This window comes from Aquila chrysaetos, chromosome 13 (genome assembly GCF_900496995.4).
Source record: "Aquila chrysaetos chrysaetos chromosome 13, bAquChr1.4, whole genome shotgun sequence".
In the NCBI taxonomy this organism is placed as follows: domain Eukaryota; kingdom Metazoa; phylum Chordata; class Aves; order Accipitriformes; family Accipitridae; genus Aquila; species Aquila chrysaetos.
Window position 1 is genome coordinate 35,669,313 of NC_044016.1, and position 136,603 is coordinate 35,805,915.

General features: G+C 53.9%; 7 protein-coding genes and 1 long non-coding RNA gene across 27 annotated transcripts in view; 3 read left to right on the forward strand and 5 right to left on the reverse strand.

Moving 5' to 3' along the window:
* The window catches only part of KAT6A (lysine acetyltransferase 6A), a 52,871-nt gene extending 52,248 nt beyond the window's left edge, over window positions 1-623 (forward strand). For all 4 annotated transcript variants that reach the window (XM_041128511.1, XM_030036194.1, XM_041128512.1 and 1 more), the window contains one exon: window positions 1-623. This exon is cut by the window's left edge and continues 4,502 nt beyond it. The gene's annotated coding sequence lies outside the window, so the exon portion shown is untranslated.
* Window positions 624-12,007: 11,384 nt separating this feature from the next.
* Window positions 12,008-81,718, forward strand: ANK1 (ankyrin 1). 15 transcript variants are annotated; one of them, XM_030034365.2, is made up of 45 exons: window positions 12,009-12,195; window positions 40,068-40,160; window positions 50,016-50,117; window positions 56,301-56,399; window positions 57,500-57,598; window positions 58,291-58,389; window positions 58,506-58,691; window positions 58,830-58,928; window positions 59,513-59,611; window positions 59,949-60,047; window positions 60,506-60,703; window positions 60,788-60,886; window positions 61,266-61,364; window positions 61,619-61,717; window positions 61,902-62,099; window positions 62,276-62,374; window positions 62,464-62,562; window positions 63,687-63,884; window positions 64,098-64,196; window positions 64,591-64,689; window positions 65,012-65,110; window positions 65,217-65,309; window positions 65,464-65,536; window positions 65,936-65,959; window positions 66,876-66,978; window positions 67,267-67,345; window positions 67,633-67,730; window positions 67,819-68,043; window positions 68,463-68,617; window positions 68,753-68,964; window positions 69,054-69,258; window positions 69,441-69,537; window positions 69,917-70,145; window positions 70,328-70,453; window positions 70,541-70,660; window positions 70,879-70,963; window positions 71,224-71,298; window positions 71,905-72,036; window positions 72,229-72,375; window positions 73,999-74,551; window positions 75,208-75,466; window positions 76,770-76,853; window positions 77,113-77,280; window positions 77,571-77,692; window positions 79,438-81,718. In XM_030034365.2, the coding sequence occupies exons 1-44, from the start codon at window positions 12,070-12,072 to the stop codon at window positions 77,667-77,669; spliced, it is 5,928 nt and encodes a 1,975-aa protein (XP_029890225.1). In that variant the 5' UTR covers window positions 12,009-12,069; the 3' UTR covers window positions 77,670-77,692; window positions 79,438-81,718. The 15 variants fall into 15 exon arrangements, with proteins under 15 accessions (XP_029890228.1, XP_029890225.1, XP_029890223.1 ...); XM_030034363.2 differs by having other exon boundaries at window positions 12,010-12,195; window positions 67,267-67,414; XM_030034370.1 differs by lacking the exon at window positions 12,009-12,195 and adding an exon at window positions 39,904-39,945 and having other exon boundaries at window positions 67,267-67,414.
* Window positions 29,673-38,178, reverse strand: LOC115349752. The gene is made up of 3 exons (XR_005933864.1): window positions 37,849-38,178; window positions 37,630-37,709; window positions 29,673-34,933 (listed from the first exon to the last, which is right to left on the reverse strand). It is a non-coding gene; the product is annotated as an uncharacterized LOC115349752 (long non-coding RNA).
* Window positions 81,719-82,419: 701 nt separating the features above from the next.
* Window positions 82,420-84,818, forward strand: NKX6-3 (NK6 homeobox 3). The gene is made up of 3 exons (XM_030035425.2): window positions 82,420-82,906; window positions 83,854-84,023; window positions 84,100-84,818. The coding sequence occupies exons 1-3, from the start codon at window positions 82,525-82,527 to the stop codon at window positions 84,328-84,330; spliced, it is 783 nt and encodes a 260-aa protein (XP_029891285.1). The 5' UTR covers window positions 82,420-82,524; the 3' UTR covers window positions 84,331-84,818.
* Window positions 84,819-89,995: 5,177 nt separating this feature from the next.
* On the reverse strand, window positions 89,996-98,154 carry GPAT4 (glycerol-3-phosphate acyltransferase 4). 2 transcript variants are annotated; one of them, XM_041128293.1, is made up of 12 exons: window positions 98,056-98,154; window positions 94,484-94,553; window positions 93,849-94,146; window positions 93,592-93,666; window positions 93,067-93,156; window positions 92,855-92,948; window positions 92,246-92,361; window positions 91,959-92,014; window positions 91,540-91,625; window positions 91,174-91,302; window positions 91,013-91,092; window positions 89,996-90,379 (listed from the first exon to the last, which is right to left on the reverse strand). In XM_041128293.1, the coding sequence occupies exons 3-12, from the start codon at window positions 94,004-94,006 to the stop codon at window positions 90,271-90,273; spliced, it is 993 nt and encodes a 330-aa protein (XP_040984227.1). In that variant the 5' UTR covers window positions 94,007-94,146; window positions 94,484-94,553; window positions 98,056-98,154; the 3' UTR covers window positions 89,996-90,270. The 2 variants fall into 2 exon arrangements, with proteins under 2 accessions (XP_040984227.1, XP_029891282.1); XM_030035422.2 differs by lacking the exon at window positions 98,056-98,154 and adding an exon at window positions 97,372-97,629.
* Window positions 98,155-100,370: 2,216 nt separating this feature from the next.
* Window positions 100,371-102,073, reverse strand: LOC115349829 (protein phosphatase 1 regulatory subunit 3C-B-like). The gene is made up of 2 exons (XM_030034567.1): window positions 101,951-102,073; window positions 100,371-101,830 (listed from the first exon to the last, which is right to left on the reverse strand). The coding sequence occupies exons 1-2, from the start codon at window positions 101,962-101,964 to the stop codon at window positions 100,921-100,923; spliced, it is 924 nt and encodes a 307-aa protein (XP_029890427.1). The 5' UTR covers window positions 101,965-102,073; the 3' UTR covers window positions 100,371-100,920.
* A 5,343-nt stretch (window positions 102,074-107,416) lies between these two features.
* Window positions 107,417-109,965, reverse strand: GINS4 (GINS complex subunit 4). The gene is made up of 7 exons (XM_030034570.2): window positions 109,759-109,965; window positions 109,439-109,525; window positions 109,024-109,137; window positions 108,446-108,543; window positions 108,093-108,181; window positions 107,625-107,715; window positions 107,417-107,513 (listed from the first exon to the last, which is right to left on the reverse strand). The coding sequence occupies exons 1-7, from the start codon at window positions 109,855-109,857 to the stop codon at window positions 107,417-107,419; spliced, it is 675 nt and encodes a 224-aa protein (XP_029890430.1). The 5' UTR covers window positions 109,858-109,965.
* A 366-nt stretch (window positions 109,966-110,331) lies between these two features.
* Window positions 110,332-117,682, reverse strand: GOLGA7 (golgin A7). 2 transcript variants are annotated; one of them, XM_030034575.2, is made up of 5 exons: window positions 117,498-117,682; window positions 115,884-116,036; window positions 115,428-115,529; window positions 114,188-114,251; window positions 110,332-111,612 (listed from the first exon to the last, which is right to left on the reverse strand). In XM_030034575.2, exons 1-4 carry the CDS (start codon window positions 117,606-117,608, stop codon window positions 114,204-114,206), a joined length of 414 nt encoding a protein of 137 aa, XP_029890435.1. In that variant the 5' UTR covers window positions 117,609-117,682; the 3' UTR covers window positions 110,332-111,612; window positions 114,188-114,203. The 2 variants fall into 2 exon arrangements, with proteins under 2 accessions (XP_029890435.1, XP_029890437.1); XM_030034577.2 differs by having other exon boundaries at window positions 110,332-111,609; window positions 117,498-117,678.
* Window positions 117,683-136,603: the final 18,921 nt, after the last annotated feature.

Genomic DNA, 136,603 nt, shown 5'->3' on the forward strand with positions numbered 1-136,603 from the left:
TGACTGTAGAACTATTGTAGAAAAAAAAAATGTTCTTTTCTATATATAAAAAGAAATTATCCAACGCAGTAATATTGGTACCTACCATTTTTTCACTTCTGTTTAAAAAAAAAAAATATGTATTTTTAGCAAGATAACTTGGGTAATCTTCTAAAAGAAATTAAAAAAAAATCTCACTGTTAGTGACTTTGATGCCTTTTAAAAATAAGAGCTTTTTCATTTCATTCCATCTTTAAAATTTTTTATCTTTGTTGTAGAATATTAAAAACTATTTTAAGAAAGATAAAAATTCTCTTTAAAGAGATCTCTAGAGTGTGTGAATAGGAGCTCCAGATGCCTCTAAAAGCCGCATGTACAAATGAAGCTGAGTCTATTCCTGTCTGTTTATATTTGCTTTTCCTGTTTTGTAACCTCTTTGTACTTTGTTCATGGTGACTTGTAAGCTAAGGGGAAGGGGTGCCTAGATGCCTTTGTAATTCTCCATGTCATACGCTCCTGGCTGGATGGTCTCCCTTCCTCTCCTTGTATGTAATATCACTTTTTTTTCCCCTTTCTAGCAAGTACTTTCAAAAGAACTCTGTACATTTTAACATAAAAAATAAATTATGTTGAGCCATTTTGGATGTCAGTTGTGCATGTGGATTTTTTTTCTTCCATTTGAGCAGTGAACTCTGTCGCTGATCCTTGGTCCTGGGAATATGATTTCCCTGTTGGCCTTTTGACCTGGAAGAGCGGTGGTACTTGGAGTTTACTTGGGAGATTCTGTCCACGTTAATTTTTATCTACAGCTTCCCATCAGAGAAGGATTAAGAAGAAAAACCAAAAACTTGAAAGCGTTTCCAGAAGTCTTTAAATTCCTCTCTGCGAGGGCTGCCCGAAGCTTAAGCGGCACGTTAGCTGCTTTTTGTCAGCTTCTGTTCGCAAGATCGCTTTGGAATTTTGACTCGGGCGCTTAAAAAATTACAATGTGTGTTTGAAGCTCAGAGTTCTGCTCTGCAAGCTCACGACTTCCAAAACGCTAGATGGAAGCAAAGTTCCAGCGAGGGGCTGTGATCCTTGCCAAAGTTTCCCCGTGATAAAAGCTGTAGCAATAATCACTAGCTGGCACCTCAAGGGCAGAGTGCCCGTTGCTTCTGGTGCCGAGGGATGCGGCGGTGCAGCCTGGCAGGGGCTCGGGGGCGAGGGAAGCGGGGAAGGCTTCGGGAGGGGGGCCAAGCGGCGATAGGAATCTTGCAAAGGCTTTTCTGCAGCCGTGCTGTCACCAGTATGTCTTCAAGTAAGCAAACGGTGTTTGTGTGTCGTGGTAAATACGTGAAAAGGACCTTGGGAACTAGTAAAATTAAGTTTGAGGCGCTTTTCGCGTCTCCGGTCCTCACCAACGTGGAACGTAAGTTTATGTAAGGTGAGGATGATGCTGCATCTTCCTTTGAGCTGATACATTTTTCCTTGGACACCTTATAGTTGCTTTATTGAGGCACCTGAGTTTTCAGATCGAACATGTCAGGATACAGGTAGAAGTTAATCATACAGGGGTGCTCCTGGGTGATTTGTTCATTTATTCCCACAACGGTTTTTAGGTTATTCAAGCGTGAAGGAGAGAGAGACAGGGTGACCTGTGATTAAGGTTTTCACTATTTTAATCACTTGTGAATTACAGGGAGTACGTCAGCGGCTGTTACAGGTAAGAGTCATCAGGATCTCAGGAGATGTGCATCCTGTGTATTTGCATGTATGTGTATTACTTTCCCATAGCGAGTGCTGGAATTAAGACTGAATTAACCGTTCTGTGCCACAAAGCTGTGTTCACTCACTCAGCTTGCTTTTAATTTTTTTATGTTCTTCATTAAAGGAAGCTTTGGCACCGTCCAGTAGCCACATTATGAGGTGGTGGGTGCTACCCCAGTATGCCCTGTTTTTTCCACGCTTAAACGACTGTGGTTTGGGGTCTTTTGGGTTTTACTTGTTATTTTCTGTATACACTGAATTTAGCAGATTTGATTTGACCATTAAAATGTGCTCAGCTTGAACTGTTATCTAACAACAATACTGTTGGAGTCAGCTTTTATTTATTACCAGTTTTCAGAAAAATCTCTCATTTTTAGGGTACAATATGGGTTTTAAAAGTAAAATACCAATTGAGAACAGTTGCATGTCCTCTAGCAATTCAAAATGGCTTTGACTTCCAGAATTAATGTGCTGAGTGATTAGTTTAGAGTATAATTCTGCTGCTTTAGATAATTCTAGAATTTGAAACGGTCATGGCAGATCACTTCCATGAAATAACAGCGTACGGTTATGTTCTAGTAAAATGCTTGTATCATAAACTGACAAGTAGGGCAATTCAAAGTCTTCATCTGATGCCCTGGCACCAAATTATGGTTACACATGCTGATACGAAATGCTTTTCAAATAACTGTTTGAGATCTTTGCAATGCTTAATCACAAGCTGTCAAGCTAGGGGTGAGCAGGGTCAATGCTAATAATAATTAAAATTAAACTTCTTGTGCATTTCTCAGTTCTTAAGGTAGTTGAAACTATTTTAAGAAGAAAAAGCAAATACCTAGTTAGGAACATAATGATTTATAACAACTTTCTAGCTTTGTGGGCCAAGGAACAAAGGTAAGCGCTTATGGAAATCTATAAACAAGATCATGGAAATGTGATTCCAGAGTTAATGAGCTGATAAACAGTAACTGCTACTTAAGAAATGTTTATAAAAAACATTATTTGATCAAATAGGCTGCACTGTTAATAGCTTCTGCTTGTTGTTTAAAAAAAAAAAAAAGAAAACATGTTTGTGTGGGCTAACTCGATAATAACCACATTTAGGAGCCATGAACAAGGTGACCTCTTTTTTAGAATCTTGTCATACAAACTATCAAATCCTACCATTAGAGAATGACTAAATAGGGGAGGGGTTTGGGGGTTTTTTTGGTTGGTTTGGTTTGGGGTTTTTTTTGAAAGCGAGAGCTGCCAAGCTAGAAGAGGGTTGAAATCAGACTGTCTTGAAGTGCAAGAACCTTTAGTACCTTCCAGCATGTTGTGACCAGCTGCTGCTGCAGGCTCTGCATTGCCACAGCCAGATATCATACTGTGGACGTGGTGAGAGTTGTTCCATTCAGCACTGTCAGGTTTGCTCTAAATTAGTTGACATGTGGCCCAAAATGTCTGTTACCAACTCTCAATACGCAGGGGAGAGTTTGAATGCAACCCACAGCAACATACAAACTACTGCCTGGGAGAGTAGTGTTGTGGTTTTGAAAGAGGCTAACTGAAAGGAGAATGATCTTAAAGGGGACTGACAGTTCTGAAAGCTCATCAGTAGCATAATTAAGAAAATGCTAAAAAGAACAGAACCATCTTAATTAGTTTCCCAATTCGGGGAGAGAGCTCCTTGCTGAGATCCTTCTCTGCAGTAATAGAGGAATGCAGATAGACTGAGGCAGACTAAGTTTACAGCAGCTAAGGTGGGGCCTGCAGCATCTTTTATCTTCACAGCTTGTCAGCCAGAATAATTTACCTAAAAATAGCTGCCTGAAGTTGAGCTTTGAATGTAAAATCCTTTTGCCCCTAACACAGAGAATCTCAGCAACTCTACCAAACATTGATCTTCACCTAGAGCAGAGCAGGACTCCAGCTACATGTTTAATCTCTTGAAACAACTGCAGTACCTTGCAGACAGAGTCAGGAATTTGTTTCTGTGCTTCCTTCCCTATAGGAGGTTCTATTCTGGAGGACAGCTCTGTATGTGGAATTGGCACATAATAACCTTGTTAATTTTGTGTGATTATTTTCCTAAGGGTTCCCCTGTCACTATCTGTTTGTTCTCCCTTGCCAAATACTTTATCCTGTGAACTCTTGAAACAGGGACTCTGTTGTCAGTTTGTTTGTCATTTGTGTCACATGGTAGAATCCCAGTCTGTGATTGAGGTACCAGAGAGTTATCATAGTACAAATAATCAGTTTTCAAGGAAAAAGTGATAAATGTGGTGCTCTGTGCCAAATAATTAAATAAGGTTCCTGAAGAATTTCTCTTCTGCTGACACGTTGGCTAGTATAGGCACATGGTACCTTTCAGCTAAAGGAGGAAGTCTGTTTACTGAAATTCTGTCATAATGTTTCCCCATTTTATCCAATAGGAAGAACCAGCAACTAGATATGACACATCTACTGTTCCAGATATTTCCCAAACAACTTCTCCAAAGAAGAGGAAAATCACTGTTGGACAAAAAAAATGATGTGGTGAGTTAAGTGAAATTACTACTAAGCCTGTCCTGAGTCCTTGCTGAAATAGCATGAATGGTGAAGAAGATGAGCTTCTCTTCACGTACAGCAGATCTCTAGGGTCTCTTTCTACCAACCGTACACCTACAGCACATAGAAGCTTGATATCAATCGTAGGCCAAATGCTTCAAAACTTCAAACATCATGAGTGTAAGCCCCTGCACGGTACAATCTTACGTGTACGGCAGAGATACCCAATTCCAGTTAACTCAGACTTTTAAATCATGCTGTCAAAATTCAAGGCAGATGTTTCGAAACCAACCACCAGTGACTCCAAAGACCATTTAGTAGGCATGCCGCTCCCCCTCAAGTTAGAGAGCTAAATATAACCAAATGCTAGCAGCTAGGGTTGTACCAGGACAATAGCTCTGGACCTAGAGTTCAATAGGGATGAAATCCTCCCTGGTATCTTGAGGGGAAAGGGAAAAGGGTGTCACATAGGAAGAATTGAATTGTTACTGGACAGCAGATTTCCTGAACCAGGGCTTCAGTCAGTTCTTCTGGGAGGAGCTATTCTCCAGAGCAGCAGATTCAACTTGCCTTGTGTTCCCTTCTGATAAAAGTCTTCTGCAGTCTGAAGTAGGCAAGATTGCAGTTGCTTTAGGAGCGTCCTTGTCCTCCTTTGGTTTGCATTAGTGAGCATGCTCTTGAGACCAAAGCAAATCGCAGAATTTGGTCCTCAGAAAGTCATCAGAACTGCCTGGGCATATACAGCGAGGGGTCAACAGGTGATGGTTGAAAGACTGCGGACAAAGGAAAACACTGAAAAAACAGTGTCTTTAGAAGCCATCGGAGACACACTTGATCATCTCTCTACCCAGCTGTGAGACAGGCACCTTGATGTGCTCGGAAAAATGACCGCTGTCCTCAAGAACCTTCATCACAAATACTGCACAGAGCTCAGTAAGTACAAGCAGCAAATGTTGGTGCAGGAGGAAGGTAGAAAGAGAATTGTGACGTTATGGGGTAGCACTGTCTGGAGGCTCTGACAGCGCATGTACAGCTGCAGATCACTGTGCTATAGTCAGGGTCTGAAGAATACAATATTACTCTGGATAAGGTGGTGAGGAAAATAAGTTTGAACAGGGAAACATTTCTGGCCTTGGAAAAGCATAGGTATCCCTCTCAGCTGCACTGGTAAAAGCAATTCAACTGCTCAAGTGCACCCTCCTTTCCTTGGGATGGTAGACGATGCTTTCAGTGCCCTTCAGGGTGTACCTAAAGGGTATTGGAACAATAATCCCTCTGACTCACAGGTGGAGTCTGAACCCAGGGCTGTCTGGAGTCTTGCTAGGTATTTCTCTGCTCTGCTTTGTGGGCAGCCAGGGACTAAGGGTATTTTGCAATTCATGTGTCTAGTGGTTTTCCAGTCATGATCAGTCATTCAGTAATGCACAGGGCAACGGGGAGGGGGTTTTAGAATAAATGCTGTGGCCAGGAACAGTCTTTTGAAAAGTTCTCTGCATCTCACCTTCCCTTTAGCATCCCTTCCCAGATTAAGCTTTGCTTCAAGGGCCTCCAGGGAAGGAGACTGGGCCCAAACCATCATGTTCAATAGTCTGTGATGGACCTATCCTTCCTAAATCTAACTCATGTACGCCTTGGTGTTCACAGCATCCCATAGCAGTGAATTCCACAGTTCATTTTTATATTGAGCAGAAAGAATATGGCTTTTTTTTTTTAGTTATTTTAAACATGCTGCCTCTGATTCCTCTTTTGTGTGAAATAATGAATATTTTTTTAAGTTTGTGTGTTATCTGTATCAGTCACAGTTTTCTATGCTCCTTTATCGCCTTTCTTCCAATCTGGGGATTCTGTGCTAGTATGTGCTGTCCCTTTGTGTATCACAGAATTGCAGAATGAGTGAGGTGGGAAAGGACCTCTGGAAGTCACCTGGTCGAACCCCCTGCTCAAGCAGGTCACCTAAAGCGAAGTACAGACAATCCTAGCACAATTCTGTGGTGCTTGGCAGAGCTGCCTCCTAAACTGTCTGCCTGCCAGTACTTGAGAGATTCCTTCCAGCCTCGCTATAAGCATTTCAAGTCTCTTCATAGAATTGTTAGCATCTTTTCCCTGTTTTTATTTGAATGAGTGCTTTATTCTGTATTAAACAGAATGGCAGCTGAGCATCCAAAGAAAGGTGTCTGGAGGCATTATCAGGTGTAAGCCTGCAGGCGAAGGTGAAAAACATTAGGATAGCTATGCCTAAGCATATCCAGGCCCCAAAAATGGCCACTCAACTAGTTATTAGAGTCTGCACTTGCAGAATAGCCTGCCCACAGTGTGAGGCCTTCTTTGACTTGGCAGCTAATTACACGTCTGTTAATGGGACTTGCACCTTCTCTGAAAAAATGCCTCCCTTATGGTCACTCGAAGCACTTGCATGTATATCTCGGAGTTCTCCTGAACCCTCCTAAGTTCTGAGCTGTGACAGTAGCTTGTAATAGTATGTCCCAGGCCTGTTTTGTTAATAATAACTTCTTTCTTAGATGGCTTTTAGAATTCTACCCTCTAAGTTCATTAAATGTCCCTATTCTTTAATGCTGCTGCTTCTTTTGAGCAAAGCAGCCCTTTGTTTGGAGCATGTGGCAACACTGCCTAAAGCTGCCTGGAACAGGAAAAGAGAAATAGACAACTGAGGTCTCACACGTTCTCCTTCACATGTTTCTCACTGTGTTGAAAAAGAAAGAACACAGTGCCTGATGCACAAGCCAGCAAATGGGTTAGCAGGTTAAAAGCAGCAGTGATAAAATAAAAGGCTTTCCAAGAGACTCCTAGGCTCAACAAACTGGTTGAGGTGAGGGTTCTTAGCTTTTCTGCTGCATGGTCCTTCCCTGATCACCAGAAGAGTCATGCTCCAGCTAGCATCTTCTCCATCCCACTTCCTTGAGTGGACAGTGTCGCTAGCAGGTGTGGGAGCAGGGCTGGCCTTTCCCTCACGTGCTGCCCAGAGCTGGTGGCAGAGGCTGTCCTGCTCCTCATTCCCAGAGCAAACTTAGGAATTTTCCTTTTCAGCAGCTGAGAGGCATCTCCTTGGAGCTAGGCAGCGTCCTCTGCAGCTGTGAGCGTGCACAGGCTGACTTGCCTCGGCACATCATTCATCAATCCCAGGCTATTTTCCAGTGAATGAAAAATTTAAGACAAGCACCAGAGAAAGAAATCTCGAGTTGCACTGTTCTGATGCCAGCAGCTTGAGCCACTGCTCCTGCTGAGTCTCTGGAGTCCGTTTCTCTCCTTGATCAAGCATGAGACCCTCAGTTCATACCGCCAGCCCAATGACAATGTGCTGTTGACTCATGAGTGTCAGTGTTAGGGCTCGCACTGCTGTGCAAACTGCACGCCAGGACACTTGCTCTTATGCCCTGGGGTCGGGGCTCATGCCAGGGCTGGTGTGTGCTATAACTGTGCGTGCTGCCTGCCAGCCTCACGTTGTAGGATGATTCACTACTGGTGCTAGTGCCTGGGTTCATGCTGTAGCTGCTGAGCATCCCCTGATGTCTGTCCTACTGCACAAACATCAGATTTGTGCTATGTTAAGTTGCGGTCAATTCTTGTCCTAGTGTTAGTGCCAGGGCTCTCGGTGATATTTCTAACTAGCTTTCAACTGAAACAAGCTAAGGTGACTTTCTGCTCCTGAAACGGCAGTGATGCATTGTGGAATTGCTCTGCAGTCATTGTAACCCTCCAGATCACTGCTTTGATCTCGCAGGGAGCAGTACTGTAAAGCGTAGGCTGAAGAATGTAGTTCAACCAAGCAGGTACCAAGCTAGGACCATCGGTCTCCACGTGGTCTTGTTGGAGAGAATCTGGCTGCTCGGTGTTTGCAGGAGCAAGCTGTGCTTGGGCAGCCAGGACCTGCTGTGTAAACAGGGTTGGAGTGAGGGAGAATTTGGCTAACTGGTGTGGCTCTGTGCCTTTCCCTGCAGCGAGACCTAGGTAGACAGCAGTGGCTGCAGCAATCTTGTGCTCACACTCTCTTGTGTTTTAAACTGTTCATGGGAAGCAGGCACAGTTGTTGCAGAAACAGCTTCAAATCTGATCTCCGAGTGCTCTGAAGTTGAATCAATACAGGATTAACTTCCTCCCTTTTTTCTTCTGCAGAAGCCTCTTGAATCATTCCGTGCAGCACCTTTCCCCTGTACCCATTGCTAGTTGCTGTCATATCCAGACGTTTCTTAGTGTTGTTCCACCACATTCTGACACCAGCAAGCTGCATGGGTAATTTTTGCAATAGGCCAGAGCTGTGCAGATCACAGATGATCTCTGCCTCAGACTTGGGAAAAATACCATGCCTGCTCCACAAAGCTCTGATGATGGTTCTCACTGGTAAAGACCACATCTAGTCCTCCCTGGTAAAGACCAATCTAAAGATTGTTTTGTTGGTCCTCGAGCTGTTTGACTTTTGCCTGAAGTGTCAAGCCAGTGTACAGGGGAAGCAAAAGAAGGTGAACAATGTTTGTGAGCCTGTGTGGAGGGAAAGGGGGAGAGAGCGTGTGTGTCCCTTCCCTGTTTGCCTGGGATCGTGTGTGGCAGGGTCATTCACCAGCTTCGAAGAATTGCCGCAGGTACTCATGAGGATTCTCTTTAAGATACAAGAATGATTCCATGGTAAGAAGGTTTTGGTATAGGGAGTTGGCTCTTCACCTTGTGGGTTCCATCCAACCCATGCTTTTCAGCTTTTCTCTGCAATCATTAAGGTTTTGAAGCCATTTTTTAAGAACTTACATTCTTCTGATTTCAGAAGGGCTTTTGAGAAATGTATGAAAAAATGTGTAACTTCTGGTAAACCTAGAAGAGATAGCAAGGTCCCAGTGCCTTCCCTGCCCTCTCTGACCCCATCTCTGTTTCCTGACTGCAGCTTTATGTAGTCAGTGGCAAACATGGGGCATCCACAAAGGCTGCTGCAGGAAAACAGTAGGTAGGATGTAAGGGGATCCACAGTGAATCGGCTCTGCTAACTACCTGGTTGGCTATGTTGGAGGAGTTCAGCCTGTCGGCTGTAACATGTCAAGTCGGAATCCTGAATTCAGAACTGAGGAGCTCATGAAAACATTCTTGTTCCTTCTGTGAGACTGGATCTCCTTCCTCCTGTGTGTGCACTGAGGGGGAAGCAGGTTTTCAGACAGTTTTGGGAAGGTGCTTTTCTGTTTTGTCCCCTGGACCAGCAAAAGCATGACTCCACTCTCTCCCCTGTCTTTTTTCCCCATATCCTGGTTCTCCCTTGATGATTATTGCTCTTGTCCTGTGCTCACTCTGTTCTGGCTTATAAGGAGTTAAGAGGTAGGATCTGTTTGTAGGAGGAGGCAGTGTCCTACAGGCAGGCAGGCAAAGACTGAGTGTACTGCCACTGCCTGATGCCATTTAGCTGTGTCTATAGCGGATGCTTTGTTGACATCAGGAAAAAAAGGGATGCCTGTGCCAAAGTCTGGAGTGTAGCACAGCTTCCCCTTGAGCCACATAGCAGGGCTGGGTTTCTGAAGTCTGACCCAGCTTAAGTCTTGGAACCTGGAAGGCAGGACTCAGGTTAGGGATGAGATGTAAAGTCACCGCAGCGTCTCGCTACAGCCTTGCTAGCCGTGCTCAGAGCTCAGTGCGCCCCACAGCACTGAACCTTGGTTTCAATCCCAAGTTCCCTTGTTTTGAAAAATTAGGAAATTCCTCAGAAAGAATTCTAAACTAGCAAAGAGCTGGTTTAGGATACAAAGTCAAACACACAGAAGCGAGGAGCTCTCAGCATATTATGGTTAATTGTGACAAGTGTTTTGCCTCTTGTGTGCTTATTGATGACCACAGGTCATTTTTTGTGTGTTTGGCCTCTGCCTCATTTGGCCTGCAAAGTGCTCTTGTGGAAGAGGTGCAATTAGGGTGACGAGTGCAGCTGTGCTCCTGGCACCTCCTATCTGTGGAGCCTTTCACTATGCAGCTTCTATTTAATTTTGTAATTTTTTTTGCATGGGCATTCATAGGATGTTGCTATATAAAGATGTGCAGCTGTATCTAGACTTGAGTGTATTATTTATCTGTGTGGGTACAGTACACAGAACTAAAGCTGTCCTTGGAAAAGCCTTGTAAAATTTGATGATTTCCTATTCTTCATATTTTATTAGGGCCTACTCTATATTCTCAGTCATCATATTCTTTAAAAACTCTATGATATGCCAGTCTCTCTCCTGTTTTTAGCACCCTCCTTGGTCTGTGGGTGAAGCAACAGAATTGGAGGAACTTCAAAGGGAAAAGAAATGCAGGAAAACTTACTCGGACAGAAAAGTGACCTGTAGTGCCTGTGCAGTTAAGTCTGCATCTCAGCCTCTTGCCAGTCTAAATAACCTGTAAGTGTCTGTCAAGTAATTGCTGAGAAATGGACATTAATCCCTGCTTCACCGTCTTTTGACACAAAAGGGACCCTTTCTGTCTAGAACTGGGGGACTGTGCCAGAAAAATGCAGTGTGTGCAGGGCTTCTGCCTGGGCAGATAATTTTCCCAGTGCTTTGCCCATGGGTTTGCACACGGGGGACAGTTTTTCTGATGGACGAGGACTGAGCTGATAAAGGCAGGGCTGCTCAGAAGTGCCTGAACAGCAAAGCACGCTTTGCTGCAGGTCATGTTGTGGTCACCACCAAAGAGTCCACCGCAGTTTTAACTTGGCCCCCTCACACGCTGCTGCCGTGTGCGGGAACGAGTTACACCTCCAGGCCTGACCCCTGGCTTCCAACATGGAATTGTTTGTGCTTTTGGAAGGCAGCTGCAGGTGAAATGTACGGATGTGTGTGGAGAAGGGGTGGCTGACTCTCCAGGAGCCTTGAGTGGGGCTCCTCAGAGAGGACTTGAGCTCTGGCGATGCCTGGATGGGCAGTAGCTGGTGGCTCTGGTTTACTTTTCTGGTGCTGTGTAGTCAAAAAGCAGACTGAGCCCTTGGTTTCTGTCTCCCATTCACAGCCAAGATCCCTCCCCTCCCCTCGCTGCTCACTCAGCGGAGAGATGCGAGGAGGAAAGGATGCTGTTAAGCTGCACTTTGCTCCAGTACTTGGCACGTCCTTTGCAGTATCGGCTGTTTTCTGAGCAGAGATGCTGCCTGCCTCCTAACCGATGCAGCGATTCCCTATTACCCCCCTTGAAAGGAGCTGGAATCATAACCCAGAGAGTGAGCGAGTGATGCGGCTGCTGCACAGAGAGTGACTGAGAGGAAGAAAATTGGAGAGACTGGAATATGTGCCTGCCTCAGCAGCACTGCAGTGGTAAAGCCACTGACTGACTACATGCAGGTTACTGTTCTTTATGCATTGCTACAGAGAACCCAGAAGTGGGGATGAAATGCATCAGCCTCCTTTTTCACTGCTTCTCTATTGTCATCATGCATTAATTGCTGAGAGTTATTTTCCTTCCTGTGGCTGCCTGGCTGCATCTCTTCTCGTGCTGCAGGAGAGACAGTGAGGGAGAGAGCACAGCACCAGCCTGGTGTCCTGTCCCACAAGGAGGATTCTACATGATGTGCCAGTGCAGTCAGGGGCTGCTGCAATGGTGCACAGAACCTCTGGAACGGCTGGATTTAGGAATATTAATGCTTTATAAAGGTGTCCCAGACTCCATCTAGCAATTAGCTGGAGACATCGGCTGCCCTTTGGGGCTTGCTGACTGCTTTCTATTTTCCTCTCATTACTGGTTTCACACTCATCTGGGTCGACAGCATTTTGAGCTAGGGGAAGGGACTGTCTTGGCCAGGAATTGGAGGGTGCTGTGTGGAAAGTGCAGGTGTGAGCTCTGGAGGGAACTGCAGTCTGACCGGCCATGGCTCAAGCAGCTAAGCAGCTGAAGAAAATCAAAGATATTGAGGCTCAGGCTCTGCAGGAGCAGAAGGAGAAGGAAGAATCTAATCGCAAGCGCAGGAACCGCTCTCGGGATCGGAAGAAAAAGGTCAGTGGCACTGGGGCAAGCAGCCCTATATCCAGATGCCCGTGCTCGCGGCAGTGAGTGCTATTTGTGTTTGGGGAGGGGGGAGATGACAGAGGGGCAGTCTGGTCCCTGTACAAATCTATGCGCAGTCAGCACAAGAAACAGTCTGCCAAACAGAAGACAACTTTCGGGGCCAGGAATCTGCTGTTTGCCCTGACAGCTTAGGGAGGGGAGGTAAAAAAAAGCCAGGTGAAGGGAGAAAGGAAGTGAGGGGTTTGTCAAGGCAGCTAAAGCGTAACAGATTTGTTCTCTAATTGCTGGCTTCCAGCTTCAAGCAGTTTCCCAGAGTTGCTCTGTGTCTGCAGAGCAAAGGGGCGAGAGACCCCCACCCCTTTCTCTAGTGAAGGAGCAGTTTTGATGTCCACTCCGTGCCCTGCTTGATCTCTGCCAGAACACTGCAACCAGGGTACAGCGGGAGCAGACCACTAACCGAGAAAGCAGTTTTGTGCAGGGGACTGTGAGCTCTGCTGCTGCTTAGGGCAGGCTGTATTTGTGAGCGGGACACAGGTCATCCCTCCCAGCAAAGGCATGTTACTTGCTGGCAGCGGGTGAGTGGGGGGTCGGGACCAAGAAGAAGTGTCTTTCCCCTCTGCCGACACCAACATGCTGGAGCCTTGGGTCTGCCAGCCGATCCAAGCTGTAGCTCCTCTCTGGAAAGTCACTGCCAGTTTTTTCTTGCCGCCACTCCAGGAGCAGGCATGTTTCTAAGATAGCTTTGCTGCCCCTTGAAGACCTCTTGAACTGAATGTTCTTCTCACAGCAGGGCCTGAGGGTGTATGTGCTATGCACCAATGCAGAGAGGCGGCGAGGAGAGAGGTGAAACCAAGGGTAATCGAGGATATACGTGAGAGGAAGGTGCAATACAGGGAAGTCTTAGGTGGGCTTCTCCTCTGCCTTTAGCAAAAGTCTTGGAGACTTCTGCGTGCCCCCTCTGAGCAACAGCCTCACAGCAGAGCTCTACTGCTTGGAGCATCCCAATAGCTGCACCCTGAGAGTCCTGAGAAGAGTCTTGTGAGATGCTGGGGACAGGCACCACCAACCAGCCCTCGAGCTTTTGTTGTTCCTGCCACACTGCCGGACAACTGCCGGTTCAGGCTGTCTGGGCTAGTCCTGAACACTGGAATTCCTAGATTTCATTCGTCCCTGTTTCTGGTGAAGGCTTACTGCGTGAGTCTTTGAGAAAACCATCCTCTTCCCTTCTGCCCCCCCTGCCCTGCCCAAAGCACAGTGTACATGGGTCTCGGTGATGGCTTGGGAGATCCAAAGATACCTGCAAAGTGTCTGGACTTCCTCACGTGGAAGGTACTAGAGAGGGCACCTTCTCGCCAGCTCCTTGTGAGAGGCCCGAGTTGCACTTGCTGCCAAGACACGCTGTGACGCAGGCGAGGGAGCTGGAGAAGCGCGCTGGAAGGGGTCTGCTTCCCTGGGATGGGATAGACCTTGCAGCGATCAACAAGCCTTTTGTAGCACACTGTTTGGGACTGTCACAGCACGGGGAGCGCCGAGCAAGGGCTCCTTGCAGAAATCAGCAAGGCTCTGGCGTGCTGAGGAGGAGTTCATCTTCAGCTATCCCTTCCTGAGCGGTGAATCCAGAGAAGGCGCTGGCAAGGGAACCTTGCTTGCCTCTCAGCTCGGTGACTGCGGTCAGGGTGGGCAGAGCCCCTGCTCACCCTCCTCTTCCTCTTGGGACCAAAGCTGGGTGTAAGGATGTTTGCTTTTCTTAATGCCAGGGCAGCCCAGGAGGGGTCTGTGCCTGCAGAGAGCAGCTCATTAGGGGACGATCGGTGGACACGCTCAGGACAGATGCGAAGTCTGCAGACAGCGGCTAGGAAGAGTTGGGTGTGGGGTCTTTCAGCTGCCGCGCTGCCGTGTCAAATGCTGCCTTCTTCAACGATAACTGCGAACTGCGTGCAGGCCCAAGGCTTTTCCCTGCAGAGCCTCTTTTACTCGAGGCTGACAGAGCAGCTTGTCTCTTAGGTTGCCAGAAGGCTCTAAAGGGGTTCTGGTGTGAAGAACCACCAAACCAGGAGATTTTGCTCTTGGGCGAGCTCTCTCTTCTAATCCCCTGCCCCCAAAGCCCGAGTGTCTCTAGTGGTAGTGGTTTACTGCACAAGCCTCCTTGGGGCCAAGCTGAGGGCTACCAGAATGTGTTGGAGTTTCTCCTTCTGTTTTGCTGCAGCAGTTGTGGCGGTTTAATCCGTGTTAGCCTGGGTGTCTGTTAGCACACTGTGAGCCTGCATGGGACTCGTGTCATGTCTATGCAAAAGTCCTCTCTTTCGAAAGGCTCCTGCACCGGCCACTGAAATGGACTGAAACCACTCTTGTGTCACGGGGTCCTTCTGCTCCTCCACCTGGGCTTGCCTGTTGTCTCTTGCTTCGTGTACAGATCCAGGCTCTTTCGGGCAGAGGCTGTTTATTTGCTCTGCATTTGTACCGTGCAGTGTATCAGCGTCTTGATTTATGACTGAGCCCACCACGCACTGCTGCAATGCAAGTTATTAGTAGAGGGGTAACCTATGATCCAAGGAAGTGCTAGCACGGCACGAAGCAGTGGAGATGGCCAGAGGAAGGAGGTGACAGCCCCAGAACAAGTTTCCTCTCATCCCATGCAAGCTGATGTTATGTCTTGGGGCGTGAGAGCTTTGGATCCGTTAGTGTTTCTAGCCATTTTTGCGTGGTCGTGCGTGTCCCATGAAATGCACGGTTGAATCCTGTGAAAACTTTGTGTCCTGTGATACCTGGAGGCAGTGAGTTGTGCTACTTAACGCTGTGTTGCCCAAAACCCTTCTCCTTGGACTGTGATTATATTTGTTGTTTTTTAGTTTCCATGGCAATTTCTTGGCTTTTGTATTAAGTGCATGTAACTAGAACCTGATTGACCTTGTACTGTCTGTTTTCGTGTTGTGTGCCTCTCATTTGTCTCTCAGCACAGGGACAGTCCAGGTGTATAACCTTGTTGCTCCACCAGTATTTCCTGCTCCCAACCTTTGTAACTCAGACGATGAGAGCCGATGTTTCATTTGACAGGGGCTGCATCGAGGATTTAAGGAATGGTATCTCGTCACTCACCCTTGCTCTCTGTGCAGCCTAGCCAGACTTGTGTTTTGGGCCGAGCTGTCCATTAAACAGCCAGACGTGTCCTGAAAAGTGCTCCTGCTCTGTGGGCTCTGCAGCACGGCCAGAGGTTGCCTCAGTCTGAGGATGACCCCAGGGAGCAAGCTTTCAATAGTCATGCCCGTTCCCACGTTTCGTGTAAGTCCTGAATTGTGAGGAATTATAAGGTCTAGCATAATGTGTTGGTGACTTTTCAGGGTGCCGTGCAGACAGGCAGGTGTGACAGAGAGCAGCCCTTGAGCAAAGGAGAGTGTGAATTGAATAATAGAAGTTCACTGCCATTAGAGAATTTGCCAAGCGTCATCTGGGTTGGCTTCCTGCTATTCCTGCCGCAGTATCCTAGCTTCAAATCTCTCATTTTGCTTAGATGGCCAGTTCACAGGGGACCAGAGCCACTCGGTTACGGCTGCTGGGCTGCATGTGAAGTGTCTGATGTGGCCAGCTGCACTGACAGGCAAGTGGTGACGGACAGTAGCAATAGCTGTGCTTTGGATGCAGCTATCTGTCTTTTTTTTTTTTTTGTGGTTCTTGGAAGTAGTGATAGTCAGGAATGCTTCCTTCCTTTCACTGCAGGTGTGCTGTGGTCAGGCTACCTCGAGAGGCAGAAAGCCCTCGCTTGGAAGTCACGCACTTGGAAGACACATTCCTGCCTTCTGCAGGATTAGTGGGGAGCAGCACAACACATTGTGAGAATGTGATGTTTTGATGCAATTGGTGAGGCAGGTCTGTAACTTGTTATGTGAACACACTGCTGTCGAGTCTTTTTTGAGTCTCATGTGGCTTGTTGTTGCGGTTATATATGAAAGGTAGAAAATGGACCAAATCCCTTTCCGGGAATTCTGAAAGCATCAGCAGAGTTCACCAAGCAGGTTGTTAGAAAGGGCCCAAAATGTCTAACCCCCAAACTGGGGCCCAGAATACTTGGCTCACCCTTTGTTTCAAACACGCATCTACAAGCAACTTGCATCTGTACCAAGTGCCCCCAAGATAGGTTGCTAGTGCCTGCAGTGCCTTGCAGCCTGACAAGCTTTGACTGAGACTAATAAATAAAAAGTTAATACTTTTATGAAAATCGTTCTTCCTATTGAAGTGTACTTATTCTGGTACCAAATATCCTGTCAAGCATGAAGAGGGGCAGAGACCTTCATCTGAGGAGTACGAAGAGGCAGATACCAGCTGTGCTCCTCATTTGGCAGGTGGGCATGTGGGATTCATGGAGCAGAAAGCTGGAACTTCTAAAACATCTATGACAAGAGTGCTATGCAGCAAATAAGACCAACAGCACTTCAGTAACAGCGGCAATGCTAATAATGTCCAAAGAACTCCTCAAGTGCACATGTGAGAGCATGTGCAGTCTGCCTGCAGCATAACTGTGGCTACTGGATTAAATAACAATCTAACCAAAAGCTCAGAAGGAAATTCGTATGATAATTGCTGTCGATGTTTAAATGACAAATTATTAGTATGAAAGATGTGATACATCCTCTCAGTAAATTCAGAGTAAGTTTTGTTTGGACATCTAAGGAATAGAGGACAAGGCTGCCTGAATTTACCACTTTTCTTTCTTTTTTTTCTTTTTTTTTTGGGGGGGGGGGGGGTAATGAGGAACAGACTGCTCTTCTCTTTCTACTCCTGTCTAGTTTCTTTGTCTTGCACGTGTCCAAGGGTAAGACAGTCTCTTGTTATGGATTTGCAGAGCATCTCACACGGTGCAGTCTTGAATGGTAAAAGAAAATGATTCCTAATAAGAAACTCTCTGCATAAAACTCCTTGCCTTTTTTCTTGTTGTCCATTTCCTGGAAACAGCGCACAGACCAGTTTGAGGGTTCATGACTCTCCACAGTATAGGCTGGCACCCATGCTTGGTGCAGCGTTTCTTCTGCACACTGCAGCAAGAAATATTTTAGTGCTCGCTATTACACACTGAAATACATCCCAGCAGGAGTGGCTGGGAGGGTGCTTCAGAGAAGGGAGACAAGGAATTTTTAAGAAAGGGTTTGAAATAGGTGGGAAAGAGAGAGAGAGGTGTTTCTGTTTGGCAGGAACTGTGGCGGAGAAAGCTCTTCCACCAGCTAGAATGAAATGGTGGGAAAGGGCAAAGGGAGCACAGAGGATTGAATGACCCCGTTTGTATTCTCAAGCATGGATAAGGAATAAATATGAACATAACTGGCTGACATCAACTGTCAGAAGAAACTCCAAGCTGAGGTGTGTGAGGTGATTTGGGAGAGGGGCTAGATCCTGGATGGGCAGCTCTGAGAAGATTCAGGTGATGTGGAGGATGCTAATGAGAATGCTTTTGCATGAAAGACATTTTGCATGTTTAGGAAGCTAGGAAATGTGGGAAGTAGAACAAGTCAAGTAGGGTTTGGAACAACAGCCACAAGCTCAATCAGACAGAGGAGCAATTAGAGATGATCCCTTAGTAGGACAATCGAACGGTCACATAAGGTGACCATGCTTGTGCTTGCTGTGTGACAAGCAAAAGTGCTCACTCACCTGCTGTTCACTGATGAGCTGTATCAGGGTGGAACTTAAGTCCAAGCTTAGGATCCCTGAGATGGAAAATCCAGACGCCTCTGTCAGAATTATGCAATAAGCACGCGAGAAACTGGGGTGAGAAATCACTGGTGGAGTGCTGCTAAGGAGAAGCCACTGGGGCTAAGTGGCTTTCATCCCTTCCCAAGGGCTGTCACGAAGCAGCAGCCTTCAGCTTGCACTGGGTTTAGAGGGGCTGCGGAGAAGAGAGTGATGGACAGAAGGAGGGCAAAGGATTTCAGCAGACCTGGGCTGCAGATGGCTCAGAACCTCCCCACGATAACTGGACTTCCGAGCACTGTTATGTACTCCTCCCATGGATGTCTGGCTTGGTACAGCTGCTGGATTGGGCTACCTGGATTCTTGCATTCAGTGGCAGAAGATCCTGCCAAAGATGTGACGTGGCTGTCAGCCACCCAGGGCTTCACTGGCTGCTGGGAGCTGTGTTGGTATCTAACCTGCAAGCTGGAGCTCACCAGCAAGAGAAAGGACCATGCCACCTGCAGAATCTCAGAGCACAAAGCTGCCTTGTCTCCTTTCTCTGCCTGCTCCTAGAGCAACAGTTCCAGCTGCAACTTCTGTTGTCTCCCACTGCAAGTTTTGTCGGTTCCACCAGCCAAAACTCCTCCTGCGTCTCCTTGCATTGCAAGAGCAATGACTATGTAGGCACCTTCCCTGAGAAGTTAACCAGCTTGTGGTGTGGCACAGCATTGAAGAAGGCACCCTTCGGACCACGTGAGATCAGCACTGGGTGACACCGTGAGGACACCGTGAGGACACCGGGGGCTCCAGCCAGGCTCCAGCTATTGGCAGCAGCTCTTTGCAGCCAGGATTGGGTGTCTGGACTCCAATACTCTCTCTCTGTCCGAGGCACTTTTTCTGCAAAGGAATTGGTATCTGTTGCCTGGAAGGTGATGGTACTGTGCAGTGGCAGCGGGAAGAGGCATGGGACATCAGGACAGCCAAAACCTTTGAGACTCAAGGAAGCCCTAGCTTTTACCACTCTGAACGTAACCAGAGGGACAGTGTAGACAAAGAATTAAGCTGTGTGACTAGGAATGGGCTCAATCGTTAGCTATCTAGCTATTACGCAGGCTTTCAAAAGGATTTTGCAAATCAAAGGGCCATCTTAAATCTTTCTGTGCGTTGTGTGTGTGTGTTAGGTTCAAAGCAGCAGTACAGAGTTGAATCTTTTCTGCTGTAAATGCCCAGTGTGTAAAGCTGGGAAGGTGTTCTGTATACACAGCTGCTGGCAAATTGGGGCAAAGCATGAGCTCCTTTACAGGTGATCCAGTGCACTCAGGAATGGAGCAATTGCAGAGGATTTGCACCCCACCTCTGCCCAGTGTGCCAGCGTGGAACCGCTTTGTGTGACTACAAGGTAACTGTGACCCTCCAAGCTCTGTCAAGGTTGTTGGGGAAGCAAGTCCCATCAGGATTTGGGGAGGATTACGTCAGCTGGCTGCGCTGTCAGGAGATTCAGACCTCTGATTCATAGAAGCTTAATAAATATTTAGTTCTTGCTTTAGGCTGGGTTGGGAAGTACAGGGGCTGTGTGTGATGATGACTTCCTCTGATGCTGTTTATCTGACCTGCCACTGGAGTCCTGTACAAATGGAAATGCTGTCAGGATTAAAAAAAAAACATCAGTGCCGCGCTATATTGTACTGCTCTGCTGTCTGAGGCCTATAAGGGGGCATTTTTCTCACAACCCACTAAGGCTTCCACTCCATCTCTCTCTGTGTCTCTCTGGTACGCAGTCAGCAGGAAGAAGAAGCTGTTTCAAACTTACCTTTGACTAAACTCTGTCCAATTTCATTCACCGCTGCTCACAATCACCCTCCAGCATTTTTCTATTAGGTTGCAATGCAGCATGCACTGGTTATAATGGGAGCATCTGTGCTCCCAGCATTTGCATTTTCTTTCCGGTGTTTGCATTAAGTATGGGGGAGGGATGGCAGAGGACAGTGCACGGCGTATTTGTGTGCAGGAAGGAAAACGGCAATGCAGAAATTATACTGATCTCAACGTTCCTTCACCGCGGGGAGGTAACAGGAGTTTCTGGACGAGCACGGTTTGTTGCAATGGGCACAGACCAAGAGCTCTCTCAAATGGCCCAATTAGAAAAATCAGAACATTTATACGGTAGCAGTTCCTCTCTGGTGTTTACCTTTTTCTTCTTTCACTGTCTGCCTTGCCCTTTGCAGGATGTGGTGCCAAGAGAGCCTAGTCTCTCAGATGATGTGAGCTAATATATAATGAACCGTGTTTGACTTGGGAAGTCCATCCCTTTCCTGGTAAATAGTTGTCCACAAATACTAAAGTCAGCTGTAAGTGAAGAACAGCGTGTACGGTACTTCGCTAAGCAAGGCATTTTCGAGCCTGTGCCTGTGTCCTTTCCTGACATTTCCAGGCAGGAGGGAAATGCAGCGCCGTGATGGGAGGGGGAGCGGCTGGCGGGTAGAACATGAGCAGAATACAGGCATCTGGATGCGAGGGATGTCAGGTCAGAGCAGAGCCTGCTGCTGCAGGGACTCGCTGATGAGGGAAGAGGCACTGAGGGGAAGCTGGTGCCGTTCTGCACTGCTGCTCTGCAGGCTTTTAAATTATTTAGCTAATAACGGCATCTATGTGTGTTTGGTAAGCCCACCAGTTATCAAGGTACTGGAATGCAACGTTCGAAGCCTTGTGGCACTCAGAAATCCGTTTCGGAAGCAAGTTCTTTCAAACCGTGCCCTATCCTCAGCGCCTCGACCCTTGGCCAAGGTGTCTGCCCAAGCAGGGGACTTGCTGTGTGCTGGGAGCAAGCCCTGTCTAGAGCAAGTGCCTTCAGGAGGATAAGAAGCAAAGGACAGTGCCCTGGGTGAAAGTCCTGTGCCTGATAGCCTCTGGGGCTCGGTTTCTTCATGGTAGGAAGCCGCCTGTAGTGTGCTGAAGCTGAGGTGCAGCAAGCTAGATCTGAGCTCAAAGGAAAGCAGCTTTACAGAGTGCTAAAATTAGAAGTTTAGTCTGAATTATGCTAATTTGTTTTAATTGTCTAAGTATGTCAAGGTTCTTCGGAAATGTACCCTCTGTGCTGGTCTGGAAAGGTGCAGCATCACTGGGGGCGTAATGGAAGGATGGGTCAAGGATTGCAGAGATTTCTGGGTCCCCTGCCCTACTTATATCTGTTTAGCAGTCCTCACCTCCAACTCTCAAAATGCCATGAGGGTAGGTTCTGAAAATGTTAGCCCTGGATTGGATAGACCAGCCTTGTTGAAATCTTAGATCAGTAGAAAGTAGCCTCCTGGGTGCAGGGAAGTTCCTGACACCTCTCTATAAGGGGACCGCTCAGTACAGCAAAACCATCTGAAAATTCACATTTCCTTTCACAGCTGAACTATGTCATGTTTTGAGCCACAACACTGCAAACAGCAGCAAAATTCAAGCTCCCTTCCTATTCGCAAACCAAATCTTGCTGACTGGGTGAAACATTAAGCCAGAGCCATACATTTCTGGGTAGGGGCTGCAAATGTAGGGGACTATGTTAAATCTACGGCTTCAAAATGTTGCAGCCTCAGTGAAAAATCTACAGCAGAAACAAAGCAGCAGGTATTCACCGAAGTGTCTTGGGAGGCGGAGGGAGAGAATGCAGCAGCAGGAGAGCATTTAGAAAACAGACGAGGTTTCTATATTTATACAGAGATGAGGAAAGATGGAGAGAGGGTGCGCACGCGCGTGTGTTTGTGTTTGTGTGTGTGTGTGTGTGTGTGTGTGTGCGCGTGTGTGTGCGTGCCTATGTGTCCAGGTCACTGAGAAGACTCCCGTTTAAGCAAAAAGGTACTGCAGCAAGACAACAAGCAGAAATTAAGGCTATGGTCCTTCACCGCACTGTGGTGACAGGACTTTTCAGGGCTTGTAGGGTGCATTCATGTGCATATGTTGGACCATTTTAAATGGGAAATGCAGATAAGAGAGCGCTGAAATCCTTTGCAGAGTATAAACTGTGTTAGATTTTTAACTATCTGATGGTCTCTGCAAAGGTAAAAATAAATATTTTCATGTTTTTACAGTGTCATTTGTCCAGAAAACTAAGCCTTCCAGATACTCTGCAGGAAATGCATAGTGTACTCAGAGTCCATGTAGTTCTGTCATGATGCCATGCCTGGAATGGGGAGCACTGTGTCTTTCCCAGGACTTGCTGATTACAGCACATAGCAAAGAGTAAGATAAATGCTATGAGAATGTGCTGTTTTGGTGGGTGAGACAGACAGGTGTGGGGTGAGCTAAGGACAGTTTCAGCTTTAACAGTGTACTTCCCGACTTGCCCAGAGCATCTCTGAACACAAGGAAGGAAAAATGCTTCCCCTTTCTGTGTATGCCCCCATGAGCACTGGGCGGATATCCGACTGCTTGTCACAGGCAGCAAAGACACTGACGTATCAGTGTGATTGCTCCATCCAGATCTCATTCCAGTTCTACCCCCACGTCATCTGGCACTTTCATGGACCTTGAGGCAGTACAGATGCCTGGCATCCTAGTGCACTGGATGGGATGTGCTCTGAGGGTCTGTCATCTATTTTAAGGGACGTACTGGCAAAGAGAAGAGGGTAGTGACTGTGCTGTCACCTTACAGGGACTAAGCTGTCCGCTCAGCTCTCTGATGAACTGAACCAGCCTGTGGTCACACAGGGTCTCAGAGCCTTGCCTTGGGCGAGTGTTGTGGGAAATGCTGTACTAGGCTTTCCAAGCGTTTGACCCTTCCACCTCCAAACGCGCTGCTGTTAAACTCAATGTCTTCTCAGATACTTCAGCAGCTTGCTCCCCTTCCTCTGTCCCCAGCTGCAGGCACTGCCTGTCAGACCTGTGTCCTAGCATGCATACGTTGCTCTGCTTGGAGAAACTGTTCTGCTGAGCAGTAGATGCTACTTTCTTCCACAGCCCAGCTGTAAGTCGTCGTTTACAGGTTAGCTGTTGTGAACGGCACTCAGAGGCTTTCAAATCTCTTGTGCAAACACGGAAGGTCCTGGCCAATTTCATAAGGCATGTACCATCAACCTGCTAGCTCCTCTCATCTAGCAGCCTTCTGGGTAACGTGCTGGTGAGGTTCTTGGGGTGAGATTGTCATGCTGTTTCCCGGAGTATGCCTTGGCCATCCTGCTGAAGCTACTATAGTCTGCTTTGCCGCGTGCCTGGTCTCTCTGGCTTAGGAGTTTGCAAAGAAAGAGATTCTTGTGCTGGTGCTTTGGAAGGACATTGAAGACGACTGGCTTTGCTGTTGTAACTGGAGAGTCCAAAACAAGCCAGTCCCTTTTGCACCATTGTTCTCTATAATCTTTTAAAACCCAAGTTAAGCTGGTGTTACCAGCATGTGGAAAGATTCAGAAACTACCAGCCTTTTTTAACACCATGTATTAGTTGGCTGGGAGAAGCAAAATCTTAACATGTGACATACCGAAACTGTGAAAATATATTGCAACACAAGGCAAATTCTTACAAGTCAGTTGTCCCTCTTTTTGCAGGTGTCACGCAAGCTGTAGTGATGGAGCAGAGAAATGGCTGCTTTGGGCTGTACCTTGCTTCCACTGGATGGCATCTGTCAGAGCTATAGGCAGAGATGGCAACCAAGCTCTTTCTTCCATTCATCTGAATGGGGAGGGGAGAGAGTAAAAGGGATCTTCCTTTGGTCTGCCTGGGAATCAGCTGTACTCTGTTGATGACTGAAGTGTGAGCTTTTACTGTGTGCTGTAATCATATGCACACCTCTTCCTTTTCTAGGTTCTTACTCTGCTATTTGAATCAATGGTGTTCTATAGTAAATTATTTCCATGGATTTGGTTATAGGAGTAAATAGTGTGTTCTTAAATAAGGTGCTAAACTTCAATAATCCAGTGTCCTTGACTTGTGAATCTCTGCATGGAGTCTCTCTTGTTTTGGGTATTGGGTTTTTTCCTTTTCCTTTTCCTTTCCCTTTCCCTTCCTTCCTTCCCCCTTCCTTCTCCCTTCCTTCCCCCCTCCATTTGCCTTGTGGATGAAAGTACTCAAGCTGGCAGTGGACATGGTGAGTGGATTGTGGGGTGGTGGTGTGCTAGAGAGTTCTCGGAAAGGGAAAACTTACCTAATTGGCTTTTGCTGTTGGACTTGCTTTTACTGCATTGGGAAGTGTTATGGTTCTGCTTCCCACCTTTAATGCTGAAACAGAAGTTATATCTGTGGGCCACTGTCTTTGGCATGGGGATATTTCAGCTCTAGGAGACGCCTGCATGGGGTCTGTATTTGGCCTGCAGGCTATAATTTTCTAAGCTTTTTCATTCTTCAGCTCTTTTCCCGGCAAAATCATCTCAGCTCACAGTGACAGTAGATTCGGTCCAAGCAAGAATTGCTCAGCGGAGCATGGCACGGCAGCTCTCTTTACACGCAGCTTGGACGTGCCACCGCACTGATGCATAGCAATGTGCTCCTGTTAAAGAGCAACATGATGGTCAGCAGGCTGACCCCCTTTCTGTAAGCGCTTGGAAAAACGCTTCCTGTCAAGCCCACTGTCAAATGGCTGCGGAGCTGAGATTGCAGTAAGACGAGCTGCAGTATCATAGGACAAAAGTATAAAATATCTGCTGCCCATCAGTACCGTATCAGCAAAACTCCTTCTCAAAACTTGTGAACTCACCCCCACCGATGGTGAGATACGCCTCTCGGACCTGTCGGAGGAGTTCTCCGAGGCCAGCAGCAGCTCAATAAGGCATAGACAAGATCACCCTCTCTCCTTCCAAAAAGTGAGGCAGCAGCATTCAGTGTCTCCTGACACCATTTCAGCAGGGATCAGCAGCACCTCCTCATGGGGCCTCTCAACACCCGACGTGGCACCACCGTCAGCAGCAGCGGGGGGGTCACGAGAGGGACGTTTATTCTGCCTTTCTTGCACTGCCACAGACACCGTGGGTAAATTGCAGATATTTGGGCAGAGGAGCTGGCACCTTTCACTAATTCACTTTGCTTTAACGTCATGCTTTAGAGCTAAGAGTACCGTGAGGACACCTGGAGCAAGCTGATCCAGGGGCTCTGCTCACAGCTGCAGTAGTGAAGCAGCTCTCCCATGAAGCTTGGAGATAAGGTCCATGCACTGGGAAGGGGCATTGCATATTGGGAGTTTTAGTCTGAACATACTTCGACTCTGCAGAGGTGGTGTGTTTGGTCCATTTTGCTGGAAATAAATGTAGCATTGCACACCGAGGAGCAGAATGGAGGGTGCCCAGTAATAACATACGAACCTGTAGTTTTTTCTTGACAGAAAGAATCTGTTGTAACATACTGGGAGAAAAAAAAGAGCTCAGCAGAGGAGGAAGCTTCAGACTTTCCTTTATTGTTCTTGTGAGGTTTCTGGAAAAAAACCAAGCAAAGCAGGTAACGTGCTTTTTGTCCTCCTTCTGGAGCTGCAGCCACTGCAGTTGCCTCCCCCCCCCCTGCCCCAAGCTGTCTGCTGTTTACTGCCAAGCTTTGCCAGCAGGTTACTGGGATAATGTTAGGCTTGTTTAATGATGAAAAGTGCCTGGAAAATATGCATATATGATTTTTATGTTTAAATTAAAAGAGGTACATGACATGCCAGTGATTTGATTGGGAGCTGCCAGGAAACAACAGAGTCTCAAGGAATCTCTTTGGGTGCCCAACCATGAAAACAAAGATCTAATTTTGGCTATGTTTTTGAAGACCAGCATGAACAAACATGTTGTTTGGAGGATGTAGTGCCTCTGAAGAGGCACTAAAGGTTGCAGAGAGGTAGGAGAACAGACTACAATGCTGGAGGCTTCCAGCAGGCCCACATTCCAAAACATGGTCAGCAGGTAATGCAGCAAAGCAGCTGTAATGAAACTGGCGTGCTCTCGTGTCTCTGCCACAGTGGGCATCCTGGCCAAAACATGTTTCTTCTCAGGTAATTGCATTCTGCTTCCTTCAAATCCTTTGTTTCTCCAGTTCCTGGAGTTCTCTGTAGCACTTCTGTGGTCTCCTGAAGGCTGCCTCCTCTTACTCTGGGTATGGGGAACACTAGTTTAGCAAGAGAGCGAATGAATATAGGGGAAACTTTGCAATTGTGGAGTAGGCTGAGTCTTGAAATGGAAGTGGTGAGAATGACAGAGTGCTGGACATAGGTGTTCTCTCTGTAGAAGACTACTTCAGGTTTCTGTGCTTCATATTGTAAAGCAAATTCTCTCCGAAGCCTAGCATAACCCCCCCTCAAAAGTTTCAAATCTTCCTCTGTGCCCTCACATGTCAGAGCTTCTTGGGTTGTACTGAGCCACCCTAACCTGGTAGCTCAGTCAGGGCACGTAGTACGCGGGGGTCAGTGTCTAGCATTTCCTGGCACTGACAGCATTGGGTTTTTTGCAAAGCCTCAGGGAATCCTAGTGCTAAATGCTACAAGAGTATTCATCTTTGAAGGTAAGCAATTGTGCAGTCCTTCTGAGCTTGGAGGTGTCCTTGCGATGCAGGGGATCTCTGTGAGCTGCTGGAGAGGGGATCAAACAGCCTGCTCTTCCTGGGGTTTGCACAGCCTGTTTGTCATTTGGAATTACGTCCTCCTCTTCCGCCTGTGGTGCAATGGAGATGGGGACAGCGTTATGCTGCGTGTTACTTGGCTCTGCTGGCTTTTCCGTAGCCTGTAACGGCCCTTCCTGATTTCCCCATTAACTGCTCTGTGGCTAGCACTCTTGCGGTATTCGGCTCCCAGCACTTGCTACTGGCACTGATAACCTGGAGTAACAGCATCTTATTTTTGAATCATTGGGGGGGAGGAGGATTTTTTTGTTAATAACCGCAATTACCCCGTGAAACAGCAGCTTGTCTGATGTTAAATATTAAAACTCCACTAAGTGGGTGAGCCGGAGCACAGAAACAACAGCATGCTGGTAATGACTTGCTGTGGCAGGAGATGGCAGCGGTGCCTGCCAGTGTGCATTAATCCTTGCTCCTTGGAGAGTCTTCCATCACCAGGGCAGTCAGGTGCTCCTCCAGGCAGCTCCCCGGCTTCCGAATAGCATTTTGCATGCTTTAAACAGATCAGCACATCAAAGGCTGGTGGATCCTCTCCCTGGCGTTGCCATGGCAGCAGCAGCTGAGAGGATTTGGATGTTTTCTGGGGTGGGATTGTGTCACTGGGCGTGCTGGGGCAGAGCAGGGCTGCTCCCCGCACACCAGCATCCAGTCTCGTCGTGGACCCGAGCACGCCTGGTGCTGCCAGCGGCGTGTGGATCTCCTCCTGGGTAACAGGACAGCCCGCCCCAGTTTAGGGGTGCTGTGATGCAGACCTCTGCGTCTGAACCGCTCACCTCGGCTCCCTCTAGTCTGGGGGAGAAGGAGGGAGTCCTTCCCATGCTGCACCGCACGTGGAAGTAGGTCAGCTGAATTATACCCTTAGAAATGCTTGTTTCTCTCCACTGGCTCTCAAGGGAGCCGAGATAGCAAGCCCTGCTTTAAGTTTTGACTCTGTAGGTGCCTAACACTGTTACACAGAGAGCCTGCCCTCGGGATGTCTGCCTCGGGTGCCTCTTCTGTCCCCTGCAGCTCCACGCGTGCTGGATACAGCGGATTTCCAGGAGTCAACATAAAGCTGAGCTTTAAACACGGTGAAAATATGACATCGGTCTGGCTGGGCAGCATGCTACAGCAGCGTGATCGAGGGGTCTGCTGCTGGCCCTCACTATCAGTCTGGCAAGCTGTGTTTCCTTGGCAAAATGCCCCATCCTCCTTACTGTGCGCTGTGAAATTGCCCCCAGGAATTCAGTGCTGTTTTGTGAGGATTTCTCTTTTAGGTGATCCCGGCATCTCCAGCCGACGTCTGCCGCGGGGACAGGCACGTGTGCGACTTATTCGCACACGCACATAGGAAACGTCCTTTGGGTGTGCGGTGGTGGGCACTCAGGAACAGCTGGGTGGTTTCATGAAGGAAAGCAGGTAATTTTGAGCATCCTGTCTGCTCCTTGTGCTGCCACAGCATAGACAACCAACTGTCAGTCTTGTGGCCTCAGCGCTGTTGGCCACTGGAGACTAAAGGAGCTGATGAGGTGGTAGTAATATGCTGTACCATGGTTTGTGGTGAGTGTGGCAAACTGTCAAGTTTCTGTGCAATCACCTGAATTACTTACAAACTCATCTGCAACGAAAGGTGCTTTCTGTTTTCATTGCCTCCATGTACACAATATTAAATTCTCTGCTTCCCCAAGGCTAGGCTAGACTCCCCAACGGGGCTGGGGAGCCAGCGCTTCTACAGGCGGGGGCATTCCAAGAGGTGTATCTATTTTCTTTGTAATATCTCTGAAATTAGGCTCTTGAAGTGGAAGGTATCCCTGCCCATGGCAGGGGGGTTAGAACTAGGTGATCTTTAAGGTCCGTTCCAACCCAAACCATTCTATGATTCTATGATAAGTGCAAAAGAAGTGCACTTCTGTTCTCCATCTCTGAGAATCAGGTAAAGTTCCTGTCTCCAAAGGGCTTCCATAGCACTAGCTGTGGTCTGTAAACAGGCTTGTCTTAGGGTATAATTGGACTTTTTCAATAGCGATTTCCTGCAGAAGGTCTAACTGAGGATCTGGGGTATGTCTCGTCTGTGTGTGTGGGGGGGTCCACTCTCCGGAGCTCCTTATTGCAGCATGTCACAGTATTTTCCCAGACTGTATTTACATTGTCGCAGTTCTGACCTGTGCCTGCAGGTGCAAGACAAAGGAGCTGGGGTGCACATCAGAGAAGTAGGAAGGCAGGCAAAAGGATGTTGTTGACAGGAGTGGAGCAAAGACCATGAAAGTCATTATAATAAATTCAGTTTTCTCTTTGTGCATTTACCCTGAAGTAACTCTGAGCTGATTTTGCTGCCAGGCTGCAGGAGACCTGTGGGAGAACGAAACCCGATTTGTTCTGTAGCATGGATTCATAGGGGCACTTTGGGGTTCTCCACTGCTGCCAGGGTGGTGACTTGCCAGTGCCTATTCCCTAAACTCTGCCTGGTCCTGCTCTGCAATGCAGAATTGGATGCTGGACTGAGAGCAAGAACTGTCGTCCACTGCTGACATGCACAAGTTTTCCAGAGTTTAGATGAGGGTAAGCTGATCCAGGAACCACTACTCTCTGGTCCCATTTTTGCTCCCTTTCACTTCTACCTGTGCTTTAGTTGCCTGTCTCTAAAATCATAGAATCATGGAATCACAGAATGGTTTGGGTTGGAAGGAACCTTTAAAGATCATCTAGTCCAACCCCCCTGCCGTGGGTAGGGACATCTTTCACTAGATCAGGTCGCTCAAAGCCCTGTCCAACCTGACCTTGAACACTTTCAATGATGGAGCATCCACAACTTCTCTGGGCAAAATGGGGGTAGCTGGGTGAATATGTTCAGTCTGTACTACTCTACCGGCTCAGGAGCAGATTAAAATGTGAGAGAGTGTGTGATGTCCTTCCTCGCCACCCTCCGTTGAGGCTTCCTTCATTTACAGGTAGTGCTGGGGTGGTTCTCAGCGAGGGTTACAAGCTGACGCTGGGCCAGCGGGTTTCAGCGCATTCTGGAAGGATGGGCAAAGCACGGGGACCAGCTCCTGCCAGCCCTGAGAGCAGCCTGCTCCCCATTGCTGTGCTGGCAACATCTCACAACTGGGAGAGCAGTGAAGGGGAAGGAACAGATGTCTTCAGGCTACCTCCTGTGCTGCTGCTGTGTCCTTGCTGCTACCCTGCATCCTCCTTGGGTAGGCAAGCCTAATGCGCTTGCTGGAGCAGTTGGAGGGGCCTCGGTACGGCAGTACTGATACTCCAAGAAGCTGGCTTAGCCTCTGTAGATGTTGAATTAGACTCACTAAACGTCTCAGCTGGAGGAAATTTCAAGCAAGCGTGGCTCCGAGAGCCAAACCTGCTGTCCTGAACTCCCCACAGCAAGGGCACTTCAGGACATGTCCTGGTCCGTCTGGTGCATGATCTCCCTGCAATAAACTGCAAAAGGTCTGAATCCTGCCTGGGGTAGCAAGGGGGGATGTGGCCAAAGGCAGCGTGCCCAGAAATCTGAAAGCTTGCTTCTATCTCTGTATGTATACTTTTATAGGCACATTAGCCTGCAGGGCAAGTGTGAACACCAAGCAGACTGCCTTAGGAAAGGCCACAGAGGGGCTGGCTTTGCAGGGGCCTGTTTGACTCCTTGGTTAAGAAGGGTTATGTGAGTTTGTGCGTGGTGCGTAAGTACGCGTGTCATTGGGATTACTCCATCTTTTCTCACCGCTGTTGTGCCTTTCTCTGAACTTGACCCCTGGCCTCTTTTGGAGGTCAGATATGCAGTCCCTGTACCACGAGGTCCTCGCCGTATCAGGCTCACAGCATCCCTCAGAGAGCCTGTTCCTGGCAACGGTGGTCCCTGATCTCTTGCTCTGAAGTAAAACGCGGAATTTCTTCTCTGTTTCATGTTGCTGTCTAGGCTGAGCCTCCAAATGGCCCCGCTATCCTGCTGGTGAGTTCAAAAGCATTTGCCTGATGGTGCAGGAAAAGGGCTGCTGTTCCAGGAGCCCAGAGCTTGTTTTCCAGCATTGCATGACTTTGAAGAAGGGGAACAGTAAATCATTTGCTAAGCGAGTTAGGGGAAGAGTTTCCCCTATTTTCTTTGGCCTTAGTGCAGTGTCGTAAGCGCTACACGCCATGGAGCTGCATTTTTACAGTACATGTTGGGGGAAGAACGGTGGGGACTGGGTTAGGGAAACAGTGGTAAGAGAAACTGTTTGTCTGGGAGCTCTGTGACTTCTAAACAAGAGTTGCCTAAGTGAGGCTCATAGGGTGGGTTTGTAGCAGAGATTTTGGAAAAGCCCCCTGTGGCATGGGGGGGTTAGCACTGGTGTAGGTACCTAAGTGCTGCAGCACAGAGATCCAGCCTTCCTGGTGTAGTGTCTTACGTTATCCTAAGAAGCAGGTAAACGAGCCATTGTGAAGCAGTTGCAAATATATCAGGGCTGGTTCATGGCTGCTATGTTGCAGAGCGCACAGTTGATATGTCCAGTGACAGGCCAGTTTTGTCTGCACCTGTGCTGTAGTGATGGTGACTGCTAGAAGCTTCGTCCTGCTGGGAGATTTCAAGTTGCAGGAGTGTGGTGGGCACCTTTAAGAGCAGAGCTGGAGAGAGTATGATTTGTTCAGATCCTATTCTCCAGAGAAAGATTCATCTAGGCTGCGAAGAGGAGCAGTTGCACTGGTGTTTTGCAGGTGGCAAGGAAAGTTCACTTCCAGCGGTAAACACCCCCACATTTCCTGTATGGTAGCTGACAGAGCTTTGAGGGGCAGGTTCCAGAGAGGCTTTGTTCCCAGATTTTTACTGCTGAGGCCAGGGAAAAGTGCTGATACTGTGATTCAGTGATTCAGTGATTCAGTGAAAAAGGTCCACCGGGAGAAATAAAATAGTTGATCTCCTTCAATTTTAGAACAATAGTGAGACTCCCATTAGCTCTGCTAGGTCAGTGGAGCTCTATCCTCACTCCTATTCTGCAGAATTGCTCACTTTCCAAAGTAGTGTATGAGTGAGTATTTCTGGGACTGTGCTTTTCTCGTCCAGAGGCATCTTATGTAATTGAATTAGACCTTAGGAAAAGCTACCGTGCAATGAAATCATCCTTAAACGCTGATCAGCGAGAGCAGGGCTGTGGGCATACAACAAATGTGCACATCTTTTCTGAATCATTCATTAATTACCCTTAAATGGAACTCATGGATTTCAAGATTTCAAGTGGATTTTCTGCAGATCTGCCAAACTATTCTTCAGAGCTTTGCAGTAACTGGAGAAAGGTGCGGGCTGTTGTACTGTGAGCAGGATGCAGCGGTGTGGGCTGTTGTTCTTGCTGTAATGTTCGTATCAGGTTGTCCAGGCATGCCAAGAGTGCTCAAGAAATAAATGAATCAATCGTATCTGGAAGAGCTAATCATGGCGAAAAGTTGCATGTAGTCATCAGAACATAGATGGATATGCATCCAAGAAAGCATTTGGCTCCTTTGCTTGCTCAGCAAGGTGATGAACAAAAGGCACAGGCTTCCAAGCTCTTAGATCTCTGTACAGGATTAGACTCTGAGAAGGCATAGGAATGTGCAATTGCACTCCAGCCCTCGGGGCATTAATTTTTCAGTTCAGAAGGCTTGGATTAAGCCTTCAGGAAGAGCAAGGACAGCAGGATTGAGAGGCTGGAAACACGTTGCAGAGCTGCTCTCTGCAAACAATTGCATCTTTTGAGCCTGTTAATATTGCAGCATTTGTCGTGCTGGTCAGTGTGCTTTGCTGCCATGTCGCGCACAGTCACTCAGGAGCTGGATTACTGCTCTGAGTGGATTTCTTGGTGGAGAGAAGAAGCTGCTCAGAGTCAGCTGCTCCACCCTTGCAGAAACTGCCTTTCTCTGAGCCAAGCACTGCAGGTAGACAAGCCGTGTGTGTGCCTTGCCCACTGAGACACAGCTGACACCTACTCCTGGTGCTTGCAAGGTGTGTAATCAGTAGGCGTATGAGGCTGAGCATAAAAATTTCTCTGCTTTCTTCATTTGCAGCTTCCTGTGGTGGTTTAAACATGGCCTTGAGCTCAGATAGTCACATATGAAGTGCTTCAATTATCGTCTGGGAAACAGTAAACCCCCAATGTTTTTCCACCTTCATCCCTCTCAAAAGTCCCATTAAATTGGACTTCATTCTGTTCAAGTATTAACTGCCTCTGGGTAAAAACAACCACACATGGCACGTGCTTCTGCTAAATAGTAAAGAGCCAAAATAGCGCTGGAAGGAAGGTAATGGGAAATGGGGACCCTGTCCCCGACTTCTGTTTTGTAGGAGCAAGATAAAATCTGCAACCTTTATTTTCTGTATCTGTGGCTGTGAAGGGCCTGTCCCTGGCACTCTGTCCCTTCCACAAGCAGAAGCAGTATTCAGCTCTGATTACTGCTCAGGGCCCGATTTTCACTCCATGAAACTCTTCCCTGGCACCATCTCAGCCCAGACAACAGTGGTCTCTCTTGGAAGTCTCTTCTCAACTGGGTTTAGTTAAGCGGGGCCCTTATGCACGGGGGGGGGCTCTATACACATTGCAAGCTGGTTACTGGGGCAGGCGATTGCTTATGTAGGGCAGCTTTATACCAGTATGAGTGTACTAACCTTATCACGATCCCTTTAGATATCACCTCTAGAAGTGAGAGAGGAGTGACCTTGTGAGTGTGGCGTTTGCTTGCGGTGGAACCTGAAGCTCTGAGCTCATGGGAGAAGAGTTAGTGCTTTTTTGTTTTGTTTTGTTTGGGGTTTTTTTGGTTGGTTGGTTGGTTGGGGTTATTTTTTTCTGTTTGGGTGTGGGTGTGTGTTTCGGTTTTGGTGGGGTTTTTGCATGGGAGCCAGAAGAGCAGGGACAAGTCCTGCTCTGTGAGCTGCTGTAGTATGAATATTTCATCGTAATCTCAATGACTCTCTCTGAACAATCCCCAGGAGCAAATATTAGGGACAAACAGGTTTTGCTAGCACTTTATAGTTTTCACACATATTCTTTGCAATGCCTCTTATGGACTTTGTTGTTGATGGTGTAATCCCGTTGTTGTTGCTTATCCAGCTCCCAGGACGGGGGAGTCTAAAGGCCCAGATCAATTAGAGATATACAGAGAATGGAGACTTCCCATGACTTGTTTTTCTTTGATTGTACCATGACTCTGTGACCACAAATTCACAGTAACCTGCAGCACAGCACTGTCACAGATGTTGCCTACAAATGGCTGGGCTGCACTTATAATTCCACCAAGCTTCTTGCTGATCCTCCTCATTTTGTTAATTCTGCTCAGCTTCATGCCGGGTCTGTCCAGAGGAAAAAAAGCTGAACGAGTTGCAGCCAACTGTGGTGTGAACATCGATTGGAATTAGTTTCATTTTTGGTGCAAACCTTCCTGCCTTGTTATTGATACCCGAGCCCTTCATCAGACTCCAGAGAATGTCTGTGTCAAATCACAGGTGTACAGCTAGTTTTGTTTCTTGCTGTGAATATTAAAATAGAGACTTCCTCCTCTCTGTGAGCTCCATGCAGAGCTCTGGGAACCTGGCAGGTCTGCTGGAGAAGCAGGTGACAGGATTGCGTACCTCACAGAGTGCCTGGAGGTTGAAGGCTTTTCTTGCTGGTCCAAACCCAGAAGAAAATATTTTGACAAATCTGAAGAGAAGAGGTTTACAGAAATGGTTTCTAAGTTCTTGTCAAACTGCCTGAACTAACATGACCGAGCAAGAAGATCTTGGTGCAGACCATGGCATCTAGGTACGTTGCAGACCTCAGAAACCAGGTGACGGCTGAGAATAAAGGTACACTGAAAGTGTGGGGTGAGATCTGAATTCTTGCTTTCCTGCTCGATGCTCAGCAGCAGAGCAGAAGATTTATTTCCAAGAGCAGAGTGCAGCCTGCCAGGTGGGGACTATGCATTCATCTGCTCTCGCAGGAGGTCAGTCTGCACTGCCTCCAGGCATGCACTACAGCCAAGTGCTGGATATCTCTCTGTCTTGAGATTCCCAAATAGGGATAACATTTAGGCATCTCAGTGGATCTGTAATCTTGCAGTTCCAGCAGGACCAGTGGATCCAACAGGATCAATAGCTGGGGTGGGTCAACTGCAGCCTGCTCAGGGTCTTGTTACGTCTTTCAGATTGGTAGCTGCCTGAGTGAAAGCAGAAATCTGCACCGTAAGCAGTAATTAAGAAGTGATTTGCCCTTGGCCTGTATTGTCGGCATAATGCCAAACTCTGTGTTCCCAGAACTGGGATTTTTCAGATTCGGGCTGAGTTAGGTGATGCTTTTTGCGCTCAGCACTGCGTGGTCTCTAACGGGGAAAAACAGTGGATGTTAGTCCTGTGGGCAAGATGTCTTCTGGTCCACTGGACAGGAGAGCTGGATGCAGAGGTTGCTGAACACTTTCTATCTGTGCAGAAATCTTCTTTGCAGCCAGGATAGCACAGAACTAAGCCATAGCATAAAGAATAGGCCATGAATATTCCTTTCCTTTGGGAGCTCTGCAACTCTTTCATGTCTTCATTCTGTGAATCTGACTTCCTGAGGTTTTGTGCCTGAATGAGTTTAAATGAGATAAGTTGGTGTGATGAAATTTTCAGTTGCATCGCCTGGCTCATCCAAATGATGAGGAAAAAGAACGCCTAATGACTCATGTCATAAGATGCCAGAGATGCACATGCTATGAAGCTGCCTGTCTGCTCAGTACGCGTGCAGGGAGGGGCAAAGGGCTGCCTAAACATCCTGATTTTGGGCTCAGACTGCTTCCTCTCCAGGAACTAAACTGTGGTTATGCTGGCACAAGGCAGCTGTCTCTTGGAGTAAGAGAGCAGGCTGCTTCATCTCCAAAATCATGCCTTTGGAGGCAACGGTGCACAGTTCAAGAAACACAACCTGAAGAACATCTGTTCAATTTGTATTTCTGGATTTCTTTTGGGAATCTCACAGCTCAAATAGTTCTGAACTGATGGATGACTATGAAACGGTTTCTTGGATCAGGGGTATGATGGGGAGGGATTACTTATGTGTATTAGCTGCTGAACTTTGCAAACCCAGTCCATTGGATTTCTTGCAAGTTTTCATTTGCCCCGTGTTTCTGGGTGCTGGTTTTTAGACTGCTTTGGGGAGAAGTACTTGTAAATTGGCTTCTGCCCCCCACAATAAAGGAGATGGAGAGGCGACTAGGGAGAGAGCAAGGGCTGGGAAATCTGTGCATAGCAAATCTTTGCCCCCCTCCCACCACATAACGTTGCATAGCTCCTTGTCTGACAGAAAGCTGAAGAGCAGGTGTTAGTGTGAGCCTTTCACATGCTTCCTCCGTTGCTCATGACTGATGATTCCAGCACTTTAGAAACTGAGGGATTAGCCATCTGAGAGGTGAGGCAGCAGCAGCTCCTATGGACTTCATGTGAAATTATGGATCCATGCCAAAAACCACAAAAGGAAAGCAAGCCTCAGCCTTGCTCTGTGCTCAGAGGACTGCCTGCCCTGAGCAGCAGTGTCTACTTCAGCACTGCAGAGCATTGTTATCTGCTTATTTATGCCTACATCACTGTTGTTCTCTTTTAACAGGAGGAAGCAGCCTGACAGTGGCACTGTTTTTCATCCCAGCTCCCTCCTTGCATGAATCTGAGTACTTTCCGTTATCCATGACTGGGCGGCAGTAGCAGAATTGCTAAGGATCTAAATTATTCAGCTTCTGTTGCTGACTCGGCTTTAAAACTGCATTCACGTTTCCTAAGATAACAGCTTGTTGACCAGAACCAGGGAGCCTGGCTGCTCCTCGGAGCCTCGGCAGGTGACAGGAGCACGGGGAGTGTTTTCCTCTGTAAGCAGAAAGGGGACATGCTGGAGAAAGTGAACCCCGAGCGTACTCTCGCCCTTGTACCAGGAGGGCACAGTGAGCACTGGGAGAGGAGCAGCTCTCCTCCAGTGACTTCAGCCCTGGACCCGTCCTGGCATCGTTTCTTTAGGGTGAGCAGCAGGAAGGGCTGCACTTCATTCCCTGAGCAAAAGCATACACAGCTTCCTCAAAATATTGAAGCCTGCTGTTAGAGAAAGTTATTTACTCTTCTCCAAGATAATGTGTTTAAGGTTCTCCGCTGCGTGTGCTACACTCCCCGTTCCCTTAAATGAAAGGAAAAGAACAGCTGAGGACAGATTAGCAGCAGCCAGCAAAGTGTCTGGTGCTGGTGCTGGGAGATCACTTCTCTAGTTACATGGACGATAACAACACAGAGGAAGGAGCCTTGCATTCCTTCACAGCTACATCATAGTGCAGTTGAAGAGTTTCTCCAAAGGTCAGAGGCAGAACTTGCCATCTTGAAAAAACAAAACTCTTTGTAGCCGAAGGAGTAGTTTTCTTTAGAGACCTCCTCTTCCTTCTAAATTTCTGACAGAGAGCTTCTCTCCGCCCCACCAACTCTGTCTGCAGTTGCTGCTGGAATTCAATGTTTTTATCTCAGATGTAAACCTGGAATGCAGTGGTACTCAGGGCTGCTGAGTCTCATCCCAGGAGCCATCTCAGGACAGCAGAGGGAGAAATTATTTTTCCTGTGGGTATCATAGATATTATAGCATCCAGGGAACAGCACTTAAGACATTACTGGAACCCCGGCTCGCAAAAATCCCCTGAAGCCCACAGGGGTGCACAGTAGCCTAAGTGGGAGCTGACAGCTATTATTCGCTGTAACTCTTGGCCACTTTTTCTCAACCTGCGTTTGCTCTTTCTTGGACAGTATTCCTGTTGTGTCCGTTGTAAATAATTTCCCTTTGCAGAGCTCCAGTTTAACTCTGTGTTAGCTTTTGTGGGTGCAACATGACACTGACCTGTACAACCTCAGAGGCCTTTAAGGGTATATGTGCTCAGATGTCACGAAGGAGAGGACACAGTATAAAATCTTAGGGAATGAGCAACCCAGCCAATCTCAGTTCAGGGTCTGGAAACAAGTAAGTGTTAAGGAACTGCCCGAGACCTTAGTCTTTTGAGGTGTTTTCAATGAAGTGGAAAGAGCTCTTGGGATTAAGAGCTATTAATTTATTAGAGCTGTATTTGTTATTTTTCAAGCTGTCCCAGGCTCTGGTTCCTCAGACAGGATTGTGCCCATACTGTTCGTTTCTCCAGAACTGCAAGCTCTGTCAAAGATGTTAGTTAGGTATAACAGGCAAGATAACGGTGACAAACTGCTAGTAAAGCAAATTGCTCTAGAGTATTAGTTTTCAGCACTGATACATGCAACTCGCATCAACTCACCTGTCTGCAGTTAGATAGGGGGAACTTCAGAGATGCCTCAGGTGAGGTGGTAATGAGTGAATGAGACCTAGTAGAGGGTTCTGTGGGAAGTGTTCAGAAAAATATGATTAACAAGGGACAGCAATTAATGTAGCAAAGAGAACAGTTCCCCTGGAGATGGAGCCTGCACCAGCTCCACAAACAGCCAAGGAAAGAAACGGTTATTAGTGTATTACATACTTCAAGGCCAAGTGCTTTGTTCTCCCCCTTCTCCGGGGAAGGGAGGCAGCAGGCACGTACCTGCCACCTCACAGGACCCTGTTTGCTCATGCTCCTGCCATCGCCTTCTCTTCTAGAGCTATAGAAACGTGACTGATAGCAGAGTTAACTCTGTGAGCTCCGTACAGTTGCCTCAAGACAGGTATCTGGTGCCCTGTGATATGACCATCTGCCTCAGCTGCCGATCCACGGGTCGGCTACAGAGCGGTACCTGCCAGCCCATGTGGATGTCGCTGATAGCCTGGGGTACCTCAGTGACCCGAGCTCTTGCTGCCTCCAGGCACCTCCTCTGAGGTATGAAGAAGTCGCTGGAAGGCTGTTTGCGGGCAAAACTCCACGTCTCAGTGGGGGAGCAAAGGCTTCGTGGCTTGGCCAGGCTTGCCAGGACCTCGCCTGGTAGTAATGTTTCTCTGTCCCTCGGAGGAGCTCTGACCTGCAAACATCCCTGACAGGGGTTCTTGAATTTAGGCACTTTTCTTATTTCTCACGGCTGCAGAAAAGCTCTGCCTCAGTGGTGGGGACTTGGGGCAATTCCTTCTTACCATGTGGCCTGTAGGCATGTGCCAAAGCACCCCGCGGTTACCATTACAGTACCCCACAGGAACCACAGGTATTTTCTGCTCTGCACCCAGTCGCAGGGTTTCCCTCCCTCAGCCGTGCTGTGGGTCTATGATGTGCGTGAGGGAATCCTGGGCTGGAGCCAAAAGGTAAGCACCGCGTCCCCTCCTGCACTGTGCGGGGGTCACCTCTCCGCCCTCATGGGGAGGATGCGGCATCACTGGGTAGCTAGAAATCTGTAGGACTGAGCCAGTCTGAGACCGCTCATCCCTTGCAGCCGAAGGGTTTGCCACCCCAGAGATTATCCTATCCCTGATTTTGCCTGTAATGGGTTTGTGAAAGTCACCGCTGCTGGTGCTCGCTGGTGCCAGAGGCTGCACAAATCAGAGCTAAATCCTAGTCCCTGCCTGCGAGAGCTCTTGCAATAGAAGTGGGGGGGCACCCATTCAGCAGACAGGTGGGGCGATCCCACAGTCACTTTTACACTGCTTTTTCCTGAGGTGTGCTAGGAGGTAACCCCGAATGGATTGGAGGGCACAGGTCTTGTTTCTAGGGCTTTGTCAAATGTGTATGTTATCCTGGTGGCTGCAGGACCTGGAGAAAGTTTGCATTATTCTGAGGCAGCAACTTTGAAGAGGCTCATAAGCTCTGGCTGGTAAGGTCCTGTCTTCAGGGTGCAGAGGACTCGTATTTGCATTCATGACATGCAGTTATGCAGGGGGAAAAAAAAAAAAAAAAAGGCAGGATCTGAGACATTGATGATGTTGCTCTGTAGGTTCAGAGCAGCAACAGTTTTCACAGCAAATGTGTGCCAGCCAGCAGTTGCAGTGCCCATCCTTTTGACAATTAACATTTGAGCTCTACCTGAACTGGAGGTGGAGTCTATTATAGCTCAAATACCAGAGGGATCCCAGACTTCCAGGGAAGTGCTGAATTGCACTGGACGATGGGAAGGTGTTTTCCTTAGACTGAGGTAAGGACTCCGCTTTGCTCTAATACTTCAATGTGGCCTTCGATCAGTATAAAAAAATCTCAATTTCTGTGTAATGCAAAGCATTTTTCCACCCTAACAGGTTCTCTTGACCTACTTTTCCTGCCTCTCAGCTGATAGACGCTTTCCCAGTGGCGGGCTGGGCTGTTTCATAGGAATTCCCTAGGGAGATACAGCTGGCAGAACTATTGTTTTTTCTCTCTGAAGCTGCAAGTGTCACAAGCCTTATTTATCTGTATGCTGCCCAGGCCCTTCCAGGTGCGATCACCTCATGGCCTTGCGTTCACTGGTTTGGCCCCAGTGCCTGGAGGAAGTGCCTTGGCCTTCTTGAACCTGTAACTGGCAAAAAAGGGCCAGGTGAACGGTAGCTAGAAATAGAAACGGAGCCACGCAGCTCCCCTGCAGTCCCCCAGTGCTTTGTCAGGATGGCCCCAGTTTCGCATCTGGATCCAAGATGGGGTTAGCAAAACGCTAGCAGAAGGATGCCTCCTGCCAGGCGGGAGCGCCAGGTGAGCATCGCTGCGCGGTGTGTCACCCCGAGCCCCAGCAGGAGGAGCGGGTGGGACGGGAGCGGTCTCCAGGAGGTCTGTTCCTTTGAACAATTGGTGTGACTCCCTTGCGTGTCTTTCAGAGAGGGCATGCACCAACCACTGTGGACCCCTTGCCTTCTTGCTGCAAGCAAGGATCTCCTGAAGGGATGCTGGAGCAGGAGTCTGCTGTGCAGGTAGAAGGGGGGAAGGGGCGCGTTCATTATATTGCAGAAGGTTCCAGGCCCTGCAAAGGGCCTGGAGCTGCTGTCGCTAGACCTCATTTGCCACGTCAGTTCCATCTCGGTGTCCTTCATTTGGGACTGTGCCCAGCCAAGGTCTGCAGAGACCAGTGAACAATCTGGGGTCTTCTGCTGACTGCCTCTGGCCCAGCCTGCTTTGTGCAGCACAAAACCAAGAGACAGTGTGGTTCTGGCCACAGACCTCTTTCATTTTGCTTTGTATTTCTGAAGTTTTACCTTCCCTTGTGCTGTTTGAAGAGCAGGCTTCACGCACGTGGGCTCCTCCCCGTTTCCAGCTCACAGATATGTTTATGAAGCATGCCTCAGGCATGATACTAAATGCATCGTGTCCAGCCTTGTGGCCCTCCCCGAGCCCCTGGGGTGGAGCAATCTTTAATCTCCAGACTCCAGGCAGGAGCGTCTCTGTTATGATGGCATGCAGGTTGTAGGGTGCAGTCCTGCCGATAAACCTCTTCCAGACCGGCCGCTCACACTTGGTTTGGCTGTAGCCTTCCGGCGTAAGTGGTTGTCCAGGGTGAGCTGACTTTCTCCTGCAGTGATGACATGCCTGCGTTACTTGAGGGTGAGTATTTGGGCATGGTAAGGGGCTCGCTGGGCAGCACTAGGGCAAGAGGAATCAGGTCAGTTCTCGGGGTGTTTGGTTTGCACGCGGGAGTTTAGGTATATCCTGGCCAGTAACAAGGACTCAAGCGTTGTCTAGCGAAAACAGCCCTTGTCCCCAAAAGGTTGCAGCAAAATGGACCGTAGAATGGCAGGAAGGGTTTGCTGCCTTTCTTAAGTTGCTGGGAACTTGCCTAAGATCGTGCTGGGAGCCAGTGGCAGAGCCTGGCGTTGAATCCAGAATGGCTAGGTCCCCCTGGTGCTGTACTCGCTTCGTCCTTCTCGCCACGGCTTTGTTGGCAGAAGGGAGGTTCCCGCAAGTGTTGTTTTTTTGCGCTATTGCAATGGTAAATGTTGATTTCTGTGTTAGCATCTTTCTTATTTTACCCGCCCGAAGCTCTGGGACGGACGCACAGGATGACGTTTCTTTCTAGGCACAGTGCTGCACTAGCTCTGCTGAGGAGCAGGTGGCTGTGCTGTTACGGCTTTGCTCGCATGTCCTCACCAGGGATCAGCTGGCAGAGATATATTGCCAGGCCTGTGCTTCAGGAGCTTTCCTGACAATGCTTTCTTCCCTGCATGGCTTCCGGAGGCTGCACCCCGAGCGCTGGCCAGACCAGCCTGGCTGAAGGCTGCAAGCAGTAAATCTATTGCAGCCACGGCGCAGGGACTGTACTGCGACTCCTCACGGCGTGCAAATCCTAGGAGAAAGCCCCCTTCTCAGCGCTTTCGCTCGTGCAGGCAGGCACGGCGGGTGCGGACTAGCCCTGCCGAAGCAGAGGTAGAGAATGAGTCAGGGCAGACTGCAGAAACTCGGAGCGGTTTATAAGCATCGCTAGAAAAGAGAAGGAATGTTCTCCGCAAGGCACTGGGGCAGACCCTGATGGCACGATCTGGGCTCCAGCACGTGTCCTGAGTGCAAGGGCACTGCCCAGACCCCAGGGCAGGCTGGAGGCTGGTCTGCAAGTCGTGCCTTAGTCCCTGGCTTGCATCAGGCAGGCTCAGAACATGTCTCTGCTTTCCTCCTTGCACTGGCAACCTGCTAGAGCCCTCTCAACTCCCCATCGTCCATTGCATACGCCTGCCTGAGACATGTCATGGTCCAAGGAAGGAAGTGTATTAGGACAGTTGGAAATAAAAAGCAGTTACAGGGCTGCTGCATCTCTCTCAGCAGCTGTAAAGCCTGTTATGTTGTTAGAAGAGGTGTAGTGCCTGAGCAAAAAGCTCTCGTGTATTGTCTTCAGTCACAGTCTATGCATTTTCTGGTGAGGTAAAAATAGCTTTTCTTTTTCAGGATATCGCAGAGAGCAGAGGCTCCTGCTAACATCAAAGGAGAGTGACAGCTTTCCCCTGGGTGCGCGTGGCCTCAGCTGGCAGGAGCAGTAGCTGTGTTAATTCTTGCCTTGCTTTGGCTCTGTGTGAAAGGAACAATGTCCTGGTCTCCAGCTCCCTGTTCAGACCTCTGGATCAGCCCCTGTTCCTCTCTCCGCTCATTGCCGCTGGACCCAGCACCGTACTTCACTGGGGAAGTGATGGTTTGAAATGACAGAACAAGATCTTGATGCTACTACTTAGAAAATCCATTAGTAGCAGGTAGGAACTGACAGAGGCAAGCTTTCATAGAGCTGTAGGCTGTAGCCCGAGGGGATCATTATCAGAAGGGCCAGCTGTGTAGGGGCAACTCCCAAGTCTTTGCTAAATACAGATTAAGCTGCTTCTGATACGCACTATCCTCACTGTCCTGAACCTATTCCAGCTTCAGCAATTAGCAAAGAGGACCTATGAGGGGGGGAAGGAGGGAGCCAAATGGCAACACAGATGCTGTCTGTATCTGAATATGCTCAGATATATGCTCAGGGACCGAGTTAACCTTGGCCCTGAACTGTACTACCAGTGACAGTCCAGAACTACCTCTCCTGTTAAGAGTGCATAGAAATGGGCTTTCCAAAAGCTAGTTACTCATGATCATGTAATGATGGAGGATTGTGCATGATGGAGGGGCCAGTCTGGTGCCCGTGCCTGAAACTTTCCCCCCTCTTCAGTACTTTCAAAACGCTAATTGACAAGTTGCCTCCCTTCCCACAAAACCTGCCAGGGGCCCTCCTTCTTTTGCCTTGGGATTTCTCCTCTGCCAGTTGTGCCGAGTTCTCTTCTAGCTCTAACAGCTCCTTGCTGCAGGAACATGAGCAGATCTTTCATTTCCTGCATGCTCTGATTCACCGGCTGCGAGATGGTTGGGCTCTCCCTTGCATTCTGGTCTGGGGATCTCTGCCGGGCATATAAGCCATCGGCCTCTGTGGTACCTGCCTTGGGGAGGCCTGGGGCTATCATGAAATTTCCACTCAGCAGAAAGGAGCGTGGACGAAGGGTTTACTCAGGCTGGTGCGTGAAATGAGAACAAACTCACTTGGCAGATGCCTTCCAGAGATTGCCTCTTGTGCCTTGACTCTTATCAGTCCTATTAAGATCTGCAGACCTGTCCTAAATCATGTGGGCAGGGATGAGGATGATGAGAGAATAGAATTTGGGCATATGGACTTATCCTTTTATCTGACTAATTTTCCTGATGCTTTTGCTCTTCTCTTTCATCTGGGCTTGCAGTATGTGCCTGGTAGCCTGTTGTCTGTGCTCTGCTGGCTGCCTGCCTGAGGCTTTGCTACTATGGCCTCTCTGGAGATGCTGTGCTCTGCTGAATGCTGCCTTCTACTCAGAAAGCAGAAACCTGCCAGTAGGTTTTGTTTCCACTGCGGGGCCCACCAAGAGTGTCCTGTTTCTGTCAATACAGATAGGAGAGAATGTTCCTGTAAGGTGGACAGTGTGATTTCTGTTTCTGGGCATTCTGAGTTGAATCTCCGATTCAATTTTCTTGATCTTCCCTGATCATCTTAGAGAGACCCTAGGTGCCATCTTTAACTGCTTTTAATCTTAGCAGCTGTTTTAGTGTGTTTCCAGGACTGACATATTCTTCTCATCTGATGAGAAAGGATCCAGGTTGTCACCTGCAGACTTGGGCACTTGATGTCTGCAAGGCAGGGAGGTCCAAATGAACTCTGGCTCCAGAGAAATCCCTAGGTTGAGCAATTGCTTAAAAGTAAACCACTACACTGATGTAACGTTTTGCTGGCTTTGCTGGAAATAATGCCTCAAAGGTGAGGATCATGCCCACTACTGGACACAAGCCCACGTGAGCAAAGAAATGTCAAAGCAAACGTCAAGGGCTGTTGCAAGGTTTATTGCGCTACCTCCCCAGCTGGCAGCGCCGACCTAGGTTCCAGCACCCTGGCGCTAGCAACTGGAAATGACTGGATGACCTCCTAGATGTGAGTTGGACCTTTCCACACCGTCTAGGTAGGGTACCCACAGCAATACACGGCTTTGGTGCCAGGATTCAGGCTTGCACGTCGCTGCCGGTCCTGGGGCTCTTTGGTTGTTGGGGTGATTGTGTGCTGCCCAGCCTGCCAGGTGTTTCCTTGCTGGACCTCCTCTGTTCTCTGCTCCATGAGCCCATGTCAGTCTGGCTCTGTTCCTGCCTGTTCACTGGCAGACTGGCCACATACAGGAGGAATTGTGTCTGCTCGGCAGGGCCGAAAGCCACTGCTGCCTCCCCCAGGTAGGCCAATGGTAAAACTGTGCCTTCCCCTTAGCAGCAGCACACGAATCACAGAAGGGATTGTGGCCCTCCTGTTGCTGTTTCTCTGCTGTTCACGCAGTTTGCACATCCCAGTTTGCAAGATGCCTCAGCTGACCTTGCTCCTAACGTTTGCCAGAGAAAGGGTGGCACGTTGCTCCTGATAAGGGGTCAGGAGCTGCTAAGCTCCTTGCTGGAAGGAGCACATGGCTTCCAAAGAATACAAAAGAGATTGAAGATGTGCAGAGTTATCATTAGCGGCAAAACTCAGGAGACGGCAAGAAACCTGTGTAGTGGTGGTACTGGGCGTAACTGCTTTCAAGATCTTTGCTATAGAACAGCCATAGGAAGTTTTTCATGCAGCAAAGCCTGCTGCTCCTCACTGGCAATGTTTTCCAGTAGGTAGGCCTGGAAGAAACAAAACTGAACGAGTGCCAGTGCTGGCAAGAGGGTGCCTGCCCCAACGATGCTGTACATGGGCCTGGTCTGCATCCGTCTGCCTCTGGCATGCAGGGACTAAGGGAAAACCGCCACACAGCCAGCTTTCCTCTCTTCCCATGCAGGCATCAGCTGTGTGGCTCAGCAGCGGAGCAGACCCAAACTTCCCGGCCACTGGGTCTGACTGCCATTTGGCAGAAAGCGTTTTGCTCCCCAAGGTATGGGAAGTAATTCGTTACTTGAAAATCTGCATTGCAATTCCTTTCCTCTGGTGTAAGAGCAGCACTGTTCTTCAGTGAGACCAGAGACTCTGAAGATACGTGGCAGAGACCAGGGAAGGGGAAAGGCAGGGGCTGAATGATGTGACTGAGAATTGAGACTCTGGGAATTCCCTATAGAACTGCACGTTTCAATTGCAGGGCAGCTCTGGCTGTGCGATACCTCTGGGTAGAGAGTGAAGAAAATACAGCCCATTTCAAAAAAGCTCACAGTGACCGCAAGCTCCCCCGCTCTTCCCTCTCTGTAACTAGTCCTTGCAGCTCTTCCAACAGAGCAGGGAATCGGCTGGTTTCAAGCATCAAAGCACTTTGTTTCTGCAGGCAGTGAGAAGGTCTAACGGATGCTAGCAGCCTCTGACGGGGTGTGCTGCCCCTCACCTGCCTGTACCGTGGCCCGCTGGTTGTGCAGCACGGGCAGGACTGCTCTCCAGGGAGTGCTGGAGTCAGAGACTTGTTGGAAGGGGCACCCAGTCCCTTTCTTTTGGCACCTTTGGCCCTGGCCATAGCAGGACATGTTCCCAGGCAGTCCCACAGACCTGTGTGCGCATCCTTGCAGTGAAGGGGTCCCACCTCCTCTGGAGCTCCTCAGCAAGAAGCCAGCTAAGCCCTTCCTCATGTCAGGCGCTATATAAATAACAGAAGGACTTGCAGTCCTTGCTCAGGCTGCCTCATCGCTCCAGCAGAAGACCTGCAGATAGAAGAGACAAGTGGGCAGATAGGGTAAAGAGGGCAGAGTAGCGGGATGCATGTGTGCCTTTTGCCAGTCTGGAACAGTGTGGCGACTTGCTTCTTGCCTGTCTTTGTGTCCCAGAAAACACTGTGAGATCAGCACAAGTCCCTGAACTCATTTGCACTTGGGAATCATCTACTTGCAGCATTTAGCAGCTTGAACAGAGTGGGCTGCTGACAAACGTGGCCACCTTTCGCAGAAGGAGGCAATGGTGAGACCCTCCCTTCCTTATCAGCGATGTGCAGATGGAGCTGGAGAGACCTCCTCCCTGGGTGGGAGTGAGAGAAAAGCACTGCCAGAATTGATTAGAGCAGGACTCCCATCACAGCCAGAAGACAGAGCAGGATTACTGAACCTCTGACTGTAGCCCTTGAAATCCAGCCTGAGCCTCTGGTTTGGCAGAGCTTCCCCTTTGCTTATTGCCTTAGCCACGGTTACAATGCAATGGGCTTGGTCAGGTCCAGGCTTCTCACGTTGGGGTGAAGGGGCTAGGACATGCATCCAGGGGCAGTAACGCTTTGTGGGGCGAAGCTGTGAGAGCAGAAAGACACCTGTGAATAGGAACAGCAGAAGCCACTAATCAGGCCCAGGAGAGGGAAAGGGAAAGACTTAGATTGTCAGCAGACAAGGGGAGCTTTTTCCTGAAAGAAAAGAAAGGGAAGGAGAATAGAAGCACAGTCCGATGTGCTGTGCTATGTTTTTTCCTTTAGAAGGTCTTGGAGCACTTTGCAAAGTCCAGATCTGAGGTTTCTCCCTCAGGGAATTGCTGGCAGCGGCCTCCTGACACTTCACAGCTTGAATGTCCCCAAGTCTGTGGAGCACAACACCTGTATGTAGTATTTAGCAGTAAGAGTGCACGAGGTACACAACGGCAAGCGTGGCAGTTTATTTTCTCCCCCAGAATAGCTCCTTCCTGGAAAATTGCTAGGAAGGCAAAGGAGAAGGGAAACATATGCTACAAACTCCAAAGAAAGGAAAACCAGTAGAGGCAGTCTCTGCATCTGGAAGCAGTTGCTGTATATCCTGGGGCACATGGATAGCAAGTGACTGCATGTGCGTGTGTGTACAAATACCCGGGGGGTGCATGTAGCATGCCCACGCTACGCTTTGTGCTTATTAGTGGATGGTAACTGTGCAATGTGTGTGTGTGTCTGTATTTAGGTACATTGGTGGTGTGCTGACTAGGATGTGTGTGTGTATCTTTTCAATACGCACATCTCCTTGTGTCTGTAGGATCTCTGCATTTCTTGCTGTCACCGCTGCCTTTTGCTGAAATTCAGGAGATGGCAGTGACCCAACCCATACTTCAGTTCCCTGGCTAATCTAGTGTTGTCTCGATCTCTGTGACACCCCAAAGTAAAGCAAGCTGTTGTGAACGAATGCCCCCTGAGCGATAGGTAGGCAGTCCCGACATGCACGCTGATATCAGAAGGGCGATGTGACTGCAGATCTATTTCCTCTGCTTTTACCGTTTGAGCTGCGCTATCGCTTCTTCTCTGGCTGCATGTGTTTTCTGACTGCTGGTGCCTGATGTCCTGCATCATCTCTGAAAGGTGCATGCTGAGCATGGGGAGCAGAAGGGCAGTACCTCTGAAGCACTCAAGCCTCAGCACATTCTCCAAGGCCCTGGCCCCAGCATTCAGAGGGTCAGGAGGGAACTGCGACCCCTCTCCTCTGTGGCAGGTGTTACCTGTGAAATGCCAGGCTCCTGGGCATGTCTGTGGGGCTGCTTTTTCTCTGCCGTTCCCGAGGTGGTACCTGCAGCTCTGACCCACTCCCTGCACTTGGCAGCAGTCATCCGCTTTCCGGAGGCAGCTTGGTATTAAATATCCTGTCTGACACAATAATGGAGAGAAAATGAACAAATTCCATTAGCGGCTGGCGATCCCTTCAGGGTCTGTGTTGGAGCGAGGAGGGAGCCTGTATTTTTAGATAGAATGCAATGTAACTTACTGGCGCTCTCAAAGCTGGGGAGTAGATAACCAAGGAGGGAGAGAGGGGACACCAGGCTCAGGTTTCAGCTGAAGTGCTGGACTATGGCAGCGCGAAAGGGCAGGTCCGGTCCAGACGTGGCTGTGAGTATACAACACACTTCTCCTTCGTGCCCACAGAGACCTCCGCTTTGCTTTTCTGCTTGCTTTCTGCCTGTAGTCTCTGCTGCTGGGCGTGCTGGGGCTTTGGGAGCCCCTTTGCTGCTGGAGCCTGTAGAGTTTTACCATTTTAATCTTCGCAGCTCCATGTGCGTCCCATGGGTGGGAGAGCCTGGCTGAGCTGTGCTTTGACTTTCCAAGGGGTTTGCTGGCGAAGGTCTGTGCTGTGGCTGGCATGCCGGCGGCATAGCTGAGGTGCTGCCCTGTCATTGATCCTGACCCGAGATGCGGAGGCTTCTAGCAGGGTCTGGAGTTGGAAAAGCTCTTCGCGTTCAACTTGTCGCTTGAAGCTGCCGGTGTTTCCTTGCTAGACCCCAGGCAGCGCGCAGGGCTCAGAGCACAAAGCGTGCACTTCTAAGCACAGCGCCGGTGCTGCCTTCTGCCTCTTACAGTAGATCATCCTGTACGAGCGGGGCGCGGAGGTGCCGCGTCGCGTCTCCTCTGCGCTCGCAGCCCTCCACGAAGCCGACAGCTCTGCTGCGAATCTGGGGGCTCTTTCCAGATGGGCAGGGCTCTCCTCTGAGGTGGTAGCAAGTGGAGCCAAGCTGGCACAGGAGGTCAGGCGACCAGCACGTGTTCCCCCCGCACGCGGAGGCTGCGCACCGGTACGGGGCATGGTGCTGCCGCCCTCCACCGCGTGTCCCTCTGACCCCGTGGGCTGCCCCAGAAGGGGGCCACGGCACCCGGCCGCGGCTGCAGGAGCCTGGGCTGGGTTCTGCAGGGTACAGCGGGGGCCAGGACACCCTCCTGTCTGCGGGCCTTCCTTCTGCAGGGGGTAGCAGGGCGGTGGGCCCAGGCCATGGCTACGTTTCTCTGGGGTGGAAGGGTCGGGCGGAAAGGATGGGCTGGGGGAGGCAGATGGAAGAGAGCAGGAGGCAGCCGAGTTGTGCCGCTCCAAAGTCCGAGGGCTGAGGCGGCAAAGAGAAGGGAAGAGAGGAGCCCTGAACCCATGTGGTGCGTCATCCTGCCTAGGTCTGCCTCCAGTGCCGTCCTCCGTGGCCATGCTGCTTCCAGCTCCTGTCCAGGAGCTTCCTAACCCTGGGTGCTGCCCCGCAGCCAGGCTGTGGGCGCTGCAGGATGGCCTGGGACGGCAGGCTGTAGGCTCTCCTAGCGCTGGAGGTCCCTTGGTGGGTCCCAATGTGAGTGGTACAGGAGGGGTTCTGGTTTGCTACCGGAGCTGAAGGCGGAGGAGTGTGTCCCGCACCCTTGCCACGGATGTCTCACGGCTTTTTGCTGCAGAGACCCCTTTGGGCTGGACCTAGCAGGCGGGCACCAGCTCATAGTCACTGGTCCAAGGTCCCAGCCTCACAGAGCCACAGCACTGCCTTTTTCCACCCTGTTGTTCTCCAGCTTCTGGTGAGCCATCCCATGGTCTTCATTCGCTGCCGCCCACCGCTAAATAGTCTCGCCCGGAGTCTTGCTGTGCCTTGCCTGGGGTGGCTGTGTTTTATAGCGGTGCGGGGAGGCACTGCCTCGTGCTCAGCCAGGGCCATCGTCCCTGGTGCCGGTCCTCAAACTCACCGCCGCGGCTACCCAGCGGGTTCTGGAGGGCGGCAGGGTGGGCTCGCCACCGCCGCGGTCTAGGCCTCGTCCACCGCCGCAGTCTCTCGGCCAGGACACGGAGAACGCGTTTCCTGGGCCAAGGGAGGCCGCCGTCGTTGCAGGAGTCCCCTTAGAGCCTCCTCCCTGCCCTGCCCACGGTGCTGGGACCTCGCGTGGCTCTCCTGCCCCGTCATCTGGATGCTCTTCACTCCGAGTCCGAGTCCCAGCCCTGCTTCTCCCTGTCTGGTTTGGGGCACCTCAGCCCGTCCCAGCCGCGGCACCTTGACCTGCCCAGCCTCTGCCTTTTGTGCCTGGTCTCTGCCGTCACGTTCTCTGCGACCGAGCGAAGAGCCGGCCCTGTGCTGGTGATGGGGGGGAACAGGGGGACACCGAGCCTCATGCTTTTTCTTTTCTTCCCCCAAGGCCGATGCCGCAACCAGCTTCTTGAGAGCTGCAAGATCCGGGAATCTGGACAAAGCCTTGGATCACCTCAGGAATGGGGTAGATATTAACACCTGTAACCAGGTAGGTGAAACCCACAGGGCTTCTGGTACCATCTGGAGTTTGTGTGAAAATGTGCCACGCGGCGGCTCCCCCAGGCCCCGTGACAGTCACTGCACCCCTTCCTTACGCTGATCCCATGGGATGGAGTCAGGGAGGTTCCCGACGGCCGCTCGCTTGCTCTGCTGTGCGTAGCTGATGGGGAGCACCTGCCCTGATCCCACAGTCCTACCTGCCATGGAGCAGAGTCTAAGCGGGCTGGTAATAAGTTGCCCGGCAGAAGAAGTTTAAAAACTTTGTGGCAGAGGCCGCCTGTCCCGACCCCGCTCCTCTGCCGTGCCTGATGTGCCTGGCTCCTGGTGAAGCGCGGAGGGTGAGACAGAAGAGCTGCGGCGTTAGGTGGAGCGCGACGGCAGCTTCGCCGTGCGGAGGCGATTTCCCAGGGATGATCTGCTCTGCAGAGGCATTGTGCAGCTTCCAGGCACGTCTCTCCAGAGCTGTGGTGCGCCCGGCTGAGGGGTAGGCGCGCACCACCCTGGCAGAGCACTGGAGCCATGACTGCCAGCGCGGTGGGGGGATCCCTGGGGTGCGGAGTCGAGAGTCCTGGCAGACCCCATCCTCCTCTCACCTTCACCACCTCCTGCCAGGCTCCAGGCAACCCACAGCCCCTTGTCCCTGCCTCTGCCGGGCAGCTGGCACAGGAGCTCCGAACCAGAATTGAGCTCAGGGGTGAGGCCACGCGGGGCAGGCTGCAGCCCGAGAGCGGTCCCTTGCTGGGAAGGCTTCCACAGCTGAGCTGGGTGGAAACGGGTCCTATGCTGGGGAGAAAAATGGCTGACCAGAAGGCAGATCTGGACCAGTTGTCTTTGGGGCAGGGAGGGCAGTAATAGCTGTAAAGACCTGGGGAGCCTGGCACTACTGGCTGGAGAATAGCAAAGGGTGTTAACAGGTAAGCAGAGAGGGAGATCTGAGGCTCCTTTAGGGTGACAAGCAACTGGGACAGCTGGAAGGGGCTCAGCTGCTTATCAGAGGGCAGAGCAGGTAGCTGTGAAGAGTGTAGCACAGTGGCTGGGACGTTGCAGGAATCACTCTTGGGCTTATTCCCCTTGCCTGCAATGCTCAGGCTTTCCCATTGCCAGAAGCTGCAGCTTAACGCAAGCAGGGGATGTTTGCAAAATGCCAGTCTTGGGGGCTTGGGGGGTGTTGGGCAGGTGGAGCCCCTCCTAGCACAGAGCAGAGACAGGTCTGCCCCAGAAAAGGAGAGCTGCAGGCACAGAGGAATTGTTTGCACATAATCAATGGAACATTTCATATCTGTGTAGCTGCCAAATGCAAGTGGCTTAGCCTGAATTGGGGTAGGTGCTGTAGGGAGAGACTCGGGGGGCTTGGGCTGAGCAGGGGGGACAGAGAGGCTGCGCTGTCGGCTGCTTTCCAGAGCAGTACTGATGCTGGGGAGGCTGACTCAGCAGGTAGCACGAATGTGTATTCACCTGGTTCAGTATCAAGTCCCCAAACCAAGCGTAGTTCAGACCTACCGATTTGTGCACTGCAGTGGCCAGTGCAGTTACTGCAGACGTGTTCCCCCAGGAAATGTCACCGTCTCCTTTTCTTTTCTGACTGATGGAACCGTGCAGGGATGCTGGGCTTCTGCAGGCCCCTGGGGCACACTGCAGCTTGCGCTCTCCTCTCTGGGACACTAGATGAGGTTTGGGGAAAGCTCAGGAGATGCTTGTTTTGTTTATCACTGTTTTATCTGGATTATTAGTTCATAATCAGCATCTGGATACTCTCAAAGATTTCTATCCTGGGGCTGTGTGGGAACACATGGGATTTAGATCAGAGGGGTCTTGTAGGGAGAAAAGGTAGAAAATTTTCAGTTTCAGAGTCCTTTGAAGATGAGCTTTCCATGGGGTCCTGTTGGTGGGTTAGAGGCTCTGACCCCATAACCATTTTGGAGACGTACTGGGTTTGAAAAGAGGAGAGGCCATGTGACACAGTCTTAGCACTGGGCTGCAGGACTTGGCTTGCGCTCAGCACTGAGCAGATCGCGTGCTTGCACCTGGCAGGATATTCCAAGTCGCTGTGCTTAATTTCAGAATTTGGCCCAGTCATTAAACCCAACTGCTGCTCCCTTAGTCTTTCTTGGGGGAGTAGAAGCCCCTGTAATTGAGCCACAGCAGCGGGCCAGTTGCTGGAAGCAGTCACACTGCTCCTGCTTCCAAATGCATAGCTACAAATGAGCAGAGACAAATGGGTGTTTAATGCACCCACTGCTCCCTTCCAGATCTCTGGGAAAGCAAGTCACAAGGAGCAGGGAGGTCCTGCTGCTGAAGTCTGTGCCACTCTCCTCTCCAGAAAGGGCTGGGGACGCTGCCACGTGTGGCACGTTCGTGTATGCCCCGTGTGTGCAGAGGCTGGGGCAGAGCCTAGCAGGGAAAATCATCTTACTTTGCCCGTTCACAAGTGGCTTGGAGAATTCCCTCCTGCCGGTTTCTGTGGGTGTCTGGAGGAGAGGGGCAAAAGTAGGTGGGGGCTGTGTTTGGCCACGCTGGCCCACGCCTTCTGAGATGGGAGACTCCACAAGCGGAGCGCACCACGGATGTTCCCTCATTGCCGATGAGAAGCCTAAAAGCAGAGGGAGGATTTCTACGTCTGCTGCTCCTGTACCGCTCTAGTGCAGAGGAATGTGTGGTTCTGGAGAGGGCTCTGCAAAGAATTAAACAGGGAGACCCAGCCACAAGCTAAAGACAATGGCTTTGAACTTCTTCCTCACCCAGAGAGACGGGTCAGTCACCAGCTGTCTCCACTGACCGGCTGCGAGTCCTGTTTCCAGACAGATTTCTGGTGCTGGTGAGGGGATTTAACACTTTGATGGGGAGCACGTGGCTACAACAGTATGAGGCACTTCTTTCTGTGACGTCTTTGCACTGGTTCCTGCCATCTCCCTGAGGTTAGATGGCACTTTGGGGTTTCCTTCTGAGGAATATCAGACCTGTGGGAAAGGTCCAACCTCACATGTCCTGTATAGAATAAAGAGGGATGTATGTGGTCAGACCTATCCCACAGGCCCTGTATTCTTACTCGAGTGCAGAGACCTTGACATGCCATCTGATCATCATCCCGCCGATTTCATCCCCTTCATTGCTGCCATCTGCATCAGTGTCTTCATCGTCCACCTCTCTCGTGTTTCGAATTCCTGCATGCTCCCATCTCATCCATGAGGAGCTGGAGGCCTGAGGATGAGTGCACCTTGCTGCCAGGACCCTCACCAGCAGGGAAGAGTGCTGTGCTAGCACACGGGTGCCAGGAGATAGTCTCTGTTGGGGTGGTCAGTCACAGTCCTGATGGCCAGTCCGGGGCAGGGTCCTGCTTTGGTACAGGCTAGGTGCAAAGTCCCACCTCTTGTGTTTTCCTCTAGGGCTGGGTTTGTCGCATTGAGAGCCAGCAACTAGGATTTCTGGGAAGCTTTTGCGGCACTTAGTGAGGGGAATACAGCACCTTTCAAATTAAGCACATCCTGTGGCGGTTTTGGGTCAGATGAGCTGTCAAGCCAAAGCAAATATGCAAAACAGCCTGTATTGTTCCCGGAGCAGAAATATCGATGGGCCGCTGGGAAACAATCTTCTGCAAACATTGCACTTATTGCTGTAAGGCCAGATGTCGTGGTTTAACCCCAGCCAGCAACTAAGTGAGCCGCTCACTCACTTCCCCCCTGCCCCGTGGGATGGGGGAGAGAATCGGAAGGGAAAAGGTAAAACTCATGCGTTAAGAACAGTTTAATAGAACAGAAAGGAAGAAAATAATAATGATAATAACAACAATAATAAAATCAAAATTCTACTAAAAGGATTGGAATATACAAAACAAGTGATGCACAATGCAATTGCTCACCACTCGCCAACCAATCACCAGTTAGTTCCTGAGCAGCGATCCTCCCAGGCCAGCTCCCCCCAGTTTATATACTGGGCATGACATCCCATGGTATGGAATACCCCTTCAGCCAGTTTGGGCCAGCTGCCCTGGCTGCGTCCCCTCCCAACTTCTTGTGCCCCTCCAGCCTTCTTGCTGGCTGGGCATGAGGAGCTGAAAAATCCTTGACTTAGTCTAAACGCTACTTAGCAACAACTGAAAACATCAGTGTGTTATCAACATTCTTCTCATACTGAATCCATAACACTATACCAGCTACTAGAAAGAAAATTAACTCTGTCCCAGCCGAAACCAGGACACCAGAGAATAATGATCCCTCACAGGTTTTCATCATTCAAAAGGTTATTTATGAATCCCTTGCATAAAAGGGCTTATGTGCTGGGGAGAGCAACCAAGCATCTGTGGTCTTGCACTCCAGGCATGTGTTGCGTGAGTGTAACCGAGAAAAAGCGTGTGTGGCCACATATCCAACTTGTGAGCTCGCGAAGGTAAGGGTGTCAGTGACCCTCTGTATGGGGTTGTGTACGTGTGTCTTAGTCAAAGAAGCTGGGCTTGACCCAGGCAATGAGCTCAGTGTAGCCAAGCCGGGTTGGAAAGCGTTTCGTTTTGGTGGCTCTGTTCTGTGGCTGTTGCAGCATTCCCACTTCATTTTCCCTTGGAAGCAGGCCTTCTGTGCTTGAGGGTCTAGGGGACTTTGGAGCTGGTGTGCTGAGGAACCCTGTGGATTTTTAGGTTTTTGCTCTTTGTGCTGTAATCGGAGTTAAGCAAAAGAATCTGTGGCTCTTTGACTATGATCCTGGATCGCCGGTGCTTTGAGGGAGGGGGGTTGGAAAACCTTTTTCCAGTATGGTAACACTCTTGAAGCTGTTCTAAGTTTAACTGGAGCGTTGAGGGCTGGAACTGGAGCCTCCCTGGGCATTTTCTGCTCCCCTACCTATATTCAGGTGGGGATGAAGCAATTCTGTGAAGTGACCTTCCAGCACTCTACAGAAGCCGAAACAGATGGTTGGGAGGTGGAGTACTTGGGCAGGACTGTGTGCTCCCGGGGAGCTGGTGTCTCTCTGCCATGTGACAGCTTTGCGTAGGGGGGAGTAAACATAGTGCGTCCACCTGGGAGAAGTGAGGGACAAGGGAAGATTGCCTTATGGGGAAAAAGTGACATCCGAAAATGCCTGCAAGTATTTAGCCTCTTTGCCAGCAAATATCGCAGCCCTTTCGTTCGCATCTGGGAAGTGGAAGAGGGTGTCAGAAATAATGGAGCAGAAGCCGCCTTAGGAGCCTCTAGGGTGCTGACTGGCCTGACGCCTCCTTCTGACAGCCCAAGGTTGCTAAAAGGGCACTGGCCAGCCCTTTGCTCCTAGCGCTCAGGTTCCACGTGTAGGAAAAAGGCGAGGTAAACTGGGGCACATGCAGAGCTGTTCCTGAGAAGTCACTTCAGCTGTTTGGGAGCTTCCTGGAACTGGTAGAGCTTGGCAGTGGCACAGCCAACGCTTTCTCCACACCCTTTGCTGCAGCTGAACTCTGAGGGAGAAAAGCCAACCCTCTGCTGAGCACGGGCTGCAGGATGGGGCTGTTGGTAGGCAGTCTGCAAAGCCAGGAAGAAGCCCGCTGCCGGACTGGAAGCTCCTGGGCTGTTGTGAATTAAATTTGGCTGCTGCTTGATAAAATCATTGTCCCAGGAAGACCTTCTCGCTGCGCTTCTGTCTGTGTTAAAGTTTAAGGTTTGTATGCGCACTTACACAGCGGCTCTGGTGTATCCTCACTCTGGGTCATACACAAAGCTCAGCTCAGTGCTTTAGGTTGGAAAAGCCTGACTTTGCAGGCAGCAAATCGCAGGGAGGGGCACCCCAAGGAAAGTCACCCGAGCAAAGACAGGAGTTGACATCAGGCATGTGTCATGAGAAGGGAGGATTGAAACAGTGCCTGTGGCACCAAACGCACACACGCTGCGCTGCGGTGCCACCCATCCGAAGGAAATCGTCTATGGGTGCTGCGTGTTTTGCTGATGGAGAAACCTCCGGCATTAGTCAGCAACTCAGCATTCAGCTGCGTGTAGTTGCCCTGGCAGCGTGGACGTAACCATGGCTGTCGTGCTGGATGCCAGTGCAGGGCTCGAGGGCAAGGCAACGGCTCCTGCTCCCGCCAGCCTGGACCTTCTCCAGCACGGGCCAAGTGCCCGCAGTCGTGGCTGCACAGGAACTCAGAGTAGGGGGTTCCCTAGAGGCCCCCAGCCCCAGCAGGTGACTAATGCCCCTCTCCCACCTTTGCTCCCTCCAGAATGGGCTGAACGCCTTGCACCTGGCCTCCAAGGAGGGCCACGTGAAAATGGTGGTGGAGCTGCTGCACAAGGAGATCGTTTTGGAGACAACGACCAAGGTGAGGACAAGGGAGTCTGGTCACATTAGTCATGACTCGGCACCCTGCCATTGCTGCCAGACGCACCAGCAGTAGTTGAGCAGTGAATCATGCTGTTTGCTTTCAGCCCCTGGAAAGGCTGTGCTGGTGGCAGCGCTGCTGGGCTGGGGCTTGGGGACAAGGCTCTGATTTCAGCACAGTCAAAGCCATGCTGGGCACCTCCAGCTGGGTGGGACGTTCCTCTCCACCCATGCCTCTCTCCCGTGGGGGCCACGGGGGCCACTGTTGAGCTCAAGAGGGGAGTAACAGAAGCCACAACATGTGCTAGTGCTGTCTTTACTCACATCTCCTCCCAGCGCTGGCTGCCAGCTCAGGTCAGCCCTCGCTGCCCCAGGGCAGCGCCTGCGTGCTGCAACACTGCGATGGCCTTGGTGCCGTTGTTGCAAGCCTGGAGAGCTCTGGTGCTCCGTAAATAATGTACCGTTCTCTCCTTGCATCACCATGGCAGGGTGTGGTTCTTGCTGGGTGACAAGCGAGAAAACGGTGCAAGCAAGCAGGGCTGACAAATGAGCAGCCTCCAGCACCATCTGAAGGGCTGTGAAAGCAGGAGGGGGCCTGGCTTGCCACCTCCCCAGTGCTCTGGCAGGGCTTGGGGCGCAGAGCAGAGTCTGGCGTTCTGCCACACCACCCAAAGGCACAAGTCGGAAGAGCCTGTGTCTGCATTTTCCAGCCTGCTTATCATCCCTTAGCTCTGCTGGGATGCCTTGGCTACCAGGGTGCACACTGCAGTTTTGCCTGAAGACTGCCAGCTCAGCTCCCCCATCCTCCCCCCGCCTCATCTCTCGGTGCTGGAGATACACAGAGCCTGACAATGCATACAGCTTTTGCTGCCAGTAACTTCATGGGAAAGATGAAATCACTGTCTTCCCTGGCCAGCAAATGTGAAGGGTAGCTGCCTGGTCTACAGCAGGGATGGGGCATGGAGCAAGGGCTGCACGGCCCCACAGGCTTCCCCTGGCCAGCCGCTGTGTTTGCATGTGTGTTAGCACATGTCAGGCCCATCTTTCCCCAGCATTCCAGGCTGCTCCAGCCCCTGAGCGCTGCCCTGTGGTGTCTTTCAGAAAGGAAACACAGCCCTGCACATCGCTGCCCTGGCTGGACAACAGGACGTGGTCCGGGAACTGGTGAACTACGGGGCCAACGTCAATGCGCAGTCACAGGTAGAGGGATCTGGGCTGGGGTGGGAAAAGCACCCAGCATGCATGACGGTGGTGTCCCCATGGCGGGAACTGTGCCCAGTACGGGCACTTCAGCAGCCCTTTATAGTTTCTCTCTAGTCCTGTTCAGGGCTAAGGACTGCTCTGCCAGAAAGAAGACGAGTGTGCGAGTGGTGGGGAGGGAGTCTTGAGGGATATGGGGAGACCAGCATGATCTCTCTGCTGAGGGAGTCCATGGCAGCACGCACAAACACGTCAAACTCATCCTGGGAGGACTCATGGCCAATGCTTCCCTAGCACAGCCATGAGGTCTCCAGCAATCCCTGCAGCTCTGCCCGCTGTGCTTCCTTCGTTCTCTCTTTCTTGGGCCTGGTGGGGCTGCAAGCTCTTCAACTTTTGCCTGATGGGAGAAATGTCCCTGAAGCAAGGGAGAGTAGTGGTAGTGACTGGAAGGCAGTGTCTCCTGGGTTGACTGTTGTTGTGAAGCATCCCCTGGTTCTTTCTGGATGTGGGGAGCCTTGGGCTCCAGCTCCCTATGATTGCTCCACCGTTGCCAGTTTTTTCCTTCTTCCCACCCACACCATGTATGCTTTTGCCCCAGTTCAATGAGCTGGGGGTGTGGGTGTTGATGAGGTGCAGGTCTGCAAGGAGCTTGAGCAAGAGTTGTGTTGATGTGCATGGCCCTGTGTTTGCAGAAAGGCTTCACACCCCTCTACATGGCAGCACAGGAAAACCACCTGGAAGTTGTCAAGTTCTTGCTGGAAAATGGAGCCAACCAGAATGTAGCCACAGAGGTGAGATCCTTGAGGAGGACCCTAGGGCCCCGCTTGTTGGGGCTGCTGTTGGATGTGCCAGGTGCTGCCACGGCTCCTCGGTTCTCCCCCTCTCACCTACCACCTCTCCTTGGCAGGACGGCTTCACTCCACTAGCTGTGGCTCTGCAGCAAGGGCATGAGAACGTGGTTGCTCACCTTATCAACTATGGGACAAAGGGTAAGGTCCGCCTGCCCGCCCTGCACATTGCAGCCCGCAACGATGACACTCGCACAGCTGCTGTGCTGCTGCAGAATGACCCCAACGCTGACGTCCTCTCCAAGGTGTGTGGCTTTCCCATCCTGTCTCTGGGAGCTTTCCCACATCCCCAGGGAGAACAGCAGCTTGGTATGCTGTATTTATCCATCCTTTCAGCAGGGAGCATGTGTCTGGCTGGGCTGATCCCTCCTTCTTTCCCCTAGACTGGATTTACCCCCTTGCACATTGCAGCCCACTACGAGAATCTCAGTGTGGCCCAATTACTGCTGAACCGTGGAGCCAGTGTCAACTTCACACCCCAGGTGAGTGCAAAGTGGGCAGGCTGCTGGGACTGGTACTGCTCCAGCACCAGAGGAGGATGCTCTGCCTCCTTTCCCATGTAGGTGCAGCCACAGCTGCCAGGGTACACTGATGGGGTGGGACCACGCAGAAGGTAGCACACTGGTGCATGTCTGGGGAGTTGCCGTTAATAATCAGCGTGGGCCTTTTCTACTAAGTCTCCCCTCTGTCGGATGCAGCCATGCATCCCTGGAAGCTCTTGGGACCTTCTGTCCAGGCTGCGGGAAAGCTGGTGCTCTCGCTGCAAGGCAGAGCTTATAGCCCCCGCAGTTGGTGTGCCTCTTCCAGTCCCATGGGTGCAGCCAAATCCATGAGCCGGTGCTTTCCTGCAAGATCTGCATAGCTTCTGTCCACAGCCCTTTAGCTGCGGGCAGGAGCAGATGCTCACCCTCTCTCCCAGCCCTGTGAAACAAGCCGTTCCCCTGCGCCATCCATGGGCAGGGATTTAGCTCTCCCCTGTCCTTTGTTTGCCCCATGCCTCCTTGCAGCCCCACGGGGGAAAGAGAAGGGGTTGCTCCCTCTAACAGACTGCCGTTCCTTCTGTCAGAATGGGATCACTCCCCTGCACATAGCCTCCCGCCGGGGCAACATCATCATGGTACGGCTGCTGCTGGACCGTGGGGCCCAGATAGAGACAAGGACCAAGGTGAGCCCACTTCTGAATCGCCAGCAAGTACACGGGCCATCTCCCTCCCCAAGCTCCTTGCATCCAGGGAGCACTGCCATGCTGCACTGCCCAGTGCATACCCTGTGAACGTCTTGCTGGGCGTGTGAGGGAAGGTCTCTGGCGCGCTAAGGGGATGGAGCAGGTTTTTTGCTGGTGCATGTAGAGGTGAGAGGAGGCTGCATGGCTACAGTGGGTGTGCCCTGGGGGCTGAGGGCAGGCTCGGTTTTGCCTTATTTTGCAAACAAGTCCAAAGTCCCTGTTACCCTCCTGCCCTTCCTTGCCCATGCTGAGCCCTTGAACCCTTCTCTCTCCCCAGGATGAGCTGACCCCTCTCCACTGTGCAGCTCGCAACGGACACGTGCGAATTGCAGAGATCCTGCTGGACCATGGGGCTCCCATTCAAGCCAAAACCAAGGTACCCACGGGATTCTGTGGGGTTGTGCTTGGTGTCAGGTCCCAGGGCAGCACAAGGCGGGGTAACGAGCTGTGCACAGTTGCTGGATGCCACCCGTGGCTGGGCTGGGGCTGAGTTTTGGCCTGCCAAGGGATGAGGAGCTTCCTGACCTCCTCCTTGGCCCTTGCTGAAGCCCTTTGCGCTTTGCCTGAGGGCTTCAAAGGGACCAGCCCTGAGAAGGGGATGGCCTGGGGACAGCCTGCCCCACGGCAGCAGCTCTTCAGGCCCTGCCCTCTGCTCAGCATTGCTCCCCCGTAAGTCTCGGTGAGGGATTTCGGGGCTCCTCTCCGGTAGCACCCTGGGGAACGCGCCATCTCTTGTGCCCCGGAGCTGTGGCCGGGGGAGCGAGGCAGGGGCTGGGTGGGATGCCTGGTCCCCCCATCCCAGCCCAGCCCTGAGGCCTCGCTCCGCGGTCGCAGAACGGCTTGTCGCCGATCCACATGGCAGCGCAGGGCGACCACCTGGACTGCGTGCGCCTGCTCCTGCAGTACAGCGCCGAGATCGACGACATCACCCTGGACCACCTAACGCCACTGCACGTGGCCGCGCACTGCGGGCACCACCGGGTGGCCAAGCTGCTGGTGGAGAAGGGGGCCAAGCCCAACTCCCGAGCCCTGGTGAGCGAGGAGGGGGCAGGCAGGGCTGGGGCAGGGGAGGGGGAGAGCCTTCTTGCAAACGGCCGTCCATCTGTCCGTCTGCAGAACGGCTTCACGCCCCTCCATATCGCCTGCAAGAAGAACCACATCCGAGTGATGGAGCTGCTGCTGAAGACGGGTGCCTCCATCGATGCCGTCACAGAGGTAGGTGGGCTGCAGCCCAGCCCCGGCTCTCCTGCCGGTGCCTGTGCAGAGCGGGCAGCGCCGCAGGGGACGATGGCCCTGTTGCCTCTGCTGGTCCCCAGGCACTTTCTTCATTGTGGCTTAGAGCTCTTTGCAGCTCCGGTGAGCCCGGCAGCATCTCCCAGCAACCTGCTCCCTACGGGGCAACGGGGCAGCAGGGGAGGCGGCAGCTCTCGGTCTTCCACTCAGCTCAGCTGCCAGGCTGCTGGGGCCGGGCTGTGGACCCAAAGTTTGCCTCTGTGCTGGAGCATGCCCCAGGGAGGGGGACGAGGGGGCAAGGAAGAGATGTTGGCAAGGCCCTCAGCCCCCATCTTGGCTCCTGGCCCCTTTCTCTCCGCAGTCCGGCCTGACCCCCCTGCATGTGGCCGCCTTCATGGGGCACCTGCCCATCGTCAAGACCCTGCTGCAGCGCGGAGCCTCTCCGAATGTGTCCAACGTGGTGAGTCCCACCCCGGCTGGGGCTGGGGGAACTCAGCATGGCAGGGTCCAGCGGGAGGTGGGGGTTCCCCGAGTCCTGCTCTCTCTGCTCTCCTGAGCAAGCCCTGGTCCCCCCCGCTTTGTGCTGGCAGGAGGAACCGGTAGGGGCCCGAAAAGGTTGTGGGCACTGCTCTCCTGTGCTCAGACCAGAGGAATGACTGCAGGAAGGCATACCCCCTCCTATGGCCTCACCGCTTTATCCTGTCCTTGGTGCAGAAAGTGGAGACGCCCCTACACATGGCAGCCAGAGCTGGGCACACGGATGTGGCAAAGTACCTGCTGCAGAACAAAGCCAAAGCCAACGCCAAGGCCAAGGTAGGTACAGAGAACCTGCGTGATAGTCCAGCTCCGGGAACAGCCGGTGCTGGTTTCTTCGCTCTCGCCTGCCCAGAGCTCGGCCCGCCAGGGGCTGCGCAACAGCAGGACCGGGACCCCTTCGGCAAGGCAAGCAAGGGTCTGGTCCAAATCTGCCAAAACAGCTTCTCCGCCTCCCTTGCAGGATGACCAGACTCCTCTGCACTGTGCCGCACGCATCGGCCACACCGGCATGGTCAAACTCCTGCTGGAGAACAACACCAACCCCAACCTGGCCACGACAGCGGGGCACACGCCCCTGCACATCACTGCCAGAGAGGGGCACGTGGACACGGCCCTGGCCCTGCTGGAGAAGGGGGCCTCGCAGACCTGCATGACCAAGGTAGGCTGCTGTGGCCACCGCCGCCAAAGGAGCGACCCGGCTGGGCCAAAGGCTGGGCAGGCTGGTGGCACAGCGTCCCTGTCGCAGGAGGGGCAGCCTCCTCCTGTGGCACAGGACGCGCCAGTGCTCTCCTCCTCATCCCTGTACACCCTGTGACGGGCTGCCTTTCTCCTCAGAAAGGATTTACCCCTCTCCACGTTGCAGCCAAGTACGGGAAGGTGGATGTGGCAGAGCTGCTGCTGGCACGTGACGCTCACCCCAATGCAGCAGGGAAGGTGAGTGCTGCTCCTGTGGCAGTGGGAGGAGTGGTGTGGTACGGGGAGAGGGTCCGTCTCACCTCTCTGTGCCCTCTCCCCCTCCCCAGAATGGCCTGACCCCGCTGCACGTGGCTGTGCACCACAACAACCTGGAGATCGTCAAGCTGCTGCTTCCTAAGGGGAGCTCCCCGCACAGCTCAGCCTGGGTAAGGCTGGACTGCGTGTCCCTGGGGATGTGGGGATGTGTCGTGTGTCCAGCGCCCGTCAGCCTGGGGCCAGCGTTGCCCCTCAACCCTGACACTGGGGGAGCGTACAGGGGACCAGTCACCACCAGCCATTCTCCACACCTGCTGCTCACGCCTGTCCCTCGCACCAGTACGTGGGGCAGGCAGGGGTGCCGGGCAGTCGTCCTGTTCCAGCAGACAGGCTATGTCAGGGATAGTCCCTGCTGGCAGCGTTGTGGCTGTTGCTTGGGGACGTGTTTCCATGGCAAGCCCTGTGGAGCGGTGCTGCAGTCTAGCAGTTTGGGAAACCACACATGAATATTTGCATGCAGCTACGAAGCAGTGAGTCAGAAAACCCACGAGCTCGCGAGACTCGCCCCACTCTGCCTGAGCGTGGGGAACATCTCCCCAAAGAGCAGACCAGCAGCTTCGGTTTCCACATTGTTTGCAGAAGCTGGATCCTCAGAACAGACAAGTGGCCGCTGGTGCCCTGCCCTCCCCATCTGGCATTCCCCTCTCCCCCTGCACAGGCTGCCAGCAGTCTTGCTGGGCAGGCATCGGGAGCGGCCGGTACCGGTGCCAATCCCCCGTTGTTCTGCGTCACTTGACAGCCTGCACGTCACCCCGGGCAGAGGGTGTCTGCCAGCTGCTTTGCTCCTGCAGCGTGGCAGCGAAGGCAGTGCTCAAGGCCCTGCAGTCTCTGCCTGAATACTAATCCTGCATATTGCGAGTTTTGCTCCACACCTCAGGCAGACACATTCTAGGAGGTGTCTGTCTGCCCTGGCCTCTCACAGCTCCGGGTGGCTGAATACTGCTGTAGAAATTCATGTGTGGGAAACTCCAGGACAGGCGATACCAGTCAAACCTGAAGCAGGTGGTCTTTGAAACCCCTGTGCTGACTTGGCTGGAAGAGCAGGATTTGGCCTCAGCGTCAGGGCTAGTTGCTGTCAGGGAGATGGTTTGGGTGTGAGCGTGCATCCCTGAGCTCTGGAGGCGACTAGGAAGGGCAGGGCTGGCCTGGAGAGGCAAGGTGGCACCTTCTGTCCCTGCTGGTCTGCTTGGCAGGGGCTGAGCACTGCAATGAGCCTCTCTCTCTCTCTCTGCAGAATGGGTACACCCCCCTGCACATTGCTGCCAAGCAGAACCAGATGGAGGTGGCCAGCAGCTTGCTGCAGTACGGGGCTTCTGCAAATGCGGAGTCCGTGCAGGGAGTCACACCCCTCCACCTGGCTTCCCAGGAGGGGCACGCGGACATGGTGGCACTGCTTTTCTCCAAACAAGCCAACGGTGACCTAGGAAACAAGGTAAGTTGTCCCGGCGCATCCCGCCAGGCTGGAGGCGAACACCCCAGCAGGGAGTAGCAGACGGGGTGGTAGTCCAGGCCCCGGTGCCTCCCCGCATTCAGGCAACGGCACAGTGTCGGTCAGTTTGCCAGGTTGGAGACCTGTCTTAGAGTCTCTGCTGGTATTGCTGCAGTGATGGCATCGCCACTGTGCTGAGACCTCCTTTGTTTGCAGAGTGGCCTGACTCCTCTCCATCTCGTGGCCCAAGAGGGGCATGTGCTGGTCGCTGATGTTCTGGTGAAACACAGAGTCACGGTGGATGCGACGACCAGGGTAAAGTAGTGCCTTGGCCATGGCTGTGGTGAAAAACATGTGGGAGAACTACCTCTAGGCCTGCTCCACGAGCATTGCTTTTCTTTTTCTTTGTGCAAGAGTCTCCCCTCTTGTCTTACCTTCTTGTCTGTGTCTTGGGGACTCTTCCTCCTCTTCCCCCCTCTCCCTGGAGGGATGATTCTTGCCTGTTCGCACAGCTCACCCCTGTACCCTCGGGCACAACGTGGTGTGGTCTGCAGTGTGCCCTCTGCCCTGGTCCTGGGCTCTCAGACAGCACCCGCACGCGTGCCCCATCCTTCATCCGTGGGGGCTTGCCCCATGGGATGAGCATGCCCAAGCCAGAAGGGCAGGAAACACCACGGAGGGCAGTCTGAGACCTGATCTCATCTTTCAGATGGGCTATACCCCGCTGCATGTGGCCAGCCACTATGGGAACATCAAGCTGGTGAAGTTTTTGCTGCAGCACCAGGCTGATGTCAACGCCAAGACTAAGGTACAGAAACGTCCTGTGCTCCACGGACCCTTCTGCCCTGGGCAACACCATGCAGGTTGATGGAGAAGGCTTAGCCTCCCTCCCTGCTTCCACTGCTCCCCCGCTGCGTTGCTCCAAGCCCTCCTGTCTCCATGGCTGGAAGCCGCTGTAGTCTAGCTACAGCCCTGGGCAAGAGCTGGGTTCTGCAGAGCCCTTTGCTTACCTCGGAAAGGAGAGAGCCGCCCTCGTGCTCCAGGCATGAAGCCCAGTGTGAGGCCCGGGGGCATTTCTGGGGCAGCAGACTCCCCGAACTGACGGCAGCACCCTCTGTCCTCCTCTGCAGCTGGGCTACACCCCTCTGCACCAAGCGGCGCAGCAGGGCCACACGGACGTTGTGACACTGCTGCTGAAGCACGGTGCCTCTCCCAATGAGATCAGCACGGTGAGTATGGCGCTGACCCGCACCTCCTCGCCCCATGGCAAGCTCGGGCGCCCGCCCGGGCTTCCCTGTGGCTGTCGCCGACCCCCAGTCCTTCCTCCTCGCACAGAACGGCACCACTCCCCTGGCCATCGCGAAGCGGCTTGGCTACATTTCCGTCACAGACGTGCTCAAGATCGTCACAGAGGAAACGGACATCCCGGTGAGCCCCTGGGGACTGGGACCAGGACCCTGTGGAGGAGGGCTGGGGCTGGGAGCAGCCACGCAAAGGTCTGCTAGCCCGGGCGTGGGGAGGGGGCCGCGGGTAGCTGCGCAGCGAAGGGCTGGCCTCCTCTGACTCCGCTCTACTCCCGCAGTCAGTCAGTGACAAGCACCGCATGAGCTTCCCAGAGACCGTAGACGAGATTCTGGACGTGTCAGAGGATGAAGGTGAGGGGCCAGAGCTGGGTCGCTCCATCCCAGATATCTGCTGGCTGGACCAGCGTGGCAGGCAGCAGCCCTGGGGATGGGCACTGGTGTTCCTGCCGGCCAGGGTGGGGGAGCTGCGTGGCCCCACACTGGTCTTGCAGAGAGGACGAGGGGAGCCCACCAGACTCCTGGGGTGGCACCTCCTGGCTCGGGTGCTTCCCTGCGCTATGCAGGAGGGATATGCCTGGACCACTCCACGGTCCCATGCCCCAGGGACAGTGTGCAGAGAGCCCTTGGGCATGCAGAACCCCGCACCGTGCCCTGCTCCGCGGGGTAGTACCAGCTCCCAGCCCGGCTGCAGCTGGTCTGCTCCTACTCCCTCCCACCGAGACCTCACCTTTGCCTCTTCTTACTTTGCAGGCACTGCTCATGTCACAGTAATGGGTATGAAATGTGTCCCCCTGCCCCAGCTCAATGGCCCATTTCACCCCATGGCCACTAACCATCCGCACGCCACATCCATCTGCTGAGCCTCGCTGCTGGGCTGGTGCTATCCAGCGTTGGCCCTGCCATCCCGCCCTGCCCATCTGTGTCCGTGCTGCTTGCTGTGGTGTGAATGCATGAATGGGGCTGTCCCCCCGCTGCGGGGGATCCGTAGCTCCCTGTTGGCCCCAGGTCCTGTCCCCGGTAGGCAGAAGAGCCCGGTTCTGAGACAAACTCCGATGCCCCTCCACAACCGCCCCATGCCATCCTGGCCAGGGCAGGGATGAACTTGAGTGCTCGAGGGTCTCTGTGCTGCTGCGGTCCCCTGCCCATCACTAGGGCTCTGTCCCTGCGTTGGGAGGTGCTGGACTCGCTCCCATAGGGCACTGGCAAGAGCTGAACCCCGGTGAACTCCTCAGCAGGCATTAATAGGGCCAGCAGGCAACGCTGGCTGGGCTTGCGCCTCCAAGGGGGGTGCGCGGATGCACTCGGCAGCGTTAGGGCATCCTTCCCACGTCCCCAGCCCTGCCTACACTCCTGTCCCCAGCATCCGACGGCAGAGTGTCCCTCGCAGGCTCTGCTCTGTGCTTGGTGCTGGAGGAAAGGGGTCAGCTAGCAGCCGAGGCTCCTGACAGCTACCACAGCTCCTGTCCCACCGACCCGCAGCACGGGGCTTGCCCCTGCCAGCGGACCCCATCTGGCAGAGGGCAAAGCTGCCCCGTGGCTGGCTGAGACCCAGGGGCCGAGTGTGTGTGGCCGGCAGTGGGAGCAGAGATGGGCCCTGGCTCCAGCCCTGAGGAGGGATGAGGGCAAGGGCTGGATGTCTGTGCTCCCTTGTCCCTCTGCCTCTGCATGCTGAGCCAGCTCTCGGTTTCAGAGGAGGAGCTGATCGCACCAACGCCCAGGACACCCGATCCCAGGGACCAGGACGGCAAGAGGGAGACGCTGGAGTTTATGACCACGACGACACTGGAGCAAACGTAAGAGGCACTGGATGGTGGGGAGGGAGTGGGTACAGGGCACGGGGCCAGCCCGGTGCAGGACCGGGATGCCAGTGGGGCAGGGACAGCTCTGGGCAAGGAGTGCATCACTGAGCCCCCACCGGCTGGCATAGCAGGCAAAGCTCGTTGGTGTTGTTCCTGCACCAGGACATGAGTCCGCTGCTGAGTTTGCCTTCATCCAGCGGTCCCGGTACTCCCTGGGGACAACCAGGGGCTGAGGGGCCCAGGCTTGCCACTTCAGTGGCTGTCACTGCCCTCTCCTGCCAGGGTGGAGTCTCCAGCTGTCCTGCAGGTCCCCTGCGTCCCACCTGAGACTGTGGTGACCAGAGCGGAGGAGACTGAGCAGGTAGGACCTGTGGAGACAGAATCTGAGCAAGTCAGCCTGCTGCATGCACCCTCAGTGTCCCCACAGGAGGTGAGCATGAGACACAGCCTGCCACGGCCCCCCCAGGCACTCCCTACCGGGGGGATTCCCCCCATCACCACAGAGCCGAAACATGGGATGGGTGGTAGGGATGGACGCGGCGGTACGGGACTGCCCGGGGAGGGTTGTGAGACTGCGGACGAGTGGGCAGGCTCAGCACCCCCGGATAGGATCCTGTGCCCATGGGGGCTCTTCCCTGCCTTACACAGCCCTCCAAGGAGTTCGATGAGGACTCCCTGATCCCCAGCAGCCCCGCCACCGAGACCTCGGATAACATCAGCCCAGTGGCCAGCCCCGTGCACACAGGGTGAGTGCGCAGCCCACGCGGCACATGCACGCTCTGCGCGTGAGCCGGCTGCGAGATGCCCACGTGCCCATGCCTCTGCCCGCTCCAGGTTCCTGGTGAGCTTCATGGTGGATGCCCGCGGCGGCTCCATGCGGGGCAGCCGGCACCACGGACTGCGTGTGGTCATCCCGCCCCGCGCCTGCGCCGCGCCGACCCGCATCACCTGCCGCCTGGTGAAGCCCCAAAAGCTGCCTGCACCCCCGACGCTGGCTGAGGAGGAGGGTCTGGCCAGCCGGATCATCGCCCTGGGGCCCGCTGGCGCCCAGTTCCTCAGGTGAGCACAGCTGGGAACAGAGCAGATGGGGCTGCCCACACCGGGGCTATCCCTCAGGACTGGGGACGGATCCAGGCTCCTCTGGAGTCTCTGCCAGCCGGGGCAAGACCTCTGCCCGTCTCTGCTTCTGGGGGTCTGGTGCAGAAAAGATCCCCCTTCCAGCCAGGCGCGGCATGTTTCTGGGGTGGGTCATTCCAGCATAACGGAGCGGTGGCTACGCTGTGGTAGAAAAAGACCTGACCAGCACGGTCCCGCTGGGCGCAGAGCCCCGTTTCCCAGACAGCGGGCTGCGAGCAGTCCTGCCTTCCTCCTCCGGCGGCTGTACGGCATAGGCGGGTGCTCTGCCCAGGGCCGCCTCGCCGCCTGCGTGTCCCAGCGGCAGCACGTGGGTGCAAGCGCCCTTCCTCTGCTGTCTGCAGCCCCGTCATTGTGGAGATCCCGCACTTTGCCTCGTGCGGGCGCGGAGACCGCGAGCTGGTGGTGTTGCGCAACGAGAACGGCTCTGTCTGGAAGGAGCACCGCAACCGCTATGAGGAGAGCTACATGGACCAGCTGCTCAATGGCATGGATGAGGGTGAGCGTGCCAGGCAGGCGGGGGCTCGGCACCGTGCGGTTCCCCGCAGGCAGGGCTGCAGCTGGCCCCGGGTGGCGGGATGGGGCCGAGCCTGGCGTGGTTGGTGCAGCATTGATGGCTGTGCTGCCCTTGCAGAGCTGGAGAGCCTGGAGGAGCTGGAGAAGAAGAGGGTCTGCCGCATCATCACCACCGACTTCCCTCTCTACTTCGTGGTCATGTCCCGGATTTGCCAGGACTGCGATCTGATCGGCCCTGAGGGAGGGTGTTTGAAAAGCACACTGGTGCCCATGGTACAGGCCACCTTCCCAGACACCGCTGTCACCAAGAAAGTGAGGCTGGCCCTGCAGGTGAGCACCAGAGAGCTTGGCAGCAGGCTCAGGCTGCGCCTCGGTCCGAGGGAAACCGGCCCTGATGCCGGCGCCCGTGCTGCCCGCAGGCGCAGCCCGTGCCCGATGAGCTGGTGACTAAGCTGCTGGGGAACCAGGCAACCTTCAGCCCCATCGTCACAGTGGAGCCGCGCCGGAGGAAGTTCCACCGTCCCATCGGTCTCCGCATCCCACTGCCGCCGTCCTGGAAGGACAATCCCCGTGACAGCGGCGAGGGTGACACCACCAGCCTGCGCCTGCTCTGCAGTGTGATCGGTGAGGCTACCAACCCCTGCCGCGTGCTCTCCGGTCGGGATGGGCTGGGCTGCGCTGCCTCGGTGGGATGCAGCTCCTGGGAGCTAAGGACAGATCACCGCGGTGGAAAGAGCAATTGCCTGGGCGATGCAGACCCCAGGCTTGTGTAAAAGCAGCGTGCTTACCCTTGCTTTCTGCTGCAGGAGGGACAGCCCAAGCCCAGTGGGAAGACATAACAGGCACCACGAAGCTGGTCTATGAAAATGAGTGTGCTAACTTTACCACCAACGTGTCTGCCAGGTGAGTCGTAGGCAAGCGTGTGCTCATCTGGGGACGTCTGCTGTTCCTCAGGCCCTCTTGGGGTGCAGCCTGTGCCAGGAGGAGCCTCCCACCCCTGTGCTCGTTGGGGTGCTGCCCCATTCCCACGTGCAAGGCAGTTGCCTCCAGCCTTGAGACCCCCCACGCTGCCTCGGCGTGCGTCAGAAAACATTCACAACCGGGTGTGTGGAGGGAAGGGACCGTTCTTTGTGCTTGGGTGGGTCCCCTTCACGGATGGGGCTGCTCCCGTACCGGGAGCTCTTGGGGCACCCTCTGCGGTGCACTTTGCTGTCGGGGGGGCAGCTGTCCCGGTGCCGCTGGGCAACTTGCCCGGCAGCGCCCCGACCCAGCCCTCCCGCAGGTTCTGGCTGGCCGACTGCCCGCGCACAGCTGAGGCCGTGCACTTTGCCACAATGCTGTACAAGGAGCTGACGGCCGTGCCCTACATGGCCAAATTCGTGGTGTTTGCCAAGATGAATGATGCACGGGAAGGCCGACTGCGCTGCTACTGCATGACTGATGACAAGGTTGACAAGACTTTAGAGCAGCATGAAAACTTCACTGAGGTGGCCCGCAGCAGGGACATTGAGGTTTGTCCCCAGCAACGTGCGTGGGGGGCAGCAGGGAGAGGGCTGCCCAAGCGAGGGGAGACTGGTGCCGGTGCAGGGGCCTGGCTCTGGCCCGCGGAGGAGAGTTGGGGTTACCTGCCGTGTCCAGGGGCAGGAGAAGCATTTCTGCACAGGGTCTGAGCCTGTTTTCTGCTCCCTGCCAGGTGGTAGAGGGGATGCCTTTGCACGTCGAGCTCTCAGGGAACCTGGTGCCTGTCAAGAAGGCCACTCAGCCGCGCACCTTCCTCTTCCAGTCCTTCCGGGAGAATCGTCTCGCCATCCCCATCAAGGTAATGGCAGGGTGCAGGGCTGGGCTGCAGCTGGGACCCCTGCGCCTGCCCTGTGCCAGGCCACCTAACCAGGCTCTCGGCGCTCAGGTTCGGGACAGCAGCCGGGAAGCCAGCGGCTCCCTGTCTTTCTTGCGCAAGGCCATGAAATATGAGGACCTCCAGCATGTGCTCTGCCACCTGAACATCAGCATACCGCCCTGCACCAAGGTCAGTGCTGGGTCTCTGGCACCTCTGGAAGGGGGCAGCGGGGGTCCATCCCTCCCCCAGTTGCAGGAGACAGCCCTCGCTGTCAGCTTTTCTTCCTCAGCTGCTCATTGTGGCCATGCCACGCCGCTCTGAGGCTGCAGGAGAAGCCGTGGTGGCAGGGCAGAGCTGCTGCCCTCTTTTCAAGCTGGTGACCCCTTGGTTTGTCCCCACTCTCACAGGGAAGCGGCAGCGAGGAGCGGAGGAGGACACTGACGCCGTTGTCCCTGCGGGAGCGATACAGCATCCTAAGCGAGACCAGTTTCGGTACGCAGCCTGCTGGGACTGTCCAAGCCCGCTTACCGCCTGCGCTTGGGGTGCCCAAGCCCGGTGGAAAGGCTGGGCTGACGCCGTCGTACTCACGCTCATGGCAGCTTCCCCTTCCCTGAGGGTTTCCTTGGTCCTGCCTGCGGGGCAGCGCCGTGCCTACGGGGCTGCAAGACCCCCCCAGCCAGCACCCCTTCGCCCTCCCCGCCGCAGTGCGGGGCCCTGCGCAGCTGAAGCTGTGGCTCCCTCTTCTCCTCCAGGCTCTCTGAGCAGCACGGACAAGGCAGACCAGAAGATGGTTGACATAGCAGAACAGCTGGGCCTCAGCTGGGCTGGTGAGTCCATACCTGATGTGGCTCTGAGGATGCACAACACTCCTCGGAAAGCTGAGACTTAGGAAGGCTGGAAACATGTTGCAGGATGGAGTGAAATATGCTTTACACTGTCCTGGGAGCTGGGCCCTGATGCAGTTGACATGCATGCAGTCTGCGCTCACTCCTCTGGCAGGCTGGCCTTGCCTCCCAGCACTTCTGCTAAACTGTGAGCGTACCGTGGCACTGAAATGAACCTTTTTGCAGCTGTGCATGCATTCACGTGCACGTGCACAGATACCAGGCTAGGGTTTTTGTCCTGAGCCATACGTATCGCTGCTGTTCGTGGAGGCCCAGCACTGTTGTTGCAGCCGCGCGCCCAACGGCAGTACCCGCGCTTCTCCTTAGCGTGAGACGCTGCTACGCTGGTCGCAGCCAGCCTGGGCAGAGGGGCTTCAACCTCTGCCCCATCCCATGCTCCTGCATGTTCTGCTGCGCTCGGTTGTATGTGACGAGGGGGACTCTGTGCTGGGTCTGGCCGAGCCCTTCACAACGTCCCCAGCCGTTCTGGTTTGGGAGCTGGTGGTGGGCACCGGAGGGTGTGGTGCTGAGATGTTGTGTCTCCCCCAGAGCTGGCACGTGAGCTGCAGTTTGGGGTAGACGACATCAACAGGATACGTGTGGAGAACCCCAACTCCCTGCTGGAGCAGAGCATAGCCTTGCTCAACCTCTGGGTCAGCCGCGAGGGCAAGAGTGTCAAGAGTGAGTATCTGCGGTGCCCTGTTACAGGTGCGGAGGTGGGGGGGGCTGGCTGCGCAGAGCAGCCCGTGCGTGTTCAGGGGTCACCGGCTGGCTTTACGCTCCTGGTTCATGCACACCTGCCCGCCTGGAGGGTGTCTGGGCCATGGCTGTGATCCCAGTGACCAGTTTGCTGACATCGGCTTCCCCCTGCAGTGGAGAATCTGTACACGGCACTGAGGAACATTGACCGCAGCGAGATTGTCAACACACTGGAGGGCTCTGGCCGGCAGAGCCGCAGCCTGAAGGGCAGCTGGCGCTACACGGACAGAGACTATTCCCTCTCGCCGTCCCAGATGAATGGTGAGTCTCGGCTTCTGGCAGGGACCGCAGGAGGGCCCCAGGGGCAGAGTCTGGGCGGACAGATCGGGGCTGGTACCTTGCCTGACCAGGCTGCGCCGGTGGCCCGCTGGGAGCTCAGCGGGCAGAAGGCGTTGCCGACAGGCACGGCCTCTTCGCTGGGGCTTGCGCTGCAGGAAGCTTGGCCCTGCCGTACCGCCGTTTCCAAAGCTCTCCAGGTAGGGTGGACAGACATTCTTTATCCCGACACGCCAGCGAGAGGTGCTTCTGGCTGTGCGAGCTGAACGGTGGCCAGGATGCTCCCGCAGCCCTGGCTGTCCGGTCCCAGGCGGAGAGTGCCCGGGTGCGGGGACAACGCCGGGGTCAGCGGCAGCGGGGACCGGGCTGCGTGCGGCGGCTGCAGGCCAGCGCTGCGGAGCTCTCGGTGCAGCGCTGGCTCGTCGCTCTCTCCCTCTCTGCCTCCCCTTGGTCTGCTCTCTCAAACATGCCACCTAGCGCCGTCGGGTGCGGGTCACTTCTTGTCACCTCTCTCCTCTGAGCTCCTCCTGGCCTCTCCTTCTCTCATCTTCCTCCGCTGCCTGGCTCCACTGTCTCCACCTCAGCTGAGCCCTCCGGGAGCCGCGTCCTGCTCCAGCGACTGCATGTCACCAGGGACTGCCCCTCTCGTGGCTGTCGTGCTTGCAGGCGGCCAGCCCAGACCTTCTCCTCCTGCACTGCCCTGCGCTCCTTCCCTCGCTGGCCCTGCACTGCTTGCCCCCGGCCAGGCACTCGCACACGGGAGAGGTGCTCTTTCCGTGCCGGGGGTCCCAGCTGTCCCCCGAGCCTCGGCTGCGGCTAGCAACCCGTGGCTGCCTGGAGAGCAGAACAGGTTCTCTGCTGATCTCCAGGGATGGAAAAGGGGCTGGAGGCTGGAAAAGGCTCAGGCTGGAAAAGGCTGAGCAAAGCCACCTGCGTGGGTTGGAGTGCCTGGCTTGGCTGTAGTCCGTATCGGTGTGCCTGGGCTGTGCACGTGGCCCGGGGTGGATGGGGACATGACAACTGCTTGTAGCCCCAGAGACGCCAACAGGGTTGTAGGGCCCCGGCTGCAAACCGCAGGGCTTCGGGGTTGCACGACATGTACCAGGGCCATCCTTCCCTGCTCGTGGTGCTACTTCCAGCCTGCTCCTCTGTGCTGCGGGGAGGGGTTGACTTTGGGAGTCAGTGCCTGCCAGACTTGGCCACCTGAACTCCAGGCTGACCGTCAGCCAGCTGATGCTGGATGTGGACTGTGGGCAGGGACCGGGGGGCTGAGGGACCAGGGTAGCGAAGAGGGGCACTGCGTCCTGCAGCGTGGATGGTCCTGTGGACCCCAGACCAGTCCTCCCCGCAGGGAGTGAGCAGCCTCAGGGCCTGCCCAAACCAGCCCCAGGACTCGAAGGGAGGCATGGCAGCGCTTGCGGGGATCACGCGAAGGCAGCAGCTGGCTGTGAGCGCAGCCCCCCTCAGCCCAGCCACTGGGGGCTGTGGCACGACCGTCGCTGTCCTTGGGGCAGGCACCCTCCCAGAGGCTGTTTCCCTTCTCGCCCCGCTGCGCTTGTGCGTGCGCGAGACGGCTGCTGGAGATGTTGCCTCTGTCTGCCCATATAGGTTACGCTTCGCTGCAGGACGAGCTGCTGTCCCCCGCCTCCCTGCATTACACGCTGCCATCCCCGCTGCGTGCCGACCAGTACTGGAATGAGGTGGCCATCATGGATGCTATCCCCATGGCTGCCACCGAGCAGGATGCCCTGATGGAGATGTCCGACATCCAGGTGTGGTCCTCGGGGCTCACCCCCTCGCTGGTGACTGCTGAGGACTCCTCTCTGGAGTGCAGCAAGGCCGAGGACTCGGATGCCACAAGCGAAGGCCGGTTCCCGGGGCAGCTTCTGGCAGACGCGCATGGCCCAGACCACATGGGCTCTATGGACCTGGTTGAGGATGACACAGTGGACTCGGATGCCATGAACGGCCTGATTGACCTTCTGGAGCAGGAGGAGGGGCAGAGGCCAGAGGGGAAGATGCCAGCCGGTGATCGCCAGCCAGGGACCGGGGCGCAGGACCCAGAGAGTGAAGTCTCTTTTGTTTCAGTTCAGCAGAAGGTGCAAGCCAGGATCACGGCATCACCTACCGTTAGCCACGTCGTGGAGAAGAGCGCGGACAGGTATTGCGGCCTGGGGCACCGGCTTGGCCGTGGGAGGGGAGCAGAACCGCTTCGCCAGCTATTGCCCTGTGCTGGGCCAGCTGCAATAATCTCCCGGCTTTGCTTGCTTCTCTGCTGGTCTCCAGCTCTGGAGCCCGGGCATCCCCGGCAAGACAGAGCAGCGGCTTGGGCCAAGTGGCTCGCGCCTCTCTGGAGATGCTCTGGAGGGCTCCTTGCAGAGCACCTGGGGGCGACCCCAGGCAGACAGCCAGGCCCCCGCATGTAGGTTGTGCTTACCAGAGCCATCTCAGCCTGCGCTGCATCCCCCCCCCCCCCGTTCCCGGCGGCACAGGTCCCGTGAGGTCCCTGGCAGAGCCCCGCGATTCCCCACAGCGTTGCCTTAGACCCTCGCAGGCGGGCGGCGAGGCCGTGGGGCGGGCAGGGAGCGTTGGCGGGGAAGAGACCCGTGCCCTTCGTGCATCTGCGTTTTGCGCTGCTTGTGCCGGGCCCCTGGCGGTACCGTGAGCCGGGGAGCCCAGCGCCTGGCGGGGTGCAGGCTGCGCCGGTGTGCCTGCCGGAGGTAGGCTGGTGCTCGGGGTGCAGCACTCCATGGCAAAGCTGACTGCCTCTCTCTCTCTGTCTCTCTCTCCCTGTCCCTGTCCCTCTCCGGTGCCCAGGCTGAGGGACTGGAATGCAGAAGGCTCCTTTATCTCCTGCCTACAGGACCTGACAGCGGGCTCCTGGCAGGAGGGGGTCACCCGAAGGCTGCTCCTGACGCACACCACGGCCTCCGGGGCACAGGGCCAGGAGCGAGAGCAGGTCCTGGTGCCGGCCGTGGAGCTGATGCGGGTCAGCTCCGCAGAGGACAGCGACTGGCAGCCCCAGCACCCCATGGGCGGCTGGCAGGAGGAGGCAGACAGCGGCTTCTTTGGGCAGGTGAGGGTAAGAGCAGGGGGACCTGGCCCCACAGGAGGTGGAGAACCTGCGGACGACCCTTTGCCGATCCTGCCGCGAGGCCAGCCGAGCAGACTAGGTGCCGGTGGAGGCACAAGTCCCCTAGCACGCTTCCTGGCCCCTGCCCCCGGGGGTGCCTCTCAGCCCCGTGCCGTGCTTGATACCTGAGCTCTTGCTCTCCATTTATAACCCAGCCGGCCTCCCTGCCTGCTTCCTTATTGAGGATCTGCCCTGGCCGCCAGCCCAACAGCCTGCTGGAGCCAGAAATAGAGCTGGGCTGGGGGCCGGGCTGGGCGGTGGGCATCCCGCCACGGCCGCGTGGAGCCGGCGGGTACGAGGTGAGGGCAAGCGCCTTTCCCCCGGCCCGGGGAACGCACGGCCGTGCTCGGAGGTGGTTGCTCGGCTCTGCGGTGCGTGTCTCCCGAGTCACGTGCGATTCCAGTGACGCTCCGAACCCCTGGCTCCTGCCCGGGACTTCATTTGTCCCGTGACAGAGGACTGCACGCTGCCCTCCCACCGCAGCCGGGGACGGCAGGTTGTTGGCAAGCCGACAGCTGACGGGGAAGGGGGACAGGGCTGTCCCCGTTAACTGCCTGGCTGGGTGGTGCTGTCACAGTCCTGGCCCCGTGACTTTGACAGAAGCTGCGAGCGCAAAGGACACCCCACCTGCCCGCTCCCTTCTCGCCGCCCACAGCCAGCTGAGCTGCAGCAGCTAGGGTTACAGCAGTCCTCCTGCAGAGCCAGGGCACAGAGCAGGGCAGGCTGCAGACCCCCAGGGCTGCTCCTGCGCCGGGGGCATTGCCCGTTCCAGCCGGGATAGCGTGGCCTGGCTCTGAGCAGCGGGCTCAGACCCGCGGGGCACGCGTGCAGCTGCGCGCGCTAAGGCGGGATGTGGGCTCTCCTGGCCCAGTTGCTGATCGCGCTGGTGCTGCTGGCCTTCTTTCTGGTCAGCTGCCAGAACGTCATGCACATCGTCAGGGGCTCCGTTCGCTTTCTGCTCAAACACGCCCACCGCGAGCTGGACAAGGAGCTCGGGGAGAGCCAGGGGCTGGCGGATGACGAGGAGGCTCTCTCCACCAGGGTCGTCCGCCGGCGCGTCCTTGTGAAGGTAACGAGCAGGGAGCTGAGAGACTGGCCCCGGGGCAGATGCAGAGGAGAGCAGTGAGGGGACAGGGCAGGGTGGGAGACAGAGGCCGCGGGGTGCGTGGTTAGGTGTACCGTTCCGCTTGCAAAGGGGCTCCGCTCACCCCGCTGAAATGCCCTGATGTCCCTCCTGTCACCGCAGGGGAACGAAGTCCTTCATCTCCCTGGACAGCAGGTGACTGAGGAGCAGTTCACGGATGATCAAGGCAATATCGTCACCAAGAAGGTGAGTGATCAAGGGCAAGCCGCGGCCTTCGTCCTCTCCCCTCCGTCCGGCTGCCCTGCTCCTCCCTGCAGCCCGGGCGCCCGCGCAGGGCACCCGCGTCCCGCCGTCTTCGGTTACGGTCACAACGCTTCTCCGGCCAGACCCTGCGCGCGGGACGGAGGCTGCGCGCCGTGTGTGGGGTTCGGGGCCAAACTGGGCGAGGAGGGAGGCACGGTGCCCCGGGGCTAGCTGTGATGCCCAGCCGCGCGGGTCTCCGCAGGTCATCCGGAAGGTGGTGCATCGGCTGGGCCCTGGTGACGCAGATGACAGGCAGGAGCAGGAGGAGCTGATTCTGGAGGGCTCCCTGCAGGAGCCCCGAGACCTGGAGGCCGAGGACGATAGCTTCATGAAATACTCCATCCTGCACCGAGACGGTCTGGGGGCCAAGGTACAGTGTGGCTCAGAGCCCTGCCTTGCAGGCACCCTGCCCAGGGCCAGCACCACCTCTGCGGGACTCGCAGGCTCTGGGGCTCCGCCACCCTCTGTCCTTTCTTCTGCCCTGTTCTCCTCTCCTGTTTCCCCACTAAGGCTTCCAGGGGCAGCTCTTGCCCGCTGCACCAGTCTTCTTGCTCGGTGTCTTCTGCCAACTGACTCTGCCTTTCCCTCTCCTGTCCTCTTCTGTATGTCTGTCTGTTCACCTGGGTGATGTCCTGCTTCCTGCCCCTGCGGCTTCCTCAGGAGGAGGTGCGAGTGCGTGTCCCGAAACCAGAGGTCTCCGGGGGCAGGATGGGGGCTCAGATAGTGAAACGAGCCAGCCTGAAAAGGGGGAAGCAGTGACCCCTCAAATGGCCTCTTTTGAGGTAACCCCACCTTTGCTCTTCCTTCTATCCCAGCTCCCCGTGCTGCTGCCTGCACTGAGCTGCCGGTCATGCACATCCTCCTGGGGAAAGTGTAACGGGGCTGTGCCCAGCTCTCAGCCTGCAGAGGGGGGTTGCTGCGCCGCCACAAAACGCTGAGGGTGGGCAGCGGCGTGCCCCTGCTCCCGGGTCCAGGTGCAACGGGCGCGGGGTGCCCGCTCCGCTGTGGCCACAGTGCCAGGGGCTGCTACTGCAGTCACAGCATCCTGGGCACTCGGGATAAGGGTCCCCAGTGACAGGGCCACGGGATTGTTATTCCTGGTTATGCTGGGCTACAGCAGAGGGATGATCTTTGACCAAAACCACTCCAGGGAGCGGATAGCCTTTGCGTGGGGTCTGAGCAGAGCCGTCCCCTTCGTGCGCTGAGCGCTAACCGTGCAGCCTTGTGGTGCCCTTGCCTTCCCTTCCCACGGGGTGCAGCCGGGCACCGGCAGAGCCGTGAGCCAGATGAGGGGTGTCACAGTTTTCCTGGGCCACGGCCTGCTGCCTCCGCTCGCAGCGTCGCTGCTGGGAGATGCAAGAGGCTGCCACTGCCAGCCGTGCATCGTGGCACGAGAGGGCGGCAGTGAGGTCTGCTGAAGCTCCCGTGACCGGGAAAAGGGGTGCAGGCCATGGCAGGATGCTGCTGGTGGACATCAGGGATGCAGGAGTGGCAGGGTGTAGGAACATGATGCTTGTAGGGGTTGAGGGCATGGGGACCTGTCTTTGGCCCAGGACATTTCTTCCATTGAGCCCCAGTGTGAGCACTGGATCATCCCTTGAGTCTCACGCATTCCCTGCTCCCCCCGCCTTCCCTGTTGAGTGGGATTTAGACCAGGCTCCGGGCAGGGTGCTCGGCACAGCACACTCGCACCCAGCTGCATCATTGTTTTCTGCGCACTCGCTGCTGAGCTGGCAGTGCAGCACTTGGGGCAAGGGGCTGCACGCATGCTCCCCAGCTGCCAGGAGCTGCCTGAGCCCGGGAGGAGGCTGCCAAGCAGCGGCGGCTGGTCCTCTGGCCTCTGCTGTACATGCATGGCTGCGTCTGTCCGTCTCTCCTCCCCTCTCCCTCCTCTCTCCACCGTGTTCGTCGGCTCTCTGCGGGTGCGCGACAGTCAAGAGGCTTGTGCTTGTGGACACGTGTGTCATGCAGACCGTGTCCCCAACACCTACTGCCTGCCTCGCTCCCCAGACGGTCCTTGCGTCGGCCTCTCTCTGGGGCAGTGCTCCTGCTGCTTTGCTCTTGCTGTTCTCCAGAGCGTGTGAAAGTGTGTGAAGGGGTGTGCAATGGGAATGTATGGGGTCTTCCCCACTGCTGTGAGAGTGCGGTGCAGTCGGTCACCCTAGTTGGATGGGGGCCCAGGGCTGGCCTTTTCTATCCCAGCGCCTTCCCAGTGCCACGCTGCCTTTGGTGCAGCTCAGGTTCCGCTTGTTGCTGCTCTCTGTGAGCTGGGACAGCACCACTAATACCATCTATGCCATTGCTGCTGGTTCTAGGCAGGCACTCATAGATGCTCTGTCACTGTCTCTCTTGACACCCCCCAAAACTCATCTTGCGGTAGCTGGGCAGGATGGGTGCATGTGGGACAAGCACGGGGTGCAGAAGGGGCTGGGACTGCCACGTGCCTGGCTGGCCCCAGCCTTTCTCCTGGCTGTGCCACCATGAATGCTTGGTAACCCCATCTCTGTCTCTCCCTGTGTCTCTCCAGGATCTCACCTCAACACCAAACCACTGAACTCCACACATGTTCTGACACATACCTGAGAAGAGAGGAGAGGAAAGCAGAGAGTGGAGGGGAGCAGGGCTGGCTGTACATGTTTCTATAGGCTAATGGCATGATTTCTGTATGAGGCATACTTACCGTCCTATCCGCATGACTGACTGACTGCAAGACGCATGAGCTACAGTACTTAAAACTGACGGAGGGGCCTCCGTCCCTGCCCCAGTGCTGCCAGGAGCCCAGAGACAGCAGCACGCACCGGGGGCATCCTCTCACCTCCTCTGGGAGGCAAGAGCTGGACTGGCGGAGGGAAGGAGACTCTACCCTCGCACGTTCGTGTGTGTAAACGCATCCCCATGCCCGTGCTCCAGCTGCAAGAGGGAAGCTGGAGCGGCACGGCGCTGCTCGCCGAGGAAGGAGAGGGGCTTGACCCCCCCGCCCCCGTCACCCGTGCTGCCTCTACTGGACTCGCTTCTCATCCCTCTCCGTGAGTGTTGGGTTATGGGGAGGGCAGCAGTTGCCAGGGGGGTGTGCGAGAGGAGGGTTGCAGGGAGCACATCTGCCCTGGGCAGAGGGGCTGGTGCAGGGCTGCCCTTCCTCTCCCCAGCACGTTGCAACGTCTCCCGCCAGGGCAGGGCTCTGGGCTGAGCACTGAGCTCGTTGCTTGTGTCGAAAGTGTAAACTGTACAGCGATCAGCCTTGTGTATATGAACCAATAAATACTATGCAAACCCCTAGGGACACTCTAGCAGTATGTACAAAGCACTAACAGCTCTGCTCCCAAATACCTCTTCAGGCTGCAGGACGGGCAAAACCTTTGGAGTACCTGAGCAGCTCTGGTGAACGGAGCTGGGAGGCTACGGGAGTAAAAGGGCAGCAGACTGCCCCTGCCCCGTGCCCCTCCGGCTGAGCCTGGTCCCTGCCTGGCCTGAAGAGAGGAGCCCACGGGTGCAGTCCCATAGGCCTGTCCACGGTGCGAGCCCCAGTTTGTGTTGGCTCCAGCTGGCGTGAAGCCGTAAGCCTGCGCTGAGGTGCTTGGGGCCCAGGGAGGATGGGTAGCGAGACAGAGCACGGGATGCTTGTGCCGCACACGGGGTTGTGCCTAGCTCTACTCGGCACAATATCTGCTCAGGAGATGAGCCAGGAGCTGGCAGGAGCCGGCAGCCCCGCACCGCGTGCCCCGTGCGAGGGCTTTGCGGGGTCCCCTGGCCTCCCTGCAAGGGCACAAATGAGGAGAGCCGGGTGACCCCGTTGGATGCTGACCCTCGCAGGACCAATCCCGGAGACGTGGGGGGGCTGCTCCCCTGGCGGCAGCACTTTGGCCAGGTGAAACACCCTGCTGCAGCAGCCTGGCCCCCGGGGCCAGCTGCTCTAGCAGGAGGGCAGAGACGGGCAGAGCTGCCCAGGCAACTCTGAGGCGTGCGGTAGGTTGAATCTGCTACAGTACTCGACCCCAGGAGGGCAGGACGCAGGTAGTGGCAGTAGGTGCCGTGTCCCCGACTCTGTCCTTTACCTAACCGACGTGGGGGCCTGGCCTTTGTAGCACAGTGGTGTGGGGAACACCCCCCCCCCCCCCCCCCCCGCTCTTTCCCCTGGAGGTGGCCACGGACCTGTTCCGCAGGGCCCGAGTTTGCTCTCTGCGGCCGCGTGCAGAACGAGCCCACCTCCAGGTTCAGGCCATGCGATGGCGGCCCTGGCGGGGCAGCCCTGTCCCGCGGCGGGCGCGCGACTGCTGGGAAAGCCCCTGGCTCCCCTGCAGTCGGGAAGAAGCCTAGCTGCAGCAAAGCAAACGACCCAGCTTAGCCTTGGAGAGCAAAGCAACCCCTTCCCCACCCCAAAGTTGAGCCATATAGGCACAGACTCTCCATCCATCACCCTCGCTGTGTACAATAACCTCCCCAGACCCACCGCGACAGCAGACTCCGTAGCATCACCGTAGAGTTGTGTGTGGGTCCTGTGCTTTGGCCTTGTATACGCCTTAGAGAATGTGCTGTGCTGCGACCGTGCCCGGCACCTGCAGTGACATTGCTTTGCGCTCAGATTGCTCGTAGGGCTGGTAGGGGGAGGCTGCACCCAACATCGAGCCTAGAGAATGCTGCAGTCTGCACACTAGAAGCTTTTTAGAAGTTTTAAAAATTACTTTTATTTCCTTTTTTTAATTGTTATGGAAACAAGCCTTTTGGATCTCCCTGTCTTAGCCCCTGATGTATAGATCATTTCCCTGTACACCAGCTATCGGACTATGAATTAATAAAGAAACCAACACAGACCGCGTCTCAATCTCTGCTTTTCCAAGGGTGCGGGGAACGCTGAGCCTCCGGGGTGCACGGCTGGGGGCGGTGTGTGTGTGGGGGGGGGGGGTCCCCCTTGCCAGGAGGACAGTCGCGGGGGCTGGCAGCGGTTTGCGCTCCGCCACTCACGGGGGGGGAGCCCAAAGGGGTGCGGGAACACGCCGACCCCCGAGCAGATCCCGGGACCGATCCGGCAGGGGGCAAGCGGGGTTGCGGGGGGGGTCCTCCGAGCCCCGGGGGGGTCCTCCGAGCCCGGGGGGGGGGGGGTGTCTCGGAGCCCCCGTGCCCGGCGCTGTCCAGCGCCCGCCGTGTCCCCCCGCTGCCGCCGCCGCCGCCGCCACCGGCTTTCAAAGCGCAATTTGTCTGGGCCGGGCCAATCCCAAACTGGTCCTGCGACGCAGCCAATGGCAGCCGAAGCCGCGGAGAGCCGGCCAATGGGAGCGCCACCTGCAGCCTCCCGGCCAATGGGAGCCCTGTATTCTAATGGCCCTCATCTTTATCAGAGAAATGTTGGCTCTTCCCAAGCCCAAGTTGAGTGTCCGGTGCTGGTGCCACCTCGGCGGGGTCAGCCAGGGCCGCCCCGCCGGGCCCTGCCCGTGGCCGCCCTCCCGCCCGGGGCCGTGGCCCCCCGGCCAGCCTGCCAGGCTCCCGGGGCCAGCTGGGTGCCCACCGGCCGGGGCCCGGTAGCCCCCCCCCCCCCACCCCCCCGGGGGCCGGTGGGTGATGGGCCGGCCGTCGCGCCCGCGGGGAGCCGGGCTCTGAGGGTCGCCCAAGCGCCGGAGCCATGGACGCCAACCTGCCGGGCACCTTCCTGCTCAACGGCCCCTCGCTGGGCCCCTTCCCCGAGGCCAAGGCGCCCGTCTGCCAGTACTCGGTGCAGAGCTCCTTCTACAAGCTGGGCCCCCCCGGGCTTGGCGCCCAGCTGGCTGCCGGCACCCCTCACGGCATCTCCGACATCCTCGGCCGGCCCGCGGCGACGCCGAACAGCGGCCTTCTCCCCGGCTACCCCCACGCGGGCGGATTTAACGGACTGAGCTCCCCGGGCGTCTATTACGGGCCCCAGGTGGGGGCCCTCCCCAAGGCCGGCGGCGAGTACCTGCCGCGGGGCCGGAGCTGCTGGGCAGAGGCGGCCCCGGACTGGCGGGGCGGCCGGCAGTGCGGCGGCCGTAAGTACAGCGGGGCCGGGGTGGGTGGGTGGGTGGGTGCCGCAGGCGGTGGGTGCCCCGCAGCCGCCCAGGCCGCGTCTTCTCCATCGCCCGGCGCGAGGCACGGCTGGTCACCCCGCGGGCCGCCCCGGGACGGTGGGAACGGCCCCGGAGCCAGAGCTGCTGGAACTCAACCTGCCACAGAGATTTCGGCTCAAGAGCAGGGGCAGCTCCAACGGCAGAGATTAACTCTTTGCTTAGCCCCCCCAGGCAAGCCACAGCTTGTCCCGGCAAGGACAGGCAGAGCCCGCCGTCCCGCAGATCTCCCCCGTCCCTCCGGTAGCTTCACTGGGGTCAGTGCCCGGCTCGGGGCAGAGACCGGCAGGATGGCCGGAGAGCTGGCAGGGGGGATTGCAGAGCACGTTGCTGCCGTGCCAGAGGGTGGGTGAGGTGGGTGCACCCGCTGTCCCGTGGGGAGCCGCGGGAGGCTCTGGGCCAGTGGCTGGGTGCTGCTGCTCGGCACCTGCAGCCGCGGTCCCCTTCCCACCTCTCCAGGTGATGCCCTTGGAGCAGACGGGTCAGGCAGCTCGGCCATCCGCTCCTGGCACAGCTACGAGCCGACCAGCTCTGCCTGCCTTCCTGTCGTGCATCCTGCAAGGTGTGGGGCACAGGGGCACGGTGTTCCCGGCGCCGCGTGCCTCTGGGGTCATGCACTGCTGCTAACGACCCTTCCCCTCTCAGCACAACGAATTAGCGCTGTCCCCGAGCAGGAGATGCACAGCCCGGTTCTGGCTCTGCGGGGCCCGCTGGGATAGGGCTGAAGCCTTGAAGCCCGAATACGCTTTTTAAGTTGGAGGGAAGCCAGCGTGGAGGGACTCCGTGCCGTGTTCGGGAAGGGGAGAGCTGCCCAGAGCCGCGCGCTGCAGGGAGCCCAGGTGCTCACCTGCCTCCCTCCTCCTCTCCCGCAGCCCCCGCTCACCTGGCTGACAGCATCCACAAGAAGAAGCACACGCGCCCAACCTTCACGGGGCACCAGATCTTCGCTCTGGAGAAGACTTTTGAGCAGACCAAGTACCTGGCGGGTCCGGAGAGAGCACGGCTGGCCTATTCCCTTGGCATGACTGAGTCGCAGGTGAAGGTGAGTGTCGGTCCCCGCGTGGCACGGGGCGCGTGGCGTGGCGGCTGCTAACCGAGCCGGGCCCGTGGGGCGGCAGGTCTGGTTCCAGAACCGACGGACCAAATGGAGGAAGAAGAGCGCCCTGGAGCCCTCCTCGTCCTCGCAGCGGGCGGGGGGCTCTGGCGGAGAGCGGGCGGCCTCCGAGACCGAGGACGACGAGTACAACAAGCCCCTGGACCCAGACTCGGATGACGAGAAGATCCGGCTGCTGCTGAGGAAGCATCGTGCGGCCTTCTCAGTGCTGGGCTTGGGCACGCACAGCGGCTGAGCACCGGCGCAGCCCACCCCTCTGGGTCTTGGGGTGCCCGGCCCGGCTGCCTGCTTCCTCCCAGGGGGGTGACACCCGCCCCCCGCCCCAGCAGATGCCCGGCTGTGGGGCCGGGACGGCTGCTGCCCCCCTCCTGGTGGCTCCTGGCCAGGGATCACGGCTTGCGGGGCTGGGAGCAGCATGCATGGGCAGCGTCAGGCGCGGCCGTGCTGTCGGCATTGATGAAATAAAGGTCCCGGCCCCGGCCAAGTCCCAGCGCTTGCTTCGTGGGCGTGCGGTCCAGGGTGCCCTCATGAGGCTGGGCCGGAGAAGGGGCTGGGATAGCACGTATGGGGCAGGGTCCGTGTGCCAGGCAGGGGAAGGGGCCATGGCTGTGGTGCTGTGGGGCAGGAAGAGCCCACAGGAGCGGTGCGGCCTTGGGGACATTTCCCAGGGTTTTCCCCAGTTTGGGCGTGTACCGGCAGCAAGAGGTGCTGGTTCAAAAGTCACTTGTTGGGGCCTCTTGTTGGAACCTCTTAGCAGCAAATAAATATCATTTATCTTAACGGTGTGAGTGAGAGCCCATTCACCTGTCAGGGCTGCAGGATTGATGTGGCGTCAATAGCCCCGGTGTGTTTGCCTGCCAACCTGGTGGGCCCCCCCCCCGCCTCCCTGTGCAGCAGAAGCTGCGTGTACACACACGTGTGTGCACATGGGTCTGCACGACCCCTGCTCTGGCTCCCCGTGGCTCAGCCCTTCCTTGCACGCCGATGGTGGGTGCCGCATCGGGCCGTCTCTCCCCAGCCGCTCGGGATGCCAAAGGGACTCCTGCTGGCACGGGCACGCTGCCGGGGGCCTGGCAAGCTCGGCGGTTGTTCGGCTGAGAGGCAGCTAAGTGCCAGTCAGGTGTGAGCAAACAGCCTGGCTGTTCTTGGGAAGGAAATCGATAGGAGATAAGGTGCTGCCGGCCCATCGTATACTGATTAGGAGCGTGGCACAGGCACCGAGGAGGTGCTGGCGGCTGCAGCCCAAGCTGCCCTCCCCTGAAGCCACAGGCAGCATCTGAGGACAGGCTGGTGGCCGAGTCCACCCCCGGGGACGGCCAAAGCCCCCAAAACACTGGGGCTTTGCAGCAGCCCCGAGCACCAGCCTTGCGGTGTGGAGCCGTGGTGTGGGGCTGCAGACCGTCACCGTGCCACCCATCTGCCCGGGGCCCCCAAAGCCCACATTTGGCTTCAAGTCCTCTCCAATCTCTCACTTTCCGCCACGTGCTGGGCTGGGGGAACTTTGCAAGGAGCCCTGACCGCTCGGCAGCACTTTTTCCCGGGGCTTGGGGAAGACCGATGTCCCCCCAAAGCTCCCTGTCCGGCCCTGCAGCGAGCGTGGGGCTCGTAACGCTCCCCCCTCAGCCACGCAACCCCTCTGCCGCCTCGACGGGACAAATGCCAGCGGGTGGCAGAGCTGGCGGACCCTTTGCAAGGACACGGGAGGCCAGGTCCCACGGGCAGCGCGGTGCACGGGGCTCGGTGGAGGCTGTGTGCCCCACGGGCCCCGGCCCTGTGGCAGGGCTGGGAGAGCCACGTCACCGTCCGTGGGCAGAGCCAGCGCTCGGCAGGAGCGGGCTCCGCACGGCGGGAGAAGTGAGGGGCTGCTGTTGGGATATTTTTTTGACATTTTCTAAGCTGCCCAGCGTGGCTGACAATTTTTAATGTACTAACTGCCTGGTCCAGTGAGCTGATTAATTGGTGCTGTGGAGATCAATACAAAACAGAAAATTAAAACAATTTTAAAGTGATTAAGTAGTTTAACACCTGTCTGATGCCACGTCAGGGCTGGGAGACAAATAAAGCGGGTGGCAAAGGGCCTGCTGCAGTCGGGGAGAGTGACAAATCGCAGCCGCAGCCTGGCTGCCCCGTGCATTCCCCGCAGCCGGACGGGTCCCCCGAGCAGCGGCCAGGGCCGCCCTCCTCTCCTGCCCGCCGCTGCTGCCGCGGTCCCGCTTCCCACGCACGCGGCTCCGGAGCGGTCCCCAGCCGGCGCTTGGGGTCTCGACGGGGAGCGCAGAGCCCGGTCGACGGCGAGCGGCGACGCTGCCCTCCCCAAACCTGCCTTGTGCCCCGTGGCCGGGGTCTGGGCAGCCCTGGGGCGTGCGGGCAGGTCTCCCGTCGAGCGTTCGGCAGAGCTTGGGGCCAGCTGCTCCGGGGGCGTGTGGGTGCGAGCGCGGGCAGGGCGGCCTGGCAGGCAGATGGATAGCAGCTCCGCTTCAATTCTGCATCCCTTTTCTCCCAGACAAACCCCGTCGGATTTTCATAAATCAAAGCGCCACACTGTTTAATAAAAATTTATTGACTTACAAGTGATTATTTATCAAAAGGCCATTAATAGCGGCTCTGGGAATGATGTGCTACTGGGTGGTGCGTGGAGACTAATAGCAAATCAATGCCAGCATCCGGGCAGAATGCATATGAGGGCCCCTGGCCCCAGCGGGCTGCATGGCTGCTGCAGCCGGAGCCAGCAGCCCCTACCCCGTGGGCCGCCCAGTGCTCCCCCCGGTTATTTATCGCTTACAAATGAAATGATCGATACTTTTAATCTAGAGCTAAATTTATTAACTTTCTCATCGGAGGGAGACATATTGACTGGGGGCATGGGAAGGGGGAGCCGAGGAAAGATGGATGCGTGCCTCCTAACCTGTCCAGCCAGCTCCCTGCCTGCTGCGGAGCATCCCGGCAGCAGCAGGGCTGCTGGGGCTGGTCCCCAAGCACGGTGGGGTGGTTGGAGGTCCTGCAGGGCTGGGGAAGCGGGGAGGGCTCCTGCACAGCACCACGGCATCTCTGACAAGGGCTGGGGGAGCAAGCTGTGGGCAGAAGACTTGTTCTGGGCACCCACAGCCGGTTCTGAGCACCCGGGGATGTGGGGAGGTGCTGCTGCAGGCGTCGGAGCACATGTGAGGACTGCCCCGGGGAGACCACCACCCACAAAGACTTGCAGGGGCTGCGGAGGCATGTTTGCATGGTCCAAAGTTGATGCTGTACCCCCCTCTGCCCAGCCCCAAGGTGTGGGTGAGTGCTCGAGAGCATGCTGCTGGCTGGGGAAAGGCGAAGGAGAGCCTGGAGACCCTGCCCAGGCAGCAATGCCCACGTCCCCAGCCCGGGGCTGTGTCGTCCCCCCCCCCCCCCGAGACGGCCAGACCATGGCACAGTGTGGGGTGGGGTGGTCCTTAGTCCAAACGGTCCCCTGAGCAAGGGAAAAGCTTTGCAAGCCTTGGGGACAGAGCAGCAAAGCTCAGGCAGGCAAAGCTGGGGCTGGATCAGGCCATCACCCCTGGCCAGAGGCTGCCGTGGAGGTCAGCAGTAGCTTTTTTGGCAAGCAGGTGACTCAAGAAGGAACTGGAGCAAATACTGCTCATAAAATGTTATGATTAAATGGTATAGGCAAGTACTACAGGGTAACACACACCTGCTGGGTAACTGGAGCTTAACCATGCTACAGGTTAACGCCCATAACGCATGTGCTACACCCAGCATTTCTTATGCAACTAAAAGCTGATGGTCAAAAACTCTGCACAAATGTAACAACTGGCAGGGAGATAAGGGTTGCGCTTGTATTTTCTTTCTTTTTTTTTTTTAAAGTAGGAAAGCAAGAGCCCCATCGGTTAACAGACACGGATGGAGGATTGCTGAACTGGTGTTAGGAGCTGTACCTAGTAAGTTGGGTAAAACAAGTAATCCAAAATGCTGGTGAATAGACCCTTAATGCCATTATAAACTCCTAATGAAGGAGGGGTCCTAGCCTGGGTGATGGAGATACCTATTAGTAACAAGCAGTTGTTTTGTCTTCTATCAGTAGCAATAGGGTAAGCAATACACTTCAACCCTGTGGATGTTAACTACCTCCTACTTGGCTTCAGCTGCTTTTGTTTTGTTATCATCTTAGGCGAAAGGAAAAGACACCAGGCTTTGCCTCTTTTTCTTCTCCCCGCCCCCCCGCCTAGATCAATCGCCACAGCTGAAGTTTGGCAGAAGAGAAGAATATGAAATTGGGGTAAGAGTGAAAAGCATGGGGCCAATAAGGGTGTCTCCATCACCAAACAAGAACAGCCTGGTTTCTCTTGGTGAGGCTGGATGGTAACGGTGATCATGTCTAACAAATCACTGATAATTGAATGCAATGTTTGTGTAGGTAACGTGTCTCTGTGTGTATATTTATAAAGGATCGTATTTTGAGCACTACAAGAAGCAAAGGTAAATCAATTCAGTATAGAAATATTTCCCATAACTGTACCTTAATAGATCATATGCTATTAAGTGTAGCTTTACATCACTGTGAGTAAGGAAGACTGTCCCCTCTCAGGTATTGTACTGGAAACACTTTAGTTTATTTGTACGTAAGTTGATGGTCCTGGGGTAGGTGGAAAATAGCACATGGTGGAAAATGGGGTTCCTCAACTACGAGGACAAGTTGTGCATACCCTGCTTGCGCATTATCTGTGCACAGGTAGAGACGGCCTAACTGACCCAAAAGAAGGGTTTTGAAGCTGCTAACAATGCAAAGCAGGGAGGTCGCACAGAACTGAATAACGTAGGTGAGGCTATGTGCAGTATGTCTCCTGGGAAAGGTTAGGGGAGTTGCTGGACTCTCTCTCTGTTACTTTCTTTTCTGTGTCTCTCTTTCTTGATATAACCATGTTTTACCCACGTAAAAACAAGCAGGAAGTAAACTACCTTGAATTCATGTTGGTAGCTAATGCAGGGAAATTCAAATCTAAGGACACTTACACAGAATAGCTGTCCTGACCTGGGGGTAGCAGATGCCCTCCCCCAACAAACACCACTCGGGGTACAAAGGAGGCACTTAAGTGTTGCCTTCTCTAGCGTTCCAGAAAATGCAAGCAAGCTTCTGCAGATAGCAACAAAACAGCATTTGCTTCTTAAGAGCAGGCAGAGGACCCAATGAAAGTGCTAAAATTTGTAGGAACATAAGGATAATTGGAAAGTTCATGGGATGAATGCTCAAATGCAAGTTGTTTTACTGAATAATATACTTGCAGAGCTGAAAGGGAAAGGGGTACCACCTCTAGCACAAGATTTCACTTTTCTTGCAACGAGCCGAGATTATGTATGTGCGTGTTGGTGCACAACAAGATCAGATCCCACCATTTCCCTCACTAGACATTTGAAAGGGGATCTCCTGCCCCGGCCACGGAGTCTCAGATTCTCCCACCCGCACTGGGCTCCCACCATAGCACACAGCGATTCCTCAAGAGCCCCACTTGCCACACGAGTTAACAGCTGCCTGGCAACTTGCAGTTCCAGGGGATAGCGGGAGGCTTCCAAGGAGGATGATCCTCACCGCTTGAGGAACCCCAGCAAAGAGACTGTTACTCAGGTGCTGGAGAAGCAATGGTCTGGGCCAGGCTATGGCAGGAGGGTGGCAAAAGGAAAAGGAAAGGTTTCTCCTTCCAGAGGTAAAGCTGGAAATGGCCCAAGAGACCACATACTGCTCCTAAGGGGTTTGTGCTGCCGACGTGAGAGGCACAGGCTCATGAAGACTCCCTTGGTTGTCAAGGCAGCTAATTTCAGTGCAGCTCACCAGTTTCTGTGCCGTGGGAGACTTGTGACTGACACACATGCACATCAACACGCCAGTCTTCCCCCTGGGCCTGTAAACACCATATGGAAGCATATGACACCATAAGTGTTTCATTTAATATTGCCCCTGCAAGGGGCTTCACTGTAACAGTAACAAGAAGGCATCTTTGCCAAGAGCTGCCCAGGGCCTAAAGACTCTAGGCAGTAACAGTGCCTCTGGGAAGGAACAGCCAGAGGATGAAGGAGCAAGTCCAAGCAGCTCTGGAGTAGCCAAAGTCCAAAGATTCGGAGCTGCTTCAGGCAAGACTTGGCTCGTGCCGGAGGCAGAAGGCTCTGGCCAGGCCCAGTAATAGTGCTGGAGGCAGAGGGCTCAGGAGCGACTCCGGTCTTCATGGTTGCCTACAATCATTTTGCTGTAGAGTTTCTGTTGCTCCTCCTTGAATGTGTCTTTCACCTTCTCCCTCTTCAGTCCTCCATCCCTGGGGAGAGAGTTGTACCATCAGAGTGGCTGCAGGTGTGCACTGTCTGAAACTTCAGTTGGGGCTGCTCAGAGCAGGTCAGAGCTCCCGCAACAGTTGGACAGCTACACTTGGACCTTACATTGCCAGGGTACACACACTGCAGACCAACCCCCCCCCCAGGGGAGTTACTTTCACACCTTGCTCTGCCAGGGGCTGCACCCATGGCCCCGCACTGTGCTCAACACGGCAGCTCTGCCAGAAGCGTGAGCTGCTCCGATACCACTACGGTAGACTGCCTCCAGAGTCCCTCTGCCTCCCAGGCTCTGAAGATCTCGGTGCCTCAGAAAGGAAGTTCCCAAGCTCAACCCGCTTTACTGAGCGGCATAAAGTCAGAACCAGGGCATCCCAGTGCAAGCTGGAATCACAGAATGAAGCCCTGGTGCCCAACACACACAGCAGAAGCAAAGACTTTGATCCCTGCTACCGAAGAGCACTTTTGGAGGTCACAGGCAAAGATGTATCTCCATTTCTCCATAGGCCTACTCTGCCCAACGCGAGACACAAACTTCGCTCTACAGCCCACGAGCACCTACCAGGACCCAGGACCAGGGAACCCTGGCACCGGGAAGAGAAAAGCCTGCCTGGACTCACCAGAGCAGATCCACGAGGCCCCCCTGCCTGGCAATGGCTGACTTCACCCGATTGGCAAACTGGACAGCGTCCTCTTCGGGCTGTGGCAAAATAACACTGTTCAGCAGGAGCAAAGGGCCAAAGAGGTAGCAAATTAGATAGGCCACGTTCACCTTACTTACCTGCCTGGTCATTGGGGGCAAGTACCAGACACTGCAGACGATGGCCCAGCTGGTCATCATCCTAAGGAGGTAGGTTACCATGCCATACTTGCTGCTGTTCCAAAAGGCATCTCCAAACTGTGGGTCATACTAGAGAGGCAGAAGAGCTCATGAAAGTCAGGCGGTGGTTGCACCCTCCCTGAGGCTCCAAATTCCACCCCAAGCCCAGCTATAGGCCAGCCCTCCCAGAGCACTACGTGTAGTGACCTCAGCTTCCCCAGGCCCTCAGACCAGGCTGTTGACCCAGCAGTGCCAAGACTGGACTGCCAAGACTAAGCTCGCACACAGAGGGCTACTAGTGCTGTAAGAACGTTTGCCTTCTCATACCTTGATGGCTACAGGGTAAACCGTGGCTCCAATTTCAAAGCTCCCCTTTTTGAACATCATCACAGATGTGTTGTTGATGCAGGTTCCTGTAAGAGGCAAGCACAATCTTCTCAGCTTCCCTTTGCAAGTCAGTTCAGAAGTCTAAGCTATACACCTAAGGGCTAGGCCACAGGCACGCAGCAACTGCCCCCTAACGCTCCAAAGCCTGTTCTCTGTGTGCGTAGGATGTGTCACCAGGACATCATATATCTGACTTCCACATTCTGGGTTCAGTCAGCTCTGAAGATGCAAAGTCCCCTTTGCCTCAGTGAAGGGTCTCAAGGCCCTTGGCTGCGTAAGAAGGGAAGGAACAGAGACGTGGTGCTGTCCCAATGTGCCCTCTCCACCAGGTGCTTGTCTGGCCTTGCTCCACTACTCACCTTCCGGAAAGATAAGAATAGGCAGTTTGCTCTTGTCCTGGACGTGCTCTGTGAGCCTAAACAGAAGAGCGTCACCCGTTAGCACAGGGCACAGAAGCTATCCCTAGCAATCCCCACAGCATACAGTCCGTATCCTGCAGTCACTGGGGACTGTCTGGGTGCCAGCAACAGTGACGCAGTCTCCCAGCACCCGTGAGGCAAGGCAGTGTCCTCGCCCAAGGGAAGCGGGCAGCCTCCCCTGCCTTCCCAGCCTCCAGACCTCCCCTTGCAGCTAGCAACTGTCATACCTTTTGGCGACGAGGTGACGATCTTTGACCTCAGAGCGTTCAAACCAGACGTGGGGGCAAGCTTTCACCATGGCTCTCTGTATCACACCCATAAGCCCTCCGTGGATCTGACCCACCTGAACAGGGCAAGAAGACACAAGTTACAAGACCTGGGGACACATGAAGGCCAAGGCAGCTCCTAGCTTCACAACCAAGTTGAGGTTCGTCTTTCTAGCCCTGCCCTGGAAAGGCTGAGAGGAAAAGCCCCAGGCTCTGACTGGAAGGACAGATGTAGCAAGCCCCAAGCACTTTCCACATTGCAGGAGGTGCAGTTGGGGAAGTGCTTTGCTATTCCATGGATAGCAAAGCCCAGAGCTCTACTTGCAAAGCAGTGCCCAGAGACCCCCGGTGCTCTGAGTCCCAGGCCAAGCTTGCTGGAAAGCCATGCACAACAGGGCATCTGCGCACAGGGTCTGAGAGTGCCCTGCGATGTCATGCAGGGAAAAGGAGTTCTGCATGCTCAAAAGCCTCTTGGTGCCTAATCCTTGTCGCATGGAATAGGCTTGCTGCTCCCACCACACATGCGGCCAGGCCCGGCAGGCAGAGCTGGGGCTGGGGTGCAGACCTTACCATCGCGTAGTAGCCATCACTGGCCAGGATGATCACATCAATGGGAGATGTGTGATTGGCCACGCAGATGCCTCCGTTTCGGGGTCTGTTTTCTCTGAATGCAAAACAAAGGTACAGATGAGGACAGAGGAACGAAGCGTGAGGCCTGCAAGAGGCACGGCATGGAGCAGCTAGTGGGAAGGGACACCCTGCAGCAGACAGTGCCTCCTTACCGGTCGTGGTAGGTGATGATGGCTGTGAGGGCACGCACACAGATCCGGTAACACATCAGGTGGACGTGCTTGCTCAGGAACTCCTTACACCTGCAGCCCAGGACAGAGACCATCACCTCCCAGTTCTACAGTCTCCCCTGTAACGACGCTGCTCAGCCCAGCTGCCCCAGCCATGAGATCCAACCGAAACTTCACATCTCTCCCATAGAAACGCATCTCATCCTGGCTTTTGCCATCAGCATACGACCACTGATTCTTAACTCGTGAGAACCAAATGTGGCCTTTGCTCCTTTCTGTTGTTATTCCTTTCAGAGCCCAGGGCTGAGCCCACAGGCTTAGCGCTCACATCTAGGCTCTTTGTTTACAATTACAGGGTGTCTGTTCCTGAGAGGCTACAGATGCCAGGACCTCCTGCCTTGTCTGCAGCAGGCAGAACAGATAGGCCTTGCAGGAAAACTTCAGGATTATCAGGTCTCAAACTGCACAGAGGCCTCCCATCCCCTCTTCCCTCAAAGACAAACTCACCTTCCATTTGGCAAATATCCCACCACTGTAGTACCAGTCACCAACAAGCTGATGCCAGTAAACGCCAGGGCTATCCTGCAGAAAGAGGGAAGCTACACGCTAGCAAAACCAGGCCACAGGCCGTACTCATCAAGTAGCTTGTCTCTCCTGATCATGTTGAACAGGGTCCGTGGGGCTTGGAGACCAGTTGCACTTGCTGCAGTGGGAACAGGCCATCGGCACCATCTCAGCAGGCAGATTCCCATAGCAGCACTCACCTGAGGGGCAGAAGAAAGCAGTAGCGGATGAGCACACCCAGTCCCCAGAGTACAGTGAGGCGCAGGCTGATATACTGGAAGTTGTAGTTGGTCCTGCTGAGCAGGTTCCAGGACTCCAGCTCTTCAGCTGAGAACCTCTTGGTCACTTCATCATCCATGATGGTCTCGATGCCTTTGCGGCAGAAATAGAAGACATCCGAGAGCTCAAACTCAGGGGTGTCCAGGGCTTTGCCGCTGCCACTCCGGCGGATCTCCTTGATCTCCTCTTCCAGTGACGTTGGCTCCTTTGCAATGATACCTGCAACACACCGCGGGCAGCTCTGAGCAAAGCGCGACATGCCCGCTCAAAGACAGCTGAGAGCCGGGGCCCTTACTTGCCTGCCCTCCACAGGACCCCCCTCCTTTCTCCAGTCCAGATGGGCATAAACCAGTCCTCCCAACTATCTAGAAATGAAGCACTCCCTGGGTGCTTCCTTCCCCTTCCTCAGGAAACGAACCTCTCCATAGCTGCCCCCAATCCACCTACATGGAAAAGGCTTCCCAGCATACCTCAGCTGCTCAGAGACACCACGTTTACCCCATCTCCCCAAAAGAATTTTGAACTTCATATGTACCCATGCAGGGCAGGATCTCACCATTGACATAGGGCTTGTATAACGGATGGTTCTTCTCCTTGGCACCACGCTCTATTCTCAGTGTCGCCCACTGCAAGAGACACACATGACAAGGAAGATTCACAAGGCCTGTAGGTAGCTCCATGTCATACACTACCCTTGTTTTACAGTTGACTTCCAGGGAACCCATGGTTAAGGGGAGAAGATGGGGCTAAAGCAGGAGGCTTCCATACAGAACTGAGAGAGCGAGTGAACACAACTGAACTGAGGTGGAAGCAGAGACTGGCCTGGGAGGAACATTTTTACAGCAGAGATCTGCCTGCAGTGGGACAAGAAGACTGATGGGGAGGTGACTAGCACAGGCACAGGACGGCCACGACGTGCACAAGTTTGTGTGCCATTCTGCACAGCAGAGACCCAGCAGGAAGCAGGGAGTGCCAGAGGGAAGAAGAGTGCTCAGTGGTGAGATGGCACAGCAAGATTTTCTGCAGACTCCATGTCCCGTAGGCTCTGCTGCACCTGGCATGTGGTTGCCACTGCACAGCTTCTGGGTGGACCGTGCATCCTGCTGGGGTGGTCCGCATCACAACGCAAGAAGCTGATCATGGGACCGGTGCTATTTTTCAACCCTCATTTCTTCCAAGCTCAAAGCAGAGACTGTGTTTTCAGGCTGCTGCTAAAAACATCAGGCTGATGACGGGATGGGATCCTTCCCTCCCCGATTCAGCCAACAGCTGCTGCTGCTTCTCAGCTCACCAGTCAGTCCAAAACAGCAGCAGCAAGCACCCTCAGACAGCACTCTGGCAGCTGGCTACCAAATCCCGTGCCCAGACTACCTGTTATCCACAGAAATCTCTCTCAGCTAATTCTCAAGGGCAACAGCAAAAACTGCAGGCTGGATTTCTGGCCAGTCTTCCTGCCTGCCCTCCAAGTAACCCTCTCAGCCTCACGCTCTTCTGCACTATACAGGTCTGGGAGAACAAGCTTCTAAAGGTGCAACACGCTTATTGCTCCAGGCTACCTGCTCCATCAGGGATCTGTGAAGAAGCGGAAGCCGCTGGGAACTCCTGGCATCCCGGTCTCAGCCCATGCCAGCATCAGATCAGGAGGCAGCGATGTGGGAACGCTAATTGCATATAGAGTGTCCGGCTCATCTAGCAGCCTCCTCTGCCAGCAGAAGGAACTGCAGGATTGCAGAAGATTGTCTAGACACTGCCATCCCAGGAGAAGTCAGAAGAGGAGCTCTGACCCAGCAGGAGCTGGGCAGCCCACAGAGAAGGCGTTCCTCGCAAGCCCAGCCCGTCTCTATCCTGACTGCAGTAGCAGAAAACCCAGACTCCCACCTGGGAAGCACCAGGCAGGTGTCCCTCACCACCAACGGAGATGCGCAGCCGCCATCCCAGGTCCCGCAGCTCTGGCTGTGTCCCACAGGCTGCCAGACTCGAGCGCTGCCCCTCTGGGCGAGGTTCACAACACTGGCCTCTAGAGCTGGGAAAATCTTTCGGGCAAGTAACGCTCCCCAAAAATACAATTCTGCGTGATCAAACCTAGTGAGTGAATTTTCCACCAAATCTGCGAGCCGTTGTGCCAGAGTCCTCCTCACCCCCACCACAAAGATTCTTTGATAAAAGCTGAAATAGACTTCAAAGTCTTTTCAGAAAAAGTTTCAAGATTAAACACCAAAATAGGTGTTGAGATTAAATGTTCCCGAACTGAAGAAAGAAAAAAATGAAAACAAGGTGAAAAGTTCCATTTCAGATAAACCAAATTTATTTTTTCTCCCAGTTCAGTCACTAAATTTGAAGTCAGGTCTTCAGACATCTGTGTTAATGAAGCACCTCACAAAGCCCAGGGTCTTCCCATTCGCACCTCAGGCTTTGGGGAGGACTCAGAGTTTAAAGAGCTGAACATTGCAAGCTCCAGGGCTGCCTTCCCAAGCCAGCCAGTACAGAGGTACTCCTGAGGAAGACCAGCCTTGTTCAGACAGCAGTAGCTGTACCATAAATCCTTTAGCAGCTTGAACTGCACGTTTTAGATCCTAAAACCTCCCTATCAAGCAGTGGACGCCCCTTTTCCTTTTGCTTATCTGCCAGGGTAAGGTGGCATAGGCTGTATCTACTACGAGTTTGGCAAAAATTCTGGTCTCACCAGGGGCTTGCTTCAAGGAGAGGCGTTGGCTGTGAGACAGCCCATAAAATTAGTCTGCCAAAGGCAGGCAAGGGAACAGCATGACCCCAAGCTGGAAAATTCCACTTGGCCTCTCTGTGCCAAGAGGGTCAGCAAGGGCTGCTGGTCGTCCTCAGAGGCTGCAGGTCCAGACATGGCTGCTGGGCTCAGCAGATAAGCAGGCGGCACTCTGGGACAGAAAGGTGTTGAGAGCTCTGGGTTCTGGCCACGGACGGCTCAGGGCTTGCAGTACAGGAAGTCCTGCCTTACGTCCTGCTTTTGCTTCATCCAAACATGTCCCGGAGAGGAGCAGGCTGCTGATTGCAGCCTTGTCCCTCCCCATCACACCCTACACCCCTTTTGGCTCCTTTCCACATCGAACTGTAACAGCACTCTGCCTTGCCTGGGACATTAACCCATCCAAGCACACACCTCCTCTCAGCACATCTACAGATCCTGCTGTACTATTGCATACTTACGGGCCACGCTATCCTAATACTTTACTTGAAGACTTACTGGATTAATTACAGGGAAAAAACAGCCTAGGAACAGAGATCTAGTAAACTGCATTCAGCTGAGATGACCCAAACGGGTCACCTGGCACCCACACGTCACCAACAAACCAACGTTCCACCCCAGTCATCTGCAATGCTCTGCTGAGGGGCAAAAGCCTCTCTTCCTGGCACGACCACGCTTGACCAGACCCCTGTAAACACATGGAAAATTCTGAAACCACGACTTACCTGAAAAACCTTTAATAAAGTTTTCATGTAAACCTTGCGGATGCCAAAGGAGACTCCAAAAATTGCTGGCACAATGATGAAAACCAGAAGCAGAGTGAAGAGGACAGTTATGGAAATCCCCAAGAGATTAACAACCAGGCTGTCAAAGGGGAGCAGGAGGAACATGGTGAAGGGCCAGGCAAGGCTGGTGCCCTGCAGCCAGACAGAAGGGCTGCCCGCAGCGATTAACCAGTCCTCCTGTTATTCAGCAACAGTCTTGCACATGCACCAAGTCCGCAGCCTGCTCACAGACCCCATTCCAAAGTTCACATCCTTTTTGGGCTCTGCGAGAGAGGGAACGCAACGGGATCAGGGAGAGCAGTTGGGAAAGCAAGCAAACAGTCTGCCAGGAGCCCAGGTGAGTTCAGACAGTGCGGGCTGAGGAGCTCAAAGAAGACGGAACACGCACACAGGTTCCTCCATGGACGTGCAGTGGGCACTGCAGTGACACAACTGTGTGAACGGATATCCTCCCAAGGCGCCGCTAAGCAAGTCCTGCTGTGGGGCAGCTTGTGAAGAAGCTGGGAGCAGAATCCCCTTCTGGCTGCTGAGAGCATGCAGAGTCTCTTCACAGGGACAAGGTGGAGTCCATCCCTGAGCCTGCATTGGAGGAGATCGAGGGAGTTGGCACTTGCCGGAGCCTACCGTATGTGGAGCTATTATTGTTCCTTCCGTGAGGACACAGGCACTAGCACAGATCTTTGCATGACGCCTGGAACAAGTTTAATTCCGGAGGCCCCTGGCATCCATCCACGCTGAAGGGTCGTTACAGACACGAATGAAGCCTGTGTCCCTGGAAAGCTCTTCAAACAGCAAGTTGGCTTCTTGGCAGACGAGGCACTCACATGCCACCAGCACTAGCGGAGGAAAGAGAAACCGAAGTCAGGGAAGTCAGGCAGCTCAGAGAGACGTCAACTCAGGGGGTGGCAGAAGGCCAGGGACAGTGGGCTCTGAAACCTGGAAGGCTGAGGTCACATCACTCAGAGCAGCTCCTGAAACACAGCAGACTTGGACTGGCACTCCAGCTACCGCCTGGCACTGTCACAGACTTGGGAATCACCCCCTGCTGCCACTTGTCCTGTATTTTCATACCATCCACACCTCAGATTGAGCAGACTCATCCAGAACCACGCCTAAGCACAGGACACTGCAATCAGGTCCCAAGTACCGGAAAGGAGCCAATGGAGTGACAGAAAACCCTTCCTCATGACGAAGATCTTATCGCCTCTCTCATTTCAGAGGCATCTGAGAGCACTGAGCTAGCCAGGTACCCAGATTCCTGGGAAGGCATCACTTCCTCTACTACTATACGCACATCTCGCCTCCCTGTCGCACAGGGCAGCTTTACAAACAGTTCAGGACAGGACGTCAGCCCAAGGGGCGAATTACTGCTGATGATTAGCCAAAGTGGAACTTGTTGGGGCACGGGGACCAGTCAAAGGTCAAACACCCGGCATTACAGCCCTTCCGGGGGAGGATGCCCTCTGCAGCACAGGTATGCGCAAGGCCAGCTGAGGCTAGTAAAAAGAGACCAGTCTGCTCCGGGGAGACTTCCCTCGGGATACCGCCTTCACCTGGCTACAGAGTATCAACCTGAGGATGGGATTTAACAGGTACCCAACAAGCACACAGGAGCAGAGAAGAGGGTCTGGGAAGATCCTGTTGCTCCCCTGTACAGCGTGTTCCAGCTGCTGGCTTAGCGCTGCTACACCTGTAATGCCAAGAACATTTTTAGCGCTTCAAAGGAAGACACATGCCTGCATAAACCACGTCCTGGGAGAGGCAGCTTTACAGCCACGCGCGTAACTGCCCATTATTCCAGAGCCGTCACCCATCAGAACCAGGTCTCGTGCCGGCAAACTGGTCTGACCGGCCACCTGAGCTGGCAGCCCCTGCCCTAAGAGAGGCTCAGTTATTGCATTCCTTCACCGTGTCACCCAGCTGCGGGCCCGTCAGGGGAGGCCACGCACCGGGCAGCACGCGTGGCCGGCACCCACGTGCGATGACCACTGGGCAAGCGTAGGCAGCCCTGCCTGCTGGCTACAACCTCCGGGGCTCACGCCAGGACGACGCTACCGATGCCCCAGGGCCGAAGAAGCCGAAACTGAAGCCGCGGCCCCGGCGGGCACAGCCATGGCATCCCCCGCCGGCTGCCTCTCGGGCCGCAGCTTCGCGTTCCCGCCCGGCGGCGGCGGCGGCGGGCGAAGCCCTCCCCGCCCCAAACCGCAGCTTCGCCCCGCAGCGCACCCAGGGCGGGGACGGCTGCGGCGAGGCCGGGGGCGGCAGCGGCGAGCGTCGTTCCCAGCTTTGTGCACCGGGAGCGCGGCGGGACACGGCCCACGACCGCAGCGAATCGCGGCAGGGCCCGGGGCTCGGCCCGGCGACCTTCGGTCCTCGGCGGGGGCTCGCCAGGCAGCGGCGGGGGTGGGTGGGTGGGGGATGCTCCCGCCGGAGGGCCGGCTCCGCTCCTCCGCCCCGGGCCGAGCGGCGGGGGGCCTGATCACACCCGGCACGGGGCGGCGCTGCGGCGCGGCCCGCACCACGGCGGGGAGGCCGCGCTCCCCGGTTAACGGTCCGCGGCCGGGCCGGGCCCTACCCAGCCGCCCCGGCCCCCCGCCGGGCGCACCGGGAGAGGGAAGCGAACAACGGCCCGAGGCCCAGGCGGGGAAGCGGGACACGCCGGGCCGGGCCGGGCCGAACCGAACCGGGCCGGTCACGCACTCACCTGCCGCCACTGCCGCCGGGCCCCGGCTCCGCCCCCGCCACGTGCCGTGCGCGCCTCCGCCCCGCGCTGCGTGCGCTGACGCCAGCGCGCCGCCCGCGGGGCCGCGCCCGCAGTGAGCGCACCGCCGGCAGAGGGCGCCCAGCCCCACCCCCCCCTTCCGCCGGCCCCGCCCACTCCCCGCCCCTGCCCCGCCCACCACCCCCCCCCGCCCCGGCGGCGGCGGCAGAGCCAGGACTCGCGAAGCGCCGTCACTTTATTAACTCCCCGTTACAGCAACAACGACCGGAGGCGGGCTCGCCCGGTGGCCTGCGCGCTCGGTCACCCCCGCGGCGAGCCCTCCTCGGGACCGCCCCCAGGGCAGCAGGCCCCGCTGGCGGCTGCTGCCGCAGCCCGGGAGCGGCAGCTCTGCCGAGACCCCAGCGAAGGCACTTGGGCGGCACCGGGACCCCCGCGGCTCACAGGGCTGGCTCCCACCCGAAGCGGCCGACGGACACGGCCGCGGGCCGCAGCCGTCCCTTCGTCACTCCCCTACTCTCGCAATAGCGTTGCCTCGAGAACCTATGGGCAGGAGTTACGCCAAGCAGAGGCTTCCAGCCTGTACGGCAGGAGCCAGCAGCGAAGAAGCTTCCGTGGAGAGCGGCAGCTGCTTGTACAGCAGCAGGCCAGACGCACGGAAGAGCTAACGAAACCGTGAGCAGCATCTTCTGTGGCTGACCCCTCCCCAAAGACCCTTGTACCGTAGTCGGGACATGGAAGGGACCTACACCTCTCTGCACACTGCCCTCCTACCAATAAGGAGCCTGGGTCTCTGAGCGCCGCCAGGTCTGCAGGTGAGAAAGGACCAGGGCGGCAGCCCGAGAGGTGCCGAGATGCTCCCAGGCCCCAGTGGCACCCTTCACGGCATGGGAGGGAGGGCGGATCATGCCCACGTGGCAGATCTTGTAGTTTCTCCCGTGGTTGTTGTCCCAGTGGGTCTTCTGTCCGCACTGGAAGGAGATGCAGAACTCTGTGGGCCTGCGGGAGACGGATGGCTTGGGCAGGGCAAGCTCAAAAGAGAAGATGTCTGTGTCAGCCGAGCCGTACGTGCTATGCATGTACTGGCAGGAGATGTCCCGGAAGCTCTTCCAGCCATCGAAGCTGATGCGGACCATCACTTTCTTCTCGTACTCGATGTTTCTGACCTTCACTGTCCCTGACAGGGCACGGTCCTGGATCAGGCAGTTCTCCAGGCAGACAAGGTTGCTGTGTAGGCGGCTGCGGAAAGTCACGTAGTCCGCAGAGGGCTGTGGGAAGTCCAGCACATACCTGCACGCTTCTGGGCGTGAGTCCCACAGCCTAGGTCGGAAGCAGGCGAGGTCAGACAGGGCATGCTGCAAGTCACAGAGGTCCTCCTCAATCTTTGAGAAGAAGCGGACGGCCGTCAGCGAGAGCCCCTTCGTGTCGGCAAACACGACTCTCTTCTTCTTCTGGCCCTTGGAGCTCTTGGTGCTATCTCGCCGCTCAGGCTCGGGTTCTGCGCTCGGCTTCTGGTTGAGACAGGATCGGAGGGGTTTGCGCCCCCGGTTGCCCCGCAGCTCCTCATAGGAGTTCAGCAGCTTGCGGATGGGGGGCGAGTGGCTCAGGCAGAGCCGCATGGCCAGGTCCACGGGCATGGCCGGGGGGGCGATGGCCCTCGCGCTATACACCTGGAAAAGCCTGGAAGCAAAGAGGGGGTCAGACGGCGTTGCCCCCGGCCGCCGGACCTCCAGCCGCGGCGAGTGCCCCCCCCCCCCCTCGCCCGCTCCCTCCCTCCGCCCGCCCCCGCCCCGCTCTCACTCGCCGCAGCTCATCGCGTCCCGCCCGCTCCGGTCCCGCTGCCGGCGGCTCCGCGCGGTCAATGGAGCCGTGGGAGCGCCGGCGGCCGGGACACCCCGCGGCCGCGGCGACAGCCAATCAGCGCCGGAGACACGCCCCCGAGCGGCCAATAGGGGCTCGGGGCTGCCCCGCCCCGACGGGCTGAGAACGCGCCCCCGGGTCTCCCCCGGCCCCGCCGAGCACGACCACCCGCCAGCCCGGTTGCGACCACCGTAGCCGGGCTCTGCCCGCTGGCCCCGCACCTCCCCAAACACCGGGGAGGGGGCGGCGCTGCCCCCCACGCTGTGCCGCAAAGGAGCCCTCTCGGGCGAGGCCGATTAACGAGCCCAGAGCCCGAGTCGGCCCCGCGACCCGGGTACCGGCGACCATCCTCTCTCTGCCGGGCGACACTCCTGGCTGCGGCCTTCTCGGGAGCTCAGCTCCCTGCTACGAGCTCAGCTGTGAAGCGGGCTGACGGGAGGAGCAGCACAGAAAAAGCTCCGAATGCCAGAAAAAGGCGAGTGCTTTTTACAAGACCAGCGTTTACTAAACCATCAAAGCCCGGCGGGAGCTACAGGAAGAAGAGGAGCATGTTCCTCTCACATTGTCTTTACTGGTGGGAGGCTTGAACTCTTTTTATATGTCCCTTTTCAGGTCCAAAACCAGCTACTTCCAAGGTGCCTAAGCACAAAGAAAATCCCAGACTCCAGGCTCACCCTCTACCAAAAGTGAATCTAACTCGGAAGTTTCTGACCCCAGTTCCTTGCCCTGAGAAAGAGATTCACTCGCACCTGAGCAGGCAAGAGACACTGTGGTGTCCCTGACACCTTTATTCAACATCACCTTCTGTTCAGCTCACATGTGACTCCTTGACAGAAGAGACCGTCACCTAAATCAGATCACCCCTGCCCTGTACTACCTGCTAATCTCTCCAGAGCTGTCTAGCCATTTATGTTAAGCAGCCCTGATTGCTCCTGCTGACAGTACAGATTTTCATCAGCCCATGACACAACCTACCTATCAAGTATTTATACACAGCTTTCCCTCACCCCTGTGTCTGAACGTCTCCAGCACAACACAAGACACCTCTCACAGGATGGCCAGGAGAAGTGAGCTTGAACCCAGTGCTTGGCTGGCAAAAACCTGCAGTTCAGCCCCGGCCTCAGTCAGCAAAAACAGCAGAAAAAGAAGCAAGAGAGTCAAAGCAGCACCATCCCCTAGAAGGACGTGTGGCACTCGTGTGTCTGCTGGTCAGACACTCCTGCCTGGGGAGGAGCAGGACAGAGAACTTTGTGGGTGACCAGGGGCCAGACGCACTTGCCTGGCTGGGCCTGCAGGAGCTGGAGGTATCTGCTGGTGGCCAGTGCTGCTGGGTACCCCCAGCATCAGAGCAGATCCGTCTGCTGGGCCTAGACCAGACGTCCCGCTGTCAGCACGCAGCCGGCACGCTGCGGCCGAAGCCCTGGCTGGTGACCACGCTCAGGCCCGAGCTGGAAGCAGCGCTCCCCGTTTCTGAGGCCAGCCTCAGAGACAGGCAGCACCACATCCTTCTGCAGAGGTCCGCTGGAGGATCAGCTACCCTGCAAGGTTTAACTGTGGCTGCAACTGCCCAAGTTACAAACCCAAGCGACATCTCCTGAGGTCATGACAGCAAACTGCCCCCCCCCCCCCCCGTCTTGAACTAAGGGCTCTTGCTCAAGGTCTCGCAAGTTGTCTGCTTTTGAACCTTTGAATACTTGAAACTTTTCCCCGCAGAACTTCCAGTTGTTTCCCCACCGTGTAGGAAAGTTTGTATAGGTAGTTGTTGCTACTAAGGAATCATCATCCTCACTGGATCACATGTAATTTATTTGAGATCATTTTCCTGTAGATACCCAGGAGAAAAGAAATAGAACCACCTTTGGATTACTTTTCCTAGACAGGACTTTCAGAGGAGCAACTCCCTTGATACCAGCTCTAACACAGATATTTCTCGATTCTGGGAAAGCTACTGTCACCCAGAAGCACAGCAGCCTGCAGCCAGGGTTAACCAGGGCAGTGGAAGAGAAAGCCTGCAGAAAAATCCCTCAACAGGTTTTCCACATTTCACACATGGTTGGGGTCTAATGGAAGACAGTCCCCCTGTGCACTGTTGTGATGGGTGGCATACTAGACATATGCGTACAAGGACAGATGTCCTCCAGCACATACAATGCCGGCCATGAGTCCATTTTCAGCAGTTGCTTTCAGAGAACCATCCTTTCATCACATCCTCTTGTGCTGACAGTGCGTTTCCCCCCCACTTCAGTGACTTGGGCAACTGACACAGACATGAAAGTCTTCCTAGCAATGAAACCACTTGCCCCACCTTTCTCCTGCACTCAGGAGAGCAGATCCGGCTCAGGCTGGGAAATCACAGCTCACCATCAGTGCCCTCCTTGCGACCTCTTTCACCATCCACCTACTTTGCGTTTAGAGCTAATCACTCAGTAAACCCAAGCTATCTCCACCTTGGAGGGGCAGAGAACAGGGGATGTATTCGAACCCAAGCTTTACAGCAGACCCCATGGAAGCTGGAAAAACTGTTCCCACTCTGCACATTCTCTTCCAGAGGCACAGATTAAGGTGGATGGACTGCTGGGTCTTCTCCTCCTTCTATAAGTACAAGCCAAAGGCATCACTTCCTTGACAAAGCTGCAGACACTTCCCCTTCTCCCAACACAGACAGAACAGAGGCACAGTGTTAGCAGTAAGGCTGCACCCAGTCCCAAAATTGTCCCGGTATTTAGTCATGGAAGGACACAAAAAGCAGAGAGCAGCATTTTCAGGTATGCCAAAACTGAATCTCACTATGAGCCTGACTGATTTCAGCCTACTAGCCATCTTCAAAAATCCTGCACAGCCTGTGATGAACATTGCCTTGTGCCAGCTGTCAGACTCCAGAGAGGAGCTGTACTGAAGGCAGTCTGGAAACAATCAGATCCAGTTAAGATTCAGCCATTGGAAAAGGACAGGTGCCCCTTATGCCCACATTGCTGCAGCCACGTGAGATGCAGCGGTAAGGCAAATACTAGCTGTCTGGACAATTCTTCAGTCAAACTTAATAGGGCCAAGGAGAAAGTCTTCCAGACGTGCCACCTAGACATTCTTCAAGCAGCCCTTCTATAGCACGTTTCTGCAGCAGCGGATTAACGACGACTTTGGCTGAGAGCTTCAGTCACCTCTGTGAAGCAGCCTGGGCTGTACATACAGGCAGGGCACAATCCACAGCCCTTCCTGGGGGGCTGTGCAGGGGTATGTGCTACTGATTCCAAAGGATTAAACCCAGCCTCCTCTTAACATCTATACTTAAAAGAATCTTCTTTATCTAAACGGATTCATTACGAACACTGTAAATCACACATGCAAAGCCACTCACACTACAAGATGCACTGTGTCACCCTCTGTCTGGCAGAGGAAGGGGAGTGTCAGAGGAGCACCAGGCTGCTCCTCACACAGACCGCCGTGCAGGGAAGACCCTGCCCTGAAGGAACATGAGCCACTGTCTGTCCATGAGCCACTGTCAGTCCACGCACCTGACAGGCACTGAGCTGAGGTAGCACGGGACACCCTGGCTTCTCCACCAACTAGAAGACGCATGCACGGGTCACCAGGGCCAGAGGAGCTTTTCCTTTGCGTGACCAGCACAAAGGAAACTATTCAAAGGCAGCCTTGAGCTTGAGGATTAGCTGTAATAGTGGTACAATGTCCCTGAAGCCAGCCAGTCCAAAGAAGCAGGTTGGAAAAGGCCGGAAAAGCAGCAAGACCTCTCACCCCCCTCGCTGGACTTGATCTACATGCAGAATTCCAAGAGATGAAATAGCAGCACTTAAACCCTCTGTGCAGGACCCGCTCTGGTGTTGGCTTTACGCAAAGTCTGCACATGTAGCAGAACTGCAGGTTGAAACACAAATTTTACATGGGCAGTATAAAGACCCCATGGCTGTGGCACAAACACCCTGAGCATGAACCAGTTGCTCTGGTTAAGAGGAGGTTTGTGACAAACCTGCAAATGCTGTCCGACATTTCCAAAGCTTTGATCGTGATTGCAGCATTCACAATCTGATCAGAGAAAACACAGCTGCCCATGGCTCCTGGAAGCACTCACTCCTTGGCCCAGGGCAAGAAATGCCATTATCAGCACAAGGTCCAGGTAGCAATTCCAAATCCAGGCCTACTCTGCAGGCAAACCTCAGACACCTGTAATGGCAAGGGTGGGTATTTTACAAGGATAGGGCTATTATTGCCAAAATGCCAGGAAGAAGCAGCATAGCTCCTCTCTGGCCATATTAGAAAGGGCTGTACTGACACAACTGTATCCACACTGGGACACAGGCTGCATAGGCAGAACAAAGCTTGTGCAGCCTGCCTTCCCCAAAGGCAGGGTCTTTCCAAGGAAGGGCAGACTTGCTGTTTGGTCCGGGTAACAATGCTTCAAGGGAGAAACTCCAGGCTAGTAGAAACCCTGAATTCCTAAGCTCATGGCCGTCTCCCAGCTGATAGTCAGAAAGACAAAGGGAACAAACTTCATAAACTCTTCACCCTCCCTTCCCACTGCAGGTAAGGAGCTGGTGCTAAGCACCACACCCAGGACCCTATGGCTCTCCCCTGCTCGCTCATGGCATTCCCTTTGCTCTGAACTGCAGTTTCCATCCTTAATGTGTTCCAAACCCCTCCTGCTCTTTCTGCAAGAACTAAGATTTGCTCTGCCATCAAATATCTTTATGTGTGGTGGTTTTTTGCTCGATGGACCATATGCCAAATATGGTGCAGAAGTATCCCCCTGATTCACCTCAGAGCAACACGCCACTTGCGCAACATCCAGGGTTGCACAGACCCTGTGATGAGATCAAAGCTGACAGGGGAAGGCGGAGTTCACATAGCTGGTTGCCACACCATTCGGTCAGTCAGTTTCCACCCAACAGCCTAATTTAAAGAATAGTGCTAAACTGGAACAGGAATGAACACACAGCTGCAGGTTTAAAAGAGAGCACCCTACTATTTACAAAGGCTGTATTCGCCTTAGAGGATGGATGCGCTCCGTGACACAGATTGCCCTCGCTCAGGAGCACCAGAGAAAGGAGTCTGGCTATATTCCAGGCATGTCATAACCAATTAGGAGTCTGATGAGCTGTGGGGGCAATGAGCCCCTCGGCATCAGCAGAGGGAAAGACATCCTGCTGGTTTATTTGCGTGCTTTCAAGGGTACCCCTTCCGACGCTGCTGCTGCTGCTGCCCTGCCCAGCCACACCACGGCCGAAGGGGACACGGCCCGGCCCCACCCCGGCCCGCACAACCCCCTCCCACGGCCCGCTCCGCCCCGGCGCCACCTGCCGGCCACGGGAGGGCGGGGGGGGGGGGTCCGCAGCAGCTGCAGCGGCCGCCCCCCGGTGTCACGGCCGTCCTGGCCCTGCACTTACCGCTCCCCCCTCAGATGAGCTGCACCGCTCCCGAGGCCACCAGCGGGGCAATGGTCTTGTACCGGATCAGATGCTGCGAGCCCTCCTCCAGGTCGATGGTGTACTCTCTGCCAGAGACGGATGTCAAGTTAAACGGCCTCCCCTGCTTTGCTGTAACCAGCGACGCTTTTGTGAAACGAGCTTATTTTCGTGCACCGCACGGGGAAGCGCCCACCTACCTCTGCTCATCCATCTCTGGCTCGACCAGGATGTTCTCCTGCCGCTCCAACACCCTCAGGAACACAAAGGAGTCCAGGTTGGGCTTTGGAACTGCAAACAACGGATTCGGAGCACAAGCTCAGCTCCTGCTTGTGTTCCTCTGCAGGACACGGAGCTAACAGAGGGGTGGGAGGGACAGCAAACTCATGGCCAGTAAAGGGAACGCTAGACACTTCTGATCAGATGTAGCGTGCACTGCCTCAACGTAAGACAAGACTCAATGGCAGGGGCGAGCACGATCCTCTGACAGCAGCACCAAGGGACACACCACACAGCAGAGCAGCGCTATGACACTGTTATCACATCATCTTTGCTTCTGCTGAGTGCCAGCTGGAGGACTAGCCCATAACATTTCATGCTCCTCAGAGCTTTCCCCACATCCCTCCTGCTGCAATTTTCAGATTGCCCTGGAGTCTGGATGTACTCACCTGATTTTAGGAGAGACACTTTCTGCAGGTTGGGCGGCATGTGTTTTAGGGCCACGTTTCTCAGATAAGTCTCTGTGTTTGCCATGTACCTGAAACAAATCATTGGAGCATTTACTGGTTTAATCAAATACAAACTTGTGGGGAGAGTACTGACTCAAAACGCCAGCAAGTGACACCTCCTGGTTCTACAGGCATGGCCAGAGACAAGCCCAATGGCTTGCCCTGGTAACTGCCTCAGAGTTACCAGAGTTATTTTATTTCAGCTCTTTCCTTGTCCATAAGGAAACCTCCTGGTAAAACCCGAGTTCTATAACCTATAAAAAGGGAGGGAGATGCATCCAAAACATACTCACTCTTTAGCAAAAGCAAACTCCTCTGGTGACAGAATGGAAGGGTCCCCTTCGGCTCGAGACTTCTCCTTCTCCAGGACATGGGGGAAAAACTTCTCTATCTGATATTGGAACACAATGCTAAAGACTGAAACAGACTTTTCCCAGTAGTTCAGTGCCTACAACCCCCACTCCGCAGAGGCTTCCCCTGCAAGCAGCAGTCCACTGCTGTATGGGTGTATGCAGCTGCCGCAGGCCTGCCCAAATACCTGCTCCTGAATTAACAGCAATATGGCCAGCTGGGGTCTCCAAGCTGCACAACCATATGTGTACATGGCAGGACCCAGGCAGAACATGCAAGCATTCAATTGTGCCATTGTGGGCCCAGATGAGGTAAGAAAGCACTCATAGCAATGCTGTGATCCTCCTTCAAAACAACAGAAAAGTGTGTCCAAGGAATGAATTCCTTTGGGTTGGACTTCAGAGGACACAGAGCACGGGCTTTAACTAAGTGCCTTGCTGAAGCAGGAGGCCTTGTATGGGTAAAAATCACTCCTGAAGTCACCCTTTTTCACCCCCTGGGCAGCAGAAGCAAGTATTACCTTTACAAGCCTACACCGCAAGTAGCTGCTGAGCACGTAACGGATCCTTTCAATCTCCATGCGGTGAATGCTGACCTTCAAGTCTCCTCTCTTTGCCCGTTTCAGGTTTGCCTCCTGCAAGGAAAGGCAATGAGAAATTAAATGATTGAAATGTCAAACAGAGAGGAAGACAAGTTTTGTACATAGGGCCCTCAAAAACCGACTGCGACTGCTTTTGGTGACACCAAGCATGCTATTTCCTTGTATCTCCCAGTCCCCCCTCCAAGACAAGCTCAAAAAAGGTACTCGGAACAGCCTTATCTCAGGGACAGAGGAGCAGATAAACCTGGCAATCCCAGAGGGACCCATGCACGTATCTGCCAGGCCAGGCAACCAGGGCCTGCCTTTACCACCACCTTAGCCCAGCAGAACCTACCATATGGTCCAGCTGCTCCACAACACACTCGATGATCTCAGGTTTGCTTTCCAGCAGCTCTGGAGCAAACTTCTCGTTCAGCCAGGCCTGAAAGAAGACACACTGTAAGCAGAAGCGAGGAATGCACCTCCTATACGCCCCAGTCCCCAGAGAGGCCAGAAACTCAGCCCTCCGCACCTCCTCCGGCGAGCCCATGGACCCGGCCCCCAACCACCCCACATCTGTCCTACAGAGCCCACCTTTCAGTCACCCCCCCGCCCCATATCTCCCCAGGGAGCCCAGGGGCCCGGCCCTCAGCCGCTCTCCCCAGCCCACACTACCTGCTCCAGGCTGCGGATGAGCTGCGCCGGGGTGAGCACCAGTTCCTCGCTGCCGCCATCCGAGTCCCCCTCCGTCCCCTCACCGCTCGCTGCCGCCATCCCTCCACAGCCTCCCGCCAACAGCTACGGCCCTCCGCGCATGCGCGACCCGCCCCACCGCGCAGGCGCCCCTCGAGGCCCAGCCGAGCCTCACTGCGCAGGCGCCCGGCACCGCCTATCTTCTTCCCCGCACTGCGCAGGCGCCCGGCGCCGCCTAGCTTCTTCCCCGCACTGCGCAGGCGCCCGGCGCGGCACCGGTGAGCTCCACTGCGCAGGCGCCCCACCCCAAGAAAATGGCGGGGGCGGTGAGGTGACGGGAAGCACCGCAGCTGCGTGCGGTCAGGAGCCGTGAAAAGTTGCTGAAAAACAAAGCTATATTAACAGCGGACAAACCGGTTGCGGCTTAGGAACTGATCTTGAAACGATGCTGGCTCTGTTTGTTCACAACCGAGACCCTGCTACCGTAGGAGTAAAAAAAATCTCACCGCTAGTGCTACTGTATGCAAAGCAGTGCTATCAAGTATGACACAGACACAGTTTAAGAAAAGATTTACTAATCCATTAGTACTTCTGCCAATATTGCAACAGATGTGAAAGGCAAACACTGTTACAGTTTAGAAAAAACAAGTTTTATACAATTCAAATATTAAACAAATCTCAAAAAAAAAAAAATCAGTGGCTGAGTAATAAGCCTGGAATTTCAGATCCAGTATTAGCACCTACAGTACCACCAAAAGCCAAAACACTCGATCTGTTCTGCGTAAGTCTTCTCCTTTTCTAAATTCTTGGAATTCCTTCTACAGTTGGACAATGACGCTCAGAACCTAAGCCAGGACATCCTTGCTTTGATAAGGGAAAAGGATGTAAGAGAAAAATATTAAGCCAGCTTGGTTTGTAGGAACTTTACTTTTGCAGGTATTGCCGAGGAATGTTGATGCATGGGGGATACTAAATAATGCACAGTTCTACTTTTCAATAGGTGTGCCAGCAGACAGAATTAAGAAACCATCTTACACAACATCTAACAGTTTGTCAAATCAATGTTTTCCTATAAATTATATATAATAAATCCATAAAGAAACAGTTTTACACTTCACATTAATCAGAGTAGGGTAGGAATTGTTATGTTTATTGGTTCAGCATCCATTTCATTGTACTTACTGTTTTATCAATGAATAGACCCCCTCTTCTGGTGAGCATTGACAGATGCAATAACAGCACAGATACAGCAGTAGAAAAAACACCAGTATTAAAGTCTGGCTATTCCTCCCCCTTCTAGGAACAACCGAAACATTAAAACAAGTAACACTTTGCCTTCTGGTTTTCCACGAGAATCAGCACAGGAAACACAAAACGCTCGTTGCCTTGAGTCACTTCTTGCCAGGCAGAGGCACTGTGTATCCCCTCACTCCAATACTGAACTGGAGGGAAGGCCTTGTTTCTGGAAAATTCCCCACTCTGACTTGCAGCTTTCCAAAGCCCGATTGATGTACAGAAGGGTTCAAGAACTAGGGAGGAACAGCACTGCACTTACGTGACTAAAACTAGACTTCTGTTGCGCTAAGTGCCCCGTTTCTTTCAGAAGTGTATGTAGCTCTACCACTTCTGCTTTTTCTTGAAAAAAACTAAAAAGTGATCTCATTGCTTAAAAGTTTGCCACAAAATGGATGCTGACCAGCTAGGTCACCCCATGTGGAGCAGTTTTAGGAAGTTAGTCCTTGTAGTAGATGGCACTGTGGATCTGGCAGCAGAGAAAGGAATGATGCTCTAAAGTAGGAGGTAGGGGATACAGCAAGTCCACTGTTGAGCTATCTGCTAGAAAAGAAGTTTCATATCATTAGAAACTATTACTAGATAAGACCAACAAAACCCTACACAAACCTTTACATAGTTGTATTTCGTTATCTTAGGAGGTATGTAGCAGGAAAGGTAGGGTTACCACGTGCTGTGGCAAGAGTAGCAGGAACAGAAACCAACACTCTGGATTTCATTTGTTTAACAGGAAATAAAGACCTTTAGTTCTTTGTTTCTTTCTGCGTAACAGGCATAAATATTTCCAATCTCTTTTCTGTACACATTGCCAACAACCTAGACTTAGACTACCATCCCAGGATCTGCAGAGTACCTAAGACAAAGGAGCCAGTCCAAATTTGATCTTTTCAAAAGCAAAGATTCATGAAAGTTCAATAGGTATTTTGGAAACTTAGGGATAGTAATTTTGCAGTGCTGTACTGCATGCAATTAGCATGATCCTTTATTTTAGCCTCTCTCTTTCAAGCACCCTGAGCACTCTTTTCACTTTGTGACTCTGCCACACAGTATCACGAAAACTAAGTGCGTTTCAGCAACTTTTTTCAAGTTAAAGCTACCAAAAAGCTAGAGGTTGCTGGCCACTGTTAACTGAAAGCATCATGAGTAAAGATACCAGAGTGAGAACTAGAACAGCATCCAGCTGAAAAACTGCAATAAAAAGTTTTTGTACACTAGAATACACTTGGAGACAGAGTCATGCAAAGATTTTTTCCCCTTAAAACTATTGGGTAGGATAAGGTCTCAAATACAGTAGCAGATCTTAAGAATTTACACAGATGTTGCAGAGACCATTAGAAGTCCTAAGATACACCACCTATTCCTAGCCAGAGTCATATCCTCTACCACAATACAGTCCACGTTTTGTAGAGCCCACGTAGGCTGTGTTCATGAACAGATCATCCAGGACAGTCTGCAGGCTCCAAATGACTGGGAGGAGACAAATACCTGATAAAAGCTTCAGTTCCAGATCAGGCTTACTTGGGTAACTCATACTGCTTTCAAAACAGATGTTTACTGACCACAAATACTTGCAATTCATCAAACTATCCAGAACTTCATGATACAAGTCTTTCTTCATTTTAGAAATTTCAGTTGTTTGAACACTGACAGAACTAGCTTTTATGTAATTGCTCAAAACCCACATCACCTAGGAAAACATCCTGCAAGAACTGCTGTGAAATGAGTCATGACAAATGGCTTGTGCCAAATATATGCAGATGCAGTTGGTAAAACACAAACTTATTCCAACAGCAGAACACAAGTGCCATGCAATACAACAGATTCCCAAGTGCCAATAACCAGATAAAGAAGGGTATTTTGAGACAGAATTGGCATCTACAAGCGATACCAAGTTACAAGCCAGAGTTGTTTAGAAAGAGGTATGCATCAGCAAGAATCTTCACTGGTTTGCTTTACCAGAACTTCTTGTCACGGTTTGCTCCAGCTTGTAGTAGATTAATCTGGTTTATATGCACTGTAAATATGGGTCAATCATAAGCAGACTACCAAAAGAGAAATCCTAGAGACAGGTAGCAGAGGCAGGTTAGAAAAAGCACTGAAAGAATTTAGTAATACTACCAAGTATAGTAACTTGCATTTTCCCTTTAGGCTGTGTAAGGTTTGACTCTTAGAATATGCCATATTCTAAGATTCAGGACAGCAGATAAGATATTCTGTATTTATACAGTATCTTATCAAGTGTTTCTGAGCAGAAGAGGTTTGGAAGAATCCCACCACTTGGCACATGAAACTGAAGTGTCACCCCAGGCAACAGTAGTTCACTGTTCAGTCCCTTTGGAACAGAAAAGCTGCCATTCAACAGTATATAGAAGCAAATCTTCTACATACTTAGAACCAAGAAGGTAAAATCAATTAACTTTGGTTTGTTTAGGATTCTGGGGCTAATAATATTGACTTCTAGGCAAAATACAAGGGGATCCTTAACATGCTGTTGTTATGACCTTGATTTCACATGTGCTCGAAACACAGAGGCTTTTAAAATAGACCCTGGTCTGAGGTACCACTGAAAACATTAGAAAGGAAAAGCTGTATCATTCACAGCAGTATAGGAAGAGCAGGTGCCAGTATAGCACCATCAACAATTTTTCTTGAATATTTCTCTCATGCTATTAGTACGAAAACTGGAAATCCAAAATAAGCATTTAAATAGTGACCTATTTTGAAGCCTAGATTTAAGGGTTAGTCTTAAGTTTGTCTGCTTGGAACCTTATGACAGAAAGAGTTCACAAGAATAAAAAAAGATTCTTTTATCTACAGAATAGAGAACAATTTTGGACATGATAGAGCACAAGTAGGTTTATGTATATTTACACAATCAAGACCTGAATCTCTCTAAAGGTAAATCTGGTATCACCTGATCTGTATTAACACTCAGTAGCACAATGTCAAATATTGATATTTCCACTTATTCAGAAAAGCTAGCCCACACAAGATTTATGTGAACAGCCTTTAATTACATACAGTGGTGGGATAAATATTCTGTCTCAGTATGACAGAATCTACCCCTCTGAGCATAAAAAACAGGTTGGGATTGATCTAGGATAAGATTAACATGTACCTGAGACTCCACAGTTTTATCTTCCGCTGGTCATACCTCTGTCTTCATAAATGGTAATTTCAATCTGCACAGAAAAGCTGTTAGGGAAACATACTATAAAAAGATTATGAAAACATAACAAAAAAAAGTGGAAAAATGTTAAGATATTAGAACCTTTGATCCTTCTGCTTCATACCTGCTCTTTCAAGGCCAGTTTCAGAGCTACAAAGCAAATGGAACAGTACACATAAGAGATGCCCCGTCAGGTCAGATCAGTGGTCTAACCATCCCAGGACTGTTCTGACAACAAGACCACAAGATGCTGTGTATGGAGGGTTTGTGAGCCTTGCCACCTTCTGTTAAATTTCAGGAAAGGTTATGCACTAGACAAAAGTTAACACTTCCACAGTTCAGCTACTAAGTCACTAACCAAACTGAAAATGCTTTTACTCAAGTTGAGTAGTTTTTTTTCGAGGAGGCACATGCGCAGAAAAATGCAGAAAACATATGGAGAACAATGAAGTCATGTAGGTGACAGCTATAAGCTATTTAGACAAATACACAGATAACCCAACTGCAAGGAATCAGCCTTAGCATGCATTTAATTGGCATTCTGTGTTTCAGGTTGCTCCGGTTTCAATATTCTCAAAAAATTATGTGTTACTCATTCTACCCCTAGATTTGCGATGCAAGGTCTTTACAACTACTAAGGTAATAATTAGATAAAATGCCTGCAGTGTGGTTCAAGAGTTGAAGAAGAAAGGTTGAAATAAGCCACGCTAGAAAGAGCAAGTGCTAGGCTGGTATCAACTTACAGTGATGTCATATGGCGAAATCTTCACCAGAACCTGAGCTGAGGGTTGCAAATTAAACAACAGCCATCTCTTGCTTTCACATCATCAACTTCTATCCTACCAAGCTGGTCACTTTTTCTCCAATCAGACAAACTGCATTTTTAGAGGTCACTGAAATAGAGCAAGCACCTAAGTGTTGGGAGTACTCTGTTTATGCATACTGCGTTTTCAAGGAAGTCTCAAAGGATGGACTCCAATGCTGCATTTTCATTGTCTTTTGATGCAACAAATCTGAACGTACTAAAATCTGACCAGAGAACAGTACACAACGGAGAGTAACAAGACTAATCACATATTCTGCTGTATCACAGATCGAGCATGACCAGAGGGTGCCACACGGAGATAAACAGGTAGCACATCATAGATGGACAAACCAGAAGACAAATGTAAGAAACCACGAAGGATACAACTCTTAGTCCTCTTTCAATGGGGTCTGTCAGAAGGAGGCCCTGAGGAGCATAGATCTTCTCGTTCTGTTCCTGAATGAACTTGGCAATTTTCTTTAGAACCTGGTAACAGAACAGCACAGAAGCCACAGTTCCTTCATCAGGTTTCCCAACATTAGTCAGAGCCCCAGCAATATCACAGATATAGCAACATTAGGAGAACCTAGCATGCAACCAGAGACAGAACTTCCGTGCTTCCTCTGAAGTACAAGCAACCATTACATTACTCAAATTGACTAATATAGACAAGTCTGTCTGATGTATATGCAAAATCACTCTGCAGTAAGATTCAGAGTCTATAAGGAATTTGCACGACAACAGTGCAAGCCACAGAAAACCTACCAAGAAATAAGTCTTTGACTGAAGTCTGTAAGACATACTGCCTTCCAAGTAACAAGGTAAACAAAAGAAGTGCACCTTTTCATAATGTGTTTCCATGCACAAGAAGATGGTATAGGCAGTCAGACAGGCGAGACACCCTTCAAGGTAAGATTGGCCCCCAAGTTTTTCAGCTTCTGCATAGAGGTTATTCAGTGTTCGGACAGTCTCTTCAAACTGCTGCCTATCAATCTGCAAGAGAAGTCAAGTTTAGCTGTCATGCCCTGCACATTTCAGAACTCACTGATATCTTCAGATATCTACCTTCACTTATTGCTTATTTGCACTTCGACACTTTGCAGCCACTGTGTTTAGAGCCAAAGTCTGAAGGGCACTTTGAGTTACAGACCGGTAGTTCTTCATTAAATATCTGCCAAGTGATTAGACCAAGTCTGAATTCCAACACAATGTGAACACAAACCAATTAAGAGTAACATAACTAAACCAATGTGCAATTCAACTGGGGGGGTGGGGAGAGGGGCGGGGGGAAGCTTAATTCACAGGCAAAGAGATCTGCTAGATTAAAAGAGCAGTTAGGGAGTGGATTGACAGAGCTAACTCTTAATATCAGTAATGCCTTGCTGCTGCTGCAGTGCTGGTTAAACAAGGTCTCAACAAAACAATACAAAACAAAAAATCGAAGAAGAGAAGTGCAGTGAGAAAAAGAAAAGGCTTTAGCAGGGAGTGTTTGTTTTGCTATCAGTTGAAGATATTACATCTGACAGCATTAAACAAAATGAAAGTACTTGAGACGGTACTTGTGAGGCTATTGAACAGGCTCAGCAGAACTGGCTGGACTCCACAAGAGAGGACAGTGTTAATGCACGACAGTACAACAACGCCTGCTTTATTCTCACAGATATAATGAACACATTCTATTTTACTGCTACAAAAGACAGCTGCCTTTCTCAGGATTAAAGAAAGCACAAAACACCAGTAATTTCATAAACACTGAAGAGAAGCGTTTTTAACTATTTTTCGTGTGGCTTTTCACTGCAAATTAAAAGTGTTTGCTTACTGCAATTGATCAAAAATGCCATCTGGACAACAAACAATGCTTTTATGCCAAAAAATAAGCAATATCGAAAGCAGGATATGCCTTTAAACTTTGAAATCAAGCCTGTCTCACACTATGCATAGGGCTGTAACAGAAAGAGAGGATTAGAAAGCACTAGCCGCCTTAAACTTACAAGACAGCTGTGAGACCTTAGCATAGCACCCTTGGGGTGCACTGGAGGGAGAACTGTTCCCCGGACAGGGTCACGGCGGAAGAAACCCACCTCCCTCCCACACCCGAGAGGACGGCCCGAGGTAAAAGAGCGGAGGTTTGTGCAAGAGACCTCCCACGTGCTCCAGGAAGACGCGGAACGGGCCTACGGCCACGCTACTCCGTCAGGTCACTCCTGAACGCCAGCCGGGCGCCAGCCGGTTCCCGCCCGCCCGCCCTTACACCCAACGGCCCGGCGGGCGTACGCGGGGTCCAGCCCTTCCCACCGCCCCGCCGCCGAGCGGGCTCGAAGACGCCGTTCCCGCCGCGCACAGGGCGAGCTGCGAGCGCCAGCGGCCGCGGCGAGGTGAGGCGAAGCGAGGCGGGCGGCGGGGACCGGCCTCCGGGCAGCCCGGAGGGCTCGGAGCGGGCCCGCCCCACCTTACCCTGTTCTCCAGCTCGGGCGGGAACTTGCTCTGGAACTGACACCGCGTCCCGCCGCTGTAGTCGCGCTGGATGAACACCTTGCCCGACACGGGCGCCTGCTGCGGCCTCATCGCGCCGCTGCCGCCGCCACTAGCGGCCGCCGCCGCCCGCTCCGGTCCGCTCCGCTCCGCCGGCCGCCGCCGCTCACTTACGGCTGTCGCAAAAGCGTCGTGACGACTCCGGGCTGGGGAAAGGGCGGAAGTGCCCTCTGGCGCACGCGCCGCCGCCTCGCCCACCCTCGGGGAGCCGCAGTGCGCAGGCGCAGCTCCGACAGGCGGCCGAACGGCGGCGCCCGCGCACGTGCGCGCACCTCCTGCGTCCCATTGGCTGCGTGGCGACTTCCCCCCTCCCCTCCCATCTCGGGCGTGGTTACCCCACGTGCACACCGCGTGGTACAGCCCCGACCCCCTTAGACAGACGGTACCATCCTGCCCCCCCCCCCCCCGCGCCCCCCCCCGGCACGCAGACATGGCACCGTCCCGGCCCGCCGGGCCCTGTGGTGCGGAGCGGGGGGGGGCAGCCTGTGAGAGAACACCCGCTCCTCGGCCTTTACTGGCCCGGGTGTTAATTTCACGATGTTTTCGTAAGAATTGGAACCGGCGGCACGGAGCAGCCTTCACGCCGGCTTGATTCCGCCCTGGTTGTGCTGATAAAGACCGGATCTCGTTTCCAGGCCCGTTAACCGTTGACCTCGGGTAGTCCTGCTTCTGCGAGGCGTAAGCCAGGTCGAAGATCGTTCGGTTTAAGGAAAACCTGAACGCCATTCTTAGAAAAACCAGGCGAGCAGCTGGGGAAATTACTGACAATCTCAAGCCAGAATTTTGTGCCTTCTCTCTTCTCCCCAGTTTGAGGTCCGTCGTTGTGAGACGGGGCTGGGGGGGGGCAGCCGGTTGGGGAAACGGCGCCATTGCTGAGCCCTGCACGACACCGCCCCGAGCCCCTGCTGTCCCCGGCCCTGCTGGCACCGGGCCCTGCTGGGCTGCTCTTGGCCGGGGCTCGGGGAGGGGGCTGCGGGGCTGTACGGGAGCTGGCACGTTAACCTGGGCCTCCAGGCCAAACACTGTACTGGGGTGATGACCTGCCCCTTGGTCGTCGCAGAGTTTTGCTGCCTCCTCCTGTTTGTCTCCATGTAACGCTCTGTGAAGCTGCTTTGTCCTCCCGCCTGGGGACTACATGGGACAGGGCTGGACTCGTGGATCTGAGGCGTTGAGCAGCAAGACGAGGGCTGCGTGAGCAGCACCCCTCTGCTGAGGTCTTTTACCTTTGCGTGTAGAGCATTGCATTGCTGAGCAGCTTCAGAGCTGCGGTGATGGGCTTGAAAGAGCACGGTACGTTTTCCAGAGCCTTTGGGAGCCCAGCGGAGTGTGTTGTGGGCAACAGGACATGAGATTTGCAAAGAGATAGTTCAGTTTGAAAATTCTTTAGACAGTGGGAAAATTCATGTGCTGCAGCTAAATGGCCCCTGGATCTAATGACATTATCTAAAAACATTTTAAATGAACAAAAACATAAGGCGAAGGTGAACCTGCTCGGGAGGTGGAATGCTTCTGCTCGGTATAACAAGTGCCGTGGCCTCCACAAAACCCCTGAAAAAGGACAGTACCCTTTGAGCTAATTCAGAGACTAGGGGAACTAATTGAGGATTTCTGACGTCTCTACAGCAAGCTGTGCCCACAGGATTAAAAAAAAAAAAGCAGACACTAATTACGGGCACAATTACTGAGCCTGGGCTTCAGCACAGTCCTCAGCGAGTATTTTCTGAGGTCACAAACGAGAGATACTAGGAGCAAGCCTTTCTGCAAAAGCCGTCAGTGAGTTGTTTAGTGTATGTCTACATTAATTAATGAAGTACTTCCACAGAAGTACTGCAGGAGCTTGATGTCCAGTGGCAGCAAAGTCTTACAGACACACCATCGGCCAGAATTGGGAAACATGTCTTGGTTGGATCCTCCCTGTGTAATCCTTGTTCCTAATTCTGTGACTTGTGTATACGGAGCTGATCTCTTGCCTTCAGCATTCCTGAGAGTTTTTGTCTCATCTGGAAGTTGTGAAATCATAGATGATCAGAAGATACTGTTCCAAGGTTCAGAAGTTAGCTAATCAGTGACATGTTTATTTAAACAATTATTGGAAACCATCACTTGGTGAACAAAAATTAAAGGGAAGCAAGGCATTTGGGACATTCAGTTTCATTATATTTGCTTACTGCAGCTGCTCCTTCTCAGTCTGCTGAAGCTTCCACTTAGAAGATGATATACAGGAGAAGAGTTCCCAGGCATCCCAAGGAGGAATGAACTCAAGTGCAGACACGCTGGCCTGGGCGATGCTCCATCTCTACTGGGTCAGTGTCAGAGCAGACTGGAGGGCCTGACCTGCTTCCCACAAACCCGGGCACCGAGGCTGCTGTACCGGACGAGGAGGCGTCCCCAGACCTCAGCAAGGCTCACAGAGGGAGGACACGCTGCCAGGCCATGTGCCACGGCTGTGCGGGACTTGCCGGGAAGCCATGCAGGCAGGGAGGGGGTTTCCTGGGCTTGCTGCCTGTGGGACTGGGCGTGTGGGGCCGAGCCAGGCTGTGGAGCATCCCCAGCCGGCTGCTCAGACACTGCTCTGCTGGCATTTGTCCGCCTCTCCATGGATGCAAATTCCCTGGCTGCCTTGGCAGGCATTACCTGAAAACTGTCTCACTTCAAATCATAATGGGACTCGCAGAGTACTAGCGGGCATGAGAGTCCTGCCTTTCTGGAGCCAAAGCTGTAGGGGAAGAAAGGAATGTGCATGGGTGTCTTCCTTTGCCCAAGTGCCAAAAAGAAACCAATGCCCATGTTCTCCCTCACTGAGCAGCACGGCTTTCACCCATCACACTGCGGTGAGGTCTGTGGGTCACAGGCTCACCTTCTGTGCCCTTCATGCCCTTGCTGCGGTTTGTACAGACTACTTCTTCTCCCAAAACCTCTTTCCTCTTGCAAGGGGATGACAGAGTTCCCAGCCCTGGAACGCTAACCTTGAGCGAAGCGATAAAGCTGCAAACCCCGGGGATCTCTCAGCTCACAGGATCTCTCGGTCCTCGCGTGGCTTCGCCCCAGTGCTCCCGGTGTCCAGCTGCCTTGGGGCTGGCACGTAAGGAAGAGGAGAGCCAAGATCTCTCTGAGGTCTAGGGCTCTCATAAGCCACAGCACTGCTCTACCTCCTCCTTCTCACAGCAGCACTACCAGCTATTGAGCAAGACACAGATGTGCCTGTGCCTGGTAAGGGATGGGGCACATCTCCAGAGAGCAAAGATTTTGGGTTAAGCAGGAGACTAAGGCCTGGGAGAAAAGACATCATTTTACTGGTTAAGTCAGTCTTCCATTTTACCTCCAAAACTCTTTGCTGTCTCAGTTGATGGGAGCTCTGTTAATAACTTTCAGCGTGGGTCTGAAATTATTACGAATCGGGAAATAAATAAAAAATGTCCAATGTTTCAAAACTTGCTTGTGAGTCCCTCTTCAGCATGTGTATGTGAGAGACGCATTCGGAGGCAACCCAGCCTGTACTGGTCCTGCAGCGGAGCAGGCGTGGAGTGCATTCTGCTCTTCTGAACTGATGTGAGCCAAGATTTTATTAGGAATTGTTGGTGCACTTGTTGGCACATCTGCAAATGTACATGGAGCTGAGTGCCACAAATGCAAAAATGAGTTGACCTACCTCTCTTGAGGAAATGCTCCGTCTTCGTTAGTTCTTGGCATCATCCTGTTTAAAACACTTCCTGTTTTTTTCTGAATCTTTTTCATTCTTGCTGAGAAAAGGATTATGAAATTTTACAGTGCAGTAATAAACTATTATTATTTATTAAATAAGAAGGCCCTGTAAAAAATAGGAGGAGAATTCAATCCAGATGCTATCTATTGCAGGGGCATTTGAAATTCCAGATGTTGATAGTAAAATGTGGTCTCTAATTCATGCTCTTAGAGACAGAAAATGCTCCCGGCTGGGTAACCTGGCCCTGCTTAGTGTGGCTGTGCGTTGTTCCACAGGCCGGCCCGTGTTTAGAAGCAGCTGCAGTATCTAACGGTAGGGTTCAACTTTATTCCTTTGCTGAGCATACTTTCTGCATTTTTATGGCTAAGAGTGAGATTATAAGCACATCAGATCAATGTTGTACTTGTTTTATGAAGGTAATAAACCAACGGCTTGCAGAATTGGGCAGCCCTGTACGCAGCAGAGCAAAGGGCTCTGGACCCCTCGGGTGCAGGCACTTGCACAGATCTCAGTGGCCAGTGTCAGAAGAAGAATAACGGCAGCATATTCAGGGCTCTTCTATCCCCTGCTATTCACTGCTTGTTTCCTTTGTGCGCTTCAAAAAAGCCTTTTACTCGAGGTGCCATTTCATGTTTGGTACTACCACTAGTGCTCTGGCAGCCTGCAGGAATGCTGATGCCTTTTCAGTCCCAGACCAGCTGAAACGTCTCTCCTCCCATGGTGTGAGGTGGCCTTTCCCGTCTCAGGGCCGCAGACCTCAACACTGCTGCGAGAGGAAAACCATTTGATCATATTTACCTTCAGTGATGATGGCCTCTCAACTCTGCAACTGTTTGGAGAAATTTGACCTAGCCCAGATTTTTGTCTGTGGCTTTATCTCTAGCTGTAGGTAAAGCTGATTTAAATCATCCCAGGAGTAAGGGCTGAACATCCCCAGAAAGCACAGACTTGCTAAAGACAGGGGAAGGCAGGTACTGTGGTGCAGGTGGCTGTTGTAGGCGGCTGGCTGATGAGAAAAGATTAGTGTGGAGCATCGGCAGTGCCAGATCGACAGGTCAGAGGCATTTTGATGATGAAGGGAAACAACAGATAATAGGTCTCTCTGGGTATGGAGGCTACGGAGATCCCAGACATCAGACTCGGACTAACCAGGGCTAAGTTTATTTCCTGTCAGCACAGATGGTTTTTGTCCTTACTGCGTGTCCCCTAGTGCCACCCCTGGATAGAGACTGCAGGCATTCCCTGATGTGCAGTGAACTGACAGCTTCCCTGGACATCTTCTGTTTTTTCGTACCTGCCAAAAACCGCTTTGTCTTCCCGCAGGATTTATGTAAACTGCTTACAAATTTGGACACAGGTAGTAACGGTAAATCTCAGGTTACGGGAGTTGAGCTTTTGCCTGCGGGACCATGGCACCTCCACCTGTACTCATTGTTCAAAAATACAACACAGCAGTGGCAGAAAGTGTGTTGCAACGTAAGGCGAGTATGTGCCAGGCTTTTGTACATTCATTGGAGCAGTGCTGTAAATGGCCTTGAGCTATCGTCCTTATCCCTTCTAGGAGGATAAACCTCCGAACACCCCTAGCGAGGGGAGGAAGGAGCAGGAGGGGACTGTGCTTCGGCCACGTGCTGGGAGCTGGATTTGCAATGCCGGGGTTTGGAGAGAGGAGCAGACAGTTCGGACTTTCTGTGGACATCCCCTTGGGAGCTTCATTTCCTTTAAACTCCCAAAAATGCAGACGCCGTTTCTAAACTTTGTGCTGGAAGTATCAGGGGAGCTGGATGCCTGAGCGCTTGCGCATTAGGTGCATAATAGCTGTACAATTAGCAAGGTCCGGACCAGCCCTCCCAAGGTCCATGGGAGTTTTTCTGGGAGGTCTTGGGACTCCGAGACCCCCCACCAGGTCACTCCAAGGGAGACATACTGAGCCTAGACCTGGTGGTGCACGGATCCAGTCGCAGCGTGTCTCCCTTCCTGCCGGCAGCTCTTCGGGTACGGGCCAGCCGCGGTTTGATTTCAGGGCAGAGTTCCTACCGAGGCGGACTTCTCCTCACAGTAATTGGAAAATGCTAATGCCTAATGCCCACCCTCCAGGGAATCCCTCTTCAAAGCCCTCGTGGGGCTGCGGCACTGACTCCTCTGGGGAAGCTGCAGCTCCACAGGGGAATCACCCTCCTAAAGATCACACAGAGTGTCTTTTAAGTGGAAATTACTGTTTTTTCACAATTAGGTGGAGCAGAAGTAATTAAGCAGGGCCACAGCCATTGTTATCTTGTACCTGATTGCCAGAGTTCAGTCTGGCAGGGGTTACTTCATTGTGCTCTTCTGCTAGTTTTTCATTTTCTTTTGCTAAAAAGCTGATAATGTTTGCTCCTCCCATCACAAGGGATGCAGAAATCTGTTTTCAGAGGAGCCGCTCTTGCACCCCAAGTCGGGCTGTGGAGTTTGTGGGCAAATAAATCCCAGGACTGGCTGCTAGGCTAAACAGAGAATATAGAGAGGGGTGGCAGACTGGGCCCGTGGCTGTCTCCGTGTGTGTGGAAAGGAAACAGCACAACACCATTTTAAAGATACCTCCTTCTGTTTGCATTTAACCTTTGTCTTTTTGCTCTTGAAGTGGAAACCGCGCTAATTCATCTGGGAGGCTGGGAAGGCTACTGGGAGGGGATGCATCTAGCAGGGGTGGATATCGCCATCCCTCTCTGGTCATATGCTGAGCACGGCTTGAGAGAGCTGGGGGGCCCAGCCTGGGAGTTTCTAAGACTTCCATGAACCCTACGTTTTTAGCATTTGCAATTTCCCTTTGCACATTGGCCGAGCCGGGCTGCTTCATTCACATCACACCAGAGTCTGGTGCAGCATTGTCCTTCCTCTTGCAAGAGGACTTTTGATGGCCAAGATGAATTCAATGCCAGTGGAGCAGCAAGAAACATTAACCCTTAATCCTCGGCTAGGGGGGGCACCATGGAGTAAGAGGACCCTGGTCGGGGTGGCAGGAGTCCCTGTTGCCAGGGAGGGGTCTACAGCTCCCCCCTTGGCTGTCCCTGTGTGAAGACTGGCACAGCCCAAGGTGCATGGTCCCAGGCTCAGGGACACATTTTCCAGATCTGCTGCCCCACCGGTGTCCAGCACCAGCCACCTCAGAGAGATGCAAGGTGCAGCTGGTGATGGACTACCCCCTACTGTAAGCAAGGAAGAAGAACCCGGGCTGGTCTTTCTAGCAAAGCAGTTCTGGGTTTGGATTTCTCTATGCTGTTGGAAGTCGATTTCAGCCTTCCCTGGGGAGGAGGCATCAATTCTGTTACGCCTGGCTAAGAGTTGGCACAAGGGCTTGCAGGTGTCAGGACAGCATAGCTGGTTTGGATTTGTGAGGCTGCAAGTTACCCCTCTCCCGCAGTCTGTAAGTATTTACAGAGGGAGCAGGTTTCTGATAAAAACATGTATATATACTGAGGTCAGCTGGAAGCAGAAGCTAGATGAACTCAGGCTTTAATGGAAGGGTGATTAACTGTCAAAACAGCTTGCTGGTGGCCAGCAAGCATTCTCCATCACGCTTTGTCTCCCTCTTTCCTGGCTGAGAGGCTGTAAGTGGTGGGTTGGTGCAGGAGCCCTGTGTGAGCTCTGATCTGCAAGGGTTCAACATCCTTAAATCCTGTCCAGTGCTGAGATTGATGAATCATTTGTTGTCCTCTGCCAGCCGCACCACAATTCAACAGGGAAGAAATAAACACAAGAATGATTTGTTTAGTTCAGTTTTTACAGAATATAATAAGCAGTCTCCATGTCATGCTCTGGACAAAAGCAGCAATTTTGCAACAATATAATAAGATAAACAGTGCTGTCACTGTCCCCAAACACACGCTCCAGGGACGCATCTGCGCCGTCTGGCTCCCTGGAAGGTCTCCCAGGCCTGTGCCCAGGCTGGCAGAGGCCAGGCTTCACCACAAGCTGGGGAAGGGACACCTCTGAAGGATGCCCTGGTTGCTCAGGCATCACCTCCAGGAGAGCCACTTGCCAGTCTCAAAGTTGGCTGGCCGCGGCCATCACCAGCTGCACCCCGCGAGGCTTTCGGCAGCCGGAGCCAGGCTCAAGCCCGCAGCCTAGATGTGGACCCCCACAGCCTAGATGTGGACCCCCGCAGCCCTCGATGCCTGCCTGCCTGGAGACCACCCCAGTGGGAGATGGAGCCGGGCTGCCTCCCCATCTCCTACCCCCCGGCTTTGCAAAGGAGCTGGGCACCCCAGCGTCCTCTTGCCCAGGCACTCTTTCTTGTGCTAAGCAGTTTGCAGATATGATAATGACACTCCTAATTTGCTTAGGGAAGGGATAAAGGGGGGGGGGGGCAAAAAAAAAGAAAAGAAAGAAACCAGGCTAAGTGGTGGGCTGCCCTAGGAACCTGGATATTTGGCTGCTGCTGATCTTGCTTCACCCTCCTGCCCCCCACCCCCTCCCACAGGAACAGCCTGAACTAATTAACCCTCTAGCACTCCATAATGAAGGCTAATAAACACCTAATGGGTTTGCCTGAACAAACAACCTCCGCACAGGCCATAGGAAACCCCCGGTCCGGCGGTGTAGCGAAGACCAGGGAGCTCGGGGTTGGGGCTGCCCCTGGCTCTCCCCTCCTGCCCCCCCTGAGCCCGAGATCCCCCAGCCCTGTCCCGCTGTGCCGGGGCTGCTCCGCAGTCCGGCTCCCTGCTCTGGCCGGGCTTCTGCTCCGAAGGGGGTTCCTGCTTCGCAAAACGTCAGTCGAGGCTGCCGCCAACGCTGCAGACCCGTTGCTTGCTCCTCTTGCCAGTTGTGCCTGGTCAGGGTTTCCCTTGCTTACCTCCCCAGCGCCTTTCCCGGTGGCGGGGGGACCTCCGCTTTGCGGGGCACTGCCAGCCAGCCGGCTGGGCGGCAGCCAGCTCTTCTCCGAAAGCCGCCCGGCTTTGTTGGCAGGGCGCTGTGCTTTCGGCAGCACTTTGCTCCCAGCACGAGCGGGGTTCTGCGCTGTGCAGACCTTCCCCGTTCTGCCCTGACCCCTGGCTGGTGGGGACACGCTGCGGGGCTGCGTATTCCGGCGAGGACGGCGTAGTGCAAGCTGCAGAAACCCCGTGATGTCGTCAGGTGCTGTCCCTTCTTTGGGGACCCGGGTCGTAAGTGCGGTGAAGACAAATTGGGCTTGTTCCTCCCGGGAATGCTGTGATCGGCATCTTGGCCTGTGTGTCAATACGTCCTCGGTCCGTCGTAACTGGCTTTGTACAGTATTATGAACCCAAGCTCTGAAGGAAATGCACTCAGAAATATTCTGCTTAAAATACTGTACCAGATGGACTGCGTTTTCCTAACCTTTAGCTGGTTCCAATGTGCAAACAGTTAAGATCATAATGTTAACATTTTCTCAGATGTTTTATGTGCATGTAAAATATTCTCAAAGAATGTGCTTTTGAATGCACGGTTTTATCCAATTACAATTTTACTAGAGTTTATAAAAACATAAAAATATGTTTTCAGGATGTCTGAGATACTGCTGGCCTTCGTAGTAAACTCTGAAGCCCTTGCAGTGGAATGTAATTGCTACTACACGGGAGATGTCTCTGGAATTTTTATGATTAGGTAAATGTGCTAATTCTTCAGTCCCGTATCTGGTCACCTCTGGAAACGGTTAACATAGGGACAGTTAAGAATAAGTATGTTCCATCTCTGCACCAAAACCTTCTTTTGCTTTCTGTTGGGGGCTAAAGGCTTGGCTTCTGCAGACATGAATGGATTTGAATCAGATACTAAAAATACAACTTAAGAGCTCAGGGCAACTCTTCAATGGACTCAGTTGCTTAGCTTATCTCCTAGCAAGTGTAAGAATAGATCTCTCCTGTCCTGCATGGCGACTTCAGCCTCTTGTAGGCAGGCTTCCAGAGATGTTAAGTGAGAATGTATTTCCTCCCTGGCTTAACTGAAAACCTGAATCAAGAAAGGAGATAAATGGAATTTAATAGATGTTCATTTAAAGATATCTACTGTTGGAATAGAAAAGATGGCAAACACTGTAATCACTGGGAATCTTTTAGGTTTGCCATGTGAACATGAAGGCTAAGCATGGAAATGTTGATCATGTAATCTGTCCATTTCTGAAAGATCCATGTATTGCCTTACAGGATTTTATGATTCTATGCATAAGTAGTTCATAATTTTAACAGGCTTATTCCTATTCAAAGATGCTGAATTAGAATAAGCCTGTTAAAATTATATAGCAAGCGTACATGACATAATAAAGAAAGGTAGTAAATTACTCTGTTAAGAGAGAGAACCAGGCTCTGTCTCCAAGCTGCACACTGTCAGCCGACCCAAAGTGGCTCAGCCCCTTCCCACAAAACCACAGTGCTGTCGAGGGCAGCACCTTTGGGAGCCCATCCTTGCCTGCACTGCAGCTGCAAACAGAGGGAAGGGAAACCCTGTCTCGCGCTCGTACCGAAGCCAGACCTTTCGCCCAGACACCCCGTGAAGGTCACGCAGCAGTCTACTTGCAAGTTGGGAAACTTAAACAGTCGCGTTAGCTCACACACCTCCAGGGAAAACAGTGATGCATAAAGCCAGGGGGACTGGAAAGCCTACCTGCCCATACATCTGTCTTGTGGTGGTGGTCTTCAGGGACTGCCCACCCTCGGCCCCCCAATGTCGCGGTGATTGCTTCAAGGCCACCAAAACAGGGCGGCAGCTTATTCCCTGCGCTGGGGAGAGGTCAGGGAGCCGGTGGAGGCAAAGTGCCTCCGGGGAGCACGCGGAGGTCCGCGAAGCAAACCCATGCAGCCCCCCAGCCCCGCTCAGGTCCCGGGAGCCACGGGGGCATCCCCAGCCCCGCTGGCAGGAGCCCCCGGCCCCGCTCCGGGAGGTTTCCCGCGGGATGGGCAGTGCGGGCAGCACTGTTACTGCCTGGGGAAGGCAATTTGAACCTGTGCTGGTGGGTATCTATCTCCCTCAGTGTTTGCAAAGAAAAAACAAGCGCAAAGAACAGGATTGTATTTGTTATTTGTAAGTCAAACCAGCTGTGATCTGAAGGCTGCAGATCCTGCCACTGAGAAACACCGAACGTCACTGCTGCCTGCGGACGCTTTTCTCCTCGCGTCACTGCAGGCTGGGCTTCCCTCGCTCTGACCCCCAGGTGCCCATTTGCTGGGTATCACCGGACCCCGGTGGGACCGCTGCCACGGGGAGCCCCGCGTGCCGCAGAGCTGCCGGAGAAAGGGGATGCTGCCAGGGCCTGTTTGCAGATGAGCTGGGACCCCGAAAGCCCGAAAAGCTCAGAAAAGCCCGGCTGACCCAGGCGCCGACTCTAACCCTGCTCTGGCAGGGATCTCTCTTCCCCTGGGAAAAGTCGGGGGTATGTGCTGGCTCCTCGGCCAAGGTGCCCGGGTGGTCCCGGGCACCCTCTGCAGCTGCTCTGACGCGTGGGATGCTCGCGGCGAAGGTCCTGCGTGCCGTGGGGCTGCGCGGTCCCGCTCCTCTCCTGCCGAGACCCGCGGGCGAAGCCGAGATGCCGGAGGGCCACCGAGTCCTTGCTGTTATTGGGCACGGAATTTTCCAGCCTGAAGTGACCAAATGCCGAAACCTGGGGCTCGTGGAGGAGACAGGAGGACTTTGAAACAAAGAGGCTTTCAGGCCACCTAATGCAGTATAGATCCAAGAGGACAAATCGAATTTACAGGCATAGCTTAGATTGGGAGATATGCCTGCAAAGCCAATTTGTTTCATTTTATAGGCTTGAAAGATTCTAAGTTAGGGCTCCCTGTATGGTTTGAATTAGGTTTGGATAGCGGTATTCTGGAAAGCTAGATCTGGAGAGGTTTTCACTCTGGGCATTTGTAATCGAGTAGGGGCCATCTAGCATTTCTGCAATGCTTTCAAATAAAATATTCCATGTCTGCCCAAAAACCAAGCTTCCGCATGGTTAAGAAAATGACGAATACCTGAAAATGGAGGTATCTATCTCATATTAAATATTTAGGAATAAGATTCCACACGTGTATCAACAAAGTGGGAATCTCAAGGGGTGCTGCTTTAAAAAGAAAAAAAAAAGAAGGAAGCTCTAATGAAGTTATTTTTCTCTACCAGTTTGTGCTATTAACAAGGTTATCAGTTTTATTGTCTGTGACTTTGCAAAACATAAAAGCTGTAGGGAGCTGCTGTGTGAAACATCAGCAGTGGAAAAAAGCTTTATCGGGCAGACTGCAGGGTCCACAAGGCGAGACGGTCCCCCAGGCTGTATGAAGAGCGCAGCCACTTTATTCTGGGACTATGTTTTGGCTGCTCCTGTCTCTGTGCAATGCAGCCACTGCCCGAGAACCAGACCCTCTACCAGTTTGTACAGCAAAAATACGGCGTGCCGGTGCAACGCACCACAAGCTTTTCAGTTTCGGCCCTCCTCCCTTACATTCCTCGCGCATCGGGGTGACTCTCCCAGCTCCGTCACGGTTCTGGCACTTCCCAGCTCCCAGGGAACGGGGCCACTGCTCTGCCTGTGCTGTCTGTGGATCCCCAGCGCGCTCCGTCCCGCGGGACCCGCTGCATCCGATGCGTCGGCACGAGCCGCGGGCAGACCTGGTGATGGCTCGTCATCGTTCGGTTTCCACCATCTCCCCAGTGTCCCTCTGAGCCGCAGCAACTTTCCTTCCTCCCGTCACCTGTGAGGAAGGACGGCCCTGGAGCATTCGTGAGGGGCCACAGTGTTTTGGTGGTGGTCTGAACAGGGGCTTGACCGCAGGGTTTGGGGCCGGCGGGTCCATGTCCCGACAGCGTCAGTCCTAGCTCGGGCGAACTCGCTGAGATGCTCCCAGCACCCTTTCCCTGAGCCAGGACCGACTGCGCACTCCATCTCGTGCTGCTCGGCCACGCGACTCGAGCGACCAGCATCTTCCTCCTGGGCTGGTGGGAATCCATCTCACCCTTTCTCCAACGCGAGGAGCCACCATGGCTCCCAAGCCCACGAGCTCTGGGATGCATTTTGTGCCCTGCAAGCCAAAAGCAGCAAGAAGACCGTTTCAGCAGAGGGATAAGCCCCTGGCTCCCACTGCTGAGCTCAGCTGCCAGAAAAGTTCCCCGGGAAGTAGCACAATCTTTGTTTGGTCATTAAAGCAGAAAAGGAGAGAGGGAATCTTAGGAAATGCTTGAAACGATTAGGTGATCTTAACTCTAAGGAGCTAAACAAATGCAAAGCAATTCCCCCCCCCGCCCCCAGCCCCTCGTGCTGGTGTAGAATGTAATCTCATTTCTAAACACACAATTACAGAAAATAAAAAGAAAAGAAAAGAATAATTAATTTCTGCTTCCTCATGCAAATCCTCTGACCAATCATTTAGGGATCAGGGGCAATTCAGCTTCTTGTGCAAATTCCAAACTGAAGGCCTGAAAAAAGCAAGTGAATGGATTTACTTTTCTAAGAACCAGAATTAACAAAGGTTCCATTTTCCATGGTTATGTGCCTGGCCAGACAGCCCTTGCTGACAAGCTCTCAAAAAACATGTGTTGGCCTGTTGAAAAGGCCCCAGTGTTGACTGACAGACAATTGAAGTGACAAATTGTTTCATTGTACTTGGCAGGGAGAGCGCTGTATTAGATAATTATGGCGAGGAGGGAAGCGACAGGTCACAGGTCAGAAGACACGTCTGACCCTGTTTTCTGAAAGCCCTGAAAGGAGCCTGCGCCCGGGAGAGCAGCGTGACGCTGCCGGCGGTTTCTCTTTCCGTTGTGATGATTAAGAGCTAACGAAGATGGAGCAGGGACGGCCTTGCTCCCTGCTCGCCCCGGTCCTGGCTCCCGGGAAGCGGGTGCCGGGGTTCGGCGGCGGCTCGGTGCCACGGGCTGGCACGCCGCGCGGCGAGGGCGAGCTCTCCCGCGGCGCCCGCCGCCCCTCGCCAGCTCCGGCGGCGCAGGATGCGTCCCGCCGCCGGCCGAGCGCGTCCCGGCGATGGCTCCGTCCCGCCGCGGGGAAGGCGGGCGGTGGTCCCCGGCACGGCGCTGGGCGTGCTTTGGGGTCGGCGCGGGTGAAAAGGTGAGGATCCCACGGGAAAACGGAAAGCCGAGCGTAAACGGCCGAGACGGGCCGAGGAACGCGGTCCTCGGCGGTGCGGTCTCACTGCCGCGCCTCAGCCCCGCCGCTTTGGAGCGGTGGTTTTAGCGGTTCGAGGTGCAGCATCTCCCGAGGTGCGGCCGGCAAGGGCTGCGGCTGAAATGCCGCTGGCATCGCTTTAAACGGGGGCTGACGGCTGCCTCGGTCAGCCCTGTCGTGGGCAGATCTGCCCCTGGTGCTCCCGAGCTCTGCCTGCTGCCAGCCTGGCCAGCAGCATCGGCCACCGCCTGTGCAAACACAGTGGCTGCCCAAGCGCCTTTTAGGCAGCCCCAGACTCATTCGCACCGGACGACCCGTGAGCATCTCGGCAGGTCCGTGTTTTGAATTGGCAGCAAAATGCACAATGTCCAGCCCCGAATCCCATCCCGGGCAAGTCTTGCTTGGGCACGGGCACCTTCCTTCTCCAGCCCGTACAGCTCAGCCTGGAAATACCAGCAGGACTAACCCGTGCTCACTGGGGCCTGGTTTTTTGCTGGCTGCGACAGAGTACAACTAATAATTATTGAAGCCTCTCTCCCACCATAGAAATAAAATATGGCATGGAATCACAGCACAGCTACTCCATTGAGAGCACTGCTCAACTGAGTAATACCAATAATTCAAAACAGATGAGCCAAAGGCTCGAACACTATAGACTTAGTATCCCGATCTGCCCTGACCCCTGGAACCCGCTGAAAGTTACCTTGAGACTCACCAGAGCTCTTTGTAACTTCTGTGAGGGTTATTTATTGCAAAGTCATAAATATTTGTTATGGATTTTCTCCATCAATCTACAAAATGAATTAGGTTAGAAAAAATTTATGTACTTGGAATTTGGGCATGTGTTTCTCAGGCAGCGGAGAAAAAGTAGGATCTCCATTGTGCAGAGGACGGGCTGCTGCAGAGCTTTGGGCTCTGCTGCCTGCGTTAATTAATTCCCTTCCGCAAACGGTTTAAAATGCACAGTACAGTTGAGAAGGGGGGGAGGGAGGGAAGAGGTTCTTCTTTAAATCTCTCTTAAAATCTTCCATAAAATTATTTATGGGGGAAGGAAAAGTCTATTTCCCTCTCCTCCCTCCCGGATGCCCTGCCAGCCCATTAAAAACCTGAAGTTCAGGGGCTGTTGTGCCCCAGGAAATCAACCTCAAGCCAACGTCTCCCAGTCTCCCTCAGAAGCCGGCACCGGCACCAGCTGGGTGCAATAGGGATGGAGGGAGAGCTCCCAGCCTCTTCCCTTCCCACCCCAAGGCACAGCTGCCTTCCCTTTCCCACCCCTTCAAGAGAGGACCCGGGAGCAGGGCTGTTCCTGCCCTGCAGGCACTTTTTGGGCGAATTGAAAAATTTTTATTCAGGAAAGCGCTTAAGCAAGACCTTAACTTCAAGGATGCTCCGAAGTCCCCTGGTGCGGCAGGATTTAGGCACTGGTGGACGTCGCACGCAGGTGGCTGAGCGGGGTCACGGCGGGAAGCGGGGCAGGTCCCGTGGCTTTTCCCGGGGGAAACTCCGGTCGGCAGGGTGGAAGGAGAGCGTGGGCGCAGGGCGGGTGAGCCAGGAGGTCCTTCGTCCTCCTGCTCCCGCCTGGCTGCCGAGAGCAGCTGGAAGCATCGCACCCTCCTGGGGCTGCTCCTCCACTTCCAGGGCCTGGCGCAGTCACGGGCGCCGCAGGATCCTCCTCACCAGCTGAGAACGGCACAAAGGATCTGTCCTGTTTTGCGGTGTCTGGTGTTTCTGCACTGCCATCCCCGCAGCCCTGGAGAATCCTGGGTATGCAACAACATGGCAGCCTACCATGTACCAGAGCCACTTTTTCACGTGCTAATGTGAAGTGAAATACATTTTTTCCTCTTCAGGACTCAGGGGCTGTGTTTCTTCTTCGCATTAGTTTTACAGGAACCCCAGAAAATCCCAGAAGACCCCACAGGATCCCACAAATCATGCCGACACTTTTAAGCTGTTTGCACTCGGGCTAATGAGCTGCTATTTTAAGAGGTTATTGCTAACAATTAAATCTGACTGCATTTTTTTGTTGTTGTTTTAAAATTGTTTGTAGCAGCTGTGCTTGTCCCGTATGTAACTTCAACAAGCCCAGGAGCGAATCTGCCTCAGTTCTCTGCGCTGGCTTTTCCCGGTCCCCATGTCGCCCAGTGTCCGTGAGCACAGACTAGGATGGGGAATGGGGACTTTGCCTGCAGGAGTGACCCGGGTAGGGTGGAAGCTGGCTAAATGCTTCTCCAGGCTACGTTCCCCTGGGTCATTGCTCGCAGTGGGATGACAGCAGGGAACTCTCCCCTGCTTGCCTTCTGGGTCGTCTTTTCCAAGCTGCCCTCATGGACTCTCCTCCCCTCCTTCTGCCTCCGCTCTGTGGCGATTCCCTCTTCCCTCCCGCGGTTTCCACCGCCTGCCGCTGCCCGAGCCCTGCAGCTGCCCCGCCGGCTGCAGATGCCCCGCCAGCCCTGCAAACACGGACCTGTGCTGCATCGAGGAGGGCTGGGCTGTCCTCGGAGCAGATTGCGGGATCTGCCCCGCAACTGTGCAGGAACAGGACTGGATGCAGTGCCTTTCACTGCGGAGAGCCAGTTTTTTACTGTTCCCCCTGCTTTTCTGAGCTCTGTCTCTAACAGTCCCTGCGCCCTCATTTTGCTTAAAAGCCTGCTGTGAGAGCAGGATCCCGCACCTCCTTTTCAACCGCTGCAAAGTGACTGCACGGGACCCGGCAGCCCGCGTGTCCCTATGGCGATTCACACACGGACGGTAAGTCCTGCTCTCCCATGTCTGTCTGTCCAGCCACCCAAAAGCTTTTGAAAAGATTTGCATGAATGAGCTGATCTAGCTTTGTTTCTGCTCCCGTGGTTTGCCCTTTACCCTTTGGCCTTTGCCCAGCTCCCTGGCCAGGGGAGTGAGGGTTTGGCCACAGATCACTGCACAGCTGGCCAGATGCTCTCCCAGAAGCACAATGAGCCGTGGTGGGGGCTCGCAGCTCCTCCCGCTCCCCGGGCACTGGCATGCTTGGTAAAACACCAAACACGGCGTTTTTCTCCCGCTGCAAGGAAGACTTCAGCGCGGGTCCTGCGCACGGGCTGTGCGCGGTGCCGCCCCGGTGCCAGGGGAGACGGATGCTGCTTCCCACCGCATTCCTGGCGCTGCGCCCCATCTCCATCCCGCTTTTCTTCCACTGTGCCCGTGCTGATGCAGCAAACCCGAGGCCCTGCCAGCCCTGGCTTTCACTCCTTGGTGCGAGCCCGTGGTGCCGGGGTGGATCCGGCAGCTCTCAGCCGGCGTGGGGAGGATGGTGCCTGTGCTGCTGGTGCAGCCTGGCTCTGACGGGACATTGGCGTCTGTCGCTTGGCTGGCGTGCGGCTGCAGGCAGAGAAGAGCTGTCCTCTTAGGTCTGGCTTCATCTAGGACCTTTCTCTTGCCTGCTGGTGAGGCTCCACAGCCTTGGTCTGCCTGCAGCGTCTCCAGTTGCAGGATTACTCTCTTGATGCTTTTCACATCCCTCTCGCCCCGCTGAGCTGTGCCCGCCAGCCCAGCCCGATGCCGGCTGGGACACCGGCCGGTGCTGAGGAGCTGAGCGCGTCCTGCGTGCCGGTGCCGGTAAACGCCTGCCGTCTGGCAGGCTTGCTGGAAGGCAGCTGCCAGGCTGGCAGAGGCACTCCCGATTGCCTTCTCTTCTCTCATGCATATCCCTAGGAAGAAACAGCCTCCTCTGTCTGATTTCTTGCCCATCGCGTAGCTAGCTGGGACTCTGTCCTGTGCAGGTGGTACCACTTTCCCTGCTCGTAGCTAAGGTATAGATAGGCTGGGTGTGCCAAAGACCTGGGGGGGGGGGGTTGTGTAGGTGTTTGTCCAATGGCATCTAGAACCCAGTGACGATCCAGGCTACACGTGCAAATCTAGGTATGTGCACGGCTGCTTGCTCAGGCACGTGCACGCACGCCTGCCTGCATGCTGGCAGATGCCGGAGAAAACAGGGTCTGGAGCAGATGATTCTGTGCTGGGTAACATAGTAGTGGAAAAAGTTGACAGAGGGAGCATGACTCCAGGAGCTATTTGTTCAATCAATGATTTACCAGATGTGTACACTGTACTAAAGGCTTGTAAACATACTTTAATGGCCAGCTGTAAATCCAGGCAGTAGCAGTGCCAGCTTCATCTCCATCGGACGTGTTTTAGGAACAGCAGTGTAAGGGCTCTGAATCACTTTGTTATAGGCTCTGTCAGCTCTGCAATTGTGGATGTAAATCAAAGAACCAACGTCCTTAGGTCAAAATTATTTGAATGTCAGGAAAGGTTTTATGACCAGCAGCTTTTCCTTCTCTGGGTTCCCCGCAGTTTCTTGTCTTCCACAAATGGCATCTCCAGAACATTGGGTTTCCGTCCCAGTGCCCCAAGTGCGTGGCTGTGTTTTCACTGACTATGTTGGAAGTCTCTTTTGTTAATCACTGAAGCAAAGCGTCATTAGTGAGAAGTGCAGAGTGTACACAAAGAGGAACTTGCCAAATTACTAATAAGCAGAAACTCCATCCATCTTAATGAGACAGGGTTAAGAAAATAGCAACCTAGAATATACACAATGGAGCCTTTCCACGCTGTTTATTTATCCGTCTTAGAAAGTAGTTCAGAACTCCATCTCTGGTGCTGCTCGGAGATTGTCGCATGGTTTCCAAACCACAGGCTGCTTACGCTCTTGCAAATCATTAAGCATGAGAAAGATAAATAAATAAGTGGACAGATATTAGCGGGAAGCATAAATTTCTGGCCTCCAAACAAATGAAACAACAACACGACAAAATGCTGGTTCCAGGCTCTCTTCACTGCTGAGCAAGTCAAGTTTGCACCTGGCAGCAAATGAAGAGAGTGCAGTGCTCGTGGCAGGGCTAGAAATCGTCCCTGCAGGTTGGGGAAGGGACGCTGCGCGCTGCAGTCGCGTGGTGCCGCTCGGGCAGCGCCTGGCACGGGCGGCTGGCACTCCTGGGGTGCTGCTGCATCGCCGGCTCCAGGCTTGCGCTCTGGACACCTGCACCAGAGCCATCTGCACTTCGGTACGCAGCACAGAGGAGGGCTGGGAAGAAGCAGAGAGGGGCTTTCATTTGGGGACAGTCAGGGAAAAATTACGAACCCATTTATTTTCTAGTTTTTGTTATGGAGGGTCCAAAGAAGAACTCCCAGAAACCCCAGCCAACAGCCTGGCTTTCCTTCGAGGCTGAGAGACGCAGTGAGCTCTCAGGACCCCCCGCC

Coding starts and splice junctions, on each gene's coding strand:
- GPAT4 (XM_030035422.2), bottom strand. CDS start 97,536: ATGTTCCTCCTGCTCCCCTTTGACAGCCTGGTTGTTAATCTCTTGGGG. Junction 93,157..93,591: donor GGATATTTGCCAAATGGAAG/GTGAGTTTGTCT, acceptor CCTGGGCTGCAG/GTGTAAGGAGTTCCTGAGCA. Junction 91,626..91,958: donor TATTCTTATCTTTCCGGAAG/GTGAGTAGTGGA, acceptor TGCCTCTTACAG/GAACCTGCATCAACAACACA.
- GOLGA7 (XM_030034575.2), bottom strand. CDS start 117,608: ATGAGGCCGCAGCAGGCGCCCGTGTCGGGCAAGGTGTTCATCCAGCGC. Junction 116,037..117,497: donor CGCCCGAGCTGGAGAACAGG/GTAAGGTGGGGC, acceptor CTTCTCTTGCAG/ATTGATAGGCAGCAGTTTGA. Junction 114,252..115,427: donor TTGAAAGAGGACTAAGAGTT/GTATCCTTCGTG, acceptor TTTTCTGTGCAG/ATTGAAATTACCATTTATGA.
- GINS4 (XM_030034570.2), bottom strand. CDS start 109,857: ATGGCGGCAGCGAGCGGTGAGGGGACGGAGGGGGACTCGGATGGCGGC. Junction 109,526..109,758: donor TCATCCGCAGCCTGGAGCAG/GTAGTGTGGGCT, acceptor GTCTTCTTTCAG/GCCTGGCTGAACGAGAAGTT. Junction 108,544..109,023: donor TGCGGTGTAGGCTTGTAAAG/GTAATACTTGCT, acceptor TTCCAATATCAG/ATAGAGAAGTTTTTCCCCCA.
- NKX6-3 (XM_030035425.2), top strand. CDS start 82,525: ATGGACGCCAACCTGCCGGGCACCTTCCTGCTCAACGGCCCCTCGCTG. Junction 82,907..83,853: donor CGGCCGGCAGTGCGGCGGCC/GTAAGTACAGCG, acceptor CCTCTCCCGCAG/CCCCCGCTCACCTGGCTGAC. Junction 84,024..84,099: donor TGACTGAGTCGCAGGTGAAG/GTGAGTGTCGGT, acceptor GTGGGGCGGCAG/GTCTGGTTCCAGAACCGACG.
- ANK1 (XM_030034363.2), top strand. CDS start 12,070: ATGGCTCAAGCAGCTAAGCAGCTGAAGAAAATCAAAGATATTGAGGCT. Junction 68,965..69,053: donor AAGTGAGGCTGGCCCTGCAG/GTGAGCACCAGA, acceptor TGCTGCCCGCAG/GCGCAGCCCGTGCCCGATGA. Junction 70,146..70,327: donor CCCGCAGCAGGGACATTGAG/GTTTGTCCCCAG, acceptor GCTCCCTGCCAG/GTGGTAGAGGGGATGCCTTT.